Genomic DNA, 119,994 nt, shown 5'->3' on the forward strand with positions numbered 1-119,994 from the left:
AATTGGAAAAGGAAGCCAGACGTTTCTGATAGAAATGAAGTCTAGTTTGGTGGACTGTGTTGACTGAGAGAACTGGCTTTGATAATTACATTATATGGTAGGCATTTTGCATAAATTTGTATTAGTTCAGGTCTTCCATGAAGCATGTGCCAAGACATGGTTAGATGCACAAGTGACTAATTGGGGGAAAATCCTACAGACAATAAAGGGGAAGGAGCAAGATATGTCAGCACAGCCTGCAGACCACAATGTAGGTCTGACATATGTGAAAGATGAGTGGTAAAGAATTATAGGATAGAAAGAGTCTCAGGCAGCAGTGTAATTCTGTGAAAGTTTTGGCTAGGGCAAAGGAAACCCCTGAGCTAACGTTTCCTCTTAGAGGAATCCCATACCTTCAGGAACAAGCCAGCATTATTAAACCCATCACTGGTTGGGAGCAACTCAAGGGAAGTAAAGCCTCTATGCAAACCCAGTGGTGGATCCAAAGAGTACCTGCTGTGACTATCAGTCTAGTCTGCTTCCAACACCAAGAGATCTGAGAGGCGTGTTCCACAGCTGTGGAAAACTGAATGAGTTAAATCCGTAATCTTATAGTTTTATTTTTTCAGAAAAAAATGTATTTAAAATACGTGCTAAGATAAAAGCATTCTTAACCAAAATATTGTATTGGCAAAGCTCTTCTTAAATGAATAACATTTTAATTTTCACAGACTATTCTAGGTATATTGGATTAAAAAGGTGTCTCCAAGTGAAAAACTAATAGTTGCAATTAACAGTCATTTGATAAGTCTTATTAATTATCAGGATTAGGAAAATAAATTATTATAATGACTGAGTAATGAATCCTGTTGTGAGTCAGGTAGCTTTCCATTCTTTGCCTTAAAAAAAATAAAAGAAGAACCTAATTGAGTCGTCAGCTGATGTTTAAATTGAAATAATTTTTGGAGACTAGAACACTATATGATTTTGGGATACAATTCAAGCATTTAAGGAATTAAGTGACATAGCCAAAAACTTGAAATTCCAGTTTATGTGAATGTTTTGTTGCAGAGAAATTTGATATATAATAAAAGACTTTCAAGTATAAATTCACAGAATTTTATCTGTGAATAAAGTAGAATTGAGAAAGTACATCATGTACACATCATACTACTGAAAAGGTATTCAGTTAAGCCGATGATGAAGAATATCAAATCACTATTATATCAGTTTTGACTTGGAGATTTAGAGAACTGGAAGGAGCATTAATCTCACTCTTGCAAAAGGAAAAATCTAAAACAAAAATGTGAAATTAACAAGTTTCCTTTAACCAATCAGACAACCAAGGGCACAAGGCAAAGAACTAACCTAAAATCTTGGAATGAGACAGGTGCCTGAAGGGAGAAGCATTTGCTTATCTAGAACAGGTGCTGGAAGATACCACAGGGGCCAGGTGTGGTGGCTCACGCCTGTAATCCCAGCACTTTGGGAGGCCCAGGTGGGTGGATCTCGAGATCAGGAGATCAAGACCATCCTGGCTAACACAGTGAAACCCTATCTCTACTAAAAATACAAAAGAATTAGGCAGGCGTGGTGGTGGGCACCTGTATTCCCAGCTACTCAGGAGGCTGAGGCAGGAGAATGGCGTGAACCTGGGAGGTGGAGCTTGCAGTGAGCCGAGATCTTGCCACCCAAAAAGTCAGCCTGGGTGACAGAGCTAGACTTCGTCTCAAAAAAAAAAAAAAAAAAGATACCACAGGGCCAGCTAAAAATTTTTAATGAATTACAAAAAGGATGAGTGTAGCCTAGTATAACAATGTGAAGTTCCTGAGGGCCACAGATATATGAGGCTTCCTAATCTCTTGCAGCCTTTTCTCCATAAACCCAACAGACACAGAAATGACTGACACAAATCCAGAAAAATCTCCCCAGGGGTGCTGTTTGGGTTGCTGTTTGGCCACTGCTGAAATGCCACCCAGACTTATCTCCCTGGTGTCCCCATAATCTATAGGGAAAAGAAAAGCAACAATAAAAACAAAAATGTCACCTTAGAACATGTAGGAAAACCCATTGTAGCTGGAGGAATGGAACATGGAGGAGATAGTTCCACCTTTGTGGTACAGACAGGAATACCTGACAGACCCAGCATGACTGCTGGGGGAGGGGCAGGAATACTTTGGAAAGCCATATTCCTGAAAACAAAAGCCACAGTCACTAACAGAAATTGATGCTTAATCAGAACACACCCTTCTCATTTCCCACCACCAGGTTAACAAGTGTTAACCTGCCCTCAGTTTTCTGATTGCTTATAGGAAACTTGTTCATTTGACCTTATTTTTTTTTTTAAGATTTTTCTTGTTACAGTTGCATACAGCTAGGATAACTGTAAGAGATATACTATATCACAGGTGCAAAGAAAAGAGAAGATCCAAAGCCAAAGAGGGGCAGATATTGAGAAAATGGCCTCGAAGCTATTAACCACTAGAGGAACTTGACGCATATGGTACACCAAGGGTAACCATAACAACAGACCCCAAACACAGCCCAACTCCCAATTAGATTAACAAAACTCAACAAACCAAAGGTCTAGCAGAAGGAAAGACACCCTTATTTCTGTTGTTTTTTTTTGTTTGTTTTGTTTTGTTTTTGAGATAGAGTCTTGCTCTGTCACCCAGGCTGGAGTGCAGTGGCATGATCTCGGCTCACTGCAAGCTCCACCTGGGTTCATGCCATTCTCCTGCCTCAGCCTCCCGAGTAGCTGGGACTACAGGCACCTGCCACCACGCCTGGCTAATTTTTTGTATTTTTAGTAGAGACGGGGTTTCACCGTGTTAGCCAGGATGGTCTCGATCTCCTGACCTCATGATCCGCCCACCTCAGCCTCCCAAAGTGCTGGGATTACAGGCATGAGCCACCACACCTGGCCAAGACACCCTTATTTCTAAGTGTGATAATATTTACTATTTGCCTCAGTATTTATACTAAACAAGATGTCCAGCTTTCAACAAAATATTATGAGGCAAATGAAAAGTCAAACAAAACACACCCTCAAAAGAAGAGGCAATAATTGTAATCAGAATAAGACACAGATGTTGGAACTATCAGACAAGGAATTTAAAATAGCTATGATTCATCTATTAAAGGCACTAATTAAAAGGTAGACAATATGCAAGATCAGATATATAATTTCAGAAGGGAAATCAAAACTTTAAGAAAGAATCAAATGGAAATGCTGGAAATCAAAAACACAGTAACAGAGATAAAGAATGCCTTCAACCAGGCATGGTGGCTCATACCTGTAATCCCAACACTTTGAGAGGCTGAGGCAGATGGATTGCTTGAGCTCGAGTGTGGGACCAGCCTAGGCAACACGGCTAATTCTGAGCTCAGACAGCCTATGCCTCTCCCAACCTGATGTTCTTTCTCTACCCGTCCTGGTAGCTGAAGACAAAGGACATAATCTCCTGGGAGCTCTCTGGCCCTTCCCACTACCTGAGAAACTTGAATACTTATCCAAAGGCAACCCTAGGGCAAGCTTTTATCCTTCCTATACAACTGCGGCTGATGTGCTCTTGAAGGTGACCCCTCCCGGCTGGAGGCCAACCAACACAAAACCAGCACACTAAACAAAAATACAACCGAGGACCCTCACAGATTCCACTTCACTCCCCTGTTACTTTCACCAGATCAGGTGCTGATATCCACAGCTGAGAGACCTGAAGATGGTTCACATCACAGGACTCTTTGCAGACATGCCCCAGTACCAGCCCAGAGCCCAGCAGCTCAGGTGGGTGGCTAGATCCAGAAGAGAAATAACAATCACTGCAGTTTGGCTTTCAAGAACCCCCATCCCTAGGGAAAGGTGGAGAATACCACATCAACAGAGCACCCTATGGGACAAAAGAATCTGAACAGCAGCCCTCAAATCCCAGATCTTCCTTCTGACATAGTGTACCCAAATGAGAAGGAAGCAGAAAAACAATTCTGATAATATGACAAAACAAGGTTCTTTAACACCCCCAAAAGATCACACTAGCTCACCAGCAATGGATCAAAACCAAGACAAAATCTCTGATTTGCCAGAAAAACAATTCAGAAGATTGATTATTAAGCTAATCAAGGAGGCACCAGAGAAAGGTGAAACCCAACTCAAAGAAATTTTTTTAAAAATGGTACAGGATATAAATGGAAGAGTCTCCGGTGAACTAGACAGCATAAATAAAAGGCAATCAACAATTCTGGAAATGAAGGACACAGAGCAATGCAGAAATGCACTGGAAAGTCTCAGAAATGAAATCAAACAAGTAGAAGAAAGAACTTCAGAGCTCTAATACAAGGCTTTCAAATTAAACCAATCCAACAAAGACCAAGAAGAATAAAAAATGAACAAAAATAATGGCAAGAATTTTCCAAAATGAATGACAGATATCAAACCACAAATCCAAGAATCTCAAAAAATACAAAATTTTTAAAACAAAATAAAAAATACTTAAGTGTGTGTGTATATAAATATATATATATTTGTGTGTGTATATATAAATATACACACACACTCAGTTTAGTACTTGATATATATATGTAATATGTTATAGTATATTATGTATATATATAAGCATTCATATGTGTATGTATGTATACACATATATACAGACATACACACACACACACACACACATACACACGCACAAATATATAGTGCTCGGGCTACTGTAAAAAAATACCATAGATTAGGTGGCTCAAATAACAGAAATTTATTTTCTCACAGCTCACAGTTCTAGAGACTGAGAACTTTAAGGTCAAGATGCCAGCTAATTAATTCCTGGTGAGGGTTATCTTCCCAGCTTTTAGACAGCCACCTTCTCCATGTGTTTTTACATGGTGAAGAGAAAAAGCTCTTGTGTCTCTTCCTCTTCTTATAAGGGCATCAGCACTATTATATTAGGGCTCCAGGCTTATTACCTCATTTAACCTTAACTACCTCCTTATAGGCCTTACCTCCAAATATAGTCACATTAGGGGTTAGAGATTCACATAACAAATTAGTAGGTATGGGCACAAATCAGTCTGTAGCATTCCACCCCTGGCCCCTCAAAATTCATGTCTTTATTACATGCAAAGAACATTCATTCCATTATGGCAGTCCCAAAGGTCTTAACTCATCCCAGCATCAATTCTAAAGTATAAGTCTCATCTAAATTAGATATAGGTGAGAAATAGCACCCTACTCCTGGTACCAAAAATTGTATTAGTCTGTGTGTGTATGTGTGTGTATAGATAGATACCTAGATTAGAGATAGAGATAGATGATAGATATAGATAGAGAGATAGATGATAGATAGACAGATTGCCAGACAAGATGTGGAAGTGGAAGACTGATACTGAAATTCTCAACCTTGTGTAGGCCCTAGGCTAATGTGTGTGTTTGTTTCTCAGTTTTTAACTAAAAAAAATTTTTAAGTAAAAAACAAAAATATTTAAAATAGAGAAAAACTCATAAAACAAAGACATAAAGAAAATATTTTTGTACAGCTGTACAATGTGTTTGTGTTTTAAGCTAAAGGTTATTATGAGTCCAAAGGTTTTAAAAAATAAGTTTACAAAATAAAAATATTACAGCAAGCTGAGGTTAATTTATTACTGAAGAAATAAATTTTACATAAATTTAGTTTAGCCTAAGTGTACAGTGTATATAAAGTATACAGCAGTGTATAGTGATACCTTACACCTTCTCATTCACTCACCACTCACTCATTGACTAACCCGGAGCAACTTCCAGTCCTGCAAGCTCCATTCATGGGAAGTGCCCTATACTGGTGTGCCATTTTTTATCTCTTATACCATATTTTTACTGTACCTTTCATATGTTTAGGTATGTTTAGATACACAAATGCTTACCATTGTGTTATAATTGCCTACAGTACTCAGTACAGTAACATACGGTACAGGTTTGTAATCTAGGAACAATACACTATATTGTATAGCCCAGGTATGTAATAGGCTGTGCCATCTAGGTTTGTGGAAGTATACTCTACGATGTTTGTACAATGATGAAATCCCCATAGTTAAGCAATGTATCACTGTAAATATGTTATAGACAATGAGAGCCAGACATGCATCAGAGAAATAAGTTACAAATAAGCAAATAAATAATAGTAAAATGAACACTGTGATATTGGACTGAAATCTAAAGTATCAGTGTAAAGTCAGCTTTACTTTTATAGGATGATATATTTAGAAATTTAGAAGTGTGTACGTGGGTTCGTACATACATATATTTTCTAGCTCTGTTGTATGTGAGGGCCTAGAGGCAATGACAAACATCAACAAGCATTCCCAGCACTCAGATCTTGGTTTATAAATACCCTTATTCATAAAAGGAATCAGAGCTTCTTAGAGAATTGGCTGATTCTGAAGCTGAGGTAGAGAAAACATGAGGTAGAGAAAAATTTTAAAGCGTCAAAAAGTAAGGATGTAATGACAGGGAGAGAGAAGAGATCATATGCATGTCAAAAGGAGCTCCCGATAGGTAAGCTAGAATAACCTGAGCCAAAAAATAATAGTAAAATATATTTATGAGTTCATACTCATATAAATAAATGATTGAATAAATAAGTAAATGGGGGAGAAGAACAAAACTCTCCTTCAGAAGAATTTTAATTAAAAAATATAGAAGGAAAGAAGAAATAGAAAATCATCATTAGAACATCAATAATAATTGCTATAGGCAAGATCCACCAATGAATGCTAACATTAGTGGGTCAAAGTTTAAGAAGAAACAGAGTATTTGCATAGCTTCCAAGTATCTCCTCTCCACTCAAATTTATTAATTATTGTGGTAGCTTTAACATATTCCATAAATTATCTGATACTTCCCCAGAAGGTGGAGCTTAATTCTCCTCTCCATGTGTGGTGTGGACTTTGTATCTTGCTTCTAATAAATAGTGTATGAGCAATACTCTGCAAAAGTGTAAATAGCCATGAAAGACAAGGAAACTCTGAGAAATTATTTAAGATTGGAGGAGGCTATGGAAATATGACCACTAAAAGTAATGTGGAAGCCTGGACTGGCTCTTGAAACAGAAAAAAAGACATTAATGGAAAAAATAATGAAATCGAAATGAAGTCTGTAGTTTAGTTAATACTATTATATGTAACCATGTTAATTTCTTAGTTTGGACGAGTGTGTCATGGTTATTTGAGATGTTAACACTGGGCAAGTTGGAGGAAGGGCACATGCAAACTTGGTGTAGATCTTTACAACTCTTTTGCAAGTCCGAAATTAACTTGGGAAAAAAAAGTTAAAAATAAACTCAAGGAATCCAGATTAGCTAAGAGGCAGTATAGCATTTGCCTTCCTAGATTCTAATGCCAGCATTGCCATTTTTCTGGCTGCATTATCACCTCCCCTAGAATGCAATCTCCAGGAAAGGAGAGAACGTGCTTGTTTTACTAATTATTGTATTACCAGTGTGTATCAATGCCTAGCATATAAGTTCTCAATAAACATTTGCCTATGGAAAAAAAATACAAAACACTGGAGTAGGAGACAGAAAATCTGAATCACAGGTCACAACCAATACCTCATGTCACCAAGATGCCATTTAACCTTTTGTTTTCAATCTCCATAAATTGATGGTGTTGGGTAAACTAGCTATACTATAATATTCATTTTATTTTCAGAATTCTTATGATTTTAGCAATATATAGAACAAAATCCATCAGGAGGATCCAATTCAAGTGCTCATTATTTGTAAATAAGGAACACAAATTCTTTTTGTTGTGGGTGTGTAGCTTCCAGTGTACAGCAAACCAATGGCTATGCATAGCACTCTTAGGAATAACTCAAGAACTTTAATTTTTTCCAGCATAAAGAGAAGTATGTACTATAAGGTATATACCTGAATTCATTTATAGATGAATTTGTTGTTTCATTATTACCTAGGTCTGTGATTATACTTAGAATTAAATATACAAAATTAAATAATTTTAATCTGAAACACTTCTTAAAGTTAGAAGAGAAACTGATCTGTTTAAGAATTATTATTACTTTTAATCTGGTATCTAAATACAGATTTTTAACTGACAAATTTTACTACGTAAAGCCCCAGAACAGGGTCATGGCCAACAATGATGGAGGGACAGGGATTACAGTTGCTAAAGGATGAGAGACCAAAGTCAATTTCTCACAGCTTTTAAAAAGGTAAATGATAGCTGAGAGGCTGGCAATCATAGAAACCGTCGTGTCCAAGGCAAAGTTTAGTAAAACACTTTCCTTTGCTCAAGAAGAAAAATCATGCACTGAGAGCCTGACATTTTACCTTTGGTATGAATACCAACAAAAATATTAAAACACAATTCATTTACACTGTAAAATTAATGGTATTTATATAATTCTGGAAAACTTGAGAGCAGAAGGTGAAAAGAAACCAATAAAAAATTAAGTTACTCAATATCATTTTAAAGATATATGTAAATAAAAAATATTCTGCTCCTAGAGCCCAGTTGGTACAAGCAGTGCTAGGCACATGATCAGTGATTAGCTATGTATGGTTTGCTAAACTGAATCAAATTGAAGAGCACTGACAAAATGTTTCCGACGTTATCCTCCGGAACCTATTGAAATTCCTATTTGGCTCATGGTTATTGTAGACCTAAAGTTGTAGTGATGTGAAGCACCATAGAGATTATCTGGGCCAAATGGTTTATTGTACGCATTAAGATATTAAGTTACTTATCCGAAATCACAACATGAGGATTAAAACTCAAGCCTCCTCAACTGTACCTCAGGATTTTTCAGTAACACCTTCTGATTTTTAGCTTATGGTGTGCATATATATTCCTGCCTAAACATGTATGAGAACACTATAAAATCTTAAGTTTGATTTTCTGTGCCACCTGTGAGGTTAGCCACATTACTCTAGACAATGTATTTGTATATGAGACGAACATATAGTGGGTAATGTATGTTAAAGTCAGAAATGCTAATTGGCATTCCTTCTAGGGACAGGTAAAGTGTGATTGCATTTGCCCTTCTAAGTAATGCTGGAAAGTGAAAATACAGATCATTATTTTGTTTCCTGGTTGGAACTACCTTCCCAGGCATAGAGTTGATCTTTTCCAACAGGTATAGAGTTTTCTGAGACATATTTAGCCTCTCCCACAATGCAGCATCAGAACAATTCAGAGAATGGTGAGAGTAGGGGAGAGGAGACACCAATCTTAGAGTGTTTTAATATTAAAATTTAAAAGCATTTATCTGGATTTTATAGATGAGCAAACTATTATTAATAAAATAAATTTACCTTGAGTAAACACTCATTTCTTAGATGGAATAGTTTTTAAAATCTAATAAATTCAGCTGGTGTGATGCCTTTATAAATTATTTTAGAGAAAGTCATTTTTATGCCCAAAGTTAAATTTGCATTACATATATAATAATTACACATGAATAAAAGCCTGACTCAAACTTTCACTCTCAAAAAATGTGCCTTTAGTTTATATGTGAATCTGGGAACATAATAAACAGCATCAAATAAATAAAAAATATGTGACTAAGTATTTTTGTTGGAAAATATTGCTTTCACTAAAATAATAGCACTTGACTACTTTGCATTTTTTACAAAATAAAATTATATTGAATATTTGTTGAATATACCTAAAGCACTGCTTATAAGACAATTTATAGCATGAAATGTTTTTATGAGAAAAGAAAAAGGTTTCAAATCAATTATGTAAGTTTTGACTTGAAGAAACTAGAAAAAGTTAAGCAAATTAACCAAAGAAAGTGGAATCAAGTAATTAGTAAAAATAAGAGAATAAATCAATGAGATAGACAACAAACAACAGAAAAAACTAAAATCAGAAGCTTGTTTTTTGTGAAGTAAAATAATAATAATAATAATAGATAAACACCCAGCAAGATAAACTTCTTGCTCAAAAGAGAAAAAAACACAAAATACCAATATCAGAAATAAAGGAGGTTGTATCAGCAGAAATTCTGAATATACACAGTATCTGCTTAACCCTGGAGAAGGCAAAATTTTTCTAAAGAGGATATAAGATGCATTGACTGTGAAAGAAACAATTTATCAACTGGGGTTTAACAAATTGAAAACCGTGACTCATGAAAAACATGACTAATAAAGTTAAACAGAAAGTCACAGATTGCAAGAGACAGTATCTATAATACGTGCACCTAACGAAACACCTGTAACCAGCATATATAAAGGTCATTTATACCTCAGTAATAAGACAAACAACCCAAATAAAGAATGGGCAAAAGACTCAAAAATAAAACATTCTAACAGAGAATTTGGGATCCTCTTTATGAGTGTCTTGTCATAGGTTGTCAAATTTATGTCTTCAATGAAAGAATAACACCTTGCTATTTTATTTTTTCATAGCATTTATATGAGTGTATTAATGTTTTTAAAACAAAGTATTGTTATGACTTATCAAATACTCAAGGCTGCTTTCCTTCACACTCCACACTTCATGAAGAAAGCCTAACCAATATGTGACATTTTTGTTTACAGAATGAAGTTTACCTCTAAGAATTATTCCAAAGGAGTGTGGAAAAGATGGTTAAAAAGGCACCTCAAGATATGGTAGGTCAAATAATAATGTAATTTAAAAGCAGAGGAAAAACAGCAGACATCAAATTTGTTCTAAAAATAATCTCTGGAATTTTCTCCAAAGAAAACAATTACAAAAATATACTTTGTAACATAAATACAAAACAACTGGAGTTTTGTTTAGCAGGTAGATAATTTCTTATTCTTTATTCTAAAGCAACTTTTAAAAATGTACTTTTTCAACTCAAGGGTCCCATTCCTGGCTACTTGCTGTGCATAATAGAAATTAAATACTAGTTTCTTACTTACAATGGGAAATCAACTCCAGTTGGTTCTATTCATATCAGGTTAAAAACAGGTAAAAAGAATAGAGCTATCACAATATGTAATGTTTACTTATTCTAATAACTGATTTTTTTTAACTTTCACATTGTTATAGAATATTTGTAAAACAATTAAGCCAGAAAAGTTTAAGATCACATTACAGTTCTTTGTTTCCAAGCCAATCAGTCTCCTGAAGTTTGAGAAAATTACTGGCTTTACAAATTAGAAAAGAGAGAATTACTGAATTGTTGTCTGCCTAAAATTGCCCAGCTGCCTCTAATTTGGGAAAGATAAATGCAGGTTAGGAAGATCACTGGAAGCTGCCAAACAGTAGCCAGGCTCAGTGGGAGGAGAGAAACTGCACAGTCCATTTACAGATAAAACTCTTGTGAAGGTGGGGAAGTTTTTTTCTGAGGAAGTGCCACAGAAAGTTTGTAATAAACTCTTGCAATTCATAGCTGCAGAGTATCAGCAGTAGCTGTTCCCACTTGATACACCTGGAACCTTCACCTTTATAAAGCAGAGGTCTGTCTCTTTTCAATAGTTTTCATATACATCAAAAGGAAACAGTAAGGATAAGGGATGACACTAAACTGGAATTAGGCTACAAGGGCTGTTGGGCAAATTTCCACAGTGTCATGTCACTGTTCTAGGGTTCATAACTACATAGGCCACTAAGAGAAATGACCGATCATTAGAAGGCAAACCTAATTCTGCCTGTTTTCATCCCACATACTGCATATAAAATAAAAGAAACAAAAAAAATCATGCTGTCTTACAAAACAATGTAAACAAGCAAACGTTATTCATTTAAAAGACATTACACATTCCCTGTGTCCCATATGTTTTCACAAATACACTCTAATTCTTAACAATCCTGCTGCTGAAATATTGCCAACCTCACTTCATAGACAGAGGAACAAAAACCGTCAGCCTGTCTACATGGGTTCCTTAAGGGTATGGATAATATCTTACTTGACATTGTAGCCCCAAGGTGTAACAACCAGCCCATATTAAACTCAGTAAGTATGTTTTGGAATAAGTGAGTAAATGAATGAATGAGGTACAACTGGGCTGATCTTGAAAAATGCATAAGATTGGAATAAGCAGAAGCAGGGAAGTGAAAGTAGAAAAAAATAACGGGGGAGGTGGGGTGGGGAGGGGAACCCAGCATGTGGAAATGCATATTACCAAAGAGAGATAGGCTTATAAGTATAGATGATAACAATCATTTGAAAGGCTATCAGGAAGAAATAATCCAATTTCCTTCTCTCATTACTTGTGCCTGTACCTAATTCAATTCACAAATCCAATACTGACATGAAAAACCCAACTCCAGTAAATTACTTTGTCAGAGTCAGAAAAATATAGACTTCTGACTGGTGCAAAAACTTTCATACTCTGTTCAAGATCTCTGTTTCTGCATCCCTCATAGTCATCTTCACACTAAGTGACTTGAGTCAGCAATAATTAGACATTTCTGAATTCAGTTTTGGTATGTTCTTAATTTGTTTTGACATGATATAAAAATGTCAACTCTCTAGAATCTGAGAACAATCACAGCATGCATATGTTGGAATTTATTCTGCATTGTATGTCAAAGTGAAGAAATTCAAATTCCGTTTATGTTTCACAAGCATAACAACCGTTGACAAGTTGCTATGAAAAGCAGACATTGACTCTGTCATTATTGCAAATTATTCATATTTGAAAGGTTCATAGTTTAGTATACATTTTCCTTTCCTGATTATATAAATGTATATTTATAGAAATATTTCTTCTGAATTATCAAGAGCAAAAATTTAGTATGTTTTAAAATTTAAATTCATTAAGAATTTTTTGATCTGTCTTCTATGTGTATTAGAGGTATGTAATATAAGAGTTGGGTTTTTTTAATCTGCCATGCATTAAATTTAATTTGGTAAAAGGATTATCAGAACTCTCTCCCAGCCAAGAGCCTCTAACATACTATTTTCTTGATTCAATTCTTTGTCAGGTCTCCCTCTGAAACAGTCTCACTTTGAAATATATATTACTTTTCTACAAAATATAGTGTGTTTTAGTTTTTGGAATCCAAAATGATGTTTTATGATGCTCATTATGTAATGACATATTATTATCCCCATAGGCAGCTCTTGGATCCAGTAAAGCAATATGGTGTATCACATCTAATAGGGCACCATGGTACATTCCTGGAATATCATTTGGAGTTGCCAGGGACTATAACTTAGAAAATTGATGAGAATAAAATAATCTTATAACAAAAAAATATGAAAATGCTGTTTTCAATCAGCTATTGGTTGACATTGTAGCTTTCAACCTATGGAAAGTAGAAATTTTAGCCTGTTCATTCAGGAAGACACACTTAAACTTAACTATTTGGACTCTCTAAAGAATTGCTTTGTGAGTCTCAAATCCTGATTTGGTGGAAATATTACTGTGTTCCCAGGAGAAATTCCTCCCTTGGACATTAAGACCTCCAAGTTCATTAAGTCCAAGACTGAGGGATGGGAAATGATAATTCTTTATGTAGGTTATATGGTATAATAGTGAAAGAGGTCACTCTCTGCTTTATCCTTTTGTCCCCAGTTCCATGCATTCTGAAAATAGGAGAGACAGCAGTATTTATTAGCCAGCTCTACCCATGATTTCCCAACCTGTGAGTTCTGGCTGTGAAGGAGACAGCACCACATATAGCCAATTATTTTAGGCATACACTGCATCCTGTCAGAAAGCACTCTAACCTCGTAGGGTGTTGTCACCCAGACAGTGCCATAACTCACCATTTATTAGGCTATTTCATTTCACTTTATCAAGACATATATATGTAGGTGATAGAGACATGGTAAAACCAGTGAATTCTGCAAGCATGAATCCATTGTCTCAATTCCTTCTCTATAAAATGAGTTCCTTCATTGAGGGCAATGTAATCTGTGATAACATACGGATGAGTAAGGCTTTCTGTACATACATAAATGATTGTGTGGACAGAAATATTGTAAACATAGAAAAAAATCCATATGTTGGCCAGGCGCGGTGGCTCACACCTGTAATCCCAGCACTTTGGGAGGCCGAGGTGGGCAGATCACGAGGTCAGGAGATTGAGACCATCCTGGCTAACATGGTGAAACCCCATCTCTACTAAAAATACAAAAAAAAAAAAAAAAATTAGCTGGGCATGGTGGCAGGCACCTGTAGTCCCAGCTACTCGGGAGGCTAAGGCAGGAGAATGCTGTAAACCTGGGAGGCAGAGCTTGTAGTGAGCCAAGATCACGCCACTGCACTCCAGCCTGGATGACAGAGCGAGACTCCATCTCAAAAAAAAAGAAAAGTAAAAAGAAAAGAAAAGAGAAAATCCATATGCCTATTAAATATCTATATTCATGAGAAAAAAACAAGTCTGCCCACTCCATAACAGAAAAGATCCAACATAATCAACGAGTCACCTGATGGCCAGATAGATTTCCTAGGGAATAATATCGTTTTGTGGCTTTTTATTGGCCTGTGCTGTTGGTAGGTTGGACACCCAGCAGTGGTGGTAGCCAAAGCAGCCTTTGTGAAAAAAAATCTCTGTGGTTAAGCCCATGAATAAGCTCCATCCATACTGTCACAGTCACTTTGTAAATAGACCCATTGAGTAAGCACCAGAAAGGATAGCAAAAGAAGTTGACTGACATCCATAGGAGGAATCATCTTGTCCATTTGAATACTGACAGCTTCCTCTGCAGTGAATGCCACCTGGAGCACACTTACCTAGGGCATGCCTATCCACATGCAGCTCCCCCAGAATTCCTTATCACCAATTTTCTAGTTATTCTTCCCAAGTCTCTTTTCTGTTGAACAACTTTTTGGCTGCTTGCTATGGATCTTTGTAGATCTATACTAGCAGTCATCTCTCATCCCACAAACATGTACCACCTGAAACTTTTCCTTCTGATAGAATTCTCTTTATCACTGTCTTCCATGACCATCTCAAGTGGAGTTGTAATACAGTGGGCAGCATGAGGGCACACCTGTCTCTCAACCAGATCACATTCTGACACCATAGTGTATGGGTCCTTCTATAAACTGGTTCATTTTTTTCTTTCATTTAAGTGGTCATAGGGAACTCTTCATGAATCCATAGTTTGTTGTTGTTGTTTTGAGATGGAGTCTGTCTCTGTCACCCAGGCTGGAGTGCAGTGGTATAATCTCCATTCACTGCAACCTCTGCCTTCGGGGTTCAAGCAATTCTCCTGCCTCAGCCATCCGAGTAGCTGGGACTACAGGAACCTGGCACCACACGCTGCTAATTTTTGTATTTTTAGTAGAGACAGGGTTTCACCATGTTGGCCAGGCTGGTCTCGAACTCCTGACCTCAAGTGATCCACCCACCTCGGCCTCCAAAGTGCTGGGATTACAGGCGTGAGCCACCACACCCGGCCAGAATCCACAGTTGTTAGTTGAGGGGTAAATAGAAAAGCAGAAGGAGAACATATCACGGGAGTTTGAACTATCTACCTCATGAAGTTTACTTGTAACTTCCAGACCTTAAAGGATAGTCTCATATACTCTCTACTTTACAGAAATGATGCTGTGCATGTTCAACTCTATTATTGTGTGGATCTGATAACTCACAGTTTATTATGAGCATTTTGAGTAACACAGTTATTTAATGAATCATGACTGGGTATTCAGTTTCCACCATGACCCAAAAGAAGATCAGAACACTTGGCAGAAAAGAGCATATTTCCTATACTACAGGTATAGGGTTCGCTAAGTCACATGGCCCAAGCAGAAGTGCCTTTATTTCACTTAAAACTGGCAGTTTTAAGGTTTATTCAATAAATAGTTTAAAGCCCCATATCCAAACATGGCTTATATTGCTCCCAGAATCTAAGAAGCCTGATAAGCATTATGCCTCTTTCTTAATGGTGGGTAATACAAAGTACAGCAAATGGTTTCTTACTTTAGAGAGGAAATCTGAACATTCTCTCCTGTATCTGTCAAAGTCCAGTCAGGAAATTAAAAGCAACACTGTAATCTGAACTGGGAAATTTTAATATAAAGAATTATTGACTAGTAACAAGGGATTAACTACTACTGAGAGACCTCTTAAGAATACAGCAATGGCAGATACAGGGATCTGTCCACCTTTAAGGTAGAGGCAGATCACCCAAAGAAGAAACAAGTTTGAAAGCACGCCCTACCCAAAGCTGAGAATCAGACCTTGATGGAGAAGCTGTAGATGTGGCAGAGAAGTGTGTTGTAATGCCACAAGTCAGGGTTGACAAGCAGGAAACTGCTCATCAGATTGTTGGCAAGATTCACTGGGGAGCTAATCACTGGGGTGTTGACAAAACTCAAGGGAGAGTGAACACCACCACTGGGTATTCCAGCCACACGCAGAAGTGCTGGCAAAACCCATTGGAGGGTGGGTGCCACTGGGTGTTCTGCCCACTGCTCCCCACCACATGGAACAAGGATCCAAAAAAGCACGTGGTAACCAAGAAAATAAGCCCCTCACTAAATTCTCCTTACATTTCCCTCCAGTAGCAATACTTAACATGGCCCAGCTGGCAAAGGAGAAACATTTACAGGGTTCAGCTTCAGTATCGCAAGCAGGGCAAAGAAGTGCATCACTGGAGCTGAGAGGCAATACAAATAAGAATTGGCACAGCTAACTCCTCTGGCTTCTTGGCTCCTATATACAACCTTCTACCCACATTTGAACTTCCTATGTCTCCACCTATCAAGAAAAGCTATCCTTCAAAGAAAAGATAACTTTCTTACCCTTTCCTCCAAATTAGGAGACTCGGTCCCAACAGTTATTCTATCACTAGTTATATGATTTCTTTCTAAAATTCATTTACAATCTGACTCAATTCTGTTACCTAAAGGATAAATTTTAAATGTAATCTGCAATAAGTTATATATAAAATGGTAATGGGAAAAAGGAAACTGGCATATACAGATAAAAACCTACATATAATAAATAAAGAGGCAATACACAAAGCTACTAGAGCCCTCATTTCTATAACTGGTCATAAGGCCTTAGTTGCTATCTATGATTTCCTTTTTCCACTGCCCTCAGACAACACCAGCTGGTCAGGATTCTTTATGGGGATGAAACCAAAATCTTTATCACTGAAGTGTCTGAGTTCTCAGTCATGTATTATTTGGTTGCTGTAGTTCTCCACTGACCTTTTCTATTAAGAAAACAAGTATTAAAAAGCCCCCAGAGAATCCTTTGGATTCCAAACATAGTTCTCCTTGGCCCCCATTGTATAGCATCACCATGATTTCTCCTTAGTAATTGGTATTCATCTCCCACCCTCTGGCATGCAGATGTGTTACTAAGGCACAAAGGATGCTTGCTACTTCAGGCTTGCCAGGTCCAATTTGCAAATATCAACCATGTAATGGAGCAGCATGACATTCTGTGGAATATCAAGACAGTCAAGACCCTGCTGCATTATGAGGGAGAACAGAAACGTTGACAGAGACTTGAGGTAAGATAGTGAAGACTTACTGCTGTCCCTGACTCATGAAGACTAAATACATATTATATATTTTCCTAGTGGGAGTTGAAAACATTTAATAGGTCAATAGATATACGCAAAGAGGTGGAGATACATAGACTTGCTCCAGTAAAGACAAGACATCTGTAACTATAGCTGCAATTGGTATCATCCTCTGATTAACTTTATGATAATCCACAGCTTTACAACTTGAATAAAATTTGCACCAGCCTAAAGGGTAATTAAATGGAAACATGGTAAGACTCATTATCTTTCCAGTATTTGATGGCATCAATTCTCTTATGGATACAGTATTGTTTTTTGTTATTCTTTCTGGGAAGGAAAGGATTGGAGTACAGTTTCAGGGGCTTTCATTTGACCTTTCCTACTATAATAATCCTCACTGCATAGATCAGAAAACCTATGTAGGAATATATATATCTCATATATGATATATATCTCTCATATATATGAGAGAGAGATATATAATCTTTATATACTGGGATTGGACAAATGAACATAATAAGTCTATGGTTTGCAATGCACTCATTACTGGATAAATTTAGTCCAAGAATCAAATACCTAGTCATCAAAGACTCTCACTTTGATCAGTGGGCTCCAGTGATGTTTTGAATCTCTGGACCTGAGTCATTTCAGAGCCAGTATCTAAGAACCCTTGGAAGGTCTGGGTGTTTGCTTCTCCCCAGGCCACTGTCCCCTGATAAACGGCCCAGGTCCCACTAGAGATGACTTAGAGAAACATTCATGGTAACCATTTGTAAGTGTGTAGAGAGGGGTCATTCCTTAAAGACAGCCAGCCTCTTCTTCCATCAAGAGACTCTAGGTCTGTTAAATGGCTCAAGTCTGAGAACTCTATAAAACACACACACACACTCTATAAAATATTCCCCATTACAGCACCTTGAGTAAAATTTTTTCTGTCCTCCAGAGTTGAAATTTCTCTGTTTATATATGTCAAACAGAACCATAGTAGGCTGCTGTAGTAGGTTGAATGGTGGCCTCTTTTTAGATATGTCCATGTCCCAATACCTGGAACCTGTGAATGTGACCCTACTTTGGACAAAGGGTATTTGCAGTTATAAAGAAATTGAGGGTCTTAAATCATCCTGTATTATTAGCCAGTGGGCCCTAAGTCCAATGACAAGTGTTCTTATAAGAGACAGAAGACATAGATACATGAAAAGGAGAAGGCAATGGGACCACAGAAGCAGAGATTAGAGTGATACGGTCAAGGAAGCCAATAAATGCTGGAAGCCACCAGAAGCTGAAAGAGACAAAGAAGGATTTTCCCATAAAGATTCCAGAGAAAGAGCAGTTCTGCTGACACCTTGATTTCAGACTTCTTGCCTCCAGTACTGTAAGAGAATACATGTTTTTTGGGTTTTTTTTTTTTGGTTTTTTTTTTGGTTTTTTTTTTTTTGAGACAGTCTTGCTCTTTCACTCAGGCTGGAGTGCAGTAGTGCCATCTCGGCTCACTGCAACTTCCGCCTCTCGGGTTCAAGTGATTTTCATGCCTCAGCCTCCCAAGTAGCTGCGGTTACAGGCACCTGCCACCACGCCTGGCCAATTTTTGTATTTTTAGTAGAGATGGGTTTTCACCATGTTGGCCAGGCTGGTCTTGAACTCTCAACCTCAAGTGATCCACCTGCCTCGGCCTCCCAGAGTGCTGGGATTACACGCATAAGCCACTGTGCCTGGCCACATTTCTGTTGTTTTAAGACACCCAGTTTGTAACAATTTTATGGCAGTCCTAGTAAGCTACTACAACTGCCCATTTCATTCCTGTGGATATGATGATCAATTAACAGCTGCTATAAATCCTGCAGGGTCAAACCACTCTATCCATAGTGACTCGTTTCTTTTAAAATGTTATCGTGGTAAGAGCATTTAGCTTGAGTTCTACCCTTTTAACATATTTTTAAGTGTAAAATACAACATTGTTATCTATAGGCACAATATCGCACAGATCCCTAGAATGTATTCATCATGCATAACTGAAATATTACATCCATTGATAATAGCAACTCCTATTTCACTCTACCCTGCTCCCAGTCCCGGACAATCACAATTCCATTCTTTGTTTCCATGAGTTTAACTATTTTAGATACTTATATGAACGGAATCACCAGTATTTGTTCTTTCTGACAGGCTGATATCACTTAGTATAATATCTATCTTTCAGGTTCATGTATGTTGTCAAATATTACAGGATTTCCTTTTTTCTTAAGGCTGAATAATATTCCATTGCATGTATTCCATTGCATGTATATTGCATATATCATTTGTTTTATCAATCCACTGACGAACATTCAGGTTTTTTTCACATTTTGGCTATTGTGAATAGTGCTGCAGTAAGCATGGCAGTGCTGGTACCTCTTTGTGATCTTTATTTCAATTCTTTTGGATAAATACCCAGAAATAGAATTGCTGGATCATATGGTAATTCTACTTGTAATTTTTGAGGAACATCCATAAAATTTTTTTTTTCTTTTTTTGAGACGGAGTCTCGCTCTGTCACCAGGCTGGAGTGCAGTGGCACAATCTCGGTCACTGCAATCTCTGCCTCCTGGATTCAAGCGATCCTCCTGCCTCAGCCTCCTGAGTTGCTGGGACTACAGGTGTGTGCCAACACGCCCAGGATTTTTTTTTTCTTTTTTTTTTTTTTTTTTTTTTGTATTTTTAGTAGAGACAGGGTTTTACCATGTTGGCCAGGACGGTCTTGATCTCTTGACCTTGTGATCTGCCCACCTTGGCTTCCCAAAGTGCTGGGATCACAGGCATGAGCCACCGCACCCAGCCACACAACTGTTTTCTATAGTAGCTGCACCATTTTGCATTTTCACCCACAGTGTTCAACGGTTCCAATTTCTCCACAACCCCAGCATCATTTGTTGTGATTTGTTATTTTGTCCCTAGGGCTTCTAGGGATTTTTCTCTTCTATGGGGTATAGGTATTTACAGGAGGTGTCTGAGAAGGTGGCATATAATAAGTAGATCTGTTCCAACAAGCATTGTCCTGAGTAATGTTTTCCAGGGAAGTGCTGGCATTTCAAACTCATTGGTATAGGCCACTTTTGAGTCCAGGCATCAGTTAACACATCTAGCAATTCTCAGCACTTTAAAGCAACACATTAAATCCTGAATTCTAGGCAGAAACACAAATTTGGGTTGATATAATCTTTATCCTTTTGAATCACCTAATACCCTTAGACTATGCTCTTACACATGCTCCCCTGGCTTTTTATAAAATAGTGCAACATCCTGCAGGTCTTCCAGTGTTCAAGCTAACTCATACCAGAACGCACCTTTTTCTTCCTCACTAGTATCCTTACCTTAGCAAAAGATCTAATAAGAGTTGACATTTAATCGACAATACAGCTCTGCAAAGTTTAATTAGGCTCCAGACTTAATCCTCACTCACATGTGCCCTTTAAACATATTTTTAAGTGTAAAACACAGCACTGTTAACTATAGGCACAATATTGTACAGCATATACAGGAGATATGGAATTTTGTCATAAAGACTTTCTGAATATCTATCTGGGCTTTGAGTTGGACATTTGAGACTTTCAATTTATCCCTTTCTCTATGGACCCTCTCTAGTGTAAAATACACCCATCGTATCCCACAATTTTTGTCATCAAAAGGACAAATTGCCTCAGCCGTTGGATCTCCATATGCTTTCCCCCTCAATCTGCACCCCATTCTATGCCACCATTGGTGATAATGTGAGTAATCATGATGCTACCACTTGCTGCAGATTGCCATTATTCCATTCACCTGCTAAGGAGGTTGTCCATATGCTGTTCAAATGTAGGAGTAACCCAACCCTAGGATTCCATTTTAAGCTCAGTTTCCTGAGATCATTCCTGGTACCAATTACTGCTTGGGTCAGGGTCCAGCAGAAATCTGTTGGCACACTCAAACTGTTTAATTTAAGAAGTATTTAGTAAAATAATTCTTTACAATGGAGAGGACCCTAACAAAATCAATAAGAAAAATAAAGCATCTTAACCTAGCTACACAGAAGGAAGCCATTTTCATGTGTAAGCTAAAAGAGGAAAAGGAAAGAATGACTCTCAAAATTCAAAGAGAGTCATGGTGCAAGAGGGATTACCACCCAACCAGAGCTGTGGTTTTATATAGAGAATTGCAGCCACTGACAACAGACCAAAAAGCAGATAGAAGAAACCAAGGGAATGCATACCCTCACTTCTTTCTTTCAGACTTCAGATTTCCTGTCCTCCCCTCTACATTTTACCCCATAAGTCTTCCATTCCAGTTGTTTCACCCCTAAGTCAACAGGGGAATTCTAAAGTCCTTTATTTCCCCCTCTCTGGCTATTTTCTTCTCACTGCCTCCCTCCCCAACCCTTTCTTCTCTGAGCTATGGGATTCTCCTAAATTGTCTTACAAAAAATCTAGCCATTTACATTCCAGTGTAAACCTTCATTTGTCTGTGTTAAATTGCTGCCAGTTTATCAGTAATCAGAATGGTCCCCAATCTAGTCCCATCTGTAATTTATTGTTTAGAGAGTTCCCAGAATTGTCTATGAGACCTTGAAAATGATTACATTATGGCAATTCCTCCTTGATGTTTACTTTCTTAAAAACTGCCATGTGCTGTGCTCTGGCTAAGTAAAGAAAAATTTTAGATATGCTACAAAATGTGTGGCTGAAATGTTGTCAAATATTTATATAGAACAAATATTTAACTTCTTGATCACTAAACTTGAGAGAAGAGCCTCATTAATTGCTGATCGGAATTAGGAGAAAAATCATATGTTTTATGTATATATAACTATGTTGTGTGTGATAGTGAGTAAAATATTGCTATTTGATTATAGATGTTCACTTTTAATTCTTTCTCCATTTGGATACTTTCTATTTAGCCCTCCAGATCTACTCTTCCCCTTACATACTCTGCTCTTTGCCTTGAGGCCCTAAAAATTATGTCAACTGACTCCTACTCCTTCTGCTTTCCTTTTGGGTTTGGCCAGCGGGAAACCCAAGCAGGAGATTGGAGGAAGGAAGAAGTATGAAATTGTATATTTCTCTAGTTCATGAGATTCCCCTATGCCTGGCCATTCCCTTTATAGCTGGTCATTGATCCTTTCAGTTATCTTCTTTACACTCTTCCTGGGTTCTCAGACTTTCTCCCCAAGTTCATCTGAGACTAGAGGGAGAGATAGCCTGTCTGATACTAGCCCTGGGTTCATGCGCTATTCTTTTAGTTTCCCTACACACAACCCACACCTTATAATAAGGCCCTTTGTAAATAAACTCTCCTTGGCTTAAGCTATTTCGAGTGTGCCATCCATTCCCTGTTAAGACTGACTGGCAAACCATTGTTCATCACCGTAGGTCCCTAACCTATATGTGGTCAAGGTCACTCCTTTGGTTTATTGGAGAAGAGGGTTGTTATGGTTTATTTAACCAAGTTTATTCTTCTTACAGTTTCACCATTGCCCACAGGGAGTTTTTCTTGCATATGCTAATAGCTCCATTGTTTACCCAGAATGAAGGTTTTTTTGTTTATAAATAGTTTCAATTGTTTTATTGGGATTATGAGAAGGATGGAAGGTGAAAGCAGACGATAAACTGCAAAGATTCAAATGCCTATACTAAAATATAAATTTTTTTATCCTACTTCAAAGAAGTTTTCAAGAAAGAGCACTTTATAATGTTTCCTCTCCTCCACATACTGATTAGCTTCCTATAAGTACATTTTATCTAAAATAAATAACTTGAAAGTTGTCTAGTTTGTATTTGGTTGTTAGATTTTAACTCTAATATACTTGAAAAATTTTTAAAAATTTAATGTGAAAACACATTTTAAAATGTTTTCTTTACTCCAAAATATTAATTTCAGTAACAAAATTGCATTTCAATTTAGCACTAACTTCCTAACAACAGAAGACTCATATAGAAATGTTTTATCTTTATATAACTCAAAATACTATGAAAAACAAAAAACAAAATCAATAAACAGATTAAATTCCATTTCCATACTCTGTGACCTCTGTATTACCCTATTAGCAGTGAACAAAATGCCGATCATCAAACAAATACTCCTGGATCATCTAAGGAGGAGGCCTCTGGGATTCTATAATCTTAGGTGTTGTGTCTGAGTGATATTTCCATCTGATTTCATCAATTTCACCATCATCAAGTATAAATGAAGCCAGCACTGGAATCTGAGAAAAATAGTTCTTAGCCAGGATATGTTTGTGTTTGATCTTGTGAATAAATGAGCGTTCATATCCCTGCAAAGAAAAAAATCAAATTCTAGTAAATATCACAGATATATTTTGCCAGGTAAAAATACTGTCATGCCTTGGTGCCTTTGCTTGTCAATTCTTTCATCGCAGTCTACCTTTATTTTTCTCACATTGTTTATCATCATTCACGACTCAGCTCCTATGATACTTTAACCTGGACGTTTTCCCCAACTCTCCCTCTGACTCCTCTAAGTTTAAACCACTGCTCATTACCAACTCTATATTCATTCTCTCTTCCATTTGAGCTGGAGGCTTGATTTTGTAGAGGGTGTGATGTGTCTAGCTTTCTTAGCCTTTATTCTAACTGGCGGTATCTAGTTAGAATATATATATATATATATATATATATATAATTATTGTTAAGATATTGAGGTGAGAAAAAACACAAATTAAAAAAAAAGACAAGGAAAGTCTGAGAAACTGTCACCACCAAGAAGAATCTAAGGAGACATGACAACTAAATGTCTTCCAAGATTATTTAATTATACACAATATATATAACCTTATATAATTATATATATATAATTGAATAAAGCCTTTGAAAGGGACTTTTAAGAGTGAGAAGACTCACCTATCAAGCACCTCTAGCCTTTTGCCATTACTGAGAGGTACATGTAATGAAGAAGATGAACTAGCTATCCTATCACTAAGAGCCCACCAAGCATGAGAGAGAAAGCTGAAGATTAAATATGGCTGAGGAAAAAGTGAGATGGCCTGAATTTCTGAGAACAAGGTGGAGTCACCATACCAGCCCCAAACTGCCAACCTTTGAACTTTCTTGTTACATAAGAAAACTAAACCCACATTTGATTAAATCATTATAAATTGCTTTTTCTGTTCTTGTAGCTGAACCCAAACGCAGCTGAGACAACAGAAAGTTGTTATATTCATTAAATTTTCTTGTTTCTATGTAATTACTTAGTACAATATTTAGCACATCCAAAAGTAAATTCTGGTTAAATTAATAAATATAATCTATTACCTATTAATCTTAATTGGCCCTCTTTTCAATCAAATCACAAATACTACCTATACTTCTTCCTAAAATTTATTTTCTGAGAATAAGACATTCCCTCAATAAAGGTCTCTTCAGAGGGTCCAATCAAATATAAAAGAAAGTCCTGGGTGAAAGAACCAAAGGAGCAGAAAACATTATATAGGAGTATCCTGGGCTTATTAAAAATTCCTCTTAACAGAAAAAGTTACTAGATTAAAATATTCATCTTTTGAGCTAATTTAACTTTGTTTCTACCACTTCTTAGCCTATATTTCATTCAAGAAAAACAAACACACTTTATTATGCTATATTAACTTACACGTGTACAGAACTTTATAGGTTTTCAAAGTGCCTTTACAGAACTATAAATTATTAAAGATGAGATAAATTATGATACATGTGTTCAAGGCACTAATAAGTAACTCTTAAATAAATGAATATATTTCCATATTATATTATTTATATTAAGTAAAGCAAAGAAACTAAGTCTCAGAGTCATTTAATATGAAATTCCTGCTACTTACATACACATAGAAAACTTCCAGAAGGATTTCAATAGATTATTATATACATAAGAAATAGTAGTTATCATTGCAACATGGAGATAGGGATGGGTGGACATCAAGAGACCTTTTTTCCCATTGAAATAAGGTCCATTCTCTTGAAATAGCCATGTGATGGTTTTAAACTATGTCCACAAATTCTTTGGGTGTACAAATAGTTCTAAGAATATTACGGAAAGGTCCCATATACCCCACACCCACATTTTCCTGAATGTTTCTCAATCTGGGTTTGTCCAATGTTTTCTTCATTATTAGACTGAAGGGATGGGTTTTGCGGAGGAAGACCACAGCGGGTGAAGTGCCCTTCTCCTCATATCATATCAAGGGTACATACCATCAACATGACAGCACTGCTGCTGTTAATCTTGATTACCTGGCTGAGGTAGTGCTTGTCAGCTTTCTCTACTGTAAAGTTCCTCTCCTTGCATCCATAATATAGTCTTTGGAAAGGAGTTATTATGTACAGCCCACACTTAAAAGGTGAGAGTTATTCTCCATCTCCTTAAGAGTGGAGTGTATCTAAATAAATTATTTGGAATTCTACACAGGAGATTTGTCTATTTGCTTCCCTTTATTCATTTAATCGTTTTTAAATTTTTTTAAATTGATAATAATTGTACATATTTACAGGGTACATAGTGATGGGATGACACATATATCATGATCAGAGTAATTAGCATATTCATCTCAAACATTTATTATTTCTTTGTGCTGGGAACATTTGATATGCTGCTTCTAGCTATTTGAAACTATGTATTGTAATTAACTATAGACAACCTACAGTGCCACAGAACAGTACTAGAACTCACTCTTCCCATCGAGCTATAATTTTTGTATCCTTAACAAATTTCTTCCCATTCCCTCAACCTCTGAGACTTTTACTTTCTACATTACATTTTTTATTCTGTTCAGATCCTAAGCCAATAATATATTGTTTTTATTAAAATTAAAAATAAAATGCATCAAAAATTTTTAAAGTGCTTTCATAGTTACTACCTAAGTTTATTCATGCCAAAAAAAACTATGCAGAAAGCTTTAAATAATGGTCTACTCAAAGCTTCCCTATGATGAGATACCATTATCTCTTTTTTATAGATGAGAAAACTGGATCATTGAGACATTCACAAATTTGTCCAATTTCTCCCAACTCATGAATGGTAAAGCTAGAATTCAGAGCCAGAGCTGCTTTTATCCTCTTTACTGATTCCACTTATTTAGCTAATCTTTCTAAAAATTTATGAAGCAAAGAGGGCAGGTTTTAATGTAAAGTTGTCAGTGACAGAGATTTGAGTAACTGGGTCAGGATTACTGATTTTAAGTCCATGATTGTTCCTACTTGGCCAGTGTGCACACAAGGAGAGATCAATCTGCTCCACTTAAAGTTCACATTAATGAAAGTGTTTTTCCACATTTCCTATACCTGTTTCATGTTAACTTTCAAGTATTTTTTTAACTTCTTAAGAAAGCAAATATCTCTGAACATTAAGAAAATTCTGAAAACGCTCCATCTTTCTGCAAGACATAAACTACTCTTTAACTGGGCTGAAAGTTAATAGTTAAAAGATTGTATCAGCCCAAAACCATAAAAAAGGCAAATGTTTTTCCAGTTTGTCTGCTTGCAAATCTTGGTGCCCTTTACAGAAATTCAATAAGACTGGCATTCTGAAATTAGAAATGCATGTGAATAGAACATTTAATTTGATACTGCAGTAATTTGATTAAATGCACAAAGGGAGTTGTGTGGATTAATTGAAGAAGCACTGGAATATCAGCTTTGGGAATGAACTTCAATCTCATCACGGGTCCTAGATGAAATGATATTGCTAGTATTGACTATGCTTCCTGTGATTAAATATTTATGAGGCAGCTTAGTTTACTAAATATAGCATTTAATACAGCTTCAACTTACTGCTACCTTTTCTTTCAATCCCTAGAGGGAAATTTTTCTTAGCCTGGCTTCTTAAAACTAAAAAAAATTTAAAAATGAAAACTTTAGCTAGTTTCTTATCTTTATATTCGTCACACCTTGTTCTACTGAAAAAAACAAACAGGGAATCCCACTATTTTAAATGACTATTGCATTTTGTCATTTCTTTACTTTCCTTTAGCTGACATCTTGTGTGGAATTAAAGAATTCAGAGAATCAGTATTAACTCTTGGGATCCTGGACCTAGTGTAAATGGAGCTCTCTACGAACTCTTCAGGAGTCCCTCAATTTACCCATCAAAATGTTTTACAGATTGCATCATGTACGTTACTAAAATTACAGTAAATGGCATTTAATGTTTACAGTGCTTGCTCCACTCCCAGCAAGTTGGAAGCAAATGAAAAATGGAGCATCAGAACTATACCCCATCAGTATGATTGCCATTTAGAGCACAAAATTATGAACAAAATTTGAGAGTTGGGTGTTTTTAAGCAGACTCATGATGATTAATCAAAGAAGGACAGATTCTGGCTTCCATAATACCTATCTGGTGGTAATGCACATTTATTCCTTCAAAAAATACTTATAAACTCCATTCTGTGACAGGCAGTATTGTAGGTATTAGAGAAATAGATGTAAATAAGCTGAACAAAATCGGTGCCTTCATGGAATTTACTGTGGAATGTGCTTAAACTTGCTATTAGGAGAGACTGGTATGATGTTTAGAACTTGTAATATGTTCAAATCTCTTATATAAACCTTTTATTTAATCTGTGCCATACATGCCATCCATATTTTTTTTGCTGTTAATCTGTAAGTTCTGTTTCTTAATCTGATGGAAGTATTTAAGCATGGAATATATTTAGAAGGCAGTCCAGTTATCTCTAATAATTCCAATGATTAAATTAACTTCCCAAATAAAATTCAACTTTCTTACCTCTTCAATACTTGTTAGCTTGAGATGAGCAGCCGCTTCATCTTTGGTAAGAAGAATACAGTTCCAGGGGGACCACTCCAGGGATTTATTCCATCTGATCATGACCAGATCACTGAGATTGTCGCAGGCACTGAGGACTGACTGGGACGCCCAGATGTTCTCTGTCAGGTACTGAATGTCTTGTAGCTGCATGTCAAAGCAAGTTTTAAAAACAATGTAGTTTAAATTTGTTTAAGATTATTATATTACTTGAGCAAATAATTAAATTATAGAGTATTTTTAAGTGAAATATTATTCACTAGGTTTCAATGACACATGGCCCCTTATTTTTCGCTAAACTTCTGTTCATTTTGCCTAAACTACATTATCAGTCTCACAGTTGCGTCCCCATCTCTAAACCAGAGTAAGCAGTGTAAATTCATTTCAGTATGCTAATTTTACCTGAATATAATCTTAATAATACTGTAATGTTACCATAATAAACATATGGTATTGAATGATTTTAAAAATTCATTAGTAAGTACCATCTTAATTTCAGGGCCATTGTAGGGACCTTTTAAAACCTTTTACTGCCATTTTACAAATGAGGAAGCTGAGATTTTTTTTTTTTAATATGGAACACTTCACAAGTTTGCATGTCATCCTTGTCCAAGGGCCACGCTAATCTTCTCTATATGGTTCCAATTTCAGTATATGGGCTGCTGAAGCGAACACAGGAAGCTGAGATTTAATAAAGATAAGTAATTCACTTAGTGTTAATTAAAAGACTTGGTTGTTTTAATAAAAAAGAGGGGTAATGAAATAGCTGTTTAAAACTTTTTTAAAAACGTAAATTTTATCAGCTAAAACTCTTGGAATGACTTTTTATCATGGGGTCTGCATTATAAATTTAGAATTGCCAGAGAGGGACAAACTCAACAAAGTATAAGCATGTAAAAAGAACATTTTTTTAAAAAGCTTCTGTGAAAAAGTGTGAGAGCAGAAATATTTTCTGTAAAATGAGTAGACAAAACCTAAACAATTTGCCAAAGTTAAAAACAAAAAGAACCTGTCATCATCAGCTATGACAGTATTTCATAAATTGGTAATTCAATATATTAAGCTCAACTAATGCATTCTAGCTTTTACTTAATGCTAAAAAAGACAATACTCTGTACACAGCTGCTATGAAAAATAAATTTATAGACCTTTAAAATTCAATGTTTTATATATTTTACTTACTTTCAAAATGTATCTTGTTTACATTTTTGTTTTTAATTTAGTTGCTCAACTGTACTAATAATTTTGAGATTGTATCATACGGAATAACGTGTTTATTTGCATGTAAATGTCAAATGTGTACAGGATAAGTGTGGTTGGCAGTCTCTAAGAGCTTTCTACCTTTCAAGCAGTCATTGTACTTGAAATTTTTGCAGTAACAGAGCAATACTATTGCCTATTATATTAGGCAGTATTTGTATGCATTACAGATAAACGAGGTGATTAATACAACACTCAAATCTCTTGTCTAAGCAGAATGTTTACTTTTCATATATATTAACTTTCACCTTTTCATTTTACATGGCATCATGTTCACATTTAATATATGCTAATCTTTGCTGTTGTCCACAAGATTTACTATTTATGAGAATGTTCAAACATTCAAATTATGCCTCAAATACTATTACTGAAATAAATATTAATCAAAACTACACCAATTACAAGGGGAGGAAGCTACTGGACAATCATATTTGTCTGCTAATCCTAGACATTGGAAAAGTAATATACCAAAACCCTACACAGATACGGTATTGAAATTAAATCACATCTAATGGAGGTTATCCTTATCTGAAAGGTTACAATGCTCCCTTAGAATTTTTTCATTCAATATGTGTAATGGTTGATTTTACATCAACTTGACGAGGCCACTGGATACCCAGATATTTGGTCAAATGGTATTCTGGTGTTTATGTGAGGGTAGTTTTGGACGAGATTAACATTTAAGTCAGTAGACTGAGTAAAGCAGATTGTCTTCCATAATGTGAGTGGGCTTTATCCAATCAGTTGAAGGCCTGAATAGAACAAGAAGTTCACCCTGTCCCCAAGTAAGGAAGACTGCTCCTGCCTAATGGCCATTGAATTGAGACACTGGCTCCTCCTGGTTCTATAGCAGCCTGCTGGTCATCAGACTTGAACTAGGCCATCAGCTGTTTAGGTTTTAGACTTACCAGCCTCCACAATTACGTGAGCAAATTCCTTGTAACAAATCTCCTTATATATACATATATATAACATATATATGTATAACATTTTCTATTGGTTCTGTTTCTCAGGAGAAATCTGACTAATACAACATGGAATATTGAGGCAGCACTTGGTGACTTATATTAAAGCCCTAGTACATCTAAGATTCTCTACAAGGAAATATACATCTGTCATGTCAATAATTCCTGAATAAAAGTAGCAAATAAGAATTTAAGCTGAAATAAACATCAAATTTATTAACAAAATGTTCATTCTATTGGACAAAATATGTAATCATTTTAATTTGTGTTTTTCAAACTGTGGGTTGCTACCTCTTGGGTGATACCAAAGTTTTCCAAATGGAAATTAGAATAAGTAGACTGAGGTTGAATAGAAAATATCAGAGTGCATCCATAGGGGTAAAGATAAACATTATTTTGGAAACTTTTATTTCTGAGCAGAACAGCATGTGTTTACATGTACGGATGCTGGGAATCAGACTGCCTAGTTTTCAATCCTGGTGCTGGTACTTAGTAGCGTAAACTTGGACAAGTTAGTTAACCGCTTAGTGCTTCCCTTTCCTCATCTGCAGAATGGAAATAATGCCTATTTTGATAGGATTTTTGTGCTGATTAACTCAATAAAGTGTGTAAATCCATACAGGTACTGAGTACTCAGAATTATCATGCATGCCTATATCAGGTTGTCATAAAAATACATTTTTACTATAGATTGAGATTTAAAAGTTTGAAAGCTACTGATTTAGAAGAATTTTTTAACAAAGCACATCACATTTGGTATCTTTTTTTTAATCTCTATAAAGTTTTCTATTCATAGTAGTGCCTATTTTCCTATTTGGTATTAAATACAATTTAGTTCATTTTAATTAATAACTAATTTACAGAAAATTTGCCCTTATTTGACAGTCTGTTTACACAAATATCATTAATGAGGTCAATAGTGCTCTATAACATACTTTTATTAATAAGTGGCTAATGTTGGGTAGTCATATCAACAACAAGTAAGTCCTTCTCTTTTCTCACTTGCTTACCTAAGTCCAAACAGTGTCAGGAATTTGTTTTTATTTTGTAGAGACACAGACTATCCTCTGGCCTAAACAACCCAATAGAAGTCATGGAATAACCAAAGAGACCAAAGTAGTGGTTAAGTTAGGAATTCAGGTCAGAATTCCTGATCTCACAGGCTCCACCCTCTCACAGAGCTAGAAGTTCTTACGAGAAGCAAATTACTGATAGGGTCAATGATCCAATGCAATGATTCATCCAAAAGAACTCTGGCCAGAAACTTTCCAGTTGTGTGGTATCATATCAACACTTTACATAGACAAGTATCAAAGCCTTTCCCTAAGGTATTTTTTTTTTCACTTTCTATAAGCCTTAGCTTTCACTTTTGGTGTTATTTACCATTATGGTCACATTCGGTTTACACTAATTATTACTGTTATTCATAAACACTAGTATGTGTATATGTAATATCAGTTTCTGTAAAAGTCATTCATTCATTCAACAAATATTGAGGGCCTTAAATAAAAACTTGGTACTGTATTAGGTTATAGAGGTATAATGGTGAGCAGGAGGGAAAAAAAGCATACTCCTGCCCTCACAGAGCTTACAGTCTAGTGGAATAGAGAGTCATTAAACAATCACACACACACACGAACATGCATAAGATTGCAAGATAGCCTCCTTGACAAGCTTCAGCTATAACTGGCACCCCTTATTGACCATACCTGCATCAAGAAAGCAATTTTAGAATCATCTTCATAATCAGCTTCTGTATAGTAGAGCTGTTGAAGTAAACATTTGTACTTCAAAAATGATTCTCGTTTTTGAGCCTCATTCTCAAGGCTAATGCAGTTACGACACCGGTATATGCGGCGTGAGTTGGATGATACAGAAAATTCTGTAGAAGGCAAATAAAGCTGGCAACTGTGGCAAAAGTAAATCTTCTTATAAAATTTCAATGGGTCTTGAGGGACCTAAATAGTAAAAAAAGAAAAAAAAGATGTAAAAAGTCAGGCCAGGCCAAATATGATCCCAACCAACAGAAGCATCAAGGGCTAACTTATCTTAGAATGAGATTAAAAAAAAAAGTTGGCTAATTTCTAAAATTTTATTTTTCCCTGAACTTCTTATCCAATAGAAAATCTAAATTTCAAGCAGTATTTATTCATCCTGCCAAAATATTGAAAATCTGTTATTCATCAATTCTTAGATATTTGTGGTAAAATCACTTATAAAATTAATTGACTGAAAAAATAGTAGGAAAAGGCTTTTTATTGTTAAGAAAATTTAGATTTTTTTCAGTTGTATATTACATTAGTTATTTCTATAGCTAGATTCGCATATAAGTAAAAATCCACTAACCCAATGGTTATTTTCGTTTATCTTCAAAATAAATTTGGATTAGTTCAAATGATTAATTTTCAAAGTTTGAAATTCTATGTCTAAAGCAATAGACAGAAAGTAATTCTATCATAAAATAATCAATCCAATTACCCACTATGGGCTAAAGTACCATGAATGAATGAGTGAATTGTGAACATTTCAACACAAACTGAATCAAGACATATATATGCCAGTCTTTCCTAATTTATGGTACCTCTGGTTTCCATGAAAGTAAAGATCAAGCAGCAACAGAGTTTGCATGTGATACATAAGACTTTCAAAAAATATTTTTATAAAGAAGGAAATGGACACCAATGTTCTATAAATTTTTTCTCTTACTCAATGTGGATTTAAAATATTTACCATTATAATCCCTTCTAATGTTTTACTTTGTTCTGAATATCTGTTACCTTTCTGCACCTTCCCTTCTACTCTGCCTTACTTTTCCTAAATGCTCCATCTTCCCAAAGGGTAATATTCTTTGAAAACTTCATTGTCCCTTGTCTTGTAATTTTGGGAGATAAGACAATATGTAAATTTAAAAGGCAGTCAATTCTTCGAGAGAAAAGAAGAGTGATCTAGATGTATGATCAAAGATCCAGAAGACAACTTATCTGGTTCCTTTTCTTATTCTGAGATTTACACATTTTGTTTATCTTATTTTATCTTCATGCCTCCTAGGCATTAAATTAGCAAATATATCAGTCAACCTCATGAAAACACCTTAGCACACCTCTCCATTATAGATGGAGCATTTATTATAATGCCATGGAAAGATATTCTCCACCCATCTGAAATTGTGCAAGAAAAAAATAACTCATTCTCATTATGATTATGATGACAGAGGGCTCCATTTAAGCTACAGAATTTAACTCTACGAATTCTCCAGAGTACACTGGGTGCTTCATGCTGGCCTACTCCCAAAAAGTGGTTGTGGGGGTAGTGGTGTTCCTTCAAATTCTTCTCCCACTGTGCAAACTAAAAATGTGCAAATGAGCCATTCCTTTTTAAAGCCAGTAACTTTTAAATCCAGCCAGTAGTTTGAGATACTAAAGAGTATATTCCCCCCAAAAAAGAAGTACAGGATAATCCATAGATGTGTCCTAGATTCAAGAACAAACTTTAAATCCTTTATCTTAATTAATACATTTATCATATACTGCAGGCAGAAATGCAACATGGTGCAGTCAGTTTGGAAAAAAATGTCTGGTTGTCTCTTTTTAAAGTAAACATGCATTTACCATGTGATTCAATATGCCACTTTCTAGGAATTTACCCCAAAACAATCAATTTACCCAAAAACTCATATCTAGTGCTTGTAATGACTTTATTCATAAAAGACCAAAACTCTAAACAATACAAATGTCCTACAACTGTGAACGGATTTTTAAAGAACTCTTGTATATACAGATATTAGAATATTTTTCAGCTATAAAAACAAACCACTGACACACTCAAAAACATGGGTGAATCCATGCAATACGCTAAGTGAAAGAAGTCAGTCTCAAAAGACTACATACAGTATGATTCCACTTATATGACCTTCTGAAATAGATAAAACTATAAAAATAAAACACATATCAGTGTTTGCCAAGGATCGGGAAGTTAGGGAAAAAGCTGACTACAAAGTGGCAGCATGAGAGAATTCTGGGGGCTGATAGGACCATTTCTTATTTTGACTGTGCTACTGGTTACATGACTCTATACATTTTTCAGAACTTACCAGAAAGAGTAAATTTTACCAAAGACAAATTTTAAAAATAAATAAAATGATATAACATTATGTAAAATTGTAGAAACTCTATCAATTGTATTACTCCAAATATAAACTGAATAAGTCTACAGAGAAAGAAGGTGGCTCAGACAAATGAAACACTGGTTTGAATAAGAAATAATATAATGGGAACTTTTTCTCTTGGGCTTTTGTTATATTTCAATATTCTTTTTGCAATACAATCAGGTTTTTAAAAATCAATTTAAAAAATATAAAAATTAAACAATTTTTATTCTTCTAGAAGTTTTGACTAAATATGAGATTTTGTTTTTTCAAAAAAGCTAAAGATGTTTAGTCAGCTTTTTAAGTAAATTTTAACTGAATATAATCATTGAAATAAAACTATGATTCTCTGACAACATTCTCTACCCCAAGAGTTTTACTAATTGTGTTTTAAATAGCTCTGCACAGTAAGAAGGCAATGAAGCATTTGTCTTGGCTTTAGAGAGCAAAATTCCCACAGAAGCCTAACGACGCTGGAGTTGGAGAAGATAGTGTAATTCAAATATGTTACATTTGAAGTTCCCTCAGAATATCCATATGGACCTGTTCAGTAATAATTATAACTTTGTGATAAGTGTTATAAGGAACACAAACAAGGTATAACATGGAATCTCAGAAAAAAAGAATTTAACTCCCGGTGAGGCCTCATGAAGGAGAAGAGATGACAGTTGAGTCTTAGAAAATGAACAGGAATTGGCTGGGTAAATAGTGAATAGCATTCCAGGGGAAACCAACGGTATGTACAAAGCCATGGAGGCGTGAGAAATCATAATACATTCAACGTAATGCAATATTCAGTTGGAAAGTTGGTGAAGAGATTAGGAAATAATTGAAGGTTGGAAATACACACAAGTCAAATTAAGTTTAGTTTACCAACATAACAAAATATCATTCAAAGGAGATACTACCAATAAGATGGTATTCCACATGGACTCCCAAGTAAAGTGTTAAAGCAAAATTTGAATATACTTCAATTTACTATGCCACATCTTAGGATTTTGAAAAAGGAATATAGAGAAAATATATAGAGAGAAAATATATAGAGAGAAAATATATACAGAATACCTTAAGGTGTTTTGCAACTTCAGGATTAAACAGAGGTGTTTTGATATAATGAAAAAAGAGTGTCGCAATTCTTTTTCTGAGTCCTTCAAGGTTATGATGTTTGACTCCTCTCATCATAAGGTCAACCTCTCTGTCAATCAATTCTAGAATTTCCTGAGTTAGTTTACATTCATGTTCCTATACAAAACACAAAAATATACGGTATAAAATTTTACAAATCACTAAGTTCATTTTCAAATTGCCACCAAAACAAACCAAAATCTACATTCCTTAAGAAATGAAACATTGCCAATAGGAGTATAAATTGGCAAAACTAATAGTTCATTTTTTGTGGTATATATAGTTTTGTTGTATATATAGTACTGTTGTACTATATACAACAAAAACTTAAATCTTACAAATTAATTTTAAGCAAAATACTCAAGGTACAAAATAACAGATATAGTACAATTCTGTCAAATAAAATTCAAGAATAAGCAACACTAAACCATATTATTTAAAGATTTATACAGAGGTGGTAAAACTATGAAGAAAAATCAAGAAAATGACTACCATCAAAGTCAGTATGATAGTTACTTCTAGGAGATGACAGGAGGAATTGTAATTCGAAGGGAAAAGAGGACACCAGAAACGTTGGCAACTTCCTGTTTAATATTTGTTAAACTGTACGTATATATTTTATTCACTTTTCTGCCTATTTATTATAGGTCACAATATTTTTTATAAAGTAATAGAAATGAGTGTGGTTGGATGAAAAAGCCACAAAGCCACAAGTTATAAGCGATTAATGTGGAAATATTTATAAGGTCCTCCAATTGCCCAAGGGAAAACTGGAAGATACACAGTTTGAATGAAGGAGTCAGAAGATAAAGTCATTAATTGTAAAATAATGCTCTTCTGTACTTTGTACTGCATAGTTGGTAAGACTAATACCAGAGTCTGCATCAGTGGTCCTTTGCCCTGGAGGCACTTTAGAAGGACCTGAGGGAGATTTTTTAAAATTTTAATATTGTCCTCATACCTGAGGAGCTGATTTAACTTCTCTGAAGTGGGGCCTAGGTATTATACTCATTTATGCTCATATTCATTCACGCTGTCCCTCTCTCAGGCTCTCCAGGTGATTCTAATATGTACTGAGGTTTAAAATTCACTGGTCTGTATTAGTAACTATCATCAAAATAACACCTATTATTTATTGAGGCCCCCCTCTTTGTAAGGTACTATATTAAGTTTTTATGTTTATATATGTGTGTGTATATGTATCTATATATGTATCTACATACATGTAGATAGATACACACATACATATTCTCAAAGCAACTAATTTTACAAATGACAAAACTGATTTTCATAAATATTAACTTATTTTAAGGTTGTGCAGCCATAAATGAATAGAGTCAGAATTTGAGTTGTACTTAAAGACTTTAATCCTCCATCAAAATATTTTCAAGTAAATGTATATATGAATGTTTCATACTAAACATATTAAGATATGCATAATTTGCCTTTTATGAGTCCATCCTTTGGCCTTTTTATTACTGGTCCTAATTATGTCAGGGTTTATATTGTATTCCCTATGCACTCTCTTTTTGCCAATCTGGTCTTTTTACTGCCCTCTATAAGTATCATGTTTATTTTCTACCTCTGGACCTATTGCTTCTCCCTCCCTACCTATCTCTGTCTTTCAAGGTCGGTCACTACACAAACATCTTTGAAAAGGTAGTCCAGAAAAAAGGCAGTCAGTGCCTCTGCTGCTATGGAGATCTGTCTCCCTGGAAGAACGATTTACCCAATTATTTAATGTGTTCTAAGAGTTTTGTGTGCCTTGGAGGACAGACACACAAACTCATCTACAGAAAGAGCGTTCTTTACAGTTAGGAGTAAAGAAACCTACACAGGGTATCAAAATGTTAAGCTTATGAAATTCTCAGGTTTGTAATCATGTAAGCTCACTTAGATGGACCTAAATATGGCTGATAGTTTTCAGTTGTTATATATAGTGAACCACTGATTTTCATTACAATATCTATGCCTATATGTTCTGGTAATCTGGGCCATATCGATGACCAAAACAGAGTGACCATGCAGTTATCTAATCCATTGCTTATATAAACTTTAATTAATACAGATGATCACTCAGAAACAACCTATATTTCTATGCTGTACTGAATGAGCATCTGCCAAGTGTCTTATTGACTTGAAAACTCAAAAGCACAATTCAGAACCCAGATACTTTTTACCTGTATTGCCCACTTATTATATAAGCTTACATTAAATATTGAGCTTACATTATGGTCAGGATAAATTAAATAAAATAATAAAAATTATTTAATTTATTTATACTGACCATAATGTAAGCTCAATATTTCCTTTAATTTGAGCTATAAAATGCAAGAGCTATGCCAATGGTCCTAATAACAGTAGGGTTTCCCCTTTAATTAGGAATATAGACAACATATTCATTGTAATGAATGTTCGAGTGTGCTGCCCAGATCAGCCCTACTTCAGCACTGAAGCAGACTCTCAGCAGCAGGTTGTGGTAGCTGACAGCTCTCCACTGAGCCTCTCTCTGAGAATTCCCTGTGCTGAAGAGAGCCATCTTGCCTAAAGACAGACAGCTACCATCAGCTGAAAACAAACTGCCTCATCTAAGGTCATGCTTCTCCTCAGGGACATCCTGAATCAAATGACTAATTGTTGTGGCAGTATAAAGACCCAGGATCCTGTGAGAGTCTGGGGTACGAGAAAACAAAAATTAAATCAAGTCGTGGCCCAGGTCCAGCTCATAATGGATCTACTGGGCCACCCAGCATTCATTTCCCTGGTCCTTGAATATATAACTGGAATAGAATACTTGATAGTTGGCACAGCCTTACTACCCTTGATTTCTTGACCTGTGGAGTAAGAGCTATCATGATGAGGAAGACCAAGTGGAAGCCCCTGAAACTGTCCTAGCCTGGCAACAGGGTAGGTGAAGTAAAAATGGCCCCACTTACTACTTGGGAAATTTTTGCTTCCTGCCCCTGTAACTCTGGACTCTTCAAGTTTAGAGGTCCTAATTCCTGGAGGAAAAATGCTTCTAATGTAAGACATAGCGCAAGTCCTATTAAACTCTTAGCTACAACTAATGCCTAAGCTCCGCAGGCCAAGAGACCTGTGGGCAAGGCAAGTGTTTTCTTGCTTGTAGAGGTAACTGACTCTGATCTTCAAAAGGCAATGGTGCAGTTATTACCCAATAGGGACAGAGAAGAATATGTTTGGCACCCAGGTAATGGGCCAATCAGGCAAAATATCTTTGCCTGATTTTGACAGTAAATGGAAGTCTGGTAGCCTCAGCCTGAGAAAAGCATAGTGACCTGTGGTTCAGACCTCTCAAGGTGCTAATCACTCCAAAAAGTGGGCCACCTGGACCAGTCAAGATGCTAGTTCAGGGAGAAGGAAATCTAAAATAGATAGTAGAGGAAGGAAATAGTGAGTATCTCTTGTGGCCTTAAAGCCAATGACTGCACTAGGGACTGCAGTTTTTCTTATTAACCTTGTTTTGGGGCCTATCTAAATCCGGAGGAGCTAATCCTAAAACCTACAACATGAAGTGGATCCAGGCAGCAGTATGTGTATTCTCCCCATCCTGGTAGATTGTTGGCTGACAACTCTCAAGTGAGGCTCTTTCTGAGAATTGCTCTCTAATAAAGAAAGTTATCTCATCCAAAGCTATGCCCTTCTGGGGGCAGCCCATCCAATACATGCTCAAAGTGGGAGTAAATTGTCCTGGTCCCTTGCCTAAATTCAGGACAACTCTGGATGGCCTTTCCAGTTTCAGAATTCCCCGTGACACTGGCTGAGGTCATTGTTCAGAATCCACCACAATTTAATTTCTCTATCCTCCCGATTCTGATTTCTCTACTGCCTCACAGGAATTATCCTGATAGCACTCTCCAACAAACTTCTTGAATATAAACCCCATCTCTGAATTTGTTTCTTGTTTCTTGGGAAAATTTGATCTGTGACATCCACTAACTTTGTTTTCATTAAAAGTAAGATTAAGAACACAGAAAATCAATAATTGATGAGAAAAAAGATAAAAATACAATGGTGCTGCTTTAAAACTGCTAAAAATCAATTTTTCACTGAAAAATGTCAAAATATGTAGATTATAATTGCTGTTTATGTAATTATCAATCTCATGCTATACTGCATATATTTGCATTCATTGCATAAAGATATATTTACATTCATTATGTTTACATTTATTATGTATTATAACATATTTTGAGAACTTTTAGGTAAATATTAATGCATAAACCACATCCTTCCCAAATTATACTAAAACAATTCTTAATGTAAAACACTTTACTTGTTTTACTATTCCATTAATTGTTTTATATTGATAGTGAACTCTGCCCCCAAACTAAGAGAAAGTTAACATACCTTTACAGTGTGTTTAAGAGTTAAGAGCACATCCAGCCTCTCATCTTGAGAGATATTTTTCAGCATAATGCACTTATAGATATTTTGCAGCTCTCTGGCTCTGATGGTGAACTGTGTATCCATCTCAATTGTTTTGCCATTAGGAGTTCTCCATATTTTTGGAGCTGAACACTTAAAAATAATATTATGTTTATAATTATCAGTTAATCAGAAACTACGTATAACAATTTTGCTCCTTCTACTAAAAGTCTACGGTAATATCATGTGCTTTATAACTAAAGTATCGCTAAAGCTTAAGAAAATTAATTTAAGAATTTGAAGATCAGGCAAAAGTAAAATATTTTAGAAAAAAACAAATATGAAAGACAGTTATTCAGTCTGTAGAAGTTCATACACTTCTACAATATTCAGGATTTGCTACTAGTTTTTATGTTGAATTGTTTGAGAGATGTATGGAATTACTCATCAACCCCATGAGGACAATTATCTGCTTGGTTCAATTATATTGAGTGTATATAAATATGTCTTGATCCTGCCTTGCCAATTGAAGATAACTTTTGTAGAGTAATTATGACAATCCTCAATATATTTAGATCTAAAGATATACCAGAAAGGGACTCTGTGAGTTATGGTTTAATGTCCTATAAAAATACTTCTATAAGAAGTTCAAAATTCTTCTCAAAGCAGATGTCCATAGTAAAAGAGCTATATTGCTATCTTAACAGTGCTGGGCTGTGGTTCCTGCCTCCCTGATGCTGGCTAAGATTCTCACTTCCTATTTCCAAATCTGGCGTGGTGCCTCCCAACCTGGCCCACCTCCTAAATGAAGGGCCAAAAATGAAGTTCACTTGCCCTGAAGCTCATCTGAGGACTCCCAGGCTAAGAATTCAGAGATTAGAGACAGGAGTACCGACTCAGGAAACACAAGATAATCTTTAATGATGGTGCCTCTGTGTTTGCCACTGCTTCTGTTCCCTCTGACAGGGACATTTAGAGGAGATGCATTCACCCAGAAATTTCACAGTGAACACTTACTGTCTATTAGCTCCTTCACTTTAGGGTACAAAGCTGCTCAGTTTCTTTCCCTAATGATAATTTTTCAGAAACAAGACTATGTTGATCATGACAACTCTTCCAAAACATGTTGGATGTTTTTGTAGGTTAACTGTAATTGCTCTGGTGTCCTTGTAATACAATTTACACCATACTTGCAAACATTTAAATCTTAGATGTGATCTAATGTAAGGTTTAAATGGAAGCTCTATGGACTTCCATAGAGATCATCATCAGGAATATGGACTAACCAAATAGAGACATTATATAAAACTGTATTTAGAATGACAGTAGGCTGGGCTCAGTGGCTCACGCCTGTAATCCCAGTACTTTGGGAGGCCGAGGCAGGCAGATCATGAGGTCAGGAGATCGAGACCATCCTGGCTAACACGGTGAAACCCCGTCTCTACTAAAACTACAAAAAATTAGCCGGGTGTGGTGACGGGCGCCTGTAGTCTCAGCTACTCGGGAGGCTGAGGCAGGAGAATGGGGTGAACCTGGGAGGCGGAGCTTGCAGTGAGCCGAGATCGCACCACTGCACTCCAGCCTGGGCGACAAAGCAAGACTCTGTCTCAAAAAAAAAAAAAAAAAAAAAAAAAAAACACAGTATCAGGAGGGAATTTTAGTTGTAACATCAATTTACATCTAATTTTTTATATTTCACATTAGCTAAATCACATTGAGAACTGCAAAGCTACCTCTTAAAAACAAGTATATTTGATATATTCTCAAAGTAATGGCATCATATTCAGATCAAAGCCAAAATGAATGTTATTCAGAGGTAGGAATCTTCATCAGAAACTTTAGATTCTCAGCTCCAGTTTTAATCCAGTAAACGAGAAGCTGCAGCCCTATAATTAATTTATATTGTTACAGCATAAACTTAATATTAAATAATGTATTATTATCAGACTGATATAATTAAGATTGATTAAAAGCTTATAAGGAAAATAGCTCAATAATAAAATATTTTATCATTCAATTATTATCACTTAGAAATAAAATAATTTTAAAATGCATGTAGCCTTATTTTGGGTAGGCCTCAGAGTGTTATTGAAGTTTGATGCTTATTTTAAAGCTCTTTTTAAAAAGTTTTTAAAGGCTAGGGCTAAGTTTCATGCTGTAATATTCTAAAGTCTAACCAATGTCTTAATCTTTGCATACAATTTTTCTCAGGTTTGCTCTATTAAATGCAATTCCTTTTCTTCCAGTAATTTGGACAACACCTTTTGATCTGCGGGGTGGTAAATTATTTCATTTGTAATAATTAAATATAGTGACTTTTTTATGAAACACCTACTTTACCTATCACACTGTATTTTTCAGTTGATAGACTGATTTAACTCTATCTTCCCCCCAAGTTTTTAGCCCTAACAAATATAGCATAATGTGGTTAGATCTTGGTTTCCAAATATATTCTTCATCTAAGTCCTTTCTACCTTTCAATTTTGAACTCAAACCCTACCTCTTCCATAAAGATTCCTCTAACTACTATGGTTTGAAACAATTATATCACTTGTATGTGAAATCCTATTGTACTTGTAAAAACACACAAACACACACAAGTATACAGTGTCTCTATTTCAGTGACTAGAGGCAATGAAATTTGGATCCAAATTGCTTTATAATTGTTTTATGTTTGCTAATTCCATATCTCCCAAAAGAGTATGAGAAATAAATTTCTTGGCCGGGCACGGTGGCTCACACCTGTAATTTCAGCACTTGGGGAGGCCAAAGCAGGCAGATTACTTGAGGTCAGGAGTTCAGGACCAGCCTGGCCAACATGGTGATAACCCATCTCTACTAAAAACACAAAATGTAGTTGAGTGTGGTGGCACTCACCTGTAATCCCAGCTACTTGTGAGGCTGAGGCAGGAGAACTGCTTCAACCCAGGAGGTAGAGGTTGCAGTGCACCAAGATTGCCCAGGCAATAGTGCAAGACCCAATCAAGAAAGGGGAAGAGAGGAGAGGGGAGGAGAGGGGAGGGGAGGGGAGAGAAGGGGAGGGGAGGGGAGGGGGAAAAGAAAAGAAAGAAATTTCTCATGTAGTTCTATATATCTCACAGTGTCTACAATACTCTTTCATTCATTCAACAAGTATTTACTGTGTTTACTATACATTAATCAATGTATTAGGCACTGAGTAGATAAAATACTATCCTAGTTTCAAGAACTCTCAAATCTCATGGGATGGAAGGGTAAGAAAATAAGTAATTAGAAAAAAAGATAAGTACGCTTGATGACTGTGGATAAATAGGTAACTATGGGTTGCTATGAAGCACTTAACTGGTAAAAAAGTATCTAAGATGAAATCTGAAGAATTACTAGGACTCAGCCAGATTAAAGGGAACCGAGTGATACAGTCAAAGAATCCTAGATTTGAAGTTCAAGTTCCCTAGAGCTGGCACTGAAAAGATATTAAAACATCTGTTCAGCAAAGCTGTTTTTATACTTAGATGTATTTCTGCCAACACAGATAACTTGATCTTCAAGCCTAGGCTTTTTTGATTTCAGGGCCTTAGGTGTTTTTTACTCTGACACAGGAAAAATGTCAACTTTGCTTATTTCTCTTCCCTCTTTCCTTTTTTCTTTGAAAGCTTTGGCTTTGATAACAGATATACAACAATCATGTACTTAAATTGCTTCAGAAAATAGGAGCATAATAAATTCCATTTAGCTGCCAACAAATGAGACAGCACAGACCCTGGAAGAGAGAAACAGAAGAACAGCAGGAAGACACATTTCAGGGAAAGGAAGGTGGAGAAATAACAAGAACCTTGAGAGCAGCAGGCTTCCACAAAAAAGAAGAAATGACTGCACTAGGAGAGTAGATATTTTCTTCCTCCTAAATTAATTCTCAAGCCCCTAAGGACACAAATTAAGAATAGCCCTAACTCCCCATAGAAGCTGCTGTATAGTGATCAATCTTTCTTTTACACAGCACAGGGGTTTTGCTCAGCCATAGCAGCACCCTTATTTCATGCAGTGTTCAGAAAGAGGCAGTGGCATTTTCCTGCCCCGCTAACTGTTAGCTAGCTGGGTATGGAGAAAAAGCATTTAAAAGACACAGCTAACATGGATTGCAGTTTTTTAAGCCTGTGATTGTGAATAGTGTACAAATCAATGGGTATCAAATAAATAAATTGCCTTGACTCAAGGAAAAATATCTTACAGAAATTCAAATTGTCTCTTTACATAGTTTGGGTAAATAACACCCAAAGATATATTAGAAGCCAGCTGATGATTTTTGATTCAAACTTCTTGACCTGAATTTCTTCACCTCTGTCAAGCTGTGTGAGTTTTTTCTGTTTTTGTTTTTTGTTTTTCTGATGGAGTCTCACTGTGTTGCCCAGGCTGGAGTGCAATGGTGCAATCTCGGCTCACTGCAGCTTCCACCTCCCAGGTTCAAGTGATTCTCCTGCCTCAGCCTCCCGAGTAGCTGGGATTACAGGCACACGCCACCATGCCCAGCTAATTATTATTATTATTTTTTTTTTGTATTTTTAGTAGAGACATCGTTTCACCATGTTGGTCAGGCTGGTCTCAAACTCCTGACCTTGTGATCCACCTGCCTTGGCCTCCCAAAGTGCTGGGATTACAGGCGTGAGCCACCATGCCCAGCCAAGTTTTTAATATTTGATACCCTGTGGAAGTCAATATTTGGTGGGTTAAAATTACTAATTATTTAATGCTTTAAAAAATCTTTAGAGTTAGCCTTTTATTAAGAATGAGGACTTAGTATAGAGTCTATTATAATCTATTAGTTCAATGCTTTGACTGGACAAATTTAAGACTGTATCATTCATTATTCAGACACATTCTATGTTCAGGACAAAAGGATTAAAAATAAAATATTGGTTCAATAAACCACACAGTATTTGGGCTCAAAAAAGTGAAACTGCAACTAAAATATAAAATTGTATTCTCCAAAGTTATTTCCAAATTAAAGGAAAGTAAATGTTTATCTGGATGTATCTGTATATTGTGGTGTTAAATGAAGATCTTCAAATTCACATATGGCACTGGTTGTTTGTTAATTTTGACATCTGAAAAAACTCTGATCTTGTCTACTTTCAGGGATTAATTATAAGCTATCTTTTCTTAAAAATCAAAAACTTTAGGATAATAAGTTTTTCATTCAACTTTTATGAAATCAACACTGACTCCTCCTGAATATTAGAGATAATACTAGGCTTGGGGGTGGGGGAGGTTGATAAGCATAGAGAAAAACAGACATTGTATAAGTATTCACATCAAAAGACTAAAATTTATCTTAATCATCTTCTTAGTATAGCATCACATACAAAAAGGTGATTTAAACGATTCTGAATTAGAGTAACAGTGAGTTTTTAATTTACTATAGCAGGCTAAAAGCAGGCCAGAAGTCACTGTTAGTCAATATTTGTAAACACTGGACTAATTAGGCTATGTGAACTGACTGGGAGTTGTCGTCAAGTGTAGCTGATCCATACTGTGGTGTGTTCTTCCTGTCCTAATACAAGTCTTTAGTCAAAACTGAAGGAAAATCCCATTGTATCAACTAAAATGTCAATTTCCTTTAAATTTAGCCTGGAGATTGATGAGATTAACTGGTTTATCAGCTGGGGTAACTGTGGGTTTAGAACTCCAATTCTAAAACATGTGACCCACAAAACGCCTTTGCCTTGATTTCTACAAATTCTTGTGGCTAACTTCATCCTTCCCTCAATTCTCTGCCTTTCACCTTTGTGTGTTACCCTGTATCCATCTGGACATGGAGCCCAGCTTATTTATCTGGTTTCCTCTCCCTTTCCAAAAATAAAATTATGTTGCATTTAATATTTCCTTTATTTAGTCACATAACTAAAGAAGTCACAAAAAGTCACACTGTACACCCACTGCCTTCCAACTGTCTCCTCACTTCACCTTATCTATTTCCCTTTAGGACAACTCTTGAAAACTTCCATTTTCCTGGAATAGAACAATTCTTCCTGTACTCAGGATCCTTCAGGGTCTCAAATTCCACCCCAACAGCTTATAAAAGTATTTACAAAAAAAAAAAAAAAATAGATCTTCCTTCCTCCTAGGAATTCTGGTAAACAGAATTTTAAGATTTCTCCATTTCACTTTTTTTTTATTTGTATTTTTTGGTGAGATTTACATGAAAACTTTCATAGAGTGCCACACCTCATGAGAAAGGGTAGTGGTCATCAACTGACTCTGCAATCACTTCCATATGTTGGGCCTTGATCCATTTATGGATACTCCATAATTTCAAAAAGTTTAGTTAAATGTTTACAGACAATGCTAGACATGGGGCCTGGGGTAGGGAATGTTCTGGGCATAAAGAAGAATAGACATTGTGTAAGTATATACAACAGAATTTTAAATAGTTTGCAGGAAATAGAAAACAGTATGATGGCACTAGTGGGAAAATTCTGCAGAAGGCTCAGCATCAAATAAAGAAAGGTGATACCCATCTTCCCTGTCCATGGACACTTAGAGGCTTCCAGCTCCTTCGAATATTAGTGTTGCCCTATGCCCATACTCTCTTCTCTGATGAGGTTAACAGTTAGGTATCCCAGTGATGAAGCAGGATGCAAGATAAAGCAACTTGCTAAACAAATAAGTTTATTTCGAAAGATGACTCCGGAGAAGTATGAATATTATAGCTTTCCTACAGTAAATTCATCTTTCCTAGAATTAAGATATTTAAGCATTTAAAATGACAGTATCTACATTACATAATTTCTTGATGATACTTGGAATACAAAATTATACAACCACTATTTCTGTCCCTTATTCTTCCTCCCTACCTTATTCCACAAACATTTATTGACACTGTAGTAAGAACTGTGCTAAGATATGAGGATACAGAGATAAACGACAATTTTTTCCTTTAAAGGTTCAAAATCTAGAAAGAACTCAGGCATGTAGACACAATAAAGATTGCACACTATGTACAAAGACAGAGATGAGACAGTCTCATGACAGCATATACTACAGGCTAAAGTAGGTGGACCAGCATTTCCTTTTGGAAGAAGAGGCATTTGAGCTTGTTTTCCAGGGTCAATAGCTAGCTACTAAGGAAGGAAGGAAAGGATGTTCCATGTAAAGGCGCCCAATGCAAAAGGATCGAGAGCACCTGGTCTTTCTGGGGATATGCAAGTAATTGAGCATGGCTGAAGCAGTGTGGATATAGCATGCAGGGAGAGATGGCAGTGACACAACAGTGAGATAAATGAGGTTTGCAAACACAAAAATCCTTTTTCCCTAAGTACAGTGAGGAGGGACAGGGTCAGAGTTGTGTTTAGTGAGGCCACATTGGCAGTAATATAGATAATGGAAGAGAGAACTGAGAAGTGAAACTGGAGGCAGCAGCTCAATTTGGAAACATAAATCCAGATGAGAAGAAAATCCAGATTCAATTAAGTCAGGGTCGAGCTCATGCACACAAGATAAGGCAAGACCTGTCTCATGACACCCTCCCAGGGCAGACAGGAACGCCTATTTGATATACGCAGGATCATCAGGACACCAGGGCAGAGCCTTTTCCCTACAGGCAGTGGTAGTGGGTTTGGAAAGGAAGAAGTAAAGAATTAAGGAGGTATTAGGAATCCAACTTACAAGGGATATAAAGGACCTCTTCAGGGAGAACTACAAACCACTGCTCAACAAAATAAAAGAGGGCACACACAAATGGAAGAACATGCTATGCTCGTGGACAGGAAGAATCAATATCATGAAAATGGCCATGCTACCCAAGGTACTTTATAGATTCAATGCCATCCCCATCAAGCTACCAATGACGTTCTTCACAGAATTGGAAAAAACTACTTTAAAGTTCATATGGAACCAAAAAAGAGTCTGCATTACCAAGTCAATCCTAAGCAAAGAGAACAAAGCTGGAGGCATCATGCTACCTGACTTCAAACTATACTACAAGGCTACAGTAACCAAAACAGCATGGTACTGGTATCAAAACAGGAGACAGACTAATGGAACAGAACAGAGGCCTCAAAAATAACACCACACATCTACAACCATCTGATCTTTGACAAACCTGACAAAAACAAGAAATGGGGAAAGGATTCCCTATTTAATAAATGGTGCTGGGAAAACTGGTTAGCCATATGTAGAAAGCTGAAACTGGACCCCTTCCTTACACACCTTATACAAAAATTATTTCAAGATGGATTAAAGGCTTAAATGTTAGACCTAAAACAATAAAAAACCCTAGAAGAAAACCTAGGCAACACCATTCAGGACATAGGCATGAGCAAGGACTTCATGACTAAAACACGAAAAGCAATGGCAAAAAAAGTCAAAAGAGACAAATGGGATCTAATTAAACCAAAGAGCTTCTGCGCAGCAAAAGAAACTACCATCAGAGTGAACAGGCAACCTACAGAATGGGAGAAAATTTTTGCAATCTACCCATCTGACAAAGGGCTAATATCCAGAATCTACACAGAACTTAAACAAATTTACAAGAAAAAAACAAACAACACCATCAAAAAGTGGACAAAGGATATGAACACACACTTCTCAAAAGAAGACACTGATGCAGCCAACAGACACATGAAAAAATGCTCATCACTGGCCATCAGAGAAATGCAAATCAAAACCACAATGAGATACCATCTCACACCAGTTAGAATGGCGATCATTAAAAAGTCAGGAAACAACAGATGCTGGAGAGGATGTGAAGAAATAGGAACGCTTTTCCACGGTTGGTGGGAGTGTAAACTAGTTCAACCATTGTGGAAGACAGTGTGGCGATTCCTCAAGGATCTAGAACTAGAAATACCATTTGACTTAGCGATACCATTACTGGGTATATACTCAAAGGATTAGAAACATGCTACTGTCAAGACACATGCACACGTATGTTTATTGTGGCCCTCTTCACAATAGCAAAAACTTGGAACCAACCCAAATGTCCATCAGTGATAGACTGGATTAAGAAAATGTGGCACATATACACCATGGAATACTATGCAGCCATAAAAAAAAGGATGAGTTCATGTCATTTGCAGGGATGAAGCTGGAAACCATTATTCTGAGCAAACTATCACAAGGACAGAAAACCAAACACTGCATGTTCTCACTCATAGGTGGGAATTGAACAATGAGAACACTTGGACACAGGGTGGGGAACATCACACATGGGGGCCTGTCATTGGGTGGGAAGCAGGGGGAGGGACAGCATTAGGAGAAGTACCTAATGTAGATGACAAGTTACTGGGTGCAGCAAACCAACATGGCACATATATACCTATGTAATAAACCCGCACGTTGGGCACATGTACCCTAGAACTTAAAGTATAATAAAAAAAAGAAACAATGTATGCTAAAGCAGAGTACTTAGTAAGTGCTCAAAATCACTATTAAATAATTGACCCAGGATTTAAAAAAGAATTAAGGAGGTATTAAACAATAGAATAAACAGGTTGGTGGCTAGATGGAGAGGTCAAAAATAATACCCAGGTTTCTTTCTGGAGCAACTGAGTAGATGATGAAATTTCATACAGATAGGTTATATGCTGCAGAACAAGATCAGTTTACAGGTGAGGGGGCAAGGGATAGTAAGGTGATATGACTTAGGGTTCATCATGTCTCCTTGAAGTGTAATCTTGGGATATTCAAAGAGCAGTGACAGTAGGCCATTGGATATATGATGTGGAAGCTCCTTAAAGGATCTGGCATGGAACTACAGGGAGTTCTGGGATGCAGGTAGTGGTTAAAGCCACAGATAAACTGAGATCAAATAAAGGAGTGAATAAGATGAGAGGAGGGCATTTAGAATATCAAAAATATGGTCTTTAAGAACAAATGTCCTCAAATAATAAGAACCATAGACATAGAAGCACTACAAGCTAACATCTTAGAGAAATGCACCCCTTTTCTTCTGTAGCTGAATTGGCTTTAAATTGTTTGGAAAGACTAGGTTTATAAAAGAAAATTGGTCACTATGGAAACCGGCTATGCAATATCAAACAGGCAGTTTGACTACAAAAGTGGTAATTACTTTAGTTTTTTTCCTTAATTATATGTTTTCATGGTTTTCAATAATCACATATTCTTTCGGTCAGAAATTTGAAGTCAGTTAATGACGTGGTGAGCCAAAGCAAAAATACTAGTCTATAGCTATTTCTCCCAGGTTGCTTACCATCAGAGCACCCCAGATCTAGATGTTTTGTGACTTTAACATTCTGCATTTTATCACAGTATACAACTTATCTAATTTATATAGCCAATCTAAATCTAAATGAACAGAGTCACAAGAAATGTGTCTCCATCTTTTCTTTCATGGCCAATCCCCTTAATTAAGAATGTATGGATTTCATATTACCTATCAATTTTTCCTCTAGGCTGCTATTAAAATCTAAAGCTATACCAGAAAAAAATATATATCACATTTTAAGAAATATGTCATCAAAATCCTAAACAAAATTCATGTAAATTCTTGCAATCTAAGTCTCTTGTCCGGTACATTATTCTACATTTTTAAACTCAGAATACATTCATATTTAAATAGTAGTCACTTCACTAACCTTATCCAAAAAAGCTTGTATTGCTGCTTCCTGATTTGCCATACAAGCAATGTATCTATGTCTCCCAATGGAAGCAATTATCTGAGTCTCTTTTTCCAGAAGTTCACACAGAGCAGCTTTCCTTTCAGCTCCAGTGAAAGACTGGTTAATACGTGTAAGTTCTTCTTGCCGCCAGACTAGAGGAATAACACAATAGACTCTTGAGTTTTTAAAATCCCATTTTTACGATCACATCCTGACGAGGAGTATTTTATTTTTACATCAATTTAAACAAAAGTATACACAGATAGAATCACTTATATTGTACACCTGATGCATGAAAAAAAGTGACGAAATGGAAGCAGAGAGACTTAATAAAAGTAGAGTCAAAGAAACAGAAGCCAAAGGGAAACAGTACAGATGATGTCAAATTATAACTCCAAGTGAGCATTCATACTGCCTAGCATTGACAAAAATATGACTTGGACTTTGTGGCAGCCATGAGCGTGCACTGTTCACATCTCCCTTCAAGAGAGTACCTGTCACAAGGGGTAAAGGTAATTGACAGTTCCAACTACAGCATTTCAGATCTGCTGCCTTGTGGAAGCTGAGGTCACACTCTGCCTACAAAGCTCTCATGTGGGAGTCAGAGCCTGACTGTATGTGCCCCAACAGTGGACTTTTCTGTGGTCAGTCATATCAGAGTCAATTGTTGGGCTGGCTTAGGCTTCCTTAGAGCTAAGGCTTTCCATACCCCATCTTCTTTCCTTCCCTCTCTCAACTGGTGAGGTGTCAAATCTCATCTCAAACTGAAGAGTTCCTTTTCCTTCCTCTGCTCCCTCTCCCCTTTATCTTTCACTTCCAATTACATCCTGGTGTCTGCTTCCCCAAGGACCCAAATTGATATAGTTTTATGTAGAATTGTTGATTTCAGTCATTTCCTTCATTCACTAGGTGCCATTTTCCATTTATTTACAAAACTCTAAATTATAGTCACAAATGTTATAAAGTAATTGCATTTACTGTTTATTCAAACTAATGCATTATGTTATAATAATATTTATGATATTTTAAAGCCCTGGTTACTATCAACAAAAAAATGTGCTGCCCAAACTTAAATAAATCAAAATTTCCAAGCTCAGATAGATACACGCATTTTACCAAGTTTTCCATTTAATTTTTACATATACTAAATTTGGAAAAGAAAATTCTTTTGTATCCCACATTTCAAAAATGTCAACCTTATTTACATTAACAAAAGAATAGGGTTGGAAATAACTTAAGAAATTAAATTGTTCAACCCCACGTTTAAGAAAGTATCCTTCTCTTAGCAGCTTGAACAGATTTAATTTGCCTGTCCTGGTTCTAATACTAGCCTGTGAGGCAACATGGCATCAGTTTGTTTCTTGTGCCACATGGTATTCCTTTAGGTATGTGAAGGGAGCCATCACCTCCCACTTATGTTTTATCTTCTCTAGACATAAATATTTCTATTTCTTCAATTGTGCATCATTTGACTCATTTTCTGTCCATGTAAGTCAAGCTCCTCTGATTTATCATAGTACCTCTTAAAATATGGCATACCAAATTTCTGTCAAGATAGAAGCTTCTATACAAACTGCTACCTCCCCTCTCCTATGTCACTGCTAAAACGATAAAAGAAATAAGAAAGACGGGAGAAATGAGAGAGACATGAATCAGTACTAAAAATTTGAAAGGAGTTTATCCCTATGTAAGAAACCCTGGGGAATTTCTAAAAGACATAGTGCAGATACTACCAAATAAAGGAAAGACTGTCAAAAAGGCACGCAAATGTTGTTAACCAAAGTTCTGCTTCTCATCTCAGAAAGTGAACATCATAGCAGAAGATGGGAAACCCCAACTTAAGCAACTTGGAACTAGAGAAAAGGGTAGCCTATCAAGCTATTTGATAGTTTACCAGGCTTTAAGAAAGTCTTTGCAAAACTTTCAGAAGAATGCCTAACATTTCAAATCACTGCAGAATATAACAACAACTATGAGTTTATGCAAAAAAGAAAAAATATTTTAAATAGTGCAGAAAGCAAGATGAGAAAAGCAAAACAAAGCATAACAGTTATGTTTAAAATATGAAATGATTATACAGATATTTTTCTGTTGAAAATAAGATAATTTTGTTAAATTCTAGTGACATGATGTTTTCAGAGGGCACACTTGAAAAAAAGTGACACGAAAGGTGAAATTTAAAAGGTTAGCAGATATGAACAAAAAAGAAAGCAGAAGTAGCAATATTAAAACATAAAACTGGGGGGAGAACCTCAAAATTCAGGTCTTTTAGGTAGAAAGTGATTTTATGATGAAAGGTCTGGCTCTCATGAATGTTTATATAGAAAATCATATACCATCAAATATGTTTTTAAAAAATTCTATCAATTATAAACACAATGTTGGGGAGTATGTTTTATATTATTTAAAAAATAGATAAAATAAAAATGCATTAATCTATGACAGAGCCAAGAAAATTAAAAGCATATTTGAACAATGATTTTTAAAAATTAAATTGTCATACATCAAGCTCTGAACACCAAAAGCTGAAAATGTAACCTCATTTTCCAAGTTCAATAAACCATTTATATAGACATATCATACTGCAGTAGAAACCAGAAATGTTACAAACTACATTTTTACCACAGAACAATTAAACTAGAACTAATAACAAAAGTTTAAATAGAAATATTCCAATTGCTTGTAATTGAAGAAATATCATCAAAAATAACAATTTAATCAAAGAAAAGTAAAAAGTATAATAATACTAAGAAAAAAACACTACATGTCAAAATGCATAGGATGCAACAAAAATTTCAGCAAGGGAAACTTGGGGAAATTTGGCATAAATAATCCTCAAATGTCAGTCATGCACCTGTCAAAAGTAGAAGGGATTTATAAAAAGCTGTAATGTTTGTAATAATCAACCACAAGTCTTCTCTGAAAGATCATGTCTTCTGGGTACTTTGCCCATTCTTCATGACTAAAGATTACTGAGAACAGTTTTGATCATTACTCTGATACCCTGGAATATACAACTGGACTGGGAACCCAAACCCACTTAAGCCATGTTTGTGGTATGCTCTGCATAGACATGAAAGCAAAACATGTTGAAACTGCAGCCCACTGCTCGTTATTCTGAACAAATGTTCCCAAAGTCACTTTATTCATCGGCATGTATCATAAGTTTCAGTTCATTCCAGGTTTTTTTGGATTTTCTGAACTATTCCTAAAAATACTTATGTGCCACATTTTATAGTTCTCCTTGTTTATTGTGCCTCTCACGTGTGGTTTTCAATTTGCAGAATAAATTCTGTCCTTGCACTTCCACGAGCAGGATGCTCGTGGATTCCTCCCCATAGACAGTAGGCTTCTCTTCCATCCACAGAGGTTTACATAGCTTTAGCTTCATTCAACATACTCTCCCACTTCTCACAAACCATGCCATCCTTTCATTACACACAGTCCTTTTCAGTGTGGACTTATCAGCCGGTTTACCACTGGAGGGCTACATTTACTTAATAAGCCGTCTAAATCTTTCCTTTCAGATGGAGATTATTATTAGATTATGAGAATAATGAAGCTTTACAGTCTCATGAACTACATCCTGGCCATAGAATCAAACCAATTTTTTCTCTGAATTCTAAGAAGCCTATTTCTCTGATATGGTTATTATAATTGCCCAAACCCTATCACTTCATTGCCAATTCAAAACACTCAGTAATTTTTGAGCAATTATTATGTGAAAGGACACTGGTTCTATGGGTCATACAAAAGCGAGAATAACATAATTCCTTCTTAGAGGAACTAATATGTTTCCCTGCCTCTCCCTGGCTGGACATACTATAAAATCCTTCCACAGGAACAGAATTTCTACTTCTCTTTTAATTTATCTTCACCTAAAAGCCCAACATTTTCACCATTAGGTTTAAAGACTTCCCTTGAGTAGATCTCTTCTTGGCAGATTACTTACCCTTGGTCTTCCATTATATACAATTCAATCAAGTAAAATATACTCTTGCATTGTTATATTCCAGACATGATTACTTTCTCACTAAGTTTTAGGAATAATTCATATAATTGGAAACTATATCTGCCTTCTAATAAAAATTTCAGGTTTATTTTAAAATCAGTCTCTATGCATTAGAAGATAAATATCTGAGGCCATAAGTATTGTATCTGGCCACTGCCTTTCATAATATCTAGTTTCATAGTTTTATCAGAGTATTTCTTTCTCCTCTCAAATTTCAATTTCAATTTGAATTCATCCTGGTCAGGTCTAAGGCTTGCCAGTCATGTTCTTTAAAAGAATCCGCTCTGTCCTTTATCAGGAATACATCATTCAGAAACTGTACAGCTTGGTCTGTCCAGCAAGAGGATTTATAAATTTAAAAGCTAAATTATATTTAGCAAAAAGATTATAAATTTAAGAGCTAAATTATGTTACGAAAGTCTAAGAAATCTCTGATTGATGAGTTTGTTATTTAAGAGCTGGTAACTTTACCAACCAAAAGAACTTTAAGAACTATGATAAAACCTATATACCAAAAGGCAGTTTATGAATGAAGAGAAAAATTGCTGGCTTGCAGAAATAACTGAGACAATTTATCCGATACGATTATATCAGACAGTCTGATAACTGAGACTATTTATCTGATACAATTATATCAGATTATATGGATGTACTGCAAAAGTGAATAAAAATGGAATATTAGCAATCCTATTTTATTTCCCAGTTTTACAATAGAAACCTTTAGAATCAATAGTAAATTTGGGTAGATCACTAAGTTATTATTTTAGCTATTCCCAAAAAAAATCAAAGAATAATATACTACTTTTCTAGATAAATACTTAAGTCTTGGATGAATCTGGAGATACATAAGTGTACATTCAAGTACACATATTCATATCCATTCAGATTCTCCATTTTCGTTAGATTATCAGTAGGGCTTTTAAAAAGGAAACAACCCAACCAAGCTGACGAGAAATGAAAATAAAAGACCTTAATTCCAGTAAAATTCTCTATTAGATGAATAACTTCCCTGTAAATCTATAGTAAGGGATGAAATATATCAGTAAAAAGCACTATTTCCCAACTACTAACAAAGAATAGAAAAACAGAAGACACAGGAACAGCTAAACAAAACCGATTTTATATCTAATCTGATGGTTTCTAGAACTATACAGAAGAGACACTGGGTGAGGACAAGAGAGAGTCTGACCCCTTTCCTAAAATATATGTTCTCTAAAGGATGATAATAAAAAAATTGAGATGCTATATTACTTTACTAGGGCTTCCATAACAAAGTACCGTTGGTTGGGTGGTTTAAACAACAGAACTTTATTTCATCAAAATTCTGGAGGCTGAAGGTCCAAGACTAATATGTCGACAGGCTTGGTTTCTTCTGAGGGCTTCTCAGCTTGGCTTACAGTTGGTTATCTTCTGGTATCTTCATATGATTTTCCCTCTACATATGCCTGTGTCCTAATCTCCTCTTCTTATAAGTACACCAGTTATACTGGATTAAGGCCAACCTGTATGACCTCATTTTTTCTTAATTATCTCTTTAAAAGCCCTCTCCAAGTACAGTCACATTCTGAGGTAATGAGGGTTAGGACTTCAACATATGGATTTGGGGGCAACATAAGTCAGCCCATTACAGATATCAATAACCACAAATATTTTTAAGCAAAAGATATTAAAGGAATTGGTTCATTTGAAAAAATTGATTTACTTTGTCTTCTCATATTCCTAGACAGACCACCTGATTTCCAGGGTTTGAAGTTCAACCATAAAATGAAAGGAGAATAGCACTAGCATCTAAAGCCCATATTCATTTTAAATTTCTGAAATCTAAACTTGAAATTTCCAAGCAAGAAATAGCAGAACATACAATATTTTGTCCACCATTGGCAGTTTTGATGTATCTGCATTTTAAAATTCTCATCACAGACTAGAAGTCTAACTGGAGAGAACCAAGCAAGATTCCAACTAAAAGCCTCTCTTGAACAGTTAAGACAGTGGTGTGTACAGAGAATCATAGTCAAAAAGTAGAGACTCGAGCCCAATCTGTGCTGTCAAGAGAGGTTTCTGGAAGATCATTACTCCAATGCTGAGTCTGAGATAAGAGTCATTCAGGCAATGAAAGGTAGAAGGATATTCCAGATGACAAACACGGCATGAGTGATAAAGTCAGGGAGCCACACAAACAGCTGGAAGTCAGGACTCTTGAGAGATTCAGCTGGAGAGGTATAAGGAGTCCATCTCCTGGACCTGATTGTGTAGGTGAAGAAACCACGAAAGGGTTTTACGTTACATTTATATTTTTGAAAAATCACTCTGGCCACAGTATGGACCACCAATTACTTGAAACTGGAAGAAAGGAAAAATTCAGATATAGACTAGCCGTGAACATACAGAAATATGTACCCAACAGTGATAATAATGTTTTCCAACACAGTGACATGCACTGAATCCCTGATCTGACAGGTTATTTTCAGAAAGACTTCTCAGCCAAATAAAAAATCCTACACACCCTTTGAAGCCTTCCCTAACAACTTCTCAACACCCTGGCACAGAAGTCATCTACCTAACTCTGCTGAGTGTTTAGCACTTAACTTATTTTTCTATTAAAGCAATTATCCCTTCTACCTTGTATGATGACCACTGTGAATGTGACTTAGCCTTGCTACCAAGTAGATGGTTTGTAGCATAATTAATTGGCATGTAGTAATTGTCCTTAGTAAATATTTATTAAATAGGGAAAATAATGATAAAGGTAACTTCAAGTCTAAAGAGATTCGGTAAAAATAAACATGAATCCTTTTTATAATTAACACTGTCATATTGAGTACTTAGGAAATATGAGACAGAATCTTGACTGTTTTACAGATTTCACTTAATTTGCCCTTTACTCTCCTAGGACTACACTATACTCTTGAGGAGGTAAAAAGTCAAGAATAATGAAAGCCCATGCTCTATCAGGACTCCTGGGCTTTGGAGTAGTCCTTAGGATATTTCAAAGGACCTTAGTTGTGTGCAGGTAATAAGCTTATATATAATTTATTGTATTCAGCCTGATAAGTGTTATTAGAATATTGGTAAATTGAGAAAAAGTTCTGCAGCATCACCTTGCCCAAGGATGAGTGATATGGTTTGGCTGTGTCCTCACCCAAATCTCATGTTGAATTGTAATCCCCAAAGTTGGGGGAGAGACTTTATGGGAGGTGACTGGATCATGAGGGTGAATTTTCCCCTTGCTATTCTCAAGATCATGAGTGAGTTCTCATGAGATCTGGTTGTTTAAAAGTGTGTAGCACCTCCTTCTTCACTCTCTCTCTCTCCTCCACCATATGAAGATGGTGTTTGATTCCCCTTCACCTTCTGCCATGAAGTTTCCTGAGGCCTCCCCAGCTATGGTTCCTATACAGCCTGTGGAACTATGAGTCAGTTTAATCTCTTTTCTTTATAAATTACCCAGTATCAGATAGTTATTTATAGCAGTGTGAGAACTGGTTAAAACAATGAGGAAAATACTATATGGTCAATTTCAAAGACTCATGGCATAAGTCCTATTTTAGTATAACAGAGAACCCTGGTAAGAACTCATACTCCTTAGAATAGGACAATTGGAACTCTGTGAAGTGATGTGCAGGTATTCATTTACAGCTAAACCTACCATTAATCAAGACATTATTAGAGTATGCCTGTGATGACATTTTGTCTTAAACCATATGTAGTAACTAATAGTTCTTGTTCTTAATAGAGGATATTATCACACCAGAGAATTTTTCAAACCTAGCAAAAGTATAAACTATGCTTGTGTTTAATCTTTTTTAAAACACAATTTCCATGTCCTCTATTCACCGATAGAGCAAGTAAAGTAAATCATTGTTAACAGCAGAAATGCCAATATGGCTACAACTTACAAACTTACTGAACTTCAGTAGAATATTAGCTAACAAGGCACTTTTGGCTGTCACATGTATACACACTTCCATATGTGTATACTGCTTTCATAGTAAAAGCTCTCACTATAGAAGTTACCCATGGGTGAGAGTATTTTAATATTTTTGTCATATAGGATTCATCCAAAGGCCTTTTTAGGTGATTTTCTTTCAGAGTAGTTTGAAATAAGTTAAAACCAATTACCAGCAGTAACTATATCATTAAACAGTAGAATATAAACTTTTATTAATAGCCTGAAAAAAATTTTTATTATTAAACAAGTGGACAGCATAACAAACAATTTTCTAAAAGAAAAGCTGAGCTCAGTGGCTCACGTCTGTAATCCCAGCACTTTGGGAGGCCGAGGCGGGCGGATCATGAGGTCAGGAGATCGAGATCATGGTGAAACCCTGTCTCTACTAAAAATACAAAAAAAAAAAAAATTATCCAGCCGCGGTGGCCGGCGCCTGTAGTCCCAGCTACTCGGGAGGCTGAGGCAGGAGAATGGTGTGAACCTGGGAGGCGGAGCTTGCAGTGAGCCAAGATCTCACCACTCCACTCCAGCCTGGGTGACAGAGCGAGACTCCGTCTCAAAAAAAAAGAAAAAAAGAAAGAAAAAAGAAAAGCTGAGCTCACAAGAAAGTACAGTAAACCCCTACAGGTCAAAAAGCAAAATCAGGAAGGTAGAATCCATGGTGGGAAGTGGATACTGACAGCTTCAAGAGCCCTAAGCACATTTGCTAGCAGCTGCTTCCAAAGGCAAAGGGCCTAAAGGCCATGGAAGAAGTGAACAGATGAAAAGGTCTTGAAACTTAGAAAAGTAAGAAAATGTGACTGAGTCCCTACTCCCAACTTCCACCCTACACACACACAGAATCAGGAAACTCAAAGAGTCTACCTTCAGTACACACAAAAAATACCCACAGGCCAAGAAAGAGCAATCAGTATGAGGCCTGTTTGGGGAAAATTGCCTTACCCCAAGCCTTGCAAGAATTCCAAACAAATAAGAAAAATATTACCGCTCATGTAAGTTTACAATGCAATGTTTAAAAATACTGAAGAGAGTTCATATATCCACCAGAAAACATATATAAGAAATATTAATCACAATTTTATTCATAAAAGCCAAAAATGTTGAAGTAACATTTAGCAACTGGAAAATGAATAAATTGTGGTTATATTTATACAGTGGAATCCTATGTGGCAATTTAAAAGAACTAGTCCTATAAGCAACAAAATGGATGAATCTCAGATATAACCTTGAGGCAAAGAAGCCAGAAATAAAATATACTACAAAATGTATGAAATGAAGCTCAATAACAGGCACAATTTATCTATGGTGATAGAAGTCAGACTAGTGGTTACCTTGCAGGAGTGGGAAGTGGGATGCGGACCTATGTATAACATGAGAAAACATTCTGGGGCATAAATATATCCTACCTTTTAATAAGGGTAGTTGCTATATATATGTCTGCATATGTAAAAAGTCACAAAGCTGTACACTTAAGCCTTGGCACAAATCCTATTTTGATATAACAGAGAACCATGGTAAGAACTCATACTCCCTGGAATAGAATAATTGGAACTCTGTGAAGTGATGCGCAGGTTTTCCTTTACAGCTAAAGTCATTTACAATATGTAATATAGAGTAGGATATTACTCTCATATTTTTTAAATATGAAGAAAGATACTACATGAGTAAAAATCAGCAGGAATGTAGACTTCTCAAGAAATTCAGATAACAAAGTTATTTTATTTAAAACTATGAAATATTTACTAAAATGGAAAAAATTAAAAATATAATAAACTTCAAATGAATTTGAAAAATGCCAAATAAAACTTCCACATATTATGTTGATATTTTTTCATTTAAAACTTAGGAAATAGGTTAAACAGGAGTTTAGAGAAGCTCTGAAAGAAAATTAGTAAGCAAAAAGATACATATGAAGAAACTGTCCCAAAAGCAGCAAAAAAAACCTAAGAGATAAAAGTATAAAATGAAAAACAGTGTTAAAAATGTCAACATATGTCTGCTAGGATTTTCAAGATGAGAAACTAGACAGACTGGAGAAAAGTTAATATCAGAGATAGTGGCTAAGAATTATCCAGAATTTATAAAAATCACACATTCTCAAGCACATAATGCAACAAAATTCCAAGGAGGATAAAAATAAATGAAGGGAAATTTAAATTCATAATAGTAAACAGATAAGTAGAAAAAAGAAATAAATCTTTAAAAATAATAAGAGGAGCAAATATAAAACAAACAGTGAAAGATGACAAATTTATGTCCAACCATATTAATAATCACATTAAATGTAAATAGTCTAAACATCCAAATTAAAAGGAAGAGATCATCTACTTGGATTTTAAAAATAAGATCCAGTTATATGTTGCCTACAAAAAACACATTTTGAATATAAATACACAAAGAAGTTAAAAATTACAAAATAGAAAAAGATATACTAAACTAACAGTGATCAAAAGGAAAATGGAAAGGGCATATCAATATCAGGCAAAGTAGATTTAACAGCAAAAAATATCATAAGGAATAAGGAAGGTCATTTAAATAAAGGACTCAATTCATCAACAAGACACAGTAATGCTAAATGTTTTTACATCTAATAAGAAAGTTTCACAATACATGAAGCAAAATCTGATAAAATTGAAAAGACAAATAGAAAAATTCACAATTACAGTCTGAGATTTCAATACCCCCTCACAATAATTGATATACAAATAAATGGGAAATTTGTAAAAATAAAGAAAATTTAAACAACATTATCAACCAACTTGATCTAATTGCCATTTATTGATCACTATACCCAACCATAATAGAATGTAAATTCTTCCTACATGCACACAGAATATTCTCCAATGTAATTTGTATTCTAGTTGTTAAAATAAGTCTCAATAAATTTAAAAGAACTCAAATTGGCCGGGTGCATTGGCTCACGCCTGTAATCTCAGCACTTTGGAAGGCAGAGGTGGGCAGATCACCTGAGGTCAGGAGTTCATGAGCAGCCTGACCAACATGGAGAAACCCCATCTCTACAAAAAGTACAAAATTAGCCAGGTGTGGTGGCACGTGCCTGTAATCCCAGCTACTCAGGAGGCTGAGGCAGGAGAATCGATTGAACCCGGGAGTCAGAGGTTGTGGGTGAGCCAAGATCATGCCATTGCACTCCAGCCTGGGCAACAAGAGCAAAACACCGTCTCGGAAAAAAAAAAAAAAACAAAAACAAAAACAAAAACAAAAAACAAAAAACCTCAAACCTCAAACCTCAAATTATACAAAATTACATTCTCTCATTACAACAAAATTAGAAATCAACAACAGAAAGATAGCTGAAAAATCCCCAACTATTTAGCAATTAAATAACCTACTTGTAAGTATCCCATGGGTCAAGAAATAATCAAAAGGATAATTAGAAAGTATTTTCAACTGACAGAAAATTTCAGCTCAACATATCAAAATGTGAGGATGCAACTGAAGCAGCACTTAAGGGAAAATTTACAGCACCAAACACCTATAATTAGGAAAGAAGAAAAGTCTCAAATCAAATGACCTCAGCTTCCACCACAGGACTAGAAGAGGAGTAAACTGAACCAAAGGTAAGCATAATGAAGGAAATAAATAACAATAGAAATTAACAAAATGGAACAGAGAAAAAGAACTGGGAAAAATCAGGAGAAGAGTAATAAAACTGATAAATCCCTAGGCAGACTGATCAGGAAAAAAGAAGGAAACACAAAATTACCAGTATCAGTAATTGAGGTAACATCACTATAGATCCTACAGGTATTAAAAGGATAACATGGAACACTATTAACATCTTTATGCCAATAAATTCAACAACTCAGAAAAAATTACCAATTCCTTTAAAGACAATAACTACCAAAGCTTACTCAATGATAAATAAGTCACATGAATACCCCTATATTTATTAAAGAATTGAATTTATAGTTTAAACCTTCCCACAAAGAAAATTCCAGACCTAGTTGGTGTCACTGTTGAATTCCTAACATTTTATGAAGAGATCCTACTAATTCTACACAAACTGTTTTAGAAAATTGAAGAGCACAGAGGAGATTAGCATTATCCAAATACTAAAACCAGACAGTAACATAACAAGGAAAAAAAGTCACACACAAATATCCCTTAGGAATGTAGATGCAAAAATTCCAAAACAAAATTTTGGCAAATCAAGTTTGACAATATATAAAGATAAGGCAATAACAGGGCCTTTGGGGATGTGATTGGGTAATGAGGGTGGAACCCTCATGAATGGGATTATTGCCCTTATTAAATAGACCCAAGAAAGCTCTTCATCCCTTCCGCTATGTGAGATCACAGTGAGAAGGCACCATCTATGAACCAGGAAACAAACCATCCCCAGACACTGAGTCTGCTGGTGCCCTTGGAGTTCCCGGACCTGAGAACTCTAAAAAATAAATTTCTGTTATTTATGTCTATGGCATTTTGTTATAGTAGCCTGAATGGACTACAATCTTAACAAAGATACAAAGGCAATGCAATGGAGAAATGACAATGTTTTCAACAAATGCTAAAGGAACAACTGGATGTTCAAAAGCAAAAAGTTTAAACATTCATCTCAACACATATCTCACATCTCATACAAAATTTATTTCAAATTGGATGTTATACCTAAATTCAAAATATAATACTATAAAACTTCCAGAGCACATAGGAGAAAAGCTGTGTGACCTTAAGTTTGGTGATGAGTTTTTAGGTATAACACCAAAAGCATGATTCACACGAGAAGAAACTAATAGGACTTATTGTAATTAAAAACTTTTGCTCTAAGAGAGACACTGTTAAGAGAATGAAAAGACATGCCAAAGACTGAAAGAATGGAAACCTGCCTGAGTGAGGAAAGGGTAGATCCTCTGAACACACCCTCACCTCTCAGTTCCTTTCCTCACCACTGGCTGCTGTTTCTCTTCTGTACTCCTTTGGGAGATGAGTGAATGACAAGGGGTAGTTCTTACTTACCCCAATCTCCAGTCCTGTCAGATGATTCAAACTCACCATCCTGAGGCTCTTGAGGTGAACCGCAACTCCCCTGGCCCAAGACAGATGTATTTGCACTCTAGGTAGCCACTTAGGGATAATCTAGCTGTTCACTTCAAGCTTCTTTCTGACAAGATCCCTTCATTTCTATAGCTGGTACTATTAAACAGGACCAAGAGCACCTCAAATTACCCTGTTGCAGGCTCACTCTCTCTTGTGTTCTCTACTGTATAGTCCCCTTTTGATAGAAAACAAAGATACATCTCTGTTTTAAAAATCCTGGGAGTGCTATAAATAATGCAGCAGCACTTTCCAGTATCAAAGAAGTCTGAAAGCCCTCCTCTAGTTCTCTAGGTTTCCTTGTTTGGATTCAGACCCCAGTCTACCATCCTGGTCAAGGTTCAGGCAACAATCCTTGTTGTCCCCCAAACACAGGGAACATTTCAAAGCTCACCAGGAGTACTCCCTTGAAGCTCCTTTCACTAGGCATTTGGTCAGAAAATAACACAACCTACCCACCCCAACCCCAAAGCATAGCAATGGCTCTCTCCAAAAAACACCTATCTTACTAACCTCTTCAAATCTCTCCTAGCCCTTCTTATACCTTTTATCTTGCTAAGTGACCCATGAGCCAAGAAATAGGTCCTATTTTACTCGGTTTGTAAATTCTTTATGAGGGAGAGAGAGATTGACTCTCATTGACTCTGGTATCTTGATATCTCATCTATTGGAGCCTCAGTCAAAAATAAAGCAGGGTGATAGCACCCTCCAGAAGGGCGAAAATGAAAAAGACAGAAGCGTCCAATGTTGGAGTGGATGACAGCAATTAAAACTCTCATACTCTTCCATAGGAGTTTAAAATGGTACAACCTCTAAAAAACCATCTGGCAGGATTCTCTAAAGCTGAATTACGTATATCCTATGAACCAGCAATTCCACTGCTAGGTTTACACCCTGAGAGAAATGTGTGTGTGCGCGTGTGTGCATGTGTGTGTGTATATATATATATACACACAGGTAGTACTACTACAAACATCTTTTGGTGAAAATATACATATATATACACATATTTGCCAAAAACTAGTTGGGAGGGGGGCAGGGAGGAGGGGTGGGAAGGACCCAATCCACAGTAAAATGGATACATAAGTTATGGCACATCCATGCAATGGCAGACAAAGGGCAACTACTCACAGCAGCAAGGATCGGTCTCATGACATAATACTGAATTTTGAAAAACAAACAAAAAATTCTATTCTGCATAATTCTACCTATATAAAATTTTTAAATAGACAAAACAACCTCAATTATTCTATTTAGAATACGGGATACTTAGCACTTTTTTTCCAAGTAATGGCCCCAGTGACAATTCAGAACGATAAAAGAGATCACCCTCAACATACTGCTATAAAAAGACATGAAAATCAAATATTATTGCCTGGAGATAGCCTCACCTTTGACATATTACCTTATACAGCTAAGTTTATTTTCTTAAATTGATATCATTTTGCTTTTATTACTGAAGAACAGACTACCTCGAGGAAAAGTTGTTTCATATTATGAATTATAGCTCAAAGTATACAATTATTATTACGAGCCACAAGAGGGCAGAAGTTCCAAGGAATGGAGTTATGAATATGAAATGAAGAAAATTACAGAAGAGCAATATAAATTATTGAGCTTGTGAACCACAGATTTTTTAACAGAACTTAAAAATTATTATTCCAAGGCTTTTAATTTGGAATTTTAGAACTAGAAAAACTCGAAAGATGTCTCTTTTACATAAGGAACTTCATGTATTTCATTTTCCTCCATATACAAATCATATGTGGACTTATATAAAATATATCCGTTCTACTTTAGTATGAAAATTCTGTATAAAATCATTTGCCATAGAACAATAACTCACATATGTATAGGTCCTTGTACTTTTTAAAATACTTTCATAAATGTAATATTTTATACTTTTTACTCTATTAAGCCCTCTGAAGTAGACATGTCAAAAATTATTAATTCCTTTTTATAGATGAAGAAATTGAGGTTTAGGAGAAGTGAGAAACTTGTCCTAATTAACACCACTAATAAGTAGAACAGGCAGAAGCTCATTCAACATATTTTCTATTATTTTGCACAGTCGTCTGTTAACCACACAAATATAACAATGGTATCCTTTAGTCACATATGAATTTAGAATATTATTTTAATAGAGCTCTGCTCTAACAGAATGTTAGTTTTAAACTTGTCAATAAGACCTTTCATAGATACTTGGCTAACGATGTTCTCTATTGAAGTACTGACACTTGATCATCTTTGTTATCATCTGATAGAAAAAATGGAAGTAGAAGTGAAGTTTAAAGTAAAATAAGCAGTATTTCCAGAGGACAATGATTAGGATAAAACAGAAAACAGACACATAATTCTAGGGAGCAGGTTTAACAGTTACCTCAAATACTGCTATAGTAGTTGTAAATATTTACCATAAGCTGTAAATATTCCTAAAGCCACTCAATTTTTATGTTACCAGGAAAATGAATTTATTAATATTGTTTTTTAGCCCTAATGTTTAATTATATTATTTTTGGTAAATAGCATATTATCTTATAGCTATAAAAACAGACTCAATATCTAATGCTTAAAAATGTATCCAATTAGAAAGGAAACTGCAACTTGAGGAACAGAACATATAACATCCACAAAAAAAATAGTATGTAATGAAACAAACGAATGGAAGAAAATTTGCTTAGTGTTATAAATAATCAGAGAGAAGTCAAAAACTTATTTCCTTGGACTAAAATATCCCATTCAACTACAAAAGCCAATTGAAGCTATTTCTAGGTTTTAAATTTTTCTGCGTCTTCATAAGGGTCTAATTTCTCTACTCTCAGATATCTGGTGTATTAAATAACTCTTCTGCTCCAGTTATTTCCACCTTACCACGTACTGCCAGCAAAGCAGAAGCTAGAGACAGTTGCATTAGTACAACCCTGGGTTTCTTCCTTTCATTCATTCATTTTATGAACATTTGTTGGGCATATGAGCTAAGCACAGTAAAAGGCAGCTCATCAAAAAATAAATGAATTATTCCCTCATGGCAGAAATAAATGTTAAACAAAAGATGTATTATTACTAAAGAAATAACTGAGACTGAAAAAAAGATGTAGTATTACCAACTGTGGTGATAAAAATGAAAAGTTTCAGGTGCAATGAGGACCATAAGATGACAAAAGAATATCCAACTTATGTTGTCATTCACAAAAACTTTTAAGGAGGTGACATTCAACCTGAGATCCAAAGGTGGGCAATCGAGAAACACCTCCAAGAAGGAGAATGGTGTTATCTACTGCCTGGGTAAAGAGTGCCTGGCTTGTTCAAATAACTGAAACTTTTAAAAATACCCACGACTAGAACACACACTGTAGAAGAAATAAGGTATAAAAGTCAAGGTGTAGAGAATATACATTTATATAGTATTATTAATAAGGGGGAATTTTAAAAATATTGCCAAGCCCCTTCTCTAAAGAGCAAAATCAGACAGGACGCTGGATTGAGGGATTAAAGAACAGCTCAACTCTGAGTTCACAAATTCCCAAACCACAAGAAAACCAGATTACACAGTACTTTCTCTCTTTATCTCACATGAATGAGGATCAAATGAAATAATATACTAAAACTGCATAATTCACAAAGCAGTATGTACATTTTAATTGTTAATATAAAAGCATTTCTAATTTCATTTCAGCCTTCTTATTCCAAATATAAAGTGGTATTCATCTTTCAAAATTCTCTACTGCAAATTTCCAAGACATCTCCCTAAAATACTAATACCTTCCTTTTGTCTGCAGTAAATCTGTTTTTCTTATTAATGAAAAATTTAAAAATATTTTTTGCAAAGCCTGTGTCAAACTTACATTCTAATGCATTATAAAGAAATTCAAAATCTTCATTTGTTTTAGGATTATGCCTCCGGTGATAGTCCAATTTTATCCATTCTTCTTTTTCGCTTATCTTCCTTAGTTCTTGCTGTGTTTCCCATTCCAATCTTAAGCTTTTCTGTCTTCTTAAATTCTCTACGAAGATTTTAGCATGCCATTGCCTGTAGTAAGTCTGTATCACTATCACCTATAGTTAAATTAAAAGGAAATAGAAAGTGCCTATCATCAACTTTTTGATCAGACAATAAAGGCAACGATGATTATTTCAATTCCAATTCCACAACAAAATAACTGAGTCTAGTTTTAGCTCTAAATACATATTTTCACAAACACTAACATAAAAAACATGTATAATGCATGTGACTGCTATTTGACTTTGATATGTCGCAAATACACCTTCACAGAAGGATGTTTGTACAATCCTTAACAGAATAGATTCTGGAGTAAAACTTAGTTTGAATCCTCCTTCTGCTACTCACTAGTTGTTTGATTTCGATAAGTTACTTGCCATCTCTATGCTTTAGTACCCTCATGTGTAAAACAGTGATAATAAGAGTATACATATAAAGTGCTTAACCCAAGCCTGGTACATCATGAGTCCTCAATAAATACTATTATTGCTATAAATATTAATTATCTCCATCTTATCTTAAATGCCACTAGCTTAGGCTCATGTTTATAACAAAACTGTGTTTTCCTAAATACACATCAGGTAGGTATGTGTGGAAACCACCGAAGGCAGGTTAGATAAAATGGAGACTGAAGCAAACATTTATTAACTTGTATGAAACATGAATATGTTTGAAAGTACAGCATAGTACTAAACCCGCAAAAAGTTTATGATATAGCTGAGAGAATTTATCATTTTTTTCTGAGAGTTTATAATTTTATTTATTAAACTCATAAATAAAAATAAAATGTGAAGAGGCCAGATCAAGACTGATGATAGAGCTTATGCTGATGCATCCCTTCCTCTCATCCTAATGCCTAATAATTGTAGAAAAACTATGTAAAGCAGATATCGACAAAGATACTAGATCAAACTGAAGGGATCCCCCAAAAGAATAGAAACTTTGAAGAATCCCTTCAACAAAAGAGGCCAGCAGAATTAATTGAAGAAAGAGTCTGTAACCTAATCATACACTGGAGAAGCAAGTCAGAAAATGCAGAAGGGGCTCTAGGACTGCTCTAAGCCCAAAACTGATGGATGGTCTGAGCAGAATGGCCACTAACCAGGTGATTTTAAAAACTGCAAAAGGGATAGGTTCCTCTAAAATAATTAGGCAAGGAGCAACAGAGATATTTGTCCCTAGGCAAGAGTGGTGAGTGTCCCAGAAGGTGACACCCAGGATGAAAAAAAAGTCCCCTATTCAGAAAACTAGGTTTCTCCCATAATCAAGCTTTACATTTCCCCTAAAATCATGGGGTCAGACTGGGTGAACCAATATGCTATTGGCACATTGGACATTAAGAATCTCAAACACATCAGCAGCATCTAGAAAACTATTAGCAATGCAAATTTTCAGGCCCCACCCCAGAGCTATTGATCGGAAACTCCTGGGGAAGCACAGCATTCTATATATTCATGAGCCCTCCAGATGATGCTTATAGTAAAGTTTTAGAACTACTAGAGTAAACCAAAACAAAACAAAATACAAGAGCAGACTAGATACAGTTAATATTTTCACAGAGAAAGGAAAGGCTATCAGTATAAAATAATATAATGAACCAAGAAAAAAGACTGGTAAAAATTTTATTTTTGAAATTTAAAAAATTAATAGAATACGGATTAGCCTGAGTGCTACTAAACTTGTTCAACTTATTTAAAACACCAAAACACAGTTGTTTAAACAACACAGAAGTTTTTCCCCTTTCACCTGACAATCCAGGGATTAACAAAGCAGTTCAGGGCTCATAGAAAAGCTCTGTCATATTTAACAAATGGCTTCCTACTTATATGTCCCAGATGACTGGTCCATTTACCATCTTCCAACCAGTAAATAGAGGAAAAAGGAACAAAGAGCATTTTAAGAATGATAACTGTAAGTGGCCCACATTGTCCCTCACAACTCGCTGTCCAGATCTTAGTTATACGGCCTCACTGATACACAAGGGAGGTGATGAAATGTGGTCATCAGTGGAACAGCCACATGCTCAGATAAAGCTTTACTACAATAGGAGAAGGGAAAAAATGGGTATTGACAGAGAACTAGTAGTTTCTTGTAAGCTGATCTGCAGAATGTGTAGAACATAAGAAGTAATAAGTAGGTAAGAAAATTAGGTGAGAAAATCTTTTAGCATGCAGGACAAAGGCTCATAAAAATTTAAATGAATGAATGAAAAATAAGAGACATGAAAGATAAATCCCAGCATTCCAAAATGTTTCTTTTTTTTTTTTTTCTTTTTAGGCGAAGTCGCACTGTCACCCAGGCTAGAGTGCAGTGGTGTGATCTCAGCTCACTGCAGCCTCCACCTCCTGAGTTCAAGTGATTCTCATGCTTCCCCTCCTGAGCAGTTGGGACCATAGGCACGTGCCACTATGCCTGGCTAATTCTTGTATTTTTAGTAGAGACAGGGTTTCACCAAGTTGCCGAGCTTGGTCTCCAACTCCTGGCCTCAAGTGATCTGCCCACTTCAGCCTCCCAAAGTACTGGGATTACAAGCATGTGCCTCGGCATCTGGCCTCATTCCAAAATATTTCTGAGATAAGTTTCAGATAAAATAAGGAAAGTTAATTACAGAAATTCATAAAAACATAATAGAGGAATATTTCCCACAGCAAGACATGGACTCTCGGAAAGGGTACATCACCAAGTCTCAAGCATCTTACAATAAGATTACTAAATACCAAGGATAAAGTGAAAATCCTGACAGCTTCTAGAAAGAGGAAACAAAGAAAGGAGGGGGCAAGAAATGAAGAAAAGCCTAGTAAGGTTCTTGACTTATTCATGGAAACGATATATAGCCTGATTAGATATGCACTTGGTATAAAAAATTAGTTATGTTAAAAAATGTATATGAGTAACTGTCAGAGGCATGTGAACCAGAGCAACTCCATCTTGAATAGGAGCTGGGTGAAATGCGGCTGAAACTTACTGGGCTGCATTCCCAGACGGCTAGGCATTGTAAGCCACAGGATGAGATAAGAGGTCAGTACAAGATACAGGTCATAAAGACCTTGCTAATAAAACAGGTTGCAGTAAAGAAGCCAGCTAAATCCCACCAAAACCAACATGGCGACAAGAGTGACCACTGGTCATCCTCACTGCTACACTCCCACCAGCGCCAAGACAGTTTACAAATGCCATGGCAATATCAGGAAGTTACCCTATATGGTCTAAAAAGGGGAGGCATGAATAATCCACCCCTTGTTTAGCATATCATCAAGAAATAACCATAAAAATGGGCAACCAGCACAGGGCAATCCTCAGGTCTGCTCTGTCTGTGGAGTAGCCATTCTTTCGTTCCTTTATTTTCTTAATAAACTTGCTTTTACTTTATTCTATGGACTTGCCCTGAATTAGTTCTTGTGGGAGACCAAGAACCCTCTCTTGGGGTCTGGATCAGGACCGCTTTTTTGTAACATAACCACTAGAAAAAATAAAATATTTATTTTTGAACTATGAAAGAACAAAAAAAGAAACATTTATTCAAACCAACAAAAAGAAAAGGCTAAAAAAAGCATAAACAATGAGAATAATTAGTAAATAAAACAAAATGAAATAACAAGAATGAGTCCAAAAATATCAGTAGTCACACATAATATCATCTTTCTTGAAACAAGAAAGATTTAAAATAGTAAGCAGTGAACTCAAAACCTATTAAAAAATAAAATAAACATGACCCAAGTAGAAAGGAATCAAGGTTAAACGAACTTATTAAACGGAAATGTACTCCCTATAATGGCTTTTAACAAATTCCTCTGTTTACAGGTCACACCTCACTTCCACCTCCCACAGAACCTCCAATTCACCTTTCAACACTCTATGGGGCAAATCTATTTGGTTCTTGATGCCATCCTCATTGGCAGCATTTAGATTTTCACTTCCCTGCTCTAGTAAGTCAAGTTAACACTTTTCCATCTGCTTTAAAACTTCAAAAAAAAAAACACAACTCACATTTACTCTTCTCATGTATTCTTTGTCCTTGTATATTTATACTTTTATTCTTTCAATATCATTTTTTGGAGTTTGGAAAATGACAGTAATTTCCATTTCCTTACCTAATATCCATTTTGCCCTACTTTCTCTTACTAAGTCTCAATCTCATTGAGGAGCAATGATATGCTACTTTAAAAATTCATTTATCACACATTTTTGCAGTAGGGATAGTCACATGACATAGTTCAAGCCAATGGGATGCAAGTAGAAATCACTGGGTGGGGCTTTCCAGGGAAATCCTTGAAGGTGGCATTCATGGAACATGCTGCCTTGACTTTTTCCTTCTTCTCACATGGAATGCAGGCATGATGAAAATTAGTCAACCATTTTATCTTCATACAGTAACAAGCTCATGATGAGCTTAATGGAGTAGAAAGATGAAAGGAGTTTATGATTCTGATGACATCATAGAGTCACCACCCATGCCCAGTATAGTAAGAAAGTAAAAATCAATTAAGACTGAGAAAGTAAAAAATTGTCAGGCTGGAATAACAGGCACTAATCAGGTCAGCTACAAAATTAACAAAAACAGTATTTCTCCCAAGGACACTCTACAACTATAAAATATTTCAACAATCCTCTTCTTTTAGTGACTGCTATTTTCTTAATCACTGAGAAACTTTGTTCTCTAAATTCATAAACTATCAGAAACTTTCCTGTTTGAAATTAGATCAGTAAGAAACAAACATTCCACTCTTGCCTAGAGGCTGCACATCACTTTGACAGAGAGAAGAAGCCTCAATTTACAACCAAGGTACTGAACTTCAGAGAACTTCAAAGAAACATTTCCCATCTCTTTTAACTTTGTTTCCAAAGGAACGTGACCTTGGTCTACTTCACAGTCCAGACCTAATGTTGGCCAATTTATACACACCCTTGTTTTGCATTGAGACAATCAGAACACTGCTTCCCCTAAATCCCACTCAAACTTCACTCTTCCCCAAATTATATAATAACTCCATATATTCCTTTATTTGGTGAAATTTAGTTTGGACTGAAAAAGTAAAAAATTATCAGGCTGGAATAACTGGCACTGATAAAGCCTGCTATAAAGTTAGCCCCATGGTTCCCCTGGTATACTGTCTCCTTCAGGGCAATTAACTCAACAGACTTAACTTTTTTTCACTACAAGTTTGTCTCTAAAGGTCTTGGGCTGAATAGCCTAGCTCCAGATTTCTTGTCATTTGAAAAGCAAAATCTCTTAAAGTCACTGCTTTCAGGTCATTTTTACTCACAGTAAATTGATGGTAGGAAGTAGACCAAATAGGTTGAAAGTAAAAGAATGAAAAATGAGAGACCATGCAAAAAAATAAAACAGAGTTGGACAGAGTTGGAGTGGCTATGTTAATATCAGAGAAAATTGACTACTGTCCTATTTGGTTTCAATTAGTCTCGAAAGTTAGGCCAAGGGACAGCAGTGTTGAGAAGGCTAATAATGGCCAAAGGCAATACACAAAGAAGCTGGGCTTCCCTAAGAGAAAAGGAAGGATTAGGAGCATTTAGGATTCTGGTTCTTTACATGGGGGAATACTGGAGATAAAGACTGCTTTGTTAGCAGTGAAATATGACCCATACTCATGAGCATTCTTTCTCAAGCAAATGTGGCTTGGAGAAACAGACACACTAGGAACAACTGGCTTATATATCAAATTTTTAGTATTCATCCACAATAAAAGTTATCTCACCGCCTTTAGTCTTTGAGCATGGTATTCTGCTGCTGAAAAATACTTTCCTGGTGTTACCAGTTTATCAGTCATATTCGATACATATACACCAATATTAGTCATCTGTGTGGATGTTGTATTTGTAGTTTGTTGGAGATTTTTTTTCTGAAAAACTGTCTAAAAGAAAACATTAAAAATTTAAATAAGTATCCCCTATATACATACATAAGGGAGTTTTTCTACATATGTAAGTTAATTTTCTTTTATTAATTGACATATAATTACTTAAGAGAAATTTGAGAGAGTCATACAGTACAATTATTGAGTCTATACCTTCAAAAACCTAAAGGGAAAAATAAAAACATTACCTGCGTATCCCTACAAAATATACTGAGTCTTTCGGGAATCCTTTTAGGTACAGTTTGTGTTCCAGCATTGTGATACTCTACTCCTGTTATTTTATGTCTGAATCCACCAAGAAATGGTTTGTGAAAGTCAGATTTGACAATCTCAACAGGTACCTGCTGGTATTGATCAAGGCCTGAGAGATAACACCAAGATTCAATGAAAGCTCAACCAAGAAGGGACTCAAAAATACTTTAAAAGACATCAAATAACGAACCAGTTTGGACAGTGACGGTTATGATTTGAGAGACATCAGTTAATCCATCTATTCTTTTGACTGGATACAGATCTGGATTTGTAGAAAAGATTTCCACTTGTACAATTTCCTGTGGCTTAACTCCATGTTGTACTAGAGTCTCATTATTTTTAAGAATTTTTCCTAAAAATTGAAATAAAATTTTTAAAAGTGTTATGACAAAGAAATGGCTATTCATTGATTTTATTTTTTGTTTTAATTGACAAATAAAAATTGTATATATTGTGTACAACATGTTTTGAACTACGTATACATTGTGAAGTAGCTTAATACAGCTACTAACATGTCCATTACCTCATATACTTATCATTTTGTGGTAAGAACACTTAATATCTATTTTCTTAGCAATTTTCAAATATGTAATATATTAACTATAGTCACCATTTCTAGAAATGGCTAATTACACATTCTCATTTTAAGGAGATGGAAAATATCAAAGGTGAACTTTGAAACTTTGAACACATATCATTTAATTATTAAATATAGTATTAATATATTTACTCATAGGAACACATATCATTTAATTATTAAATATAGTATTAATAGTTTCTACCTCTTGCTTTGATGTTAGTACAAAAAACTCCATAATAGGAAGAGTTTTAGTGGCATTCTTGAGCAGGAATTCGGCATTATAAATAACACTACATTACTCTCAGTTCATCAGGAATATATAAATACATAATAACCATGAAACTCCGTAAACATTTAAAAAATAAAGACATTCTATGGTATGAGCAGAATAATATGCTAAACATTCATTCTATTAAAAAAACGCAATGTGTTAACTGTAAGTACAGGACATACCCATATCAAGAGGAAGGATAATTATTTTAATACCCATCCTACCCCCCATATTAGTTCTTCCTCACATTGCTATAAAAAACTACCTGAGACTGCATAATTTATAAAGAAAAGACATTTAGGCCACGCATGGTTGTTCATGCTTGTAATACCAGCACTTTGGGAGGCCAAGGTGGGCAGATCACTATGGCCAGGAGTTCATGACCAGCCTGTCCAACATGGGAAAAACCAGTCTCTACTAAAAATACAAAACTGAGCCAGGCCGTGGTGGCATATGCCTGTAATCCCAGCTACTCAGGAGGCTAAGGCAAGAGAATTACTTAAACCCAGGAGGAAGAGGTTGCAGTGAGCCAAGATCATGCCCTGAACTCAAGCCTGAGAGACAGAGCAAAACTCTGTCTCGAAAAAAATAATAAAAGAGGTTTAATTGGCTCACCATTCCACAGGCTGTATGTGAGCATGGCTGGGGAGGCCTCAGGAAAATGTGGCAGAAGGTGAAGAGGAAGAAGGCACATCTTACGTGGCCAGAGGAGGAGAAAGAGTGAAGGAGGAGGTGCTACACGCTTTTAAACAATCAGATATGAGAACTCACTCACTATCAAGAAGACGGCAAGGGGGAAATCCGCACTCACGATCCATTCACCTCCCACCAGACCTCTCCTCCAACACTGAGGATTACAATTTGACAAGAGATTTGGGAAAGGACTCAAATCCAAGCCATATCATTCTGCTCCTGGCTCCTCTCAAATCTCATGTCTTCACATTGCAAAATACAATCATTCCTTCTCAACAGTCCCCCAAGTATTAACTCATTTCAGCAATAACTCTAAAGTCCACAGACCAAAGTCTCATCTGAGATAAGGCAAGTCCCTTCCACCTATGAGCCTATAAAATCAAAAACAAGTTAGTTATTTCCAAGATACAATGGAGATATAGGCATTGGGTAAATATACCCATTCCAAAATGGAGAAATCAGCCAAAAGAAAGGGGCTACACATCCCATGCAAGTTCAAAACCCAGCAGGGCAGTTATTGAATCTTAAAGCTTTCAATAATCTCCTTTGATTCCATGTTTCACATACAGGCCACACTGATGCAAGGGGTGGGTTCCCAAGGCTTTGGGAAGCTCTGACCCTGTGGCTCCGCAGGGCTCAGCTCGCATGACTGCTCTCAAGAGCTGGCACTGAGCGCCTGCAGCTTTGCCAGGTGCACAGTACAAGCTGCTAATGGATCTACCATTCTGGAGTCTGGAAGACTCCACAGGCACAGCTCCACTAGGCAGTGCCACAGTGAGCAGTCTGTGTGGGGTCTCCAATCACATATTTCCCCTCTGCACCACCCTAGCAGAGGTTCTCCATGAGGGCTCTGCTCCTGCAGCCAACTTCTGCCTGGACATCCAGGCATTTCCATACATCCTCTGAAATCTAGGCAGAGGCTCCCAAGCCTCAATTCTTGCCCTCTGTGCACCCATACGCTTAATACCACATGGAAGCCACCAAGGCTTATGGCTTCCACCCTCTGGAGCAATGGCCTGAGACATATCTGGAGCCCTTTTAGCCAGAGCAGGAGCTGGAGCAGCTGGGATGCAGGCAGAAGTGTCCCAAACGGCCCTGGGCCTAGCCCACAAAACCACTTTTCCCTCCTGGGCCTCCAGGCCTGTGACAAGAGGGGCTGCCATGAAGGTCTCTGAAATGACTTTGAGCCATTTTCCCCATTATCTTGGCCATTAATATTTAGCTCCTTTTTATTACATAAATTTTGCAGCCTGCTTTAATTCCTCCCTTGAAATAGGGTTTTTCTTTTCTACCAAATGATCAGGCTACACATTTTCTAAACTTATGCTCTGCTTCCTTTTTAAATATAAGTTCCAGTTTCAGATCATCTCCTTGCTCACACATATGACCATATACTGTTAGAACCAGCTAGGCCACATCTTGAATGCTTTGCTGTTCAGAAATTTTTTCCACCAGATACCCTAAATCACCAATTTCAAGTTCAAAGTTCCACAGATCCCTAGAGCAAGGACAGAGTGCTGCCGGTGTCTTTGCTAAAGCATAGCACATGTGACCTTTACTCCAGTTCCCAATGAGTTCCTCATTTCCATCTGAGACTACCTCAGCCTTGACTCTACTATCCATACCACTATCAGCATTTTGGTCACAACAATTTAACAAGTCTGTAGGAAGTTCCAAACTTTCCCTCATCTTCCTGTCTTCTTCAAAGGCCTCCAAACACCTGCCCATTACCCAGTTCCAAAGCTGCTTCCATATTTTCAGATGACTTCACAGCAATGCCAAACTTCTTGGTACCAACTTTCTGTATTAGTCGGTTCTCACATTGCTATAAAGAACTACTTAAGATTGGGTAATTTTTAAAGAAAAAGATTTAATTGGCTCACGGTTCCATGGGCTGTACAGGAAGCATGGTTGGGGAGGCCTCAGGAAACTTACAATCATGGCAAAAGGTGAAGAAGGAGGCACGTTTTACATGGCTGGAGCAGGGGGAAGAGAGCAAAGGGGTAGGTGCTGAACACTTTTAAACAACCAGATCTCATGATAACTCACTATCACAAGAACAAGGGGGAAATCTGCCCCCATGATCCAATCACCACCCACAAGGCCCCTCCTCCAACACTGGGGAATACAATTCAACATGAGATTTGGGTGGGGACACAAATCCAAACCATATTACCCCCAGTACAGAGAAGCATATATGCAGAATCCCTTACTTTCTCTCTTTTCATAATCAGAAACTCATATAAATTAATTAATGCCACGGTAGAGGTAAGCCGCAGTTTTGTGCTAGAAAAGGTATACATTGCTTAATTTTTATGATGCTATTGTTTTAACTTCTACTCACTCCTCCCCCATCTGCCCAGCCACTGGTGTATTCAGCAAATTGACTAATTTTCTTTCTCTATTTTAAGGTATACAAAAATGTAACTATGTGACTGGCTGCTGTTTTGTGTCATGGAAACTTTATTGATGGAATCTATATTAATCTTCAAATTTATGGCCCTTCTAAATTGCAGTTAGGAATGTGAACACTGCAAAAGGTTTACTTATTCTTAGAAATCCATCAGACACCACTACGTTCTCCAACTTACAATGATAATGGCTCAACTTACAATTTTCTGACTTTATGATGATGCAAAAGCCACACACATTTAGTAGAAACCATACTTCGAGCACCCAATCATTCTGTTTTTCACTTTCAGTGCAGTATGCAATAAATTACATGAGATATTCAACACTTATAAAAGAGTCCTTGTATTAAATGAATTTGCCCAACTGTAGGCTAATGTAACTATTCTGAGCACATTTAAGGTAGGCTAGGCTAAGCTATGAAGTTTGGTAGGTTAGGCTTACTAAATGCATCTTTGACATATGATGTTCTCAATTTATGACAGGTTTACTGGGACATAACCCAATCATAAATTGAGGAGCATCTGTAGTCTATTTTGGCTATGTTCAAGAAAGCACATTCTAAGATCTTTGAGTTTCTACTTCACACCCTAAATTGTTCAGTTAAAAAATTAACATGAGGGCCAGGTGCGATGCTCACACCTGTAATCCCAGCATTTTGCAAGGCGGGTGGATCACGAGGTCAGGAGTTTGAGACCAGCCTGGCCAATATTGTGAAACCCTGTCTCTACTAAAAATGTAAAAATTAGCTGGGTGTGGTGGCACATGCCTGTAGTCCCAGCTGCTTGGGAGGCTAAGGCAGGAGAATCACTTGAACCTGGGAGGCAGAGGTTGCAGTGAGAGAGATCGCGACACTGACTCCAGCCTGGACAACAGAGTGAGACTCCATCTCAAAAAAAAAAAAAAAAAAATTAACATGAATGTCATATGGACTTTATGATAGGTTGGATAATTGCCCCAAGTATGTCTAATCTCCCGGACCTATGAATATTACCTTATATGAATATTACCTTATATGGCAAAAGTGGCTTTGCGGATTTGATTGAGAATTTTGAGTTGGAAAGATTTTCCTGGATTATCTGGTTGGGCCGTAAATGTAATCACAAGTCCCCTTATTAGAGGAAGGAAGAGGAAGATTTGATGACAGAGGAGAATGCCATATGACAGAAGCAGAGAGATTTGAAGATGCTACAGCTCTGGCTTTTAAAACGGAGGAAGGGGCTAATAAGCCAAGAAATACAAGGAATGCAATTCTAAAAGCTGGAAGGGCAAGGAATCAGATTCTCTTCTGGGTGTCTACAGCAGCCCTGTAGACACCTTGAATTTATCTCAATGAAATTAATTTTGGATTTTTGCCTCCAGAACTATAAGCAAAATATATGTGCTGCTTTAAGCCACTAAGTTTGTGACTGTTAGAACAGCCATAGGAAACCAATACAGGGTCCCCAGAGCCCCCTTTATTTCTCTACTTATTTCTGTAATGGGCTTAATCCCACCAAACTGGAGCTCAAGTTCTAGTACTAGCAGAAAGCACTTTAGAGGATGCCTGGCATAGAGTCAAGCTCTTTTGTAATTGCTGCTGGCATAAGCCTGTTACCCAGTGATGATGCCTGGTACTTAAAGAAGAAAGGTCATGAGGTATAAAGAACAGAGAAATCCTTAAGTACCTCTAGCTGATTACTACAATCTCAAAGAGCCCTCTCATCCAGTTTTGAACTTCACCTTATAGTTAATGTGCAGCAGTTTCAAATTCCCTCTGGAATCATACCTACATTTAAGTTCAGACTCTGCCACTTACAAGTTTTGTGACTTTGCACATGTTTCTTGAGTTTTGGGTTTCCTTCTCCCAAAAAAAGAGTTACTAGTAATTCCTACATCAAAAGGCTGCTATGTGGATTAAATTATAATGTAGGCAAAACATTTTTTGGAAGTACTAGCACACAGTATATGGTCAATAAATTAATCACCAACACCAACAATATGGTCATAATCATTATTACTAATAATTATTTAAATTTTAGCTTTTGTATAGCAAATCAAGTTTTAATAATCACTTATCTGAACACATGAACATCTTACTTTTGGAGTACATTTACTATAATAGATTTTTTAAAATAATTTGGAAATTAAATTGTTTTTCTCTGGAAACTTTCTGTGGCATCATTATAAGTCAATATCAAAACTGTTTAAAATATTAGGATCTGTTCAGACATATTCTATAAAAACACATATTTAGGTATGTTAGTCTGATAAACTGTAATAGTTAATAAAGACTATGTCCTCTCATAACACAAGATTAATATAACTTCAGTGTGCTGTTCAATGTCATCCACAAAATATAAATATACCTATCATCATGGAAATGTGAATTGACCTTAATGTACAGAATACTCATAAATCATTTTCAGTCCTCTTCCTGTTCTACACATTCTCTTTCATCATCCATTTTTTCAATCTCATCTCCTCCTGCTACCCATATATAATCTACTTCCAGCCACTCAACACTTCTTACCACTTCCTGAAACTTCCACATTTTCTCACCTCTTTGTGACTTGGCACAATTATTATCACTTTTATTAAACGAAACTTTCTAGAATCTACCAAGTTCCTTCCCCTGTTCCCACAGCTTTTTGTGCATATTTCCATGGAAGCATTTACACATTACATGGTAGCTACTGCATACATCTTCCTCCTTACTAATCTGTAAACAATTTCAGAACAGGAATCTTATTTCACATTTCTCTGTATCTTCATTTCCTAGCAAAGTATCTAGAACAAAGTATGTCCTTACTAAATATGTATTGAATGAGTGAATGCATAACCACAATATAAAGTTCAATTAGTATCAAGATATTTAGTTTTTAAAATCAAAGATTTTGATTGTTTACATGTTAAAACTAGAAAAGTCTTGATATGTTTTATTAGCCTCCAAACTTACCTGAGTATCTTATCTGCAGTACAGAATGTGGGATACCTAATAAGTGTGAAAAATGGTCCTTAAGATATTTAAGAATGGTATCAACCTTAAAAGGTATTACAATTTCCTGGCCCACTGGAATAAGTACAACTTTTACTGTAAATTAAAAGAGAAAAGAAAGAATTATAGCCAAATATAGCAAAGGTCAGCAAACTACAGTCCACAAACAGATACAGAATTATGTGTTAATTTTTAATTACGCAGAATACAAGTTGTTCTTGCTAGTGTTTCCCCTGCTGTGCCCCAATGATAACAGTTACTTTTAATTTTCTATAAGGAGAAGTAGCCAATATTTAGTTGCTTTGAAAATCAACCCATAATCTCAAAAATTAGCTCTAATGTTCAATACCTGGCATGTATTATTCAGATATAAGCATAGGAAACATCTCAGGAAATCAGGCATTTTTGCACAGTGAATTTAGGAAAGAGACACCTGAGACAGAGAAAGTGTCCCAGAAGTTAGAAATGCACTATAACTACTTTTCACAAAGAGGGACATTATATGGCTCAATCCCCTCTAGAAAAGAGAGAAGCAAGATACTTACATATTAAAATTTTTTTAATGTTATTATAAAATGATTATCTGTTCACAAATATAGGAGGGAAATACAGTATGTAAAAAGTAATTAATATGGGTAAACTGTTTTACATCTACAGACTTCAAATTTTAATGGAGAAGATGTGAGAAGATGGAGTATAGAATAAAGACTGTGGATCAAAAAAGTTTTATATATTTCTAGATTCCTGAAATTACAGTTTTCATAAAGCTAAAAATAAGACATTTATCAATAACATGACAAAATTTAAGTAGGCACTGGTAATGCGAAGGTTCTTTGAGCTTGTTAAAACTTGTTTTCACAGTTTTCTATCAACAAAGAGAATACTTTCTCAGATGGCAAATATAAGAAGGTAATTTTAATTAATAAATTTTAAAACTTTCATAGTAGTGACTTCTTAAGCTTTGGGAAGGGGAAATGTGTCAAGGGATTTGTGAAGTTCAGGAGGTACAGGACCAAGACAACATTTTTTTAAAAATCACTATGTGTTTAAGCTATAATATTAGGGAATGACAGAAATACCCAAAACTGAAACCCAAATTTACATTAAATACTAAAATTGAGAGATACCTGCTTCAGTCAGGTATAATTGGGCTTATGTAGTTTTCTCTCCTTCTTTTCATTCTTTACTTATATGGACACATCACACAAGGGTAAACTACGCCACTAGATTCAAAAGCTACATTTTACCAGCCAAACTTAGCTGCTGTTATTATTGTTGTTAAATCATGGCTCATGTTCTCCACTCTGTAGGCAGAAACTCTCTCGAAACTCATTCACAAGACAGAAAAGGAGCAGTCAGTTAACCATGCAAGTAGAATGGTTCTCTGTGTAACCACCTTATTGCTGCTGCCACTCTGCTGTTATTAAGAACGTAATAATAACTACTGTATGCTATCAACATTATTTTATGTCTTTAAAATTAACCTACAATGAAAAACAATGATTTTTCTGAAGGAAAATGTAAGTTAACACTAAACAGACTATAGAAATATGTAAAAGCAACATGATATGTAGAATAAGCGAGCACTGGATATGAAACTAGAAAAATCTATTGTCAAGTTCCCATCCACCTCTTGCTATTTAGGTACAACAATTAATTCCAAATTGGCATGTAAAATAATTCCGATTTTAGTCAACAATTTCTCCATCATTTTCCAAGGTGGTAAACATTTTTAAAACCTACTTTCTTTGAAAAAATATGTAAATATCAATTTTTAAATTTAATGATGCTCATTCATTGACGAAAAATAGATACTGCAGAATAGAGAAGCTTTCACAAATAGTTAAGAGATTCAAGCTATGTAACTCTGGAAGTTTGGTGGATAAGGGAAAGGGAAAGGAATGTCACATATAAAACAAATCTTTAAGCAAAAATAAGAGAACAAGAAAACGCATTCATTCTTCAAAATGAGAAAACGAAATAGCCTATCTTCCTTAGGTAGTACCTGTTGCTAGAGAATCTTCCATTGATTCTTGCAAAGACTCCTTTATAGACTTTATTCTATCTAGAAATGCCAAACTACCATCATTTGGCCTCTGCATTGCACACTGCTTTTCATGATGTTGTGGAGTATATGAAACTTGTCTTGGTGATATAACCTCTTCCATGAGTTGTTCATTGTCTGGTTCCAGGCTTGAAGAGCTTTGGTCATTCTGCTCCTCAACATGTATTGCACGGCTCTCACTGAATTGTTCTATCCCAGATTCATGCTCTTCAGTTTGATCTGACTCTTGAGGCTCTTCTGAGGCAACTGGAATAGTGACAGTATCAAAAGCATCATTACTTTCTTCTGTTGAATTGGCTATATTCTGAGCTTCATACTTCTCCTGCTGATTAGACATTTTCCTGAATTAAGAAAAATAAACATATTTACTACATAGATGAAGTTTCTACACCAAAAATCAAATTCATTGCTAGTATAGAGTAACATTCATAATATTCAACTAAAGTGTTGCTCAATTTTAAAAAATGTTTACCTTAGTAATAGCACCAGGTTAAAAAATAGAACCTCAAAACAATAAATCTGACAATACTCTGCAAAGAATATATGGAAAAAAATTTTTAAATATCTTGTCATTTCTTCCTTATTTCTTCCTTATTTTAGTCTCATATTTTTTGAAACTTCCTTATTTAATGAAGAATGCCTCATGAAAAGACTTCTTGAATTTCTTTTTTCTGAATACAAAACTGATAGATGGATGCTTCTAGCAGCATTACAAATAATTAGAAGCTCCAAGGAACCAGCCAGCTCTATAGCAAGTGTACCCTGAACAGAATACACTTTTTGTAGTAGCTCTGCTCTTACAAATTGTAGCAGAGGTCTGCAATGACCTCTGCTCCCCACAAATAAACCTATTACAACAAATATGGGTTGACCTTGGAGTTGACTAGACCCACAGCTATGGCAACCAAGAGCTTGGGTCTGGAAGACAAGATGACAGCATCTAAAAGCTTGGGCCAGGATAGTTCAGGGCATGCCAGAGCCGGGCTGCAGATGCAGGAGCTAAATCAGAGAAATGAATGTCCAATATAGCAGGGAGCCCACCTATATAAGTCAGGAAGGGAAAATAGGGAAGGTAGCCCCAAGACCAGATTTCTATGGCAAAGGCAAGGGGAATATGAAACCTTGAAACAGTAGTGAGGTGGAAAAGCTCTCTCTGGGGCTTCTACTTTGAGCATAAATCTTTATGGAGAAAATAAATTCACCCATAGCCACTGGAATTCTCTGGCTACTAAATTATAAATTTTTAAAAATGGAAATATCTGCAATAAAAATATATAATTGTTCATCTCAGTGAATAAGCTATACAAGATTAGAGGGAGTTTAAGAGAGAATTAGTAAACCAGAAGATAAATAAAATGATTTTATATAGAATGATGCAAACAGATAAGATACAAAAAATATGAGACTAAAAGCCATGGAAAAGAAAGCCTAGCATGTTTTTGCTAAGCATATATTTTGTTGTGAGCTAAGAATGATTTTGTATTGTGAAACCAAAAAACAACAAAGAAGATGCATTGGAGACTATGTGTGGTCTCTGCAGTCTAAAAACACCCTGTGAAGTCCTTTTCATAAAATGTTTGCCAGCTTCTGAACTAACATGCGTCAAAATGGAGTCCCAGAAGGAAAAATAGAAAGATAGAGGAGTAAAAATATTTTTATGTATTATTTATTCTTTTTGAGACAGAATATTGCTCTGTCACCCAGGCTGGAGTGCAGTGGTCCAATCTCGGCTCACTGCAACCACCGTCTCCCAGTTTCAAGTGATTCTCCTGCCTTAGCCTCCTGAGTAACTGGGACTACAGGCATGTGCTACCACACCCAGCTTATTTTTGTATTTTTAGTAGAGACGGGGTTTTGCCTTGTTGGCCAGGCTGGTCTCAAACTCCTGGCCTCAAGTGATTCATCTGCCTCGGCCTCCCAAAGTGCTGGGATTACAGGCATGAGCCATGATGCCCAGCCGGGAAAAATATTTTAAAAGGTAATAGCTGAGAACTTTTCAAAACTGATAAAAGAATATGGATCCTCAGATCTGGGAAGCATAACATAAATATATACCAAACAGGTTAAATAAAAATAATTAATAGTCATATATATTGTAATGAAATTACAGAATATCAAAGACAAGGAGAAGGTCCTGAAAGTACAATGATAAAGAACATAACATCTACTGTTTTGAATCATATTAATTTGCTGACATTAATACAAATAAAAGTAAAATCACTGCAGACTTATCAGAAAAATAGGAGCCTATGCAACAGTAGGCTAACTGGAAGAAGATAACTATCAACCTAGAATTGTGCACCCAGCAAAATTACCTCTCAAGAAAGAAAACAGAAGCATTTACAAGTTTGTTACTAAGTTACCACCAAGATATTTGCTCTAAAGGAACTTCTAAAGAATATACTCAAAGGAGGAAAATGATTTCAAGAGATGTCTGAAGTGCAACTCGGAAAGGTAAATGTGAAAAATCATAAACATATGGGTAAATCCAAACAAATACTGTTAATACAAAATGATAGTCAATTGAAATATTAGACAATAATATATAATTGAGAAGGGAAAAAACCAGACCAAACGCTCTCAAATCCTTATACTGTTTATAATTTGTTTATTTGTATAGACTTAGGGAGTACAAGTACAGTGCAGTTTTGTTACATTAATATATTGTGTAGTGGTGAAGTCTGGGCTTTTATTGTGGTCATCACCCTAATAGTATACATAGTACCCACTGAGTAATTTCTCATCCCTCACACCCTTCCCATGCTCCCTTTCTTTCAAGTCTCCAATGTCTATTATTCCACTCTCTATGTTCAGGTGTAGATGTTATTTCACTCCCACTTATCAGTGAGAACATGTGGTATTTGACTTTCTGTTTCTGAGTTATTTCACTTAAAATAATGGCCTCCCATTCCAAGGGAGATATATTCTTAATCTTAGACTTCGTTACTTAAATAGGCATAGTTAAATCTCACTACAAGCAATAAAAAACAGAAACATAGTTTTTAAATTTCAAAACAATCGAGGGAAAGAAGTGGAATGAGAAAAACCTGAACAAAGTTCGATTTCAAAAAAGGTCAAGAAACTTCTTCAGGCTCTCACCACAAAAAACAAAAAACAAAAAACACACACACAAAAACACCATTTTGATTATTTTCTCCTGTAACAGAGCTTAATGGCCTAATTAGAAAGAGAATATCATAACAAAGCCCTACCTCCTAGCAACATGTTCATCTGCCCTCTTTGAAGAGTCTGAGGTAATGCTTTTGTTTCTATCTGAGGGGTCATCCTCACCCCAAACTGGCCAAGATGGTATCTTCTAAAAACAGCAATAACAACAAAATCAAGAACTTCTGCTCTTCAGAAAACACAACTGGGAGAACAAAAAGACAAATCATAGACTGGAAGATACTTTTCACAAAATGCATATCTGATAAAGGACTTATATCCAGACTATACAGAGAATAATAAGAAAAAATAATACTTAAAAAGGGTAAAAGATTTAAACAGACACTTCACCAAAGAATACATATAGAAGGCAATTAAGCAGGGCCAGGCCCAGGTTGAGGCAAGTGAAGTGCCTACACTGCTCTACACTTGTACTCATGTCTGAAAATGAATGCCTCCTAAAATTTTGGGCCTAGGTGCATCATTTGCATCACCCCAGCCTCAGCCCTGAGAACAAACACATAAAAAGAAGCTCAATATCATTACTCATTATAAAAATGGAATTTCAAATCACAATGAGACAGCACTACATACCTATTAGAATACTTAAAATAATATTTTTTAAAGCTCTCTAACAGCAAGTGCTAGTGAGTGCATATAAAGACAAGTGGTACACACAACAACATGGATGAAACTCAGACAAATTATGTTCAGTGAAGAAGCCAGCTTTACTAAGGCTGTGTACTATTGACTCAATTTATATGACAAATCCTAGGGTTAGAAAATATACCAAAGCCTAAGGGTAAAGAGTTGATTACAGAAGGATGTGGGGATTTTTTACGGATGGAAACACTCAAAATCTCAATTGTGGTAGTGGTTATGCAAACTATATGTGTTTATTAAAATGTATAGCACTCCAGACTAAAGAGGGTAAATTTTATTGTGTCTAGATTATCCCTTACTAGAAAGATAGCAAAAAGTAAAAGCAACTAATGCTCCTTTCAGTAGGGGGAAAAAAGTGTGCTATTAAGACTAAGACTTAAGGAATTTCAATAACAATTTTTGAAAATGGACAAGGCAGGGAAAAGAACTGATCCCAGATGTATGGTCAGTGGTATAGGAAATGATAAATAGCAAAGGAAGTGCAAATATATGGGTAAATATAAATGCACTTTGGCTGTATAAAAATAATGTCATAAAGTCATACAGACACAGAAATACAAAACAATCATTTGTCATATCTGTTGTGGGGGTGAAAATGATAAAAAGGGCATTTATCTTATCATAATTCATTAATCTGTATATGTGTTTTATGTGGCTTTCTGATTTTGTGCTATACTTAATAAAGAAGCTAAATAAAAAAGAAGAAAGAGGAAGAGGAGGATGAAGTACTCTATATGTTGACAAAAGTCACACTCCAAGATTTATTAAGTGAGAAAAAGAAAGAAGGTGAAATAAGAATATATATTCGTGTTTGTTTCTATCTGGATAAAGAAACACTCAGAAAAGTATGAAAGAAACTAAGAAAAGTAATTATCTGATGGGGGGCAAGGTGAGTAGGAAGCAGCCGGAACAAGGCTGGGCTCCAGAATTCTCAATGTATTATTTTTAACATTTTTATTTTTAAACAATATAAATGTATTACCTGTTTAAAAAATTAGATAAGACATCATAGGCTAGTAGAGTAGGGAAAACACAAGGTGGCTGGGAGAGTATGTGATCAAGAGTGCTAAAGCCTCTTTAGGAATAGGAACTAAGAATTATGACAGGTCTGAGATTTCATCCTACCTACAAGCTAACAATTTAGCCTGCCATAGTTTCATGAATGCTGTCAGAATACATAAGACTCCTGGGTCAGAGACAAAAGACTTTATTACTCATGGCACAGCAGATAGCATGAGCTTTATATTCACATAGGATCCCTGTGCCCCCAAATCCCAGAGGAACAATGTGGAATGCCCAATTAGATGCTATACACACAGTGGGTTTGCATCACAGCTAAGAAACCTCAAGCTTAGAAACTCCAATCCTTTATAATGGACTGCAAGCAAATATGCCTAACCTTTGCCTTGGGGAAATATTTCATTGTTATTATATTAGACAGATAAATCTGATCTCTGCTTTAGAAAGAGACCCTATATCAGCCGGGCACGGTGGCTCACGCCTGTAATCCCAGCACTTTACAAGGCCGAGGCGGGCGGATCACGAGGTCAGGAGATCGAGACCATCCTGGCTAACACGGTAAAACCCCGTCTCTACTAAAAATACAAAAAAATTAGCCGGGCGTTGTGGCAGGCGCCTGTAGTCCCAGCTACTCGGGAGGCTGAGGCAGGAGAATGGCGTGAACCCGGGAGGCGGAGCTTGCAGTGAGCTGAGATCGCGCCACCGCACTCCAGCCTGGGCTACAGAGCGAGATTCCATCTCAAAAAAAAAAAAAAGAACAAGACCCTATATCTTTTAAGACTGTTCAGTGTACAAATACCCTTGAAAACAAAATTCAAAACAAAGCTGTCATGTCTCTTAAGCAGAAATTCTAGAGAATCATGGGGAACTATCTTCCATGAGGAATAAGAACCATCCATGGACCAACACCAAAAAAGCTTCTGAGAGTCAGCATCTAGTGATTATTCTCATAGCTATGTAGTAAGAATGACCATTTCACAACAGCAATTACATTGTCTTTCCTACAGCCAGCAAGAACAATGCTTGCTCATCTATGCTCTGAAACTTTGTTAGGTTCCATTTGACACTACTCAATGTGAACAAGGCCCCATTTAACAGACACAACACTTAAAAGCAGTCCGAAGGTATAGATACCTAAAGGGCAAGCCATGCTTATATCTGTCTAATAAGGTGGAAAAGGATTAAACCAGCTTGAATGCCCACCAGGGCATGAGAGTTGATCCAATAGGCCTAAGATAATAAATTTCATAACTGTAACATGAGTAAATTATATCTAACAGTATAATAAAACAATAATATAACACAACCAAGGAAGGTCTACTTTTAGAGTCATCCTTTATTTTTTTTTTACTCACCCATTATCCAGCCACTCAAAAAGCACTGTCAATACTGACCTGAAAATTTAGTCTCAGTCTACTTTTGTCTGTCATCCTGTCATATTTTGACAGTACTACTGCAACAGTCTCTTAGCTGGTTATCTTAATTTCATTCTTGAAACTCCTACCCCACCAACCCCCACCAAAAAAATCCATTATTCTCACAGCAGCCAGAAAAATATTTTTTAAAGAAAATCATGCCATGCCCCTCTCATACTTGCTTAAATACCTCTAAAATAAAATGCTTTCCAGAATAAAATCCAAACTACTCACCATGGCCTTCAAGGTCCTAAATGATCTAGCCCCTGCCTCTCTGACCTCATCTTCTAAACAGCCCCACCTTTTACCATATCTAGGGCTGATCTCCCTCTTGGGGCTTTTGCATTTCATGTTTCCTCTGTCAGAAATGTGTTACTACAAAACTTTTTTGAGATAGAGTCTGGCTCTGTCACCCAGGCTACAGTACAGTGGTGTGATCTCAGCTCACTACAACCTCTGCCTCCTGGTTCAAGCAATTCTCCTGCCTCAGCCTCCCAAATAGCTGGGATTACAGGCGCCCACCACCACGCCTGGCTAATTTTTGTATGTTTAGTAGATACACAGTTTCACTATGTTGGCCAGGCTGGTCTCAAACTCCTGACCTCAGGTGATCTGCCCACCTCAGCCTCCCAAAGTGCTGGGATTACAGGCGTGAGCCACCGCACCTGGCCTTTTACTACAAATCTTTATGACTAATTCCTCATCTTCCATGTCTCAGTTTCCAGGGAGGCCTCCCTAATCATACCTCAACTGCCCCCTAATTTATTTTTTTCATCAATATAATCACTACATTTCTCAAAAGAAGACATAAAAATAGCCAACAGGTATACGAAAAAATACTCAACATCAATAATAATCAGAGAAATGCAAATCAAAACCACAATAAGACATGATCTCACCCCAGTTAAAATGGCTATTGTCAAAAAGAAAATAACAGATGCTGGCAAGGATGCAAAGAAAGGGGAATGGTAGTACACCGTTAGTGGGAAATGTAAATTACTACAGCCATTGTAGAAAACAGCAGGAAGGTTCCTCAAAAAACTAAAAATAGTTCTACCATATAATCCAGCAATTCCACTGCCGGGTATATAACCAAAACAAAGGAAATCAGCATATTGGAGAGATATCTGCACTCCCATGTTTACTGCAGCACTACCCACAATAGCCAATCAACCTAAGTGTCTACCACCAAATAAAGAAAGAAAATGTGGCATGTATACACACAATGAAATATTATTAAGCCATAAAAAAGAATGAAATTCTGTCATTTGCAACAACATGGGTGAAACTGGGGGACATTATGTTAAGTAAAATAAGCAAGGCACAGAAAGACAAATATCACATGTTCTCATTCAAAAGTAGGAGCTTAAAAGGTTGATCTCACAAGGGTAGAGAGTAGAATGATGGTTACCAGAAGCTGAGAAGGGCAGGAGGGAGGAGGGATGAAGTAAGATTGGTTAAGGGGTTCAAAAACACATTTACATAGAAGGAGTAAGTTCTATGTTTGATAGCACTGTACGGTGACTATAGTTAACAATATTTTATATTTCAAAATAGCTAGAAGAAAAGTTTTGGAATATTCCCAGAACAAAGAAATGATAAGGTAACAGATATCCTAATTACCTTAATTTGATTATTACAAATTGTATGCATGTATCAAATATCATAGTTGTTCAATAAATATGTACAATTATGTATAAACAAAAATTTTTAAATTTTTGAAAAGCATTGGCCATGGCTGAATTCATTCATGCTTTCAACAAATTTTTATTGGGTACCTACTCATTACCAGTCCCCCTTTTAGCTGTGTGTAGAGACACTTCTATGTTTCTACACATAGCCATAGACAAGGCTTTTCAAAAATTTTTACATTTTTGTTGATACATAATTATTGTATATATTTATTGGACATGCGTGATATTTGATACATATCTTTATCTGACCCAGTATATATTTTACTAATTTAGTTGTTACTTGCCCATTTTCCTCATTAGAATATAAGCTTTTTTTTACTGCAGGGATTTTGATCTGGTTGGTAGTTTGCAGTTTTTACTGCAGAGATTTTGATCTGCAGTTAAAAAAAGCTTATATTCTAGTGAGGAAAATGGACAAGTAATAACTAAATTAGTAAAATATACATTGGATCAGATAAAGAGCTAGCAAAATAATAAAGCAAAGAAGGTGGCTAGGAAGTATGAGACTATCAGGAGAGAGTATGCAGAGTAGAGTGGCAAGTTTTGCTAAGTATATGTGTGGGGAAGGAATGCCTCTCTGGTTAAAATGACATCTGAGCAGGAGGCTGAACTGAGAAAATAAGCAAGGCATGAGGACAAATGGAGAAATGAGAAGCATCACATATCTGAGGAATAACTAGCTAGTCAACTTATGTGGCTAGAGACCAGTGAGTTAAGAAAAGAGCAATAGAAGATGAAGCCAGAGAGGAGGTTGTGGGGAGAGGGCATTAGACTGTGGAAGGTAGGGGAGTGGGAAGCTGGTAGGACATCAGGAGTCTACTGGAATCTATTGTAGTAACCTTGACATGAGGTGAAATGGACCTGAGTGACAGTAGAGGAGATGATGATAAGTGCTGACTGGATTCTGGATATATTTTTAAAATAGAGCTGAAAGGATTTAGTGATGAACTAAATGTGGGCTATGAGATAAAGAGAGGAATCAAGGATACTGCTAACATTTTTAGCCCAAGTAACCAGAAGGATAGAGCTACATTTACAGAAATAAGGAAAACTTCAAATAAAGGAGGCCTGAGGTATGCATGGAAATTAGATCAGTCTGATTTGGGGCATGCTGAGTTTGAGATGCCCATTGGACACTGGGTTAACAGTTTGAAGTTCTGAGAAGATGTTGGCCTGGAAATTGTAGAGTCAGAAGTCTATGGTATTTAAAGCCATGAGACGTGAAATCAATGCAGTCAGAAACGGAAGCCACATATTATAAAGTTCCTTTGATAGGTACTGGATAAATCCTTACCCCTCCATCTTCCTCCTCAATGCGTCTGCCTCCATTTCCTAGTTGCTATGGTTTCTAATGCTTATATTTATTTCACCCTAATTTTAGTATGTTAGGTGTCCTAGATTGCTCCCCTCCAAGCAATCTATCTCCGTACAAACAAGATGAGGGCTGGGCTCGGTAACTCACGCCTGTAATCCCAGCACTTTGGGAGGCCGAGGTGGTCAGATCCCTTGAGCCTAGGAATTCAATACCAGCCTGGGCAACATAGTGAGACCCTGTCTCTACAAAAAATACACAATTAGCCGGGAATTGTATTGTGGCACGCACCTGCAATTCTAATTACTCGGTAGGCTGAGGTGGGAAGATCGCTTCAGCCAGGGCGGTGGAGATTGTAGTGAGCCAAGATCTCACCACTGCCCTCCAGCCAGAGCGATGGAGTGAGACCCTGTCTAAATAAACACATACACACACAGACACACACACACACATACACACTGATCACAGTTCTCTGTAACCTGTAGATTGTATGTATAGTAGTGCCTAAGGTTCATAGGTCCTTAATTAATCATATGAATGACCCAAATAATTACGTTTTCAAGACGTTAGTTGTTTATAAAAAGGGTGATTAGCAACTGTGTTTATGATGGTTAGCAGTGATAAGCATTTATTCAACCTAAAAATAAGAAATGTCAAGGTTTCTAAGTCATGACTTCATTGCCATGCACTACAGTGATTCTCAGCTTCGGTTTCCTAAAGTGGAATTTCAGAAGGGCTGACTGCGGAGCCAGCCCACCTGAGTTTGAATCCAGACTTAACAACTTCTTGTTGAAAGAAGCAATCGGCCATGGGTCTTGAGTGTCCCTACATGTTCTTGTGGGTGTGACAAAAATGCAAGGCCATGACCACTGTTTACCCAGACCATTTCTCAGGGTTGTGTTTGCACCGAGAAACTGCAACGGCTGAGATAAACTCTTTCCCCGAAACAAAGAGCAGGCTTTCTTTGGTTTACTGTAAAAGCAGTAAATTCCCCATGTGCAAGCATCCATGTAGACTCACTTGTGTTTCCCCTGTTGGACTGGGTGGGGCTTGGGAAATTGGCACAAACTTGAAGCACTGGCTACTTCTTTTGCATGTGTCCTTCGACCCAGCATCCAAGAAACAGTGACTAACTTACTAGTTTGTACATAGGGTAAAACACCAGACCCCTCACAGTTCCTGATACTTACTAGCTATATGACTTTGAGATACAGAGGTTTCTTAACCTAAGCCTCATTTTCCTCACTTGTGAAATGGGATATTAGTAGTTTCAACATCAAAGGTTCTTCCAAGAATTAAATAAAATAGTGTATATAAAGTACTTAGCAAACAGTGCCTGGCAAACAATAAGCATATAATAAATGTTAGCTAATTAGTAATGAACTATTTCTAAAATTTCCAAATGGTTAATGATAATTATACATTAATAACGACTCCTAGGTATTACATAATTACTCGTTTTATAAAGTAGGAGAAAAAATACTTTTAAAATAAAGCATAATATTAGCAAATACTTATATCAAATTATTTAATTCTCACAGATGATATCATTATGCCCGTTTTACAGATAAAGAAATTAGCACAGAGAGGTTAAGTAATATTTTCAAGAACCCAGAGCTAGTAAGCAGCATATCTGGGATCCAAATCCAGGCAGTCTGGATCCAGAACCCATGCCCTTAACCACTTAACTGTGCTGTATCTCAGTGTAGGTGTCCATGGGGGATTGGGAGAACAGAAAAGGGGTCTTGGTGATTAAGAAAAAGTCTAGAAACTCATCTCCCTGCAGATGAAAAAGCTAAGACCCAGGAATGCCTCATGGTAGGTTAGTGGTAGTCAGATCCAGAATTTAACTAACAATTTTGCCATCAGATACATTATCAGAGAATGTCTTTTATTCTTAAGTGAGAAACATGACTATGATTTAAAATAGAGTAGAAAATGTTCAGCAGATATTTTTTCACCCACCTAGAACAAGGAGCTAATTTTATTGGTTCCTAATACCCCCTCATATGTATATATTAATATGCTCTACTTGCATACATAAATATGTGTAAACTCTCACTGCAGCAAATATTAAATGTAAATAACAAAGTACACATATTAAAAGTGTGAAATGTAAAATGTGAAATTCCAACCCATTTGGAAAGCTACAGTTGGAAAAGACTTTTCAAAATCGTTTTTTCATTATTGTTATCGTTCATTTTGTTGTTGTTTTTAAGAGAGTAATATGTGCTTACTAGAAAAAAAACTAACAGAATAGAAGGGGATAAAATAAGAAGTAAAAGTATTCCAGACATGCTAATTTTATTTCTCATTGTTAGGCAGTTTATCTTTCCAGGAATTGTCTATAAAGCTGCAATTATATAATATATACATATACATTTAAATTTGTTTATGATCATATCAATGTCTTTCATAAACTATATTTCTGTTTATTTTTAAACTTTAATACTATTTTATGACTTAGTTTTATAATATGTGCTTAACATTTATTTTTATGTAAAATACGATTCTGCCACATTCTTTTCAACAACTTCACAGTAACTTCTTTGCAAGGCTAAGCCACATTGTAGTCAACTGTTGCTCATCAACGGACATTTAAGCTGTCTCTAGTTTTTTACTATTAAAAATAGTGCTGCAACAAACATCTTATACATCTATCTCTGTATATATGTGTAAGTATACTGAAAATGAGTTCCCAGAATTAGAATGGACAAGTCAAAGGGCATATAGATCTTAATTTTGTTAAATTCCATCAAACTGTTTTCTATTATAGCCCCAAGAAGTTCCCCTTGACTGTTTCCTTACATCCTCATATTGTTTTATGAGTCCTAATAATTAAATATCCCGTTGTTGTGTGTTACCCTTATATTTCCCGTTGTATGTTTGATGTTGTTTGTTTTCTCTTACTATATAAAAGTTTTAGATTGTTAGGTAGTGACATTTATCAATCTTTTTGCTTATGAGAGTTTCCAAATTTCCTGACATGGTTCGAAACACCTTCTCACAATGAAACATAAATACATAAATTCATCCATAAATGCATAAATGAGACAGATCTGTAAATATTGATAGAAAACAACTGGACACACAGTCTTAAGTGTAAAAGCCAATCACAGAAGAGTATGCACAATGTTACAGGTGTAACTACATATTTGCATATGTCTAAAACACCTCTGGAAGGTGGCCTGGAGATGGGGAGAAATGGGTAGATGGAGGATTTTCACTCTTCATTCTACTATTCGAACGAAGTATTTTCATTCGAATGAAATATTTTTTATGTATTATTTTTTATGTATTATCTATTCAAATGAAAATGTTTAAATCTTATTGTTTAAAAAGCAACCTCTATCATGTTTGCATACAAAAAAGTCTCCCTTTTCACCTACATTTCATTCCCTACCATTTAAAGCTTAATACATTTAGAATGTAGTATAATTAGTAAGGCAGGGATCCAGTATTGCCTTCTACCAAATAGATCTGTTGAATTTTTAGGTTTGTTAAGAGGCAAAGACCAAGGGTGGAGAGGAAGGAGTGAGAGTGCCAGGTGAGGAAAGTCTAAAATCTCTCGACTTAATATGAGAATGGTCGCCACGGAAGGCTAAGAGTCTCTAGTGCCCGGTTTGGGTTATACACACATCTTCTATGCAATTACCGTGATAAGCACTCGGGGTGTGAGGTGAGGTGTACCTCCTAGCTTGATGCTGCTGCTTCAAGTCCCAAATCAGAGAGGGGAAGCCAAAAAAGGAACCGAGAAAGATGCGATGCTTCGCACGGTTTTTAAAGTAAAGGCGGAACATTCCTGACCGACCAGGCAGCCCCAGGCGCTCAGGCAGGAATCACTGCCCAGCACACAGAACCCAGAGTCCAGCGCGGCTGTCACCGGCTCTAGGCTGGATCTAAGCGTCGGACCAGGAGGCCGCAGTCAAAACCTGTCCTCCTACCTGTGTACGAAACCCAACTATTCTCGTCGAAGTGCTTTCCCAGGCTCCTAAGAAGCAGCTTCCATACTCGCCGCGTTCTCAGCTGTTGGTCGTATCCTAGCAACGGCCCTGGCACGCCCTCTTCCTGCCAGGGCACGGCAGGGGGGGAAGGGGAGGAGCCAGAGGAGGGCAGGGGGGCGGGGCCGGGAAGGAGGAGCGCGGCAGGGGAGGGGGAGGAGCCAAAGGCGGGGGGCGGGGGCGGGGGCGGGGGCGGGAAGGATGAGCGTGGCAGAAGAGAAGGGGAGGAGCCGGAGGCAGGAAGGCGGGGTCGTGAAGGAGGAGCGCGGCAGGAGAGAAGGGAGGAGCCAGAGGCGGAGGGGTGGTGTCGGTAAGGAGGAGCACAGCAGGAAATAAGGGAAGGAGCCAGACGCGGGCTGGGGTCCGGGGTCCGGAAGGAGGATCGCGGTAGGGAAGAAGAGGAGCCAGAGGAGGGGGATGCGGGGCTGCACAGGAGGAACGCGACAGGGAAAAGGGGGAGGAGCCACAGGCGAGGGGGCGGGGAGAAGAAACATGGCAGTAGAAAGGGGAGGAGCCAGAGGCAAAGAGACAGGAAGAGGGACGCGTCAGGGAGAAGGGGAGGAGCCAGAGGCGAGGGGGCGTGGAGGAGGGAAGCGGCAGGGGGAAGGGGCGGGGCCAGAGGCGAGGGGGCGGGGAGGAGGGACGCGGCGGGGAGAAGGGGAGGAGCCAGAGGCGGAGGCTGTTACCAACTGGCTACCTAGATCCAAGTGAATCAGGACAGTAACCTCTCTCCAAGATCTTTTACACTTGTGAAAGGGCACAGCTCTCTAAACCAAACACTGACAGCAGTTTAATCTTACAGATATAAAAAAAATCCGAGTCAGAGAAATCATCACGATGAAGTCAGAGGCGAGAAACTGTCAGGTGCCTACTTACTTTTGTTAAACTAACAACTTGGCTCTCAGCTTCCTGGCAGCCAAAGAGAAAAGGGAGATAGTAGCTATCAAATAATACTGCTTATAAGAGAAGAAGTTTTGTTAATCACTAAATTAGTTAATAAACTGAATTTTGTCTAACAATAAATTCTTTTTTTCTCTTTTTTTTTTTTTTTTTTTTTTTTTTTTTTAGTGTATACAGAGTCTTGCTCTGTCACCCAGGCTGAAGTATAGTGGTTCGATCTCGGCTCACTGCAACCTCCACCTCCTGGCTCCCGCGATTCTCCTGCCTCAGCCTCCTGAGTAGCTGAGATTACAGGCGCCCGCCACCACGCCCGGCTAATTTTGGTATTTTTAGTAGAGATGGGGTTTCACCATGTTGGCCAGGCTCATCTGGAACTCCTAGCCTCAAGCAATCCGCCTTCAAAAGTGTTGGGGATTACAGGAGTGAGCCACCGCGCCCGGCCTATCAATAAATAAGAAAACTTTTAAAGAAGCACAGGATAGTATTGGAGGTCAAGTATGTTCCTCTTGGAAATTTAGTAACAAACTACATGTTGCTATCTCATAATGGCAGCTAACATTTATGAAGTATTCATTGTCATGAGGCACCGTACATAGATTTCTAATTTAATCCTTACAACGATTTTATTAGGGAGAAACTGCTATTAGATCCATTTTGTAAATGAGAAAACTAAGGCACACAAAGTTTAATGAAGGAACCAGGATTAACCCTAAGCAATCTAACTCCAGGTCCCAGATTTTTTAACCACTATTACAGTACTGTTTAATTTGATTTGATATTTAAAAGGATTAATAAAATTAGTACAGGTCCATTCCCTTATTCATAAATGTTCATTGTCTCCATTTATTTCTTTATACTGTTCTGCTGAAATTGCACTCTCATCTCCCCAATAACTTTGTAATATTCAATACCATTTTCTTCAGTCATCCCATTTTAAAATATATTTTTACTAGAATAGTGAAATATATATTCAGATAAAATTGGCTTTGTTTTAATAATGATCAGTAAAAGTAAATTCATTTTAATCATTTCCACACATTCATGAAAAGTAAAGGGGAAAAATGGGCATAGAGGTAAACACTAGAATTAGGCTTTCTTGGATGGGTAGACCAGGTGTGGAGGTGTGCAGATAAGATTTTACAAACACTCATACACTCCCATCTCCAAAATCATAATTTATCTTACATTCTGCTACTAATAAACATTCCACTGGTTTTAAACATTCACTTTTCTGGGTCTCCTCTTTAAAATTTATCATTCACTGTTCTCAATGTTAGAGACAGTATGCAAACAGTAGGTTTAGGAATAGAGTCAGGAGATGGGGGAAGAAAAACTGGTAGGAGAGAATGTCTCACAGTGTTAAATGTGACTTGATAGCCACTATTTATATGTTTTTGTAGTTTGCTGTGAGGATGACTTTATACAATTTAATCTTAAATAGGAACCTAACTTAATAGTTAGGCTTCCTTGGGTAGTCTGTGGAGCGTGGAAAGGTTATTAGCATGTCAAAATCCTGTCCACGCACACATACATGCACATACACACAAATGTAGTTGGGTTACATAATAAATTTATATTCAAACTTAATGAAAACAACCAATAGGAAAAAGCTTCTCAATTCCAAAAGTGAAAGAGTAATTTTACAATACCATTTTCCTTTTTCCTTTTCATGATAAATCTATGCATTTTCTCAGGATTTATTCCACCAAACGACTTTGTATTTCTCATGAAACATCTACCTTTATTCATCTCAGCATTTATTTATGTAATAAACATTTCTTTTGATGTGCTTTTATTTTTACAAAGATGCCACCTAGTGGCTTGATAAAATCAAGCATTTCAAAGTATTTGCCGTTGTTACTCCAGGTTAAAATGAATAATGAATATTTTTAATATTAAAATAATTTAGAAAACTAAGGACCTGAAAATTTTTGTTTTGGAAATTATGTAGATTAAATTTGGATCATAATATCACTTTGTGAGCTTGTTAAGAGAATGGAAATATAGGTCTATAGTCCCTTTTCTGAAACCTTTTAGGACAGATGTGTTTGATATTCAGAATTTTTCAGATTTTTGAAAGGAAATATGGGCATATACTTTACATTATGTAACACATTCAGAGGGTCTGAGGAAGCAGTTTAGAATCAAATATATTGATACATCTGTGCCAAAATATATTCATATTCACATTGAAGTGGGATAAATAGCACAAATAGCCTCATGTAATTCAGGTGGGGTTTGTTGCCAAATGAGTTATGAAAAAACTTTGTTTTCAGAGATTTTTGAAATTAGGAATTTAGATAAGGGACTGTGGACCTGTTTTACTCTGGTGAAAAAGAATTCACCCTCCAGTTATAGAGAGATTAAAATGCCAATATTTTGTAAAAAAAAAAATAGTAATAGTTATCTTTAGAAAAGCTAATAGATTCACCTAAAAAAATTGAGGATCATGAGAAATACCAAAATAGAAATCTTTGCAATGCTTTTCATTTAATTATATACAGAAGCCAATCATAAATTACATTTAAGTGTACCACAAAAAATTAGCTGCTAACGTAAACCTAAAGACCAATTTGAAAATTATTAGTGATGCATGGCAAGTTCAATTCATAAATTTTGTGGCACAGTCAAAAAAAAATTTAACCTTGGTTGTTTCTTTTTTTTTTTTATTCCTATGTATAATTTACCATGTTCCAATTCCCCACCACCACTATAGTCATGGAAATATATGTTGATGGTGCCACGCTCAGCCTGGATTCCTTGTGTGTCTATGAGCACTTCTTACCAACCCTCCTTAAACATGCAGTATGAATAAAAAATACACTTATATCAAGACACTGGGATTTAAGGATAACCCATGCTAAGTCACTACATTACTCACTATTTTACTTCACTATCTAGAATACTGACTCATCTCTAGTCTCTCAAATGAATTCTTCCTGTCCCCATCAATCATTCAAACCCCTTATCACATTCCCACTGTGATTTCCTGTGAATTTCGTCTAAAATAAAACGTCGACCTCCTCTAAACCCAACTGGTAGCCTCTCATTTACTTTTCTCTAAAACAATTGGCATTACTATTGTTGTAGCATAGGCTACAATCTCACTGAACACTTAGTTTTTGTTTTTGTTTTTAGTAGAGACGTGGTTTCACCATATTGGCCAGGCTGGTCTCGAACTTTTGACCTCAAGTGATCCACCCACCTCAGCCTCCCAAAGTGGTGGGATTACAGGTGTGAGCCACCACGCCTCCCCACTGAACACTTAGTTTTAATGCTGCACTTAGCAAATCCAAAATACTCGTGATAAGTTCAGCAATTTGGTACTTAATCCTATACCCCACAACACACTTGCGTAGGGTGTTAACTTCTGTTTGTTTACATAATCATAGCGGATGGGAGGAAAAAGAAAAAGCTGCTATTAGCCTACATGTGGGAATTTTCCTATATATTGTCATCTCCCTTTTAAAAAAGATACATTCATAAACATTGTTATTGGCTTAATTAGCTTCACTCCTCTGACTGGGATTAGAAAATTGACAATAAAATATAGCTTTTCTTCCATCCCCCAATTCTGAGGGAAAAGGAGAGGGAGGGGAGAATGAGGGAGAGTGAAAGGATACAATAAAACCTGAGGCCTGATTGCACATGATGACTACTACTGCTGGCATCAATTCATTCTATTCCAATGACAGACTACTTGATCCTACTGGTGTGGGAAAGATGGCAACCTTGAGACCTGAGCCTTACTCCAGTAGGGTGCCCCCCTATATCTTGTTTGCCCAGGACAGTCATGGTGTACATCTGTTATCCTTATGTAATTATTTTCACTCAAAACCATTCCAAGTGGAATGATAAGTTATCCTATAGTTATCCTAAATATAAGCCATTTTCATCCCAAAGGAAAGAATGCCAAGAAATTGGAATCGTCTGCACTAAGTCCCAGTGTGGGAGAAAGGGGGCATCAACTTTGTTGCCATTTCTTCTTTCTTAGCAAAGCTCAGATTGATTAGCTTCTCTTTCTTTTCAAGTATCTGCTGTATGGTGATTAACTAGAATGAAACCCATGGGAGAACTGAAATAGGCCATTCTGAAAATTATTAAAATTAGTTTAGTAGCCACTCAAAACACTGAAGATCTTTGAATAAAAGAATCATTTGCAAAGTGATCAGGAGACTTAACCTGGATGTTTATAGGAAGCAACTGGGAAAAGACTGAAGGAATAAAAACGATCAGGTGTAAAGTTCTGTGAGCAATTGAGACAGAAGAAAGAACCAATGACCAAATTGCAATACCTTTTAGATACCTATCCCATTAACATAATCTGCCTATAACCAATATGCAGCTCTTTGCAGAAAATGAAATCGTTTACTACTTCTGCTCGTATTTGTTCTTTACAGATATTTTGACAGAAAAAGTAAAGACAGCAGGATCTAGTTTCATTTGGTACAGCCCATACAGTACAGGAAGAACTCACAACATCCCAAGCATATTCATAAATAATAATATAACAGGAGCATCAGTTCTAGAACCAGACTGCCTGGGTTCAAACTTTAGCTTCACATCTTACTAGCTATGTGACCTTGGATTTGTTATTAAATCATCTCTTGGTTTCAGTGTCCCCAAGGCCCCAAGTTGCATAATTGCAGGGGAAAACTACTCACGTAGGGTTCTGGTTTCTTATCTGGAAAATGAAGATAATTTGTAGTATCACTCTTAGGGTTGCAGTGCAGGTTTAATGAGTAAAATTAGTCAGGTACTTATGATAGTGCCTGACATTCATATTAAAGTCTCAACAAACATTAGCTATTATTGTTATAATATTATTTTTACAATGACTATTATTCTGCAACTAGCATTTCTAATGCAAACACCAGTAAGGTCCCCTTTTAGCAAAAAAGTTCAGTAACATTGTTGGTGAAACATAAAAGACGCCCAAGAATCATGGCAGATACAGGACTGAAAGTATGACAAAAACACAGCAAGCCATCTTTGTTTTTGTGTTATCCAAAGGACCTGAAAAATAATGGTTGGCTAGAAAATTACCTTGAAAGCACCCATGCAAACACACTTCAGGATCATGTTTTAATAAATATATATTCAAGAAATGTTTAGAACTGAAAATGTTGTTATAAATCATATTCTATTTCTTTTACAGCATTAGAAATAGGCCATTCTGAGAAACAGGCCAAACTTGCCTCAATGTAGTCATTGAGTTAACAATACTAGAACCATGAGAATGAGAAACCCTGGGCTTCTAACTCCCCCTCTAACACTTCCCCACCAGAAGGAGCCTTCTTGCACTCTAACCTCTAAAAATCCACCTTATTTAATATTTATTTAGTATTCATGTTACAGCTCTATGAGGGGAGAAATATAATGGAAAGAAGGAAAAATACCATTTTTTTTTCTCATTCTGAGCAAATGTGCGCACGCATGCATGCACACACACACGTATACACAAAACCCCACAAGAGTATAGTACTATCTATTAAGGATATAGTAGTACTTAAGTACTATCTATTAGATATAGTACTATCTATTAAGTATATCTATTAAGTATATCTAATAGATATAGTACTATCTATTAAGGATATAGTACTATCTATTAAGGAAAAAGATACCAAGTTAAATTTAACCAAGTATTTAGAAATGACAGGGAGCTAGGAAGAAAGGACGAAAACACATGTAATTTTATTTTTGTTTAACCTTAAGCTTGCCAACTTCTTTCCCTGAACAGCATTTGTAGTGTTTTGATACCCACCTACACTTATATTAGAAACATACTGCAAACTATTTAGTGATTCCACTTTTAATTTGTAGTCGTATGACTAAGATGTTTTGAATATAAGCCTATCCGTATGCCAGATATAAATTTCAGGAACTCTTAATGTCTCTTCTTTTACAGAAACTCTACCTCTATCCTGATGTAATTAGGTTGATTAAGAAAATTAAAGGCCACGGGCCAGAAAACTAACTTCCACAAATGCAACAAAAGGAAAATTTCTCCAATAACCTCTGTGCAATGGGAAATCTTTCTTTTAAGTACCAAGTCAATTTCTTTAACTGTACAATGTATTCTAATTTGCAGGTTTTCAAATATAATACAGTAACAACAAAATATAATAAAATTAAGACTATAAGAAAACAGAGTAAATGGTATAATTCAAATAATGACTAAAATAAAATGACACTATGGATTTTGTAATCAACCTATAATTATTTAAATTTTACTTTACATACATAAGATCACAGCTGAGGTTAACCATAATTTCAAATTTTATCACCAGCCACTTGTGCTATTTTATCACATTTGAAAATATTCACTCGTATTATTTACTTCAAACAGTAATCTATAAATTTGTTTAGACTCTAATAATTAAGGACCTTTTCTTCTTCAGGATAACTTAAAAAATTAAATGATGTATTGAACATACTACTAAAGAAACTTCACTTTTTGATTATGGTCTCTGCATTGAAGATCTGTAGGAATTTTTCTTTAATAATTTTCAAATCTTCCCATGGCCTCTGTTCACAGAAATATCATCTCTGAAATAACTTGTGTGAATACTTTATAAATCAAAAATGGATTCACATGACCACATTACCAGAATCACCAATTTTAACAGTCTCCAACATATTTTCTATATCACTTTTCTTGATTACAAAATGTCAGTAATAAGAACACGCTCTTAATATAACAGAATATTTAATTACATCAGTTTCCCATCAACACACCAAAGTCACTTAATAATTATATTGGCCATTTCCACTGATCGGCAGGAGGCTCTTCCACTAATGGCTCCCATAGTTTCCATTCCTTCATTTTTCTTGCCAGATTTAGTTCATGTTCAGCCTGTTAATACAAATTTTTTAAAAGATCATTGGATTTTTACTCTTCAACAGATATTTATCAGAACAACTGAAATTTAACTATTAGTTACTACTTTCATTTAATATCTCATAATCTATTCCACCATCAAATGTTGAATATTAAGTAATTAAATTACCTTAATTCTCACAGCTACATAATCAGGAGTAAGAAAGGATAACTTTTGTTGTCTTCTATTTGATTGAAATAGGCTATAGTGTTTAAAAGGTTAGCTGGTGAGGTTTTTTATCTTAACAATATTTCACAAGTTTTTTGAGAATCAGAAGTATGTCTTTTCATCTATGTCAGTGGCAAACTTTATTTTACCATGGCCCACAGTAAGAAAATATGTTTTATTTTGAGTTCCACAATACAAACATATAACTAAAACTTTTTACATCATTATCTTTACTGGCAGTGATATATTCTTTTTTCTATTGTGTTTTTTAAGCTAATCACTATCCAACTAACTGATTGCATGACCCACAGTCACTTGAGACCCAGAGTTTATAAAACAGTGATCTGTGGAATGCAGAACACAATACATGTATAATTAATATTTACTAACTGAATAAATTCCTTAATCAAATTATGTTTCATTTAATTTTTCCTTTCAAACACAACTTATATTTAACACACACATTTTAGGTAGCTTTTTATTTCATATTTTTTCTACAACAAACAATATTTATGACAACTCTGGCCAACTTATAAGATGAATACTATTAAACACCTGTCACGATGTTAGAAAAGAAATTCAAACACAGAATAAGTGCTCAGATTGTATTAAAGGTAATTATTATTACACAGTTAAAAGATAATACCCCATTTATGACAGCGGTCCCAAAAGTCAATCTATGTTTACAAGCAACTATAAAAAACAATGAGTTAAAGAGCAGATGAATGGAAATCAGGGGTAGAGGTATTACTAATGCCAAAAGGAGAAAATAATTTAAATACTGATAAAATATTTCCTAAGGTTGCCCTGGGTCTCATGAACATCCAATGCTTTCTCCATCTCCCCCAGGCATTATAGGGCATAAGGAGGGCACCTAGCCCTCATTCATCCTTGAGAATCAGCCCTATCTCAGGAACCTGGACCCAGCTGCACCTGGCCCGATGCCTATTTCCTCCTTCTTCTCTGGCTTCTGACACACCGTCATACCACCCATCTAGAAATGAGACTGTCTAATATGTTAGCCACTACCCATACATGGCTATTGGGGACTTGAAATGCAGCTAGTCCAAATTCAGATGTGCTGCAAAGTGTAAAATACATACCAGATTTTGATGACTTCATATAAAAAAGAACGTAAAATATCTCAATATTTTTATGATTATATTTAAATAATATACTACATATACTGAGTTAAAAAAATACTAAAATTAATTTACCCTTAATACTGACCATGAAAACGGGGAACTGCACAGCTGACTTAAAAATACTTAATATGCCTTAAAACTTAATTCCATGAAAAATTAATATATCAACTAAATAAAGTCATGATCTAAGTGAAATCAGGTGGTACAGAAAAGAGAAATAGGTATAGGACAACAGTATAAGGTTTGCGGCAAGTTCCCGTAACATTGTATCTAGTACCATAGCCAACCTGACAAATATAAAAGCCAGGTAAACAGGCCTTTGAATAACTGAAACAGTCTACATTCATAGAAAGCTGTCTGAATGCTATATTCCTCTTTTTCCAGAACCATCTAACAATTCTTTTGATTTGGTATATCATGTCTGTTGGTGATATACCTCCCTAATCTCCAATATTACCCAATATTTCCTTTTATCTGTCCTTCAATCAACAGTAAGAAAACATTAGAAAGGGTTACATTTGAAAAAAGATACAACAAAATAAAAATTAAATGAAACAATTGAATATTTATCAGACACTTATAAGACAAAGACATTCTAAACCTATAATATGAAGGTTGTAGGGGTGTGGAACAACAAAATTTCACCAAATAAAAAAAATTTGAGCTGGGCAGGGTGGCTCACACCTGTAATCCCAGCACTTTGGGAGGCCGAGGCAGGCAGATCACCTGAGGTCAGGAGTTCAAGACCAGCCTGACCAAAATGGAGAAACCCTGTCTCTACTAAAAATACAAAATCAGCTGGGTATGGTGGCGCATGCCTGTAATCCTAGCTATTTAGGAGGCTGAGGCAGGATAATTGCTTGTACCCGGGAGGCAGAGGTTGTGGTGAGCTGAGATCGTGCCACTGCGCTCCAGCCTGGGCAACAAGAGCAAAACTCCATCTCAAAAAAAAAAAAAAACAAAAAAAAACATTTCAAAACCTCTACATATGGGGGAAAAACCCCATTTGAGAGGCAAAAGCAGGCTAGAAAAAGTATGTGCAGACAATGTCACAAAAGTTTAAGGTTAATATCTTTTATTATAAAAAGACACTCATATGTATAAATAACAGACTAAATGACACAGTAAAAATATTAATGACATAATTTATAAAATATAAGAACATATTTTTAAAGTTTAACCTTACTAGCAATTGGAGAAAAAAGATGCAAATCTTAAAAAAAAAAAAAAAAAAAAAAAGAGGCATCATTATTTTCCCATAGATGCTTTAAAAAACCAGCTATGGAATACTCAAAATAGCATATTTCCAGCCTATTTACATCAGTAATCTATCTATTTCTATAACCTACCTATGACCAAAGGAAAAGAATTAAAATTCAGATTAAATAAAACTAAACTGTGGTGTTTGTTCTCTTGTATAAGCAGCAGGTATACTGAGAGGAGAAGAAAATTTCCCAATAGAATAATTTAAGATTTAAATATTCTAAATGTAATTAATAATGTTAATAATTTTTCTAATCTCAGTCTCTTCATAATCATGCTTACATTTTACTACTCAATATTATTTGTCAGGGTTAGTATTTGGGAAATAACGTAGAATTAAGCTCTCAAATATACTATGCAATTGTTTTTTAACTTGCTCAAATGCTCAAGAACCAAAAATAAAAATAAAAGTACATTTTAATTTTATAATTCAAAATGTCTGTATTTTTCCCTACTAAAAATATGCCACACTCTTAAAACAAGATACAACTATTAAAACAACAGTAATATTGTGCTACCAATTTAAACTAAGGTTAGGCCAAGGAGAACATGCTAATTAAATTAAAAGAGTGTCAAACTCCAGGCTTCTAACAGAAGTCTCACAAATTCATGCTATAATCAACAATAAATACTATAATCAACATACACATGAGAAGCACCACATTTTCTATATGTGATTAGTCTTACATATTTGACGAGTTGATATAAACAAGGAAATTTAGTTTTCCTTTCATTCTAGAACATCAGTTGTGTGTCTCTATGAAACCAAACACCTAAATAGTCAACTTTTTCTTTACCTGAAGAATCACCTCTTCTAATTGACCGCCTTGAAGTTGGTCTTCTAATTTTTTAACATCTGGTTCCTATAATTTCAGGGAGAAAAAAAATTAAAGAAACATACTAACTGAATGTTTCAATATCCTATATTTTAAAATTCCTATATAAAAACACTTAAAAATACAACTTTTCTTTCATCATACTCTTTTTACTAAATATTTGGTGAAAATTCATTTCACCTCTGCTATTTCATTGCTTTTCTGTCTTAATATTGAAAAATGCTAAATGTTTATTGACATGCTGATCAAGGGACAGAAATACAATGTCAAATTCAGTCTTTCTAAAACAGATTTTTAAATTGACTTTGCTTTCTTAGTATTTCCCGTATTTCCTCTGAGAGCATTAGAATTAAAAATAAATGCTACTCTATGACCCAGAAATTACACTTCTAGGCATAATGCCAAACAGAAATGCATAATATATTTTTTAAAAAACATGTTTGAGAATATTCACAGCAGCACAAATTATAGCCCCAAACTAGAAATAACCCAAATGATCATCTGTAATAGAATGGATCAATTAATTATAATATTTGGATATAATACTTCACAGCAATGAAAATGAATAAACTGTATGCAATAATATAGGTGGTTTTCTTAACCACAGTATTAAGCACAAGCCAGAGTACAGTATGTATAAGACAGTACATACTAATGATTTCATTTACATAAAATTCAAAAACAGGCAAAAAGAAGTGCAAATAGAGATTAACTTTACAAGTAGTAAACTGAAGGGGAAGAGGCAAGGGTTTTGTTGTTCTGGAAAAGTCCTTTTTTTCTACACATTTGTAATGTATATAATTATTTAATAAAAGTTTTTAAAAACAAAATGTTAATAAATATAGTACCTAGAACATTCAATGACATTTAGTTATTTTCTAGTAAACTGAGCTTTTTGAGCCAGAAATCATGCTCTGTAAATATACCCATATATGTAAATAAGGCTTTGTATTTTCAGGGTGTTTTTCTGGCCAATAAATGGAATAAAGAGGGAGAAAATAATACATTTTGTTTTTCAACACAAGACGTGATATGTTACTGCCTCAGGGTATCTGCTGCATAGCCCAGGGTATCTGCATCACTTGTTCCTTCACCACCTTTCAAATCTTTGCTCAAATAACACCTTCTTATTGATAACTACTGATAATTTGCATTATGATAGGCTGAAAAATACCACAAAAGATATACATGTATTAATTTCTAGAAACTGTGAATGTTACTTTATACAGCAAAGACTTCACATATATGATCAAGTTAAGGATGCTGACATGGAGAGATTTTCCTGAATTATCCATATAGTCCCTAACTGCAATTATAAGTGTCCTTATAAGAGAGAGGCAGGGGGATATTACACACAGAAAAGGAAAAGGTAATGTAACCACAAAGGCAGAAATTGCAGTGATGAGACCACAAGCCAATAAATGCCAAAAGCCACCAGAAGCTGAAAGAGGCAAGAACAGATTCTACCCCATATCCTCCAAAGGAAGCAGAGCCCTGACAACACCACCTTGATTTGGGTCCCTGATGTTGATTTCCAACTTCTGGCCTCCAGACATCTAATAAAATAAACTTACATTGTTTTAAGCCACCAAGTTTGTGGGAATATTACAGCAGCCATAGGAAATTAATACATAGTGTAACATCCCCTATCCCCACCATGGCACACATTTTCCTTGTTTTATTTTCCTTCACTGCACTTACTATTTTCTAACACACTATGTACTTCTTTACTCAGTTTTTACTTTTTTTTTCTTTTGGTCTCCCATCACTAACATGTAATCTCCAAGAAGGAAAGGATTTTCATCTGTTTTGTGCCAACTAGGCACAAGCTTCCATGCCTAGAACCATACATGGCATTCAATAAATGTTTCTTGGTTAAAGAAGTGAATACATAAAAAACAGCTGAAAGGGGGAGAAAAGGGGAAAAAGTAATGAGCATGTTTAAGACAGATTATTTAACAGGGAATTAACTCATATGAGAGACCAAAAATCAAAAACAAAACAGGGAAGCTGGTCACTGTTACAAGAGACTCAGGAGAGTGAAGGTAAAGAAGGCAAGGAATGTTCAACAACACTTTCAATTCAGAAAAAGCCTGTGTTAGGTGAACAATTCAAAATTTGTCTTACTGATAGTGAATAATGTGATTTTTAGTCACCAATGGCATAATGCCATTAAACTTGATAAGGTACCATGTACTGAATGTTCACTATATACTTGGGACCATGTTAAGCTTTTACATGCGTTACCTCATTCAGTTCTAACAAAAAATGTTCAAGGTGGGTATTATTATACCCACGTTATAGATGATGAAATTGAGACAGAGAAAACTAGCAACATGCCAAGTCACTCCACAAATAAGTATTAGAACTAAGATGAAAATCTTGGACAGGGACACAAACAACGCTTTCCACCAAAATATTACTATCTCCCTAGTAATAATCTGAGAAAAAAGTTACTTTTATTTCCACCTTAGGCTAGTAAATAGATATTTTATAATCATGGCAATATTCACTGAAGATTTTGTGTGTGGCTGTATGCAGGGTTAAACATCTGTGATAATTTTACCAAAAACAGGAATCAGAGATACAACTGTTAAGTGTTTGGGGTTATATCTAGCCTTTGGGATAAAGAAACATTTCTAAGGAACCTTATGTTCCAGGTACCATGCTAGAGTCTAAGGATACAAAGTTGAATCCAGTATCATTAACAAGTAGCTTATGGCTGGTGGAGACATAATACAGCATGAAGGTACAATGGAAAGGAGGTAACGAAGTTGTCAACCTCTACTTAAGAAAGTAAGAAAAGGTTTCACAGAAGAAGTGATGATTTATGAAGAAAAAGTAAGAACTACCAAACAAGGTAAAGGCATTCCAGGAAATGAGAAAATACAAATGAACACAAAAATACAAATGCAAGGAATCCACAGAACTGCCAGCAGTTTGGTACTGCTTAAGTATAGAGTATAAAACAGGAAGCAACAGGATCAGATTGAGAAAATAACCAAGAGCCAGAACTTAGAAGGCCTTCTATACCATGTTTTTATTCTGTTAGGCCAGTGGTTCCCAAACATGGCCATACATCAAAATCATGCAGATAAAGGTAGCTAAGTAAGCTTCATACAACCAGCTCAACATAAATCCTCAAACACAGCCTTTGAGAAACACTGAACAGAAAACCACAGTAAGATTTTAAGCAAGACAGTACAGTTGGCCCTCAGGATCTGCATCTGTGGATTCAACTAAGAATGGATTCAACCAACCACAGATGGAAAATATTCAAAAAAACACAATAAAAATAACAATACAGCAATTTTTAAAATACAGTATAACTACTTACACAGCATTACACTGTAGTATTATAAGTAACCTAGAGATGATTTAAAGTATACAAGAGGATGTGCATAGGTTACATGCAAATACGATGCCATTTTATATAAGGGACTTGAGCATCCTTGTATTTTGGCATCCATGGGAATCCTGGAACCAATCCCTCATGGATACCAAGGGACAACTGTACCATCACAAGATTTACATATTGAAAAAAAAATCAGTCTATTATTGGCTGTATGGTGGAGCATGTAATGAAGTATAATGGAAGTACAAACAGGTCAATTAGTTATAAGGCAGTTTAAATAGCAGAGAAAAGGATTTTGGAACCAGTAAGTAAAGAAGTATGAGAGTAAACTCTTCTTTGGTTGAAACTGGCTATGGAAGAAAACAAAAATAGGGCAATAAGTAAAGGAAAATATACGCATACAGTTTTTTTTATTTTTAAGGTAGGAACAAGCTAAAAACATTTGAGGCTATTTGAAAGATGATGATAAAATAGGTGAGGCACCGGGTGCAGATAGCTCATGCCTGTGATCCCAGCACTTTGGAAGGCTAAGGCAGGAAGGTTACTTGAAGCCAGGAGCTTGAGATCAGCTAGGGCAACACAGTGAAACTCTGCCTCTACAAAAAATTTTAAAAATTAGCTGGGCATGATAGTGAGTGCCTGTGGTCCCAGCTACTTGGGTGACTGAGGTAGGAGGATTGCTTGACACTGGCAGGCCAAGGCTGCAGTGAGCTGTGATCGTGCCACTGCACTCTAGACTGTGTAACAGAGTGAGACCCATCATATAATACAATACAAAATACAATATAATACAAACTGCATTGTTTTGTTGCATACCTAACGAAAGATAGGAATTCTCTTTGAACTATATAGTCTGGTAATCTAATAAGAAGAAATATATGTGACTAGGATCACTTATGCATGTATATAAATTACCTTCAGAGTTTCTAAGCACTATTTTAGATAATTACATAAAGTCCATTTAATGATTGCTAGTGTGAAAATTTAACAATAGTGCAATATCGTTTGCTATGAATCAGCAGTCTAGACTTTTATTAACTGCTACTTAATAACAGTCTAGTCTTTTTGACAGGTTTCTTTGAAAAAAAATGCCTTTTTTTGTTTTGCTTTTATTGTTCTCTAAGATTAGAAAAAGGAGATCGAGATTGATATATCCAAGATAAAAAGCAAAAGATCAATAAAGGACTAAATAGGGAACAGAGGTAAAAGGAACAGCTACAATGTTAATTCAAGGAAGGATCTGATCCTAGTCTCAAACTCCAGTACGTAACAGAGGCCTGCATATAGAAAACACTCAATAAACAAGAGTTTGTTGAATAAAAGGGAGGAATGATGGGAAAAGAGCACTCAAGGAAGAAGACTAGAAGAAAAGTATATTGAATATATAAAAAATAAGGAACTAAACTTTTTTGGTTAAATGTTACACTGGATACCACAAATCCAAGAAAACAAAACTGACTTAGCTACTTACCGCTTTAACCATAGCCAGCTTCTCATTTGTAATCTGTTCTGTATACTTTCTATATGCTGCATTTTTAGGGATTTCCTCAAGAACATCAAGAATCCTTGTGTACAATATTCTTAGCCTCTGAAAAGACAAACCATACAAATTTCCATAGGTTAAAATATTACCAAAGACTTAATGGAACACTTGTCTCAAAGACAAAACAAACAAAACTCACATGTTTTTTTTTTTTTTTAATTTAACTCTTCTTTGCTTTGACTTCATGTCTGTGCCCTATCTACACCCTTTACAACTTAGGAAAAACCTGTATATAAACGTGGGAACATTCTGTATTTTCTGTGTATAACAAGTTCTAGATAAGTCAAAGGTATGATAACAAGTAGAAACAAAACTAACTTACTGCTAAGGACCTTTTGGGAAATCGAATCATTTACCAAATCAGTATTTTTCTTTCTTTCTTTCTTTCTTTCTTTTGAGACGAAGTTTCACTCGTTGCCCAGGCTGGAGTACAATGGCATGATCTTGGCTCATTGCAACCTCCACCTCCCAGGTTCAAGCGATTCTCCTGCCTCTGCCTCCACAGTAGCTAGGATTACAGGTGGCTGCCACCACGCCTGCTAATTTTTGGTAGAGACGGGGTTTTGCCATGTTGGCCAGGCTGGTCAGAAACAAAACAACTTATTGCTAATGACCTTTTTGGAAATCAAGTCATTTACTAAATCAGTATTTTTCTTTCTTTCTTTCCTTTTTTTTTTTTTTTTTTGAAACGGAGTTTTGCTCTTATAGCCCCGGCTGGAGTACAATGGCGTGATCTTGGCTCACTACAACCTCCACCTCCTGGGTTCAAGTGATTCTCCTGCCTCAGCCTCCCAAGTAGCTGGGATTACACGTACCCGCCACCACATCTGGCTACTTTTTCTATTTTTAGTAGAGACAGGGTTTTGCCATGTTGGCCAGGATGGTCTCAAACTCCTGACTTCAGGTGATCCGCCCACCTCGGCCTCCCAAAGTGCTGTGATTACAGGCATGAGCCCACCCAGCCTGAATCAGTATTTTTCAAAGTGAGGTCCCAAGCACTGCAAATTTTTTTTTTTAATTTTTCTTATTTGAATTTCTGTAGAAATAAACACATATAAGCATTATATCTGTATGATCAAATTTAACTAAATACAGTCATAATACCTCAGTGTTCTTGCTTCTGATTATGAATGAGTTACGACATAAAGTCTGCATAAAAGGCTCAACCGAAAAAGTAGCAAGAGAATTGAGTCAATGCATAGCATGTACTGAAGCACACTGAACTTAAATTTCAGTATAGAAATCACTTAGTAAGAAGTTGATTCTCTCCAATTTAAATATATAATGCATATATTAGTTTTTAATATAGCATTTTAATTAAGTTTTAATCTGATCTAAAATTCAGGTTTTAAATTTTCATCTTTCCTGACAAAAATATATCAGTGTCTAGAGAAATACAGATGAAAACAGGGGATTATTAATATAGAATAAAAGAAAAAATGTTATCAATAGGGTGGACATTTAGTTTATCATCCAAACTTGGACACTTATAACAGTGAAAAGACACCTGTTAATCATTACGCCAAAACACAGGTATGAAACAGAACAGTTGAAACAAACAAGACATGATCACTCCAGGAGTAAGTGTCAATAATTACAAGTATACAAATCCTTCTCCTAAAGAGCAACCTTTTTTTTCAATTAAAAAAAAAAAATGTGTGCAGTCCTCACTATTCACAATAGCAAAGACTCAGAACCAACCCAAATGCCCAGTGATAGACTGGATAAAGAAAATATGACACATATACAACATGGAATACTATGCAGCCATAAAAAAGGATGAGCTCATATCCTTTGCAGGGAAATGGATGAAGCCGGAAACCATCATTCTCAGCAAACTAACACAAGAACAGAAAACCAAACATCACATGTTCTCACTCATAAGTGAGAGTTGAACAATGAGAACACATGGACACAGGGAGGGGAACATCACACACCGGGGCCTGTCACTGGGTGGGGGGCCAGGGGAGGGATAGCATTAGGAGAAATACCTAATGTAGATGATGGGTTGATGGGTGCAGCAAACCACCATGGCACATGTATACCTATGTAACAAACCTGCACGTTCTGCACATGTACCCCAGAACTTAAAGTGTAACAAAAAAAAAAAAAAAAAAAAAATGTGTGCAGTCCTGATAAGGGAACAGGGTAAAGCAAAAATAAAAAGCAGATAAGCTAGAAGTCCACCTTTCTTCATGGTCCAGGACACATAGTCCTCCTGCACAAATAATTCACAATCTTCCTGTGCCCAGCTATCATCAGACCCTCGCCTGATAGCTCACTGCAACCTAGGTGTTATCAGTACTGCACAAAGCTCTCTTCAGCCCACAGCACAAGCACCATCCTTTAAGATCCCCAGCAAGCCTTTGCTACTTGCATTCGGCTCCTCTTTTGCTGACTTGCCAATAGCTTTCTTGCAATGTATTTTCATACTTTTTCTAATAAATCTGCCTTTCTTTACCTCAAATGTCTTGGTAAATTATTTTTACCACCACGCAACACCAGCCCCAGACAGTCACTACCCATGACAAAATATACTCAGTACTCCCATGTACAATACCACACTGTTTGCGTATAAAGATACACTGGACATGGATCACACTCCAATATGTTTAAGGTACTGTAGAGTGTACTTATCTGTTCTCATGCTGCTAGTAGAGACGTACCCGAGACTGGGTGATTTATAAAGGAAAAGAAGTTTAATGAACTCACAGTTCCACATGGCTGGAGAGGCCTCACAATCATGGCAGAAGGTGAAAGAGGGGCAAAGGCTTGTCTCACATGGCAGGAAGCAAGAGAGCATGTGCAGGGGACCTGCCCTTTATAAAACCATCAGATCTCAGGAGACTTCTTCACTATCACAAGAACAGCATGGGAAAAACCCACCCCATGATTCAATTACCTCCCACCAGGTTCCTCTCCCACGACACATGGGGATTATGGGAGCTACAATTTAAGATGAGATTTGGATGGGGACAGAGCTAAACCATATCACAGGGTAAGATACAGAAGAGGAAAAATAATAAAAATGATAAAAAGAAAAAATAAGTGTGTGTTTGGCAGGGATGGAGAAATACATAGAGCAAAGAGATATTATAATACTTAGCAACGGTTAAGGGTGTGCTAACCGGAACATAACTGCTTGAGTTTACACTGGCTCCACTCCTCAGGTGCACTGGACAAGTTATTTCCATCTCTGTGCCTTCATCCCTCATCTGTAAGATGGGAATAATACTGCCTCATAGGGTATACACAACTTAGAACAGTACCTGGTACACATTAAGTTTCACTAAGTATTAGCATTATTTTTCTATAGCAGAAGAATTCACTTCAGCTGAGACCAGAGAAGCATTCATATTTCAAAAAGGTGGCATCTAAGACAGACCCAGAGGAATGGTAGATCATAGAAACTTAAAGATATTGGAAAAGGCAATTACATACAGAATACATAGAACTGAATGGCAGAAAATACAGCAAACATAAGGAAGTGGTATATAGTTCTATTTTCTTGAACTGTGCTGTCTAAAACAGTAGATGCTAGCTAAATATGGCTACTGAGCACTTGATATGTGGCTAGTCCAAACTGAGATGTGTTATAAGTATAAATACATACCAGAGTTGGAAAATTTAGTATGAAAAAAAACCACTATAAAATATCATTAATTTTTTTATTATATACTGAAATGGCAATATTTTATATGTGTTAGGGTAAATAAAATAATTAAATTTTACCTTTTTCTTCATTAAAAAATTAGTCCTAGAAAATTTTAAATTACATACAAATATGGCTTACATTTAGGGCTCGCATTATATTTTTAATGGACAGCACTTGGTTAGAATACAGTAGCTCGCCTTTACCCATCCGTGGTTTCATTTTCCAAGGTTTCAGTTACTAATAGTCAACCTCAGTCAGAAAATATTAAATGAAAAATTCCAGAAATAAACAATTTATAAGTTTTAAACTATGTGCCATTCAAAGTAGTGTGGTGAAATCTCACACGATCCCACTCTGTCCTTTCTTCATCCCAAGAGGGTGGTACAGTACAGTAAGATATTTTGAGACAGAGACCACATTCACATAACTTTTATTACAGTATATTATTATAATTGTTCTATTTTATTAGTTGTTATCTCTTTTTTTTTTTTCTTTTTTGAGACAGGGTCTCACTCCATCACCCAGGCTAGAGTGCAATGGCATCATCACAGCTCACTGCAGCCTCAACCTCTGGGGCTCAAGCAATCCTCCTGCCTCTGCCTCCCGAGTAGCTGGGACTAGGTGCACACCACCACACCTGACTAATTTCCACATTTTTTGTAGAGATGGGGTTTTGCCATGTTGCCCAGGCTGGTATTAAACTCCTGGGCTAAAGCAATCCACCCGCCTCAGCCTCCCAAAGTGCTGGGATTACAGGCGTGAGCCAGCACGTCCAGCCTGCTTATCTCTCATTGTGCCTAATTCATAAATTAAACTTTATTATAGGTATGTATGAAAAAAACATAGCATATATACAGTTTGGTACTATATGTGGTTTTCAGACATCCACTGGGGATTTTGGAATGTACTGCCGTACAGGACACATAAGGAAATGCATAGGAGATAAAGTTGGAGAAAATGTCACATTATAAGTGGTTCTGCATTCCAAGTTAAAGCATTCGGGCTTTATTCTGTGGACAATTAAAAGATTTAGGAAAATCATATGATTAGATTAGGAAAATTAGCTTCATTGTAGTGAGTTAAAAGGACTGAAGGAGTAACAAGGCAGAAAGGCCAATAAGGAGGTTGTTGCAATTCTCTACTAGAACAAGAACCTGAACTATGGTAGTAACAATAGAAATAGTAAACAGAAGTCAGACTGGAGAGCTGTTATAGAAAAGGATCAGCAAAAAAAATAAAAATAAAAATCATCATTGGAATGAATATGAGAGTACAAGTATAAGAGAAATACCAACTATGATGTCCAAATTCCCAGCCTAGGGAGTAGAAAGATCTGAAACTATCAAGAAAAATACAGCCCACAGAGGAAGAAATATATTTAGAAGGGATAAACCATGAGTTCAGTTCTTTACATCAATGACAATAAAGTTATTATGAAATCATAGTAAGTGCAAGACACTCATTCAACTAACACTATTTACTGCGCACATACTATGTGACAGAGTTCTAGCAGCGAAACAATTAAAAATCCCTGCCTTCATGAAACCTACATTCTAATAGAGACAACAAAATAAATCAGTAGAATAGTGAACCAGAGGGTCACAATAAGAAATTTGTCTTTATTTAGAGTGAAATGGAAAGCCATTAGTTTTAAGGAAAGGAGAGATCTGACCTACCTCATATTTTAACAGACTAACTCCAGTAGCCTGGCTGGAAAAAAAGACCAAATGGAGGCTGTGACAAGCATTGAGAGGCAGTTAAGAAGTGAATGCAATTATCCACATCAGTGATGATGGTGACTGAGGAAGAGGGTCGTAGCAGAGGAGGTAGTGAGATGTTGTCAAAATCAAGATATATTTTGAAGGTGGAACCTAGAGGATTTACTGAAATAACAAATGTGGAGTGTAAGGGAAAGGAAGGAATCAAAGATGATTTCAAGTTTCTGACCTGAGTCAAAATAATTGAGCTGCCATTAATTGAGATGAGCAAGCCTGAGAGAAGAGCAGGTTTTAGGCAGAAGATCAGGAACCCCATTTTGGACATGTTAAGTTTGGGTTGCCTGTCTGACACATACAAGTGGAGATGCCCACTAAGCAATTAAATATTCAGGACTTTCATAACGGAAGAGGTCAGTGCTTTACATGGAAATCTGTTGTCAGTGTATAGGTGGTATTTAAAACCGTTCTCTATTTGGATTTGCTCTCTCTTGGTGACAGAGTACAGATCCAAAAGAAAAGGTCCAAGAACTAAATCCTGAGTAACTCAAATTTTAAAAGTGGGCATAAGAGAAATAACCAGAAAAAGAGAAAGCCAAAGAGTAGGGGGAAAATATCAGGAGACTGAGGGAGTCCTGAAGCCCAGTAAAGAAAGTGCATGATGGAAAAAGTGTCAAATGTGTCAAAAAAAAAAACGCTGCTATTGGGTCAATGAAGGTGAGAAACATAAGCTGACCATTGGATTTCGCAGCATGGAGATAACTGGTGAACTTGAAAAACGCAAGGGTGACTGAGTGCATTCAAGGGTGAGTAAGAAAGAAATTGGAGAAAATAGAGATAACTCTTTTGAGTTATCTGTAAAGTGAAGCAAAGAAATGGTGCGATTATAAAAGGGACAAGAAGGATAAAAAAAAAAATTTTGTGGGTTTTTTTTGATGAAAACATTCGTGAATACAGATGGAAAAGACCTAATAGAAGGAAAAGGGGGCAGTACCTTTAGTAAGCCTAAATATATGTAATCCAACGCACCTAAGCAGAAACGGTAAGGCAGGGAGAAAAGATGGAAAATGGAGATATAAATTTGAGATGGCGCTGACAGAAGCAAGTACAAGTGAAGCCACGAAAATGTCAAGGAAAAAGTCAACAAGAAAACTGGCTTAATAAAGAGGTCATGGCAAAAATTAAAAATGTGACATCGGATCAACGAAGTAGGTGGACAGCGCCCGTGTCTCAAGAGCTCACGCGGGTTGTAATTAAAGGCTTGAAACATCTGTATCCCGTTAACCCTGCAATAAGCAAAGTGCAGGAATTTAGTCTTCCTTGGGAATTCAGGAATGAAGAAAGAACAAAGGTACATACCTCGTGAGGAGTATTGCAGACAGCCAATCCCACAAGGCCAGTGGTCTGTTCAAAAACAAAACACGATTCATGCTGTTTACTACGGTTTCCATACTTCCAGCACGCTAAGGAAATACAAAACCACAAATCCCCCGGCCAAAACTGGTCTAAAGCCAGCTACTGGTCTCTCAGTCCCGCTTGTTTGGAGCTTTTTTCTTGACTCTCCGAGCGGAATCACTAACCTGCCCTACCGGGTAAGGCATGCCGAACGAGTCCCCGAAAAGCACCGCCGAGCCCGCGACAGTAGGGGTCAACACCCGCGGGAAGTAGGGCTATCGGACTGAGTCTACCCCCACAGTCTAAATTCCAACAATGACCTCCATTCGTCTCACCTTCTTCAGCACACCCGCCATGACAGCGCCGACGAGTGGATGGCGCACAGCCCTTTGGGAACAATTCTCAGACCTGCTCAATCGACCACCGAGGTCGCCACTCTGTCACCCTGGAAACAGCTTAGCTCCACCCTCTCAGGATCCCCAAAGGAGCAAAGACTCTGCCCCGCCCATCTTAAAAGAGAAAAATTGACGCATGCGCGATGGGCATACAAGCCTAAAGCTAAGCCAGAAGACGACTGGGGAAAGAAAGGGTTTCTCAGGTGTCTGTTCCTGTTCCTGCCACTGCTGACGGCTTGCCCAAAGATTGAGGGAAACATTCCCAACTACCAAAAAACTCCAGTCGCTGTAGGAGCCTGCACTGTGCTTAACCGTTGATGCATTCCTCAACCTTCCTTTCTCAGTTTAGTAAAATGAAGGTGATAATGGAGCTTGAGCATCCTCTGAATTGATCTCTCAACAGCAAGTTAGTTCTTCGCAGAAGGATATCAGTATTCTCTGTGTCTAACGAACGAAAGCCCTATGGAGTGTGAGGTCATTTTCCATCGCTCTTTTCGATTTCACTGGCTGAAGTACATCATCTTTTTTCTCTTTTTTCCAGATGAAATGATATCAGACCATACCACTTTTTCCTACCTCCACAAATACTGTCCACTCACTATGTGTCAGTTACTGGGACATAATTTCTAAAATGGGATTTCACATCCTGGAATTAAAAGAATAATGAAGAAGGCATGTATTAATAAATAATTTGGTAACTGTTCTAAAAGAAGTT

General features: G+C 36.3%; 2 protein-coding genes, 1 long non-coding RNA gene and 1 other non-coding gene across 11 annotated transcripts; 1 reads left to right on the forward strand and 3 right to left on the reverse strand.

Annotated features, from left to right (window-relative positions):
- Nucleotides 1-23,323: 23,323 nt before the first annotated feature.
- IQUB (IQ motif and ubiquitin domain containing) lies at nt 23,324-96,515 on the reverse strand. Of its 4 annotated transcripts, none has more exons than XM_054496711.2 (14): nt 95,972-96,141; nt 85,971-86,074; nt 82,699-83,099; nt 80,655-80,789; nt 73,954-74,115; nt 73,700-73,872; nt 73,353-73,508; nt 67,484-67,694; nt 50,593-50,768; nt 40,004-40,174; nt 35,576-35,752; nt 32,076-32,324; nt 28,103-28,288; nt 23,324-23,663 (listed from the first exon to the last, which is right to left on the reverse strand). In XM_054496711.2, the coding sequence occupies exons 3-14, from the start codon at nt 83,093-83,095 to the stop codon at nt 23,481-23,483; spliced, it is 2,376 nt and encodes a 791-aa protein (XP_054352686.1). In that variant the 5' UTR covers nt 83,096-83,099; nt 85,971-86,074; nt 95,972-96,141; the 3' UTR covers nt 23,324-23,480. The 4 variants fall into 4 exon arrangements, with proteins under 4 accessions (XP_054352686.1, XP_054352685.1, XP_054352687.1 ...); XM_054496710.2 differs by having other exon boundaries at nt 85,971-86,128; nt 95,972-96,064; XM_054496712.2 differs by lacking the exon at nt 85,971-86,074 and having other exon boundaries at nt 95,972-96,515.
- LOC129041758 (U6 spliceosomal RNA) lies at nt 28,710-28,816 on the reverse strand. The gene has a single exon (XR_008503914.1). It is a non-coding gene; the product is annotated as a U6 spliceosomal RNA (small nuclear RNA).
- Nucleotides 96,283-103,492, forward strand: LOC134739890 (uncharacterized). 2 transcript variants are annotated; one of them, XR_010126983.1, is made up of 2 exons: nt 96,283-96,338; nt 97,097-103,492. It is a non-coding gene; the product is annotated as an uncharacterized LOC134739890 (long non-coding RNA). The 2 variants fall into 2 exon arrangements; XR_010126982.1 differs by lacking the exon at nt 96,283-96,338 and adding an exon at nt 96,789-96,892.
- NDUFA5 (NADH:ubiquinone oxidoreductase subunit A5) lies at nt 102,000-119,444 on the reverse strand. 4 transcript variants are annotated; one of them, XM_054496727.2, is made up of 6 exons: nt 119,220-119,322; nt 118,849-118,893; nt 115,248-115,334; nt 112,048-112,164; nt 107,183-107,248; nt 102,599-103,784 (listed from the first exon to the last, which is right to left on the reverse strand). In XM_054496727.2, the coding sequence occupies exons 1-6, from the start codon at nt 119,238-119,240 to the stop codon at nt 103,683-103,685; spliced, it is 438 nt and encodes a 145-aa protein (XP_054352702.1). In that variant the 5' UTR covers nt 119,241-119,322; the 3' UTR covers nt 102,599-103,682. The 4 variants fall into 4 exon arrangements, with proteins under 4 accessions (XP_054352705.1, XP_054352706.1, XP_054352702.1 ...); XM_054496728.2 differs by lacking the exon at nt 119,220-119,322 and adding an exon at nt 119,070-119,169; XM_054496730.2 differs by lacking the exon at nt 115,248-115,334 and having other exon boundaries at nt 102,000-103,784; nt 119,220-119,444.
- Nucleotides 119,445-119,994: the final 550 nt, after the last annotated feature.

The sequence above is a fragment of the Pongo pygmaeus genome, chromosome 6 (assembly GCF_028885625.2).
Source record: "Pongo pygmaeus isolate AG05252 chromosome 6, NHGRI_mPonPyg2-v2.0_pri, whole genome shotgun sequence".
Taxonomy (NCBI): domain Eukaryota; kingdom Metazoa; phylum Chordata; class Mammalia; order Primates; family Hominidae; genus Pongo; species Pongo pygmaeus.

Coding starts and splice junctions, on each gene's coding strand:
- IQUB (XM_054496712.2), bottom strand. CDS start 83,095: ATGTCTAATCAGCAGGAGAAGTATGAAGCTCAGAATATAGCCAATTCA. Junction 67,695..73,352: donor ATGCTCAAAGACTAAAGGCG/GTGAGATAACTT, acceptor ATTTAACTATAG/GTGATAGTGATACAGACTTA. Junction 35,753..40,003: donor CTCTTAAACACACTGTAAAG/GTATGTTAACTT, acceptor TGTTTTGTATAG/GAACATGAATGTAAACTAAC.
- NDUFA5 (XM_054496727.2), bottom strand. CDS start 119,240: ATGGCGGGTGTGCTGAAGAAG. Junction 115,335..118,848: donor TCTGCAATACTCCTCACGAG/GTATGTACCTTT, acceptor CCCATCTTACAG/ATGAGGGATGAAGGCACAGA. Junction 112,165..115,247: donor ACTCAAGCAGTTATGTTCCG/GTTAGCACACCC, acceptor TTGTCTTTTCAG/AGGCTAAGAATATTGTACAC.